This window comes from Neoarius graeffei, chromosome 25 (genome assembly GCF_027579695.1).
Source record: "Neoarius graeffei isolate fNeoGra1 chromosome 25, fNeoGra1.pri, whole genome shotgun sequence".
In the NCBI taxonomy this organism is placed as follows: Eukaryota; Metazoa; Chordata; class Actinopteri; order Siluriformes; family Ariidae; genus Neoarius; species Neoarius graeffei.
In genome coordinates, this window is record NC_083593.1 from 22069618 (window position 1) to 22184862 (window position 115245).

General features: G+C 41.3%; 3 protein-coding genes across 7 annotated transcripts; 1 reads left to right on the forward strand and 2 right to left on the reverse strand.

The window, feature by feature from the left end:
* Nucleotides 1–2743: 2743 nt before the first annotated feature.
* alg5 (ALG5 dolichyl-phosphate beta-glucosyltransferase) lies at nucleotides 2744–24574 on the reverse strand. Its single transcript, XM_060908395.1, has 10 exons — nucleotides 24282–24574; nucleotides 23506–23674; nucleotides 23042–23088; nucleotides 19368–19436; nucleotides 17181–17273; nucleotides 12881–12994; nucleotides 12640–12699; nucleotides 12287–12438; nucleotides 3316–3401; nucleotides 2744–3142 (listed from the first exon to the last, which is right to left on the reverse strand). The coding sequence occupies exons 1-10, from the start codon at nucleotides 24345–24347 to the stop codon at nucleotides 3027–3029; spliced, it is 972 nt and encodes a 323-aa protein (XP_060764378.1). The 5' UTR covers nucleotides 24348–24574; the 3' UTR covers nucleotides 2744–3026.
* Nucleotides 24575–27051: 2477 nt separating this feature from the next.
* Nucleotides 27052–44765, forward strand: exosc8 (exosome component 8). 2 transcript variants are annotated; one of them, XM_060909699.1, is made up of 11 exons: nucleotides 27052–27109; nucleotides 38361–38397; nucleotides 38538–38601; nucleotides 40088–40161; nucleotides 40236–40281; nucleotides 40367–40472; nucleotides 41179–41224; nucleotides 41327–41423; nucleotides 41505–41625; nucleotides 44299–44405; nucleotides 44540–44765. In XM_060909699.1, the coding sequence occupies exons 1-11, from the start codon at nucleotides 27093–27095 to the stop codon at nucleotides 44656–44658; spliced, it is 834 nt and encodes a 277-aa protein (XP_060765682.1). In that variant the 5' UTR covers nucleotides 27052–27092; the 3' UTR covers nucleotides 44659–44765. The 2 variants fall into 2 exon arrangements, with proteins under 2 accessions (XP_060765682.1, XP_060765683.1); XM_060909700.1 differs by lacking the exon at nucleotides 27052–27109 and adding an exon at nucleotides 29151–29173.
* supt20 (SPT20 homolog, SAGA complex component) lies at nucleotides 44674–107607 on the reverse strand. Of its 4 annotated transcripts, none has more exons than XM_060909696.1 (24): nucleotides 107339–107606; nucleotides 107049–107138; nucleotides 106871–106906; nucleotides 106633–106758; nucleotides 101375–101501; nucleotides 101166–101269; nucleotides 99946–100062; nucleotides 98341–98394; nucleotides 95207–95346; nucleotides 87761–87917; nucleotides 87574–87630; nucleotides 87226–87300; nucleotides 84523–84692; nucleotides 84356–84388; nucleotides 83998–84115; nucleotides 66989–67094; nucleotides 64668–64814; nucleotides 63867–64143; nucleotides 63428–63558; nucleotides 61583–61638; nucleotides 58224–58340; nucleotides 55238–55334; nucleotides 54752–54840; nucleotides 44674–45487 (listed from the first exon to the last, which is right to left on the reverse strand). In XM_060909696.1, the coding sequence occupies exons 2-24, from the start codon at nucleotides 107049–107051 to the stop codon at nucleotides 45341–45343; spliced, it is 2484 nt and encodes an 827-aa protein (XP_060765679.1). In that variant the 5' UTR covers nucleotides 107052–107138; nucleotides 107339–107606; the 3' UTR covers nucleotides 44674–45340. The 4 variants fall into 4 exon arrangements, with proteins under 4 accessions (XP_060765679.1, XP_060765678.1, XP_060765680.1 ...); XM_060909695.1 differs by having other exon boundaries at nucleotides 63428–63561; XM_060909697.1 differs by lacking the exon at nucleotides 54752–54840 and having other exon boundaries at nucleotides 63428–63561; nucleotides 107339–107607.
* Between the last annotated feature and the right edge of the window lie 7638 nt (nucleotides 107608–115245).

Consider the following 115245-nt stretch of genomic DNA (forward strand, 5'->3'; position numbering starts at 1 on the left):
CACCTTTTGCTGCAATTACAGCTGCAAGTCTCTTGGGTTATGTCTCTATTAGCTTCGCACATCTAGCCGCTGGGATTTTTGCCCATTCCTCAAGGCAAAACTGCTCCAACTCCTTCAAGTTAGATGGGTTGCGTTGGTGTACAGCAATCTTCAAGTTATGCCACAGATTCTCAATTGGATTGAGGTCTGGGCTTTGACTAGGCCATTCCAAGACATTTAAATGTTTCCCTTTAAACCACACCAGTGTAGCTTTAGCAGTATGTTTAGGGCCATTGTCCTGCCGGAATGTGAACCTTCGTCGCAGTCTCAAACCTCTGGCCGACTCAAACAGGTTTTCCTCCAGAATTGCTCTGTATTTAGTGCCATCCATCTTTCCTTCAATGAGCAATTCCAGCGTTATGGACGTGACACTTGAACTCAAAATGGCAACAAATGACCCAGTGCATGTTTTATTGTCTCCCAGTATTTAAACAGGTGTTGCATATTTTAAGGCTGTACCATACTGGAGAAGTGATAGAACAAGAACAATTCCCATAGTACATCTAGGGCATGCCAGAAAATGCCAATAAAAGATGCGTTATGGATGTGACAGAAAAAGTATCACTTTTCTTGGGTGACTGTACATTTTTATCAAACTCTGTGAAATCGTAAACCTAATGTCGAAATGGAGATATCCATTTGATAGAGGGGTCCAAGGTGAATATTAAAAAATCTTTGTTTAAAATATTTTGTATTTCATGCAGAGTTTCGGAAGGAAAAGTCAGCGTTATGGATGTGACGAAATTCCGTTATGGATGTGACGCGTCTGAAATAGACATGGCATATGTTTAGAAAATCAGCAATTTAACCACCATAACCCTTTGAAAAACTCTCTAAATATCAGCTAAAACTATCAAAGTTCTTAAATAATATTTAGGATGGCTATTGTTTTGCTGTTTTGTGGATTTTAGCATACATTTCTGTGGCTTGTGGCAATAATATAGAATTTTACATGATCAAAGTTGATTTTAGCTTGGGTTTTACATTATAAGAAAGAAAGACTGACTGTGACATATTAGGTTGGTTACAAATTGGTTCAACTTATTCACATCTGTAAAATACAGGCCTAGGTGATATCTCTGGGAGTGGTTTTAATGTATTACATGTTGCTTTATTTTTGCATGGTGAGGTTGACATTTACATGGAATTGCCCAATCCTGACCAGCTTTCCTGTCCCTGCAGATGAAAAATATCCCCACAGCATGATGCTGCCACCACCATGCTTCACTGTAGGAATGGTGTTCTCAGGGTGTTGGGTTTGCACCATACACGGCATTTCCCATGATGACCAAAAAGATTTTAGTCTCATTTGACCAGAGAATCTTCTTCCATGGGTTTGGGGAGTCCACCACATGCTGTTGGGCAAACTCCACACATTTTCTTAAGCAATTACTTTTTTTCTGCCCACCCTTCCATAAATCCCCGCTCTGGAGAGTGTACGGCTTAAAGTGGCCCTATGGACAGATACTCCCATCTCCACTGTGGATCTTTGCAGCTCCTTCAATGTTATATTTGGTGCCTTTGTTGCATCTCTGATTAATGCCCTCCTTGGTGGGCAGCCTTCTCTTATCAGGTTTGTAGTGGTGCCATATTCTTTCCATTTTGCTGAAATGGATTTAATAGTGCTCTATGGAATGCTCAAAGTTTGGGATATTTTTTATAACCCAACCCTGAGCTATACTTCTTCATAACTTTGTCTCTGACCTGTTTGGAGGCTCCTTGGTTTTCATGTTGCTTGTTTAGTAGTACTGCAGAACAGGTTGATTTATACAGACATCATGTGACAGATCACGTGACACTTTAAGATCCACCTGTGTGCAATCAATCAACTAATTATGTGACTTACAGTATGAAGTGAATTGGTTGGACCAGCTCTAACTTAGGGGTTTCAAGCAAAAGGGGGTGAATACCTACACACACTCCAGATTTCCGGGTTTTTTCCCCATCTAAATTGTCACAATAAAACAATTAGCACCTTTAAAGTGATAGGCATGATGTGTAAATCAAATGCTGTGAACCCCCCCCCCCCCCAAACATCAATTTTAATTCCAGCTTATAATGCAACCAAACAGGACAAACACCAAGGGGGATGAATACTTTTGCAAGAGATACACATACTATATATATAGTTTTGTCATATTATTCTCTGTATTTCATGTAGCCTAATCATTTTCTGTATGTTCATTGTTTAAATTATACTTCTTGTATAACTTATTTAGGGGAAGGTTTCAAATAAGACCTCTTGCCTTCCTACCTCTTCCTGCATTTAAAAAAAAAAATCTCTCTCTCTCTACTTATGTAAATTGCACAAATTAAAAAATAAATAAAACACCACACATCGATGTAGGTTCATGCCCATTGGTTCCTAATTTTTCCACACACCCTTTAGAACCCTACTGGAGAAAATATGTCTTTCAGAAAAGGTGCCAAGTTGAACTCTTGCGCCTGTGAGGAATCCTTTTAGCAAAGACAATAGTTGGTTGATTTGAACTGCTTATTCTCATGCCACAACTCAGCAATACCAGTATGATGCATCTTGGAAAATAATCTTTTTATCCTTATGTAAGAAAATAAACTGGAGATTCTCACAGTGCTTCAAGGTTATTCCTTCAGCAGCTCATGAAAGGGTCGATTAAATAGTTCCAAGTTTTCTAAACCATGAATTGCATTTTTCATACTGCAAGTGTTGCAAGAATACATTAAATTGGGGGTGGGCCTTTTATTTGGCGAAGCAAGTCAAGTCCTTTACAAATGAAAAATCACCACATTCAGAAAGTAACATTAATATGAACAGTTCCCCTGGACAATACCATGACCAAAAAAAAAAAAAAAAAACCAACTGCATCTACGACACCATTTACAGTAATCTCATTCACTGACTGCAAACCGCAACAGTGTCACAATGATTTGTAGTAATCGTTAGTGGGTGTTATGTGGCACACATTGCAGCGTTCTCGTGTAAGCCCACACGCCAATAGCAGCGAGGCCTACTGGGATTTACGTGGACACTCCAATGTCCAGGCACCAGTGATGTAACGTAGTCTGATGAAGATGAGATCTTTTCCCATTTGTAGCCAGCTCCAGAACGGCACAAGCTTTGACCCTGCAATGGCACAATGGACCCAATGCACTTTAAGGACAATATCAAGTGTATCTATTCAATAATAAGCATGTTAATAATATACCAGGAAAAAAAATTCCAATTTTACATAAAATAAGTTAATTTGTGATTAAGTTAAATCAATTAGTCAGTCTTGACTGGAAGCCATCTCGAACCTTCTATCTCCGTCCAGTTGACTGCCACCTCAGCTATAGGTATCTTTAAGCACTGAGCGATGTACAAAAGCTCCACATCAAATGCCCTGTGGTAATGAAAGACCAGAATAAGACACAGCAAGACTTTAGCCAAAAGCACCAAGAAATATCAGGTTTAATACAAAACAAGCCGCCTTTATCACACATACTCAAGCACAGTGAAATGTTTCCATCTAAAGCAGTGAGCGCACACATACCTAGAGCAGTGGGCAGCTATGGTTAGGTGCTCTTGCTCAAGGGCACTTCAGCCCAACCTTCAGGCCATGGCTGCCCCATGTTAACCTAACCGCATGTCTTTGGACCCTGGGGGAACCAGAGCACCTGGAGGAAACCCACGCAGACACAGGGAGGACATGCAAACTCCACACAGAAAGGGCCCTGTTGGCCACTCGACTTGAACTCGGAACCTCCTTGCTGTGAGGCAACAGTGCTAACCACTACACCATGCCGCCCTAAATTTGTAAATGTAATTATTTATACGTTTTAGGCTGAGGTTGTAGAAACCTGATGACTAAGATCAGAAAATGTATGCAGGTTTTGTTTACATTGTACAACCCCGATTCCAAACAAGTTGGGACAAAGTACAAATTGTAAATAAAAATGGAATGCAAATGTGGAAGTTTCAAAATTCCATATTTTATTCAGAATAGAACATAGATGACATATCAAATGTTTAAACTGAGAAAATGTATCGTTTAAAAAGAGAGAAATTAGGTGATTTTAAATTTCATGACAACATCATCTCAAAAGTTGGGACAAGGCCATGTTTACCACTGTGAGACATCCCCTTTTCTCTTTACAACAGTCTGTAAACGTCTGGGGACTGAGGAGACAAGTTGCTCAAGTTTAGGGATAGGAATGTTAACCCATTCTTGTCTAATGTAGGATTCTAGTTGCTCAACTGTCTTAGGTCTTTTTTGTCGTATCTTCCGTTTTATGATGCGCCAAATGTTTTCTATGGGTGAAAGATCTGGACTGCAGGCTGGCCAGTTCAGTACCCGGACCCTTCTTCTACACAGCCATGATGCTGTAATTGATGCAGTATGTGGTTTGGCATTGTCATGTTGGAAAATGCAAGGTCTTCCCTGAAAGAGACGTCGTCTGGATGGGAGCATATGTTGCTCTAGAACCTGGATATACCTTTCAGCATTGATGGTGCCTTTCCAGATGTGTAAGCTGCCCATGCCACACATACACACTAATGCAACCCCATACCATCAGAGATGCAGGCTTCTGAACCGAGCGCTGATAACAACTTGGGTCATCCTTCTCCTCTTTAGTCCGAATGACACGGCGTCTCTGATTTCCATAAAGAACTTCAAATTTTGATTTGTCTGACCACAGAACAGTTTTCCACTTTGCCACAGTCCATTTTAAATGAGCCTTGGCCCAGAGAAGACGTCTGCGCTTCTGGATCATGTTTAGATACGGCGGCTTCTTTGAACTAGAGTTTTAGCTGGCAACGGCGGATGGCATGCTGAATTGTGTTCACAGATAATGTTCTCTGGAAATATTCCTGAGCCCATTTTGTGATTTCCAATACAGAAGCATGTCTGTATGTGATGCAGTGCCGTCTAAGGGCCCGAAGATCACGGGCGCCCAGTATGGTTTTCCGGCCTTGACCCTTACGCACAGAGATTCTTCCAGATTCTCTGAATCTTTTGATGATATTATGCACTGTAGATGATATGTTGAAACTCTTTGCAATTTTACACTGTCGAACTCCTTTCTGATATTGCTCCACTATTTGTCGGCACAGAATTAGGGGGATTGGTGATCCTCTTCCCATCTTTACTTCAGAGAGCCGCTGCCACTCCAAGATGCTCTTTTTATACCCAGTCATGTTAATGACCTATTGCCAATTGACCTAATGAGTTGCAATTTGGTCCTCCAGCTGTTCCTTTTTTGTACCTTCAACTTTTCCAGCCTCTTATTGCCCCTGTCCCAACTTTGAGATGTGTTACTGTCATGAAATTTCAAAATGAGCCAATATTTAGCATGAAACTTCAAAAAATGTCTCACTTTCGACATGAGATATGTTGTCTATGTTCTATTGTGAATACAATATCAGTTTTTGAGATTTGTAAATTATTGCATTCCATTTTTATTTACAATTTGTACTTTGTCCCAACTTTTTTGGAATCGGGGTTGTATGAATACATTATTGAAGATCTGATCACTTAAAAATGCAATGCTAGTAATACTGAATAGACATCACTAAACAGCTTTATAGAAATCTGGACACAGATCTAGATCTTTAATGAGCAAGTCAGAGGCAAGAGAGGCCCAAATTCCCTGAAATGGAAAGAGGAAGATGCTTTGAGAAGAACCAGAGTTAAAAGGGAACCCATCCTCTCCTGGAGGACACCCTGTAGTGGGATTATAAGCCAACGCAGTGTACAGGTGTAGTAAAGTCAAACAGTGCCAAGTGTTGAAAGGATGTTCAATATGAGCATATTGAACAACAGTCGTGCAATTAGCATAGGACAGTTTTCATGACTTCAGTTGGGATTGATTATTTCATTTATAACCTCTGAAGTTGGCACATGATGAGAATATGAATAAGTATTTCAATTTGTGCACACAATTTGTGCGCAAACGGTTTGAGAGAAATTTCACCATTAAATGTTTTAATGACTCAGCACCTCATTAACACCCAAATGACTCCAAACATTTCTGTTCATTTGTTTATTTTGTATGCACAAACATGTCATTATTTCTTAAGTTATTAAACTTTTTTTTTTTGACGTGCAACATTACTCAGGAACCCCTTTAAATGAAGCACAGATGTTTATTTTGCATGCACTAACGAATCAGACAGGTTTGGAGTCATTTGGGTGTTAATAGGATCATTAAATCATTAAACAGGGTTCCCCCCGGGTTCTGAAAAATATTCTCCACTTTTTTCCTTGAAAAATAAAGTCAAATAAGTATTCACTTTCTTAGTCTGTATTTTTTTTCTTAGTCACTGATTTATCAAAGGGTGGCACGGTGGTGTAGTGGTTAGCGCTGTCGCCTCACAGCAAGAAGGTCCTGGGTTCGAGCCCCGTGGCCGGCGAGGGCCTTTCTGTGTGGAGTTTGCATGTTCTCCCCATGTCCGCGTGGGTTTCCTCCGGGTGCTCCGGTTTCCCCCCCACAGTCCAAAGACATGCAGGTTAGGTTAACTGGTGACTCTAAATTGACCGTAGGTGTGAATGTGAGTGTGAATGGTTGTCTATGTGTCAGCCCTGTGATGACCTGGCGACTTGTCCAGGGTGTACCCCGCCTTTCGCCCGTAGTCAGCTGGGATAGGCTCCAGCTTGCCTGTGACCCTGTAGAACAGGATAAAGCGGCTAGAGATAACGAGATGAGATGATTTATCAAAGTGGGCTTAATACAGGTTTATATTCATTTATTAAAACAAACAAACAAAAAAACAAACAAACAAACAAAAAAAAACACCAACCACAAACCCCACCACCACCCTGGCACAATTCAAATATTTGTACCATTCCATATAAAATTTGGGCTCCACTCCAGCCTGTAATAAGAAAGACTTGATTTTGGGCCCCCTGCGCACCATCAAGCTAAAATAAACCTCTTTAGTTTGAGCTTACTGAAGATTATTTTAGCATGGAATTGTTCAAAAGAGGTATTAGGACTCCCTTTTGCCTTTACTTCAACACAAAACTTGACTTACAAATGAACAGTCGAAAAGAGTCTCGGAACAGCCAACAGTGAAGGAATATGATTTTCCCGGCCATTTACGAACCGAACAAAGAATGACACCACGTTTGACATTGTATGTTAGTTAGCCACGGGAATTCAACACGCCATGCAGCCCGAAACAGTCGCTTGCCGGCTGACAGCATGTTCACGTTGGCTTTTCTTTTTTTTTTTTTTTTAAATTATAGCGACTCCTGTATTACTGACACTGTCCGATGTGCTCGGGGACGATTGGGACCGTCTCCCCCCATAGCTGCTTCGGCCCTTAAATCATCTTCAGTGCCTGAAGCTCAAAAAACTTCCAGTTTAGACTGCGCCATTGTTCGGTTCACATAGAGATCATTACATCACTATACCAGGCTGATTAAGACGCACTGTGATTGGTTAAAAGTTTGGCGCTCATTGGCATTTGGCCATTATGTAGTTGATTTTTATTGGTCACAAGCACATGCTCATTGTTTACACTCTGGCTTCCCGCCATCTTTTCACTGGGGTTGGATTTCAGCAAACGGAGGGATTTCTATAAAATAGGAGTTGTGATTATGATGACAAATACATTCATCACTGTGATGACTGCTAGTAATTTTTTCTTGCACTTGTCTGGACTGAGGTTCCACCCAAGTGGCAATGTTTTACAAGAAAATATAAAAATGAAAAATACGTGCGTGTGTGGAGTGTTTATATTATCTCAAACACACAAAAAGTGTAAAAAAAAAAAAAAATCTCACATCTCTAGCTGCTTTATCCTGTTCTACAGGGTCGCAGGCAAGCTGGAGCCTATTTTACACACGCCGATCAAAAGATGAAAAGAAAAAAAAAAAAGTTTACAAACCCCATTTCAAGAAAAAAAGTTGGATATTTTTCAAAATACAATAAAAAAAATCTGCAATTTCTTAATTCATGTGAACCTTTATTTAACTGAAAAGTACAAAGAAAAGATTTTCAATAGTTTTACTGACCAACTTAATTGTAAACAAAGCTAGAATTTGATGTCTGCAACACACATACACATCTATGTGTGTGTGTGTGTGTGTGTATATATATATATATATATATATATATATATATATAAAAACAGGTGACAGTATCATGATGGGTATAAAAGAAGCATGCACCAAAGGTTCAGTCTTTGCAAGCAAGGATGGGTCGTGGCTCACTCCTTTGTGCCAAAATTCGTGAGAGAATAGTTAGTCGATTCAAAAAGAACAATCTCTCAACACAAGATTGCAGAGAATTTAGGTCTTTCAAAATCTACAGTACATAATACCAGGGCTTTGAACCGGTTCAAGGAACGAAAACGAAAACCGGGAACTTTTTCTATTTCACATGGAACAGAAACGAAACCAGAAACTTTATTATTTTTTATGTTCCGGAACAGAAACGCTTATTAAAAATAATGGTAACCGGTTAATACCGGTTTTTATTTCGTTCCTCAAAGTTTCTGTAGCCTACAAATAGTCATTCTTCTCCTGCGCAAGTTTCTATGACCCGCTGGGGTTCACTTCCTGTGTGACGTTCGCTGATTGAATGGAGAGAGCGGGAAGGTGGACTACTAGTGAATACTAGGTGAATTACTGAGTGTCTGAGCAAAGAAGAGCCTGAACGATGCAACCTCCCTATTGGCTGTTTGTAAAAATGTATCAATTGTTGCCCCTCCCACGGGAATCATCGCGGGCTCGAGACGAGACCTGACGAGTTAGTTCGTTGGTAGCAGAACAAAATGTCTGGACACAAATCGGGTTTTCAGAAAAGGAAAGAAAATAAACGGAGGGTCGAAAATACAAAAAAGGAGGCAGAAAATGCAAAACGAGTTTTAAGGTAGGACAAATGGTTACTTTTCTGAGGCAGCCCGCCGTGGCTGCCTGCAGGCTGATTTATTATAGCCCATTTAGTTAAAATAGTTGATATAAAATGTTTATAGTTATAGTTATGTGATGGTTGTCCTGATTTAGACTGGTGGGTTTTTTTGGGGGGGTGCGCGATGTTGCACCCGGGTCCAGATTAGGGCAGAACCGGCCCTGGCTACATTTCAGCTGTAGTTTGTTTTATGTATGTATGTACTTGCATAGATGTGTACTTGGTCTTCCAATATGGCGCCTAACAAAATCTCGCGGCGCGGTGACGTCATGCGGTAGCCCTCTATAGGGCCTGACTAGCCTTTGGTAACACACTAAACGAATTATCTTTCATTTTTGGCACTTTTTCTGTTTGTGTAGATGGGAAGACATACTGAGAATCCAAATCACCAACATTTGAAATAATAATTGTTTTGAATTATTTCTTGTCTTATTTAATGAAGGTTGTAATAGAATTAGCCTACATTTGGCTTAAGCTGGATGAGACAGAGACATAATTTTATAGCCATTTGTTAAACAGCTGACAGGGAACGTAATTAACCGTTCCGGGAACGAAATTTTTTTGTTCTAACCGGTTCGGGAACGTCTATTTAATGGTGGAACCCAAAACCGGAAACGTTAAAATTCCGTTTCTGTTCGGAACGAACCAATAGGAAAAAAATTCCGGTTCAAAGCCCTGCATAATACTGAGAGAAGATTCAAGGAATTCGGAGATATCTGTGTGTGTAAAGGGAAAGGTCAGAAACCACTGTTGAATATGCATGACCTTCAAACCCTCGGGTGGCACTGCCTGAGAAACTGTCGTCACTTAAGACAGTCCGCCGCTGCATCCTGAAACTGTATTGTTGGGTTTCATATGAGGTCACATCCACCTCATTAGTTATTCAAAACTTTAGCTGGTGGTCTACCAAAGCGTTTTGTACGAAAAAGGTGCATTGCTCACATGAACTAGATAGAACTCGACGCCAACGGCATCAATGGAGATGCCTCCGCCTGGTAGACCACACACCTTAAGTTGTGATTTGTGGATGGACATTTGACCTCACAGTAATTGTGACCTGGTGAAATTACTTGCATCAGCCTTGGAGACATTGTGTTTACAAGGTTTTCGGACAGACATCTGACCTCACAGCGACCTTGACCTTAGACCTTTTGATCTCAAAATCTAAATCAGTTCATGTATGTCCCAAAGTGCACAAATGGTGAAAGTTTAGTGAAATTCCTTTCATTAGCCTTTGAGATATCGCGTTCACAAGGTTTTGGGATGGATGCACAACCCGAAAACACCTCCTGCACCTTATGGTGGCGAAGGCATAAAAATGCCTTACACTTGGGTTGTTTGAATCGATCAAACCGTGAAACTGAAAAGTTTCTTCAAGGTTCCCTGTGAACGAACACAGAATTTCACAAAGATGTCGAGAAAGGTGGCTTTTGAACCGCTCACTGAAATCGAAAGGAGCCGAGTGGAAGCATGCTAGAGTTTGCAGTGATCACTTTGTGAAAGGTTTGTATATCCCTCTCAGCTATGTCCTTAGTGTTTTCCAAGTACTTTTCTTGCTACGTGTCGTTATTTTACGGTACCATTTTTTATGCACAAAGCGCTAAAGTCCCCAGCTGTTTCTTTGTTTATTCCTCACCAAGTCCATATGCATGAAGGTTGCAACAAAATTCTTACCCCGCCATACAGTTACAAGGTGCCATGATCACTTCATCTTGTTTAACTAAGATCCAGGTCTTTAAAGGAGTTTGATTATCTTTGAATAATTTACCTGAGAGATAAGAGCCAACACAAGTGAGAATCAAGCAAACTGTTTACACTTCAACTTGCAGCGCTTTGTTAAAGGCACAAACAAAAAGCTTTTTTTAAAAATACTCATTGATATACATATATAATTTAAAAAGTTGTAAGCCTCCATACTCTTCCACGCTTTCATCTGTTTTGCGGTGTAGAAGGACGTCTGCAACACCAGATAGTTCGAGATGTCGGGGAACTCAACTGAAGGGTAGTTTGAGATCGTATGACAAATCCTTCTTTCCCAGACTGTAGGGGTCGATTCCATTGCACATAGCAATCTTCTGAATAGATCTAAAGCGAGCAGGGCCTTCTAGATTACAAGCATACTCTGATAAGTTATGGCGAGTTGTTTGTACTACAGCAGCCATTTAGACCACCAACTATTTCACTTCTGGTGAAACCGCTAAGAAAAGTCACATGACTGAAACCCAGCAATTACACAAGGAGGAAGCCATTCATCAAGTCTATGCAGAAACGCTGCCAATTTCTCTGTGCCCGAGCTCATCTCAGTGGACCGAAACGCATGCTATGGTCAGAGGAGTCCACATTTCAGCTTGTTTTCAGAAAAACTGGACATCGAGTTCTCCGTGCCAAAGGTGAACACAACCATCCAGTTTGTCATCAGAGAAGGGTGTAAAAGCCAGCATCTGTGATGGTTTGGGGGGCATCAGTGCCCATAGCATGGGTGAGTTGCATGTGTAAGTATTATTGACATCGAGGCATATATTGGGATTTGAGAGAGACAGATGTTGCCATCAAGGCAATGTCTCTTTCTGGGAAGTCCATGCTTATTTGAGCAGGACAATGCCAGGCCTCATTCTGCACAATGTGGCTTCATAGAGTGTGTGCGCTTGACTGGCCTGCTGCCAGTCCAGATCTGACTCCTATTGAGAATGTATGGAGCATCATGAAGAGGAGAATCAGACAACGGCGACCACGGACTGTCAAGAAGCTGAAATTTTGTATCAAGTAAGAATGGACAAATTTAAATTGCAAAACTGCCACAATTAATATCCTCAGATCCCATATGATTAAAAAGTCTTACTGAAAGGAAAGGTGATGTAATAACACCTCTGTCCCAACTCTGAGTGTGTTCCAGGCATCAAATTCTAACTTCGCTTATATTTACAAAATACAATTAAGTTGGTCAGTAAAAATATTGAAAATCTTTGTACTTTTGTCAGTTAAATAAAGTTTCACGTGAATTAACAATCAGATTTTTGTTTTTATTGCATTTTGGAAAATATCCCAACTTCTTTGGAAATGGGGTTTGTCTATAATTGATCAAAAAATGTAAAGTTTTAGTTTCAAAAGGATGAAGTGTAATGACGTGTTCACAGAATAGAGACTGCTTAAGAAATGTTTCCAAATGAAAACGCATCATGGGTAAAATTGGGGTTTCCTGTTTTTTGGTTTGTTTGTTTTTTTTAACCATGACTAAAACCAAGTTTCAAGGAAGTGCTACAGAACATTTTTATATTGTATCCGTACATCACATCAACAAAACATTAACACCACGCATGTGATTGTATGAAACAGGTCCCACAGAATAGTGACTCAGTGCAGACTGTTTTACCAGCGTTCCACATGCAGACTGCTGAATGTCCTCAGTGCTGCTTCACGAGTGAAGAGCTTAAAGCCGCACTGCGTGTCCTTGATCTTTTTGACGCAGAAGAACCACACCAAGAAGTGGAAGCCATACATCAGGAAAGTCCGGAACACAGAGCGCTGATGCAAGAACAGAAAGCAATAATTTCAATATACTGATATTTTATACAATCGTGGTCCATTTAAAAATAAATAAATAAAAATAAAATAATCCCCCCACACCCTGCTACAGCATTAGGTAACAATTTAAACTTTGTTTACGCATAAACAAAAGGGCTTTGAAAGATATAGAGTGAATTCTGCTCCAGCAGTTTTAAATACCTGAGCCACTGATTCTTTTTCCAGGTGAGCCCTGGACCCGCAAGAGATAGCCATGTTCTCCTGAGACACACGAGTAAGAAGAACAAGCATTCAACATTTTCTTTACATTTGGAGTTTCTATGACATCACAACAAACTGCCATGCAGACTGGAATTCTGCCTGCAGGCCTACAACACATTTTATACTTCTGAGAGGTGCACTACATTACCACCTATTTTAGTCTGTAAGAAATGATGCTCACTGGCTTTGGACTGAGATTCTGTAATCCAGCCTCCACCTTCTCAACGTCAGCAAACTTTGTGGCTCCATCTGCATCGGCCATCAGGACGAGACGTCCACGAGCGCGCAGAGTGCCCTGAAGAGGAGAGCAACACGTTATACATGACACATTCACACTGTAGAGTCAAAGAATCAAAGATGTCAAAGGGATTAAATGAAGCTTTCATCAGTGCCCACTAGGGTGGTCCCGAAATGTATGGGAAAAAATTTTTTTGCCAAACATTCCGACCACCCTACCATTTTTTTATTTTTTTTTTTACATAGGCTAAAAGAAGGCAACAAGCAAAATTTCAGAAAAATTGGTTAATATTTAGAGGTGCCACACGAGGTTGCAAATCGGGTTAAGCCATTAACATTAGTTGGTGCGTAGACTGTTGCAGAGAAGATCTCAAACCCCCAAAAAGTCACAGTTCTAGAGGGAATATGCCACTTCTGTGAAAAAGAAGAGGCAGGAAGAGTTTATAGACTGATAGAAGGTTAACTTTCATGCACTAAGGGGTTCTTAAACAATGAGCACTGATCGTAATATGCTGATGAAGTTGTGAATGTTTTTCCTTCTATGTTTTTCAGATGGCTAGCAACAGTAGTACAAGGCCGAATCCCATTTCACCCCTTGGACCAACCCCTTGGCCCTTCCCCTCCATTTTGCGCGTTCACGTGAAGGGGTAGGGGTATCCCAATCCCAGTTAACGCGGAGGGGTAGGGGAAGGGGTAGGGCTTCTGTACCCCTCCAAACGGAGATTTTCCTGGAGCTGACTCCGAACGAAGGGGTTTGAGTGATTTCCCACAATGCCATGCGGATTTCAGCGAGATTTCATGCGGATTTCAGAAAGATGGCGGTTCCCGCGGCGAAAGATTGTCATAAATGTATTTTCTCCATTATTTACGTGTTTTAAGTTGTTATCCAGAGGAAACGCCGCTTGATTCGCTTTCGAGCTGAGAATGAGCAGCGATTTCTGAAATCCAAGCTGCTGCTAAAAAGCTTTTGGGAGTGAGTATTGTTTTCGGTTGCTTGACTGCGTACGTTTTGTTCTGTTATTCTCGCTTTTATTGTTTACATGAGTGTTCTGACACCTCATTCTGTCGGATGTGGTGCACGAAGCGCCAAAGATATCCCATTCAGTGGTGTTAGTTAACAAATCACACCCTGCCAGCAGAGATTTCTGCCTCTGACTGTAGCGGCTGGTCGCAGCCAATGACGCGTCGCGTTTTGCTAACGTAAACGCTGACGGAGGTACGCGATGACGTATGCGATCGTTGAAGGGCTATCCCAATACGTAAGGGTTGAATTTCAAGCCCTATCCCTTGTAGCTCAGTTTCAAGGGGAAGGGCCAAGGGGAAGGCGGAGGGGAAGGGGTAGAAATTAGAATTGGGATTGGGCCAAGTAGTACCGGTGGTGCAAAGCACAAAACCAGAAAGGACAATTATGTTTGGTTAATTGGTCCCACTTCCAAGGAAATGTCTGGGAGAAAGCTTCCTTCTGCTAGGGAAGTCCTTAGCAGGGTTCCTACACATTTTCAAATTTAAAATTCCAGACTTTTTCCATACTCAAATTCTCAGGTTTGGAGACTTCAGCAAACAAACAACTACTCATAGTTGTAAAAGAATTACTTGAAAATCAAACAGGTACTCACATTATGACATACCACCAAAATGCATACCATATTTAGCTTGGCCTAAAATTTGTATCAGTGCCCTGTTTTTGTCATAATATATATATAAATATATATATATATATATATATATATATATATATATATATATATATATATATATATATATATATATATATACACACACACTACACAAAATACAGGATGCCACTCTGGCTACGTTCACACTGCAGGCTGAAGTGACTCAAATCCGATCTTTTCGCCCATATGTGACCTGTATCCGATGTTTTATTGACAATATGAACGACACAGATCCGATTTTTTCAAATCCGACCCAGGCCGTTTGGATATGTGGTGCTAATTCCGATTCCTATCCGCTCTTTTCATATGCGATTTCAGTCTGAACCGCCAGGTCGCATTCATCCGACTTACACGTCATCAACAAGCCACAAACGTCACTATTCTGCGCTGAAGTAGGCGGCGGGTCTCTCAAAAAAGTTACAACAACATGGCGCATAATCACGGGCGCAGATAGAGGGTGGGACGAGTCATATTTAAATTCACCTCGTTCGGTCCCCCCCACTTATAGGGAGGAAAAAACGTCTATGCTGTCTTTCTTTGCATAAGGCAAACCTCACGGAAAAATAAAGAGACTAATTAGCATTCGGTTTATTGAGGTGCACGGCAGTGTATACATAGTTGCAACAACTCACATAAAACAAAACAAAGACTGATATTCGGTTGGTTGAGCTGCGCAGACTGCACAGGTTGCGAGCTCGAGCTTGGTTGCTATGGTTACTAACAAGTTTGACAGGCATATCGGGGTTGGGGTTGGTTTGCTGGCAGCTTTGTCCCCCCCAGTTTTTTGTCCCCCCCCAGTTCAAAAAACGTATCTGCACCCCTGCGCATGACATCAGTGCGAGGGACGCTTCGGGCTGTGAAGGTTCTGAATCTTCTCAATGGAAGGACGCAGAGGTTAGGGAGCTGATTTCCATTTGGGGGGATGCAACTATTCAAGCTAGCATGAGTCATACCGCAACCGGGCGGTTTTACTTCCGTAAACACTGGCCATGCTCACTGCGTGTGACGTCGTCGTATCCTGCAGTGCGTATGCGGAACACTTTTAGGTCGCTTTTCGTTCATACTGAGGATCACATACAAGTCGCATATATTTGTTAATGTGAACGACCTCACAAAAAAATCGGATTTCACAAAAAAATCGGAATTGAGCATTAAGCCTTGCAGTGTGAACGTAGCGTCTGACGCACACGTATCTGATGCAGACTTCAAGACATTAAAACACAGGTGTGTGAAGATGTCAACCACATACAGGATGTCCCAAAAAAAAAAAAAAATGTATACACACTTTTAATCACTGTAAAGTACTGTATGTGTTTATTAAAATCCATGTAATTTTCAAAGAGTAATAGAATTTACAGACATTTTATTATTTAGTCACCACCTGTTCTCAAACTGACATCCATTCTGGTCCAGTCACTGCTGACAATGCAAATCACATTCAATTCTCTTGGCATTTTTGGACATTCACTTTCAGTGACTGTTGCAGGTCTCATAGCGTAGACTATAAACATCAGTTAGAGGCAGTGATAAAACAAAGTGATGTCTGTAAATTCTATTACACCTTGAAAATGAAATGAATTTTAATAAACACCTACTTCACAATGATTCAAAGTGTGTATACATTTTTATATGCATGTTTGCGTACGCAGCCTTCATATTTTTGTTGGCAGTTTTTTTTGTCTTGGGTCGCTTGTTTTCAGGGTCCATGTGCCTTATTTTTCTAGCAAATTCTGGCAACACTGCCAAATAAGCCATAAGCATTTTTACACTGACTTGAGCTGTGTGTTCACGCGTGTTCAAGAGGCGTTTTGTAGCAGGGGGTTTTCCTGCGTCTTGTCCAAAGTCTTGCAAGAAGCAAGCAGGTTCAGGGGGTGTGGCGGAGCGCATGCCAGTACAACAGAACACCCGTTTCCCTCCCTCCGCATTTCAACACATTTCTTTGGCAAAATTCAACTGAATGTCGGAATGTTGAGCTTCATTTTACTATGTAGCGGCAAAGGTCTGGAAACACATATTTCTCCATACCCTAATTTCCATTTTCCATACTTTTCCAGACCTGGAAAATACTAAAATCAAATTCCATACTGCGTAGGAACCCTGCCTTAGTGTGTTCTTTTATCTCCACAAGATACCATAATACCGAAGGGTTTAGAAAATCACAGACAAGTAATAGCTATTGTTACTTTGAACGCAGGAAGTTATATGACTGTACTGTTTGTATTAATATGAAACAGTTAATAAGCCACATTATTTTATATTGTGTCTTGAGTGAAAACTTTAATGGCTTTGTGGCACCTCTAAACATTGTTCAATCTTAACCAAATTTCGCACAATAACTTCTTTTAGGTAATGTAAAAAAAAAAAAAAAAAAAAAAAAAAGTCAGGTGGTCGTAACAAAATGCTAAAAAAAAAAAAAATTTTTGGGACCACCCTAGTGCCCACTTTCGTTTACTGTCAGTCCACTCATTCACAAACAAAATGAAAAATGCACACATTTTACCTTAAATAGTTTGCTATCTAAAACAACATGAGCCATTATTGGGTGCGTCACATGGAATAAAGACTTACCATGCGCACAGCACCCCCTTTCCCCCGGTTCTTCACTAGGGTCAGTACCCTCACTTTATCCTCCCCATACTTCTTTGTGTATCCTAAGCCAACCTGGGAACAGAGCATATACTGTAGTATACAGAACAATAAACAAAACCATTATAAAAGGGTGTCCACAAGTCAGGAATAAACTAACCCAGATTCTAATGTGTGGACGTGACCACTGTGACCTTGACCAGGACAAAACAGTTACTGAAGATGGTGGAGTGAGTGAAAACATTTCAAATGTAAAAATTCTAACCTCAAACATTCACAATGAATTTTAAATAAATACTAACAAATCTAGTCAGTCCAGTCTCCAGTTTATTATGTACGTCTATCTAGTAAGTACTCATTTGCTCTTATCAGCTCCACCTACCACAGAGTTGCATGTTGTACAGTTACTGACTGTAGCCCACCTGGTGCTATGCACATTCCCTCTACTGGGACCATCGCTTACCAGTTAGCTTCTTCCCTGCAGAGTGACCCTGATATAGTAGTGTGAGATAATGCTATGAATGTATAAGGTTACTGCCATTTTTAAATATCACAATCATACTACTGGGCAAAGAAATAGTCAACTACCCAAAAACATACAACCAGCAACGTTCTGTGTTCAGAATTTAACCAGTGATTAAAGATGACTAACCCAAACTGTGCTGTGCTTTTGGGGGGGGGGGGGGGGGGAAAGTCTCCAACCTTGGATGGACTAAAAATGGTATGTGTGTAAAAAGGACAGTAGAGCCCCATTTGGACCAGATTAGTTTTACATGGTGAGGAGGGCTTATGTAATTATGGCCACATTATCTCTAGGATTTTAGTCCCATCAAAATCCATCCATCCATTTTCTATACAGCTTATCCATCAAGGTCACGGGGGAAGCTGGAGCCAATCCCAGCTGACTTTGGCCAAGAGGCAGGGTACACCTTGGGCAGGAAGTCAATCCACTGCAGGGCTACAGCCAGCCACGAGATTCAAACCCAAAACTTGCTTGCTGTGAGGTGACCATGCAAAAAACACTGCACCACCCTTCCACCCCATCAGAATCCTCCACGTTTTTACAGACCGAGCGTTAAAACATCACAGAATATTTTGGCATATCCTGCAGAAAAAGAGACTGTATGCTTTTCATTCAGTACAGAAACACTTTACCATCATCTCTCAGCAAACCCAATTATTTTTTACACCGTTTTGATTGGCTGAGCAAGCTGCAAATACCTGCTTACAAATAATGGCCTGCTCATGTGCAGTTACTTCACACTGTCAACATAGCTCAATTTCTTTATCGTTTGACTAGTTGCACAAACTTTACAGTCAGTATTTCAAAAAAAAATTTTGGATGATAAAACAATTATTGAACTCAGTTTTCACAAAATATTGCGATTTATTAGTATCTTGCAAGCAATTATTTGACTCCACCTTCGGCATCAGCAAATAATTACTTGCCACCTACAAATCAGGATATTTTGTTCAACTTTGTCCAATAATAGCTTATTATTCACCTTGTTTAAAAATCAGGACCAAAAAAAAAAAAAAAAAAAAAAAAAAAGATATTTAAAAGAACTAGTCAGAGAAGCAACTTGCAACACTTCTGTTCCTAGCTCAGGTATAGCCTACAGACATGTCATGGGCGTGTAACTGACTCCTGTGACTCGCTCTGGATAACAGCATCTGCTTAATGATGGAAATGGAGTAGTAATTGGCTCAAGCTATAAACCAAGTGCATTAAAATCAATCATTCAGCTTTCATTAATGATAGGTCTGTTTAAAATACATGGAACTTTTCCTGTGACAACCCTGTGTACATCTTGATTCTCCTGTGAAATGTCAAAAAAAAAAAAAAACATGTCTGAATACTACTTAAGACTACACTGTGTTTGAATTACCAATATGTCTGATGTGCCTGATCCAGCTGTACCAGAACAACATCTACCGTACCATGTCACTACAATGTGACAAAGCAACGTGTGCAGAGCAAAGAGTGTGTTGAGAAATGTTCCACCATTAAGCAATAGGGTAAAAAGGGGGCAGCTCTATGGCAGGGCTACCTAATAAAATGGTCAATGAGGCAAACTATAAGCTATAGTGCCTTTAATTATATGACAGCTGAACATATACAGTGCTTAGATGTGCTTGGGTTTAAAAAAAAAACAAAAAACCCCATACCTCTGTGGTTTTGTCTTTGCTGCCATCGTCCACAATAAGGACCTCATAGGTAAATGAAGGACTTTTCGTCTGTAGAAGACAGATTTCAAAATCACCATAATGCAAGTGTCAAACTTTAGTCCTAACTAAACAAAACACTTAGTGTTTGTCTGATTTAATATACCAGACTCACCATGTAAGATTAACATTAAAGTCTGAACCAGGTAGGCTCTATAACACAATTGCCCATTGTGTTTGGGGAGTTTGCATATTCTCTGTGGGTTTCCTCCGGGTGCTCCGGTTTCCCCCACAGTTCAAAGACATGCAGGTTAGGTTAACATGGGATGGCCTTGGGCTGAGATGCCCTTGAACAAGGCACCTAACTCCCAACTGCTCCCCAGGCGCTGTTTGCATGGCTGCCCACTGCTCTGGGTGTGTGTCTTCACTGCTTCAGATGGGTTAAATGCAGAGAAGTTGTTCACAAGCGTGTGATGAGTGAAGTTATTCTTCTTGTTCTGTTCAATGCAGTTTTGACACCAATTTTATACTTTGACTTTATCTGCATTGCTGCCACCTGCTGGTGAAAAGCGCACACTGCAGTTGCAGCCATCCCATTCAGCTTTTCCCGTCAAAATTACAGAAGTTATACATTTAATTTGCAACGCTATCCCAAAAAAACCTGCAAGATGATGCATTTACTGGATTATACAGTGGATATATATTTAAAAAAAAAGTGTACACACCCCGTTAAAATGATGGGTTTTTCTGGTGTTAAAAAGAGAGAGACCACAAACAATTTCAAAATTTCTCCCACCTTTAAAGGAATACTCCGGAGTGAAATGCTTTTTAGGTCTATTTTCGCATTATTGGGAGTGCATATGTTGAGTTGCTACCGCAATCACATCAATCGGATGTGTTTTGAGAAAATTAGTTTTTGGTGATTTCAACCGGAAAGCGCTAACACGGCAGTGTGCGGGGCATGTCTTTTTGCCGATACAAAACGCTAGTTTTAAAACCATTGCAAAGCTCAAAACAACATGACAGTTCTGTGGAAGTGAGTAGAGGGTTCCTACAAACAAAACGAAGTGTCCCGAGCTCTGCAAGTGCACGGACAGTGTGTGTGTAGAAGAGTAAATACAAAGCCAGTGACCTTACCTGAAGTTGGTCTTCCTCAGATGCCATCTTCATGGGACAGTATGGCGTCTGAGGAAGACCAACTTCAGGTAAGGTCACTGGCTTTGTATTTACTCTTCTACACACACACTGTCTGTGCACTTGCAGAGCTCGGGACACTTCGTTTTGTTTGTAGGAACCCTCTATTCACTTCCACAGAACTGTCATGTTTTGAGCTTTGCAATGGTTTTAAAACTAGCGTTTTGTATCGGCAAAAAGACATGCCCCGTGCACTGCCGTGTTAGCGCTTTCTGGTTGAAATCACCAAAAACTAACTCTCAAAACACATCCGATTGATGATTGCGGTAGCAACTCAACGTATGCACTCCCAATAATGCGAAAATAGACCTAAAAAGCATTTTAGGTCTATCTATTTGATTTCGATGTATGCTTGGGATCATTGTCATGCTGAAAGATGAAATTCCTCTTCATCTTTCTAGCAGACACCTAAAGGTTTTGAGCCAAAATTGACTGGTATTTAGAATTGTTCATAAATTCCCTCCACCTTGACTAAAGTCCCTGTTCCAGCTGAAGAAAAACAGCCAAGACATGATGCTGCCACCACCATGCTTCACCGTGGGTATGGTGTTCTTTTTGCACCAAACATCTCATCTCATTATCTCTAGCCGCTGTATCCTTCTACAGGGTCGCACGCAAGCTGGAGCCTATCCCAGCTGACTACGGGCGAAAGGCGGGGTACACCCTGGACAAGTCACCAGGTCATCACAGGGCTGACACAGACAACCATTCACACCTACGGTCAATTTAGGCAGCTGGGCCATAGAAGGTTCACGCTGCACACTACACGCGTGTAAAGAAAAGTGGACAAACGTAGCATGACTTGCTCTGGGCCATAGAACGGCGTTCACGTTGCACGCTGCACACTTCACGCGTGAAGCGTGAAATGAACATGCACACTTTTTTCTAGGCGTAAAGATGGAAATTCCAGTCAATGCATGCGGTCACCGCCGCGCCAGCCAATCAGAACGGGTCTAGGGAGATAACTCTATGCTTTCAGGGGAAAACTTCAGAAAAAATATAATTGAATGGTATAATTGAAAAATAGTTCTTCATCGGGATTGTCAAGCAGATTATAGAATGTTCGGTGAAATTCACCACGGGTTTCTCTCAGAAGGAAGTGTTCTCGGCTCCAAATTCTGTTCCTTTTTCTCTTCCTCTGTCTCAGTAAAAGCAGAATGAGGCAATCGTCGTCATCCGAAGAGTCCATATTGTTGGTTACTCGGTCAAAGTAGAACAGACGCAACACATGAACATCCAAGCATGAAGTTTAATGGCCCAGGGTCCGGTTCTTCACGTGAACGTGTAGCGTGCAGCGTGAACCTTCTATGGCCCAGCTGCCTTAGAGTCACCAGTTAACCTAACCTGCATGTCTTTGGACTGTGGGGGAAACCGGAGCACCCGGAGGAAACCCACACGGACAGAACATGCAAACTCCGCACAGAAAGGCCCTCGCCGGCCACGGGGCTCGAACCCGGACCTTCTTGCTGTGAGGCGACAGCGCTAACCACTACACCACCATGTCGCCCTGCACCAAACATACCTTTTGGAATTGTGGCCAAAAAGTTCAGCCTTGGTTTCATCAGACCATAACATTTTCCCCACATGCTTTTGGGAGAGTTGATGCATTTTTCTTGCAAAATTTAGCCGGGCCTGGATGTTTTCCTTTGTAAGAAAAGGTATCTGTCTTGCGACTCTACCCCATAATCCAGATATATAGAGAATACAAGAGATTGTTGTCGCATGTAGTACACAACCAGTACTTGCCAGAAATTCCTGCAGCTCCTTCAGTGTTGCTGTCGGCCTCTTGGCAGCCTCCCTGACCAGTTTTCGTCTTGTCATCAATTTTGGAGGGACGTCCAGTTCTCGGTAATGTCACTGTTGTCCCATGTTTTCTCCACTTCTTGATGACTGTCTTCCCTGTGCTCCATGGTATATCTAATGCCATGGAATTTTTTTTGTACCCTTTTCCTGAATGATACCTTTCAACAATGAGATCCCTGTGATGCTTTGTAAGCTCTCTGTGAACCCTGGCTTTTACTCAGTTGCATACTCCAGCAAATGTCTGAACTTTATTCAGTCATTTTAACTGATGGCAGGTGTCAACCCAAAAAGACTGAATCCTGTAATTAAATCAAAAAATGTGCTTCAACAAAAGTATTAGTTTAAGGGTGTGCACACTTATGCAACCAGCTTATTGTACATTTTGTTGTTTTTTTCCCCCCCCAACATTTGTTTTTCAATTGAATTGTACAGGTTATAGGTCACATTAAAGGTGGGAAGAGTTTAGAAATTATTTATCATAGGTTTTTCTGATGTTTTAAAAAAAAAAAAAGGACCATCATTTTAAACGGGGTGTGTACACTTTTTATATCCACTGTATGTGTCTTGTGCATGTGTGTACCCTGAGACAAAAAATAATAAAATCACAGATTTCAGATGTAGTGTATTCATTAAGATCAGTGTCATAATATCAGCAAATACACAAGCAAAAATAAACATACCTGTCTTTTCTCAAGGTACTCCATGGCTTCTTCCATCATTACAGGCACTGGGGAAAAACAAGGAAAGAAAACGCTCTCATTACAACCACAACACCACTGCAGAGTAGCCACTTGAGTTAAAGAGCTAATTGTTAAGGATGTCCTTAAAATAATTGCCCTTTTAAATTATCCAATTACTTAAATAATTTAAAGGAACCATGTTTAAACTTTAGGGACAATGACAGACAATCAAATCAGTGATCATGTTCTTTGAAGGATTCTGGTTGCTGCAATGAAATCATGCAATCATCCAGACGACAGCACAACTGTACACAATCATCCAGGGGAAAAATACGACATGCAAAAGAATAGTGCAAGGTAAGGCAGTCCACATGTTTACTGTTTCTGCTTAACCAGAGGCTGGATCGCATGCGTTACAGTATCATTAACTTAATGCTGAATAGACAACTGAAAATGACGCTTACATCTGGATTCTTCATTGTAGGAGGGCACCACCACAGAGAGCTCCAGCGAAGGAGGATCAGACAGACTGGGGAAAGACGCCTTTAAACCTGCAGCGGTGAGGAAGTACTTCTCCTTCTCGTCACACCTCTGATCCACCATTCCAGCAGTGACATGGGCAATTATAACAAGCTACAGAGAAGATCAGACATGTCACATAGCAGTCTTCTACAACATCGTAAAGTCCTAAACTACATTCCTGGAGGGCCAGCTGCAGTTTGTGGATTTACCTACTCACCATGTAAACATCAGGTGTGTTTAAAAAAAAAAGTTATCGGTGCTGGACTCAGGACCAACAGGGTGGATCTGTGGAACTCTACCTTAAACTTTTGATGAAAGTCAAACCTTCATACAGCTTTTAATAGTTCCATCAAAAAAGACAAGTTAAAGAAGCCTCAAATGTACAAAATCAAACCTTTGTGTGTGCAAATGGGCTTTAAAGTGATGCCAGAGTAGAATCTCTGATCCTAGATCATCAGATTTAATATGGTAAAAGTCCAGATCATTTAAAAAAAAAAAACACACACACAGTTTTAATAATATCTGTTCTCATGTCCACATCACTGCATCAATGGCTCTGTTAATTTATATTAAGAGAGAGAGTGGTGGAGAAAGAGAGCTTCCCAAAACACCACACAAGCCAACAGCCAGGCTCATGAGCTCACAGTGAAGTGAGCAGGAGTTTCAACAGCTGAAGAAATGATCACCAGGAAACCGTGAGGTAAACTACTGAACTTACCAAAACCAGGACGGAGACAGCCAGCGCCAGTAAACAGTGGATGAATTCACACAGTCCAAACTCCATCCTCCATTCCCGAGTGCAGTCACAGTGAGGAAGAGCGACTGATGACCTCAAACATACGACAGGTTTAAAAACACGAAATGCAGGTTTAAGTTCATTAAGGACAAATGAATTAACGTCTTAAAGAGGAGGAGGAGCAGAAGCAGTTCAACTCCCCATTATGAAGGTTCGCTTCCACTCAGGCTAAAACACCTATGCGGAAGTGAACTCTGCTAAAAACCACATCATCACAATACACACTGAGCTCTATATAAAATCTGGAGAGCTCATGGCCTTTTCCCCACTGCAGAGACGAGTGAAGCCATCTGGCCGCCATATTACCACTCCCATCTTATGCATTTGGCTTGTGTTAAACCGTGGTATCCGATCAAATTTGCCCCAAGAAAAGTATCTCCTGACTTTATTCCCCTTTCATTACCTCATCTTATTTTCTCAACTTTACCCACATTCCTTACAGATCTTTATAGCCCTCTCCTTCACTGTTATTGTTTTCCCCCTTTTCCAACTCAGTCTCTGATTTTTTTTTTTTTTGAATGGCTCTTTTTTTACTACTATAATTATTTTTACGGAGATTATTTCAGTTTTTCTCCTATAAAGTGTACCTTTTTCATATGTTTCTTCTTCCTTATATTATATAAGAAAGAAAAATGTATGAAAGAGAAAGGTTATATATTATAATCAAATAAATACATATATGTTATTTACCAGCTGGGAGGTCCGTATGGTGAAACACCCTGACCAAGGTCAGTATTCAAGGCCGAGGTCACGGTAATTCACCATACGGACCGACCTTAAGCTGGTAAATAATATATTTATTTTTTTTCTTTACCAAATTCTAACAGAAAACGAGAGCGCCCGAAAGGGAAAACCGAGCCGAGCCGCCATTTTGAATCCTCATTCACGGCTGTAATGCAAATGGCTTCCTCCTCGGTATACAAGTGCACTTCCATGGCAGGAAAACAACTACATTTTGCCGCCTATGTAGTCCCCTATTTATACAAAATTGAGTCATTCAGGATTCAGCCATGTTTTTGCTCGGCGTTAGCAAGTTACAGGTTTTAGCTTTCTCCTGAAATGTTTTCTTTTATTTCTTCTTCCTCAGGGTAGTAAAACTCGTTTTCGCTGTGAACACTGTCGTTATCGCTATCCATGCTGTAAAATTAATGCTATTTTGAATCCTCATTCACGGCTGTAATGCAAATAGCTTCCTCCTCGGTATACAAGTGCACTTCCATGGCGGAAAAAAACTACATTTTGCCGCCTATGTAGTCCCCTATTTATACAAAATTGAGTCATTCAGGATTCAGCCATGTTTTTGCTCGGCGTTAGTAAGTTACAGGTTTTTAGCTTTCTCCTGAAATGTTTTATTTTATATTCCTCAGGGTAGTAAAACTCGCTTTCGCTGTGAACACTGTCATTATCGCTATCCATGATGTAAAATTAATGCTATTCTCCTGAGAAATGCGAAAATAAATGTTGATTAAAAAAAATTGCTACCATGTTTGTTGTTGTTGTGAATGAGCAAGTCGCCAGAGGTCCATCCGGGCTCCGTACCATAGGATACAGACCTGCTCGCCAGCCAATCAGAGCACAGGATTTGATGGAAACTGGACCGCGAAAAGAATAATATACATTTATTTTATATTTCACCTGTGAGTATTGATTATCACAGGTGAAATGTCCATCCACAACCTTTGACCTGACGATTTATACAGTTCACTGCTGCACACGCACTAGGCATTTTTCTTCTAATGTTTTTCACCTATAAATAACTTGTCCAATTTTGTGCAGCTTGCAGGAGTCTAAATGACAGTTCCGCTTCGCGATGGGAGTGCTAAGATGGCGGCTCACTGGCTTCACTCTGACGAGCCTACGGGCTCTCCAGATTTTATATAGACCTCAGTGACAGGAGGGAGGAGGGAGCTGCAGGTGTTTGACGGCTGCGCCACCTGCTGGCCCGGAAGTCCCACTGACGTAGTGTCGCCACTGCTGCTACCTTCTGAGTCGCAGCCCGGATTAATGTACAGTCACGGTGTATAAACAGCCTGCTTGTTTTCATCAGTGATTTTCCGAAATTTTCTTTGTTACAGACTCCATATGTAAATATTAATTTTAAAAATGCACTTTTTATTGAGTTTCGGCCAAAGGAGTAGCTGGGGAGAAATAACTTCCACAAGATACGAGACAATTTTGATTATTACTTTAGGCAGCGATTTGACTTTTGACGATACCCGTGAATCGGGTCATATGTGATATTCGCGAATATAATAAAGGACTATTTGAAAGCATCAGAGTTATCTTACTAGCCTATAAGTATAATGATTAACACAACGGTTTAAAACAATTATTTTGTCTGGACTTTATCTTTAATAATCGATTTATAATCAAGTATAATCTGCAATAATCGATTTATAAGCAATAACAGCTGATTTACGATTACTGCCTCAATTTAGCTTTATCTTTTCCGTTTACGTCGATGCGTAAATCCAAAACGTCCGATGATTATACCCCTACAGAAGACCTGTCAGTCTTGAGCATGCATTTTGTTGCTTTCGACACGTTTAATTCTACAAAAGTTTATTAATCGTACATTAATGAATTGAATTCAATGAGTTCCACGAGAGAGTTGCCCTTTTCAAAATGGCGGCTTTGTTGGCGTATCTGCATCACTGAGCGCTCAGTGGTCTGGATTTTTACGCGTCGCTTAATGACGTCACTGACCTTTTCCACGTGAGGTTTCTTTGCATCATGGCGGCTGGTTTCAAGTAAGTGCACAAGTGCGTTATGGCTGAGCTCTGCATGAGTAGATGGACAACGCAGACGTTTATTCGGCTTCGTTTAATGTTATCCGAGTTTTTAGATATAATTGGTGAGAATAGTGAAGCAAACTAGCCAGTTAGCAAACAAACAAACAAGTATGACGCAGTGACTGTCCGTGTGTTTTCTTCTAAACTGTGTTAGCAGTGAGATCAGATTATGTTCAGTCAGTTAGTGGAGATCGGATGTGTTTATATTGAAGTATTTGTGATTTTGTTTAGGGATTCTGGTGCAAACGTGTTTTATTACTGCGCAGTTCTCAGTTGGGCTTTACTAGTACAGTTACAGTGGCGTTTAATGAGAAGGAAAATATTCAGTAATTTCAAACATGAGGGATAATTTGATGCCTTTACTAGAGTATACTCGTAACTCGTAATTCATGACCACAGACAGCAAGGAACCAAAGCAACCGCCCCCTCAACTCGGAAATCCTACTCGGAGTGGAGTTTCTTCCGAGTTCAGCAACAAACCGACCGTTGCTAGGATGCGCGCGCAGCCTGGACTCAGAAACAATGGCGCTGCCCATAGACCGGCATTATGAGCTGTCAGATTATGCAAAACAATTGTCGTTACAAGATCGAGAATGCTACATAAATAAGTTAACTCTAACAAGTGGACTTCGCCTACCGGATCCGCATTTAATTAAAGAGTGGACGGACGATGTTAGTAAGTTACGCATATGATTATGTGCGGGCATGTACAGAACGTGTTTTACACTGAAATTGATAAACTTCTGTGCTCTGAAGTAAAAAATCTTACCAAGTCAAGGTCAGAAGGTTGCTATGTATGAAGCCTGGGTGATATACAACAAGCTGGAAGGCTACGTTTTGACTAGCCTAGCTAACGCGACTTCAAAGCTCTACGAGCATTTGGTCTGGCCAAGCTATTAAGCCCAACCGTTTCCCAGAGCCCGTGGTTGACCCGCCTCCCTGAAATGCCAGTTTGCTACTGGTCGAACCCAGAAAAGGCTGTGACGAAGCTTAAACCAATCACATCACTCTTTCCTCTGACGTATGTGACGCGACGGGGCTAACTGGTAGATTAAACTCTTACCGAAGCCGGTCGGGAGCAAGGCGAAAACGTCCTTCCTTTCAATAAATACCTCCAGGGCTGCTCTTTGCTCCGTTTTCAATGAGAACTTCCCGTTGAATGCTTTCAATACAGCATCTACCGCTGTGTTAAAGGCTTGCCGCTGCTCCATGTTCGTGATGTGAATGAAGCGCTTCCGGCATAGATTCTGTAAACAATCTATGGCTTCCGGTCGCAGTTCTACTACGTCACTGCCTTGAACACGCCTCTACCCAGGGCCGTTGGAGATGCTCAAAGTTGATTGGTTCCCGATTTTTCGGGAGCTTGGAAATGCTGTAGATAGCCTGCCTGGCCAGATTAAGGCCAATTTATACTGACAACCCAGTCCTCGCAGATAGCGTAGCAGACAGTGTCTGCGTAGCCCCCCCACCTTCGCAGACGCTCTGCGTGCACCTCCCAAAAATTGTGACCACCGCAGAAGCCTCGCATACAGCGCCGCAGACAAGAAGGCTCTGATTGGTCCACTCTACATCCGCTGTACACGCACTTCCGCTTCCCTACTTTCCCAGTTTGGTTTGTTTTCACGACCGGCATTTTTAAAAACACGAGCGAAGATGGAGCAGCATGAAGAGCGGTTGATTGAGGAAGTACGTACATCTATACGACTCCAGTTCTAGTCATTATAAAAAAAAAAGTTCTAGTCATTATAAGTAACCGGAGGATAAACACTCCACTAACCACACCCACCAACTACTCCTAGCGACTTCGCGCCCCCTTGCGTTGTGCCGGTGAATAACATCGCGCACGCCCATTACTCCCCGCTCAACGATAAATTACAACTGTCTGCGAAAAGCTATCTGCGAAAACCTTGTCGCAAGAGCATGCAGAGGCCTTAAGCTTGGAACAGGCCCTCGTGTTGCATCACGCTTAGGATGGGCGGGCCCAGGCTACGTTTTGACAGTCAATTGCACATGTATGGCAGGGTAAGTAATCTCCTACAAACAAAATTGCATGCAAAGCTAAGTTAACATGCTAACAGTATTCATTACATTGTGTAAATATGATCCAGCTAATCAGACAAACGTTACCAAAGTATTTTGCTACATCAATAAACGAAGACTAGAAAGAATAAAAAAGAAAGATTTAATAAATAGCCTGATCTTACCTGTGATGAAGTGGGTGCTGCAAACCCGCGCATTTTTGATAGTGCTTTCATCCCAGGTTACACGTTTGATGGCTTGTAGCCATAGACGTCGGCGAGTTTTTTTTTTTTGGAATGGGTGAGATCCTGCTGGAATTCTGTACATTTTAACCCCATCACTGCTACGATTCTGACACCCGACAACACAACAACTAGGCATTTCTTCCAAATATTTCTTCTTGTCTCTACCGTCGCCAAAAGTCAGTCTGACCGTCGCTGAGTCTTTTTTGAGTCCAGGCTGCGTGAGCAGTTTCCTCTTGCGTATGAATGACGTTTACTGCGAAGGGGTCTATACATCAGGAGTAGAAAGAAAGCACAACTTTATTCATCACACACTTGCGAAATTCCTCTCTGCATTTAATCCATCTGAAGCAGTGAACACACACACATACCCAGAGCAGTGGGCAGCCATGCTAACAGCACCCAGGGAGCAGCTGGGAATTAGGTGCCTCGCTCAAGGGCACCTCAGCCCAAGGGTGTCTCATATTAACCTAAAGCATGTCTTTGGACTGTGGGGGAAACCGGAGCACCTGGAGGAAACCCACACAGACACAGGGAGAACATGCAAACTCCACACAGAAAGGCCTCTGCCGGCTGCTGGGCTCGAACCCAGAACCTTCTTGCTGTGAGGCGACCGTGCTAACCACTGCACCACCGTGCCGCCCACGAGTAAACAAAGTAGGACCTGGAATTAGTGATACTGTATATGCAAGTGTTTGCTTTATAGCTTCCCACTTCTGAAGTTAACCTACTGCAGCATAACAGTCAGGTTTTGCAGTTGGCTCCTAAAAACAAAAGCGCTTCTTTTATCACTCAGCAACTTGCACTGAATGTCATTTTAATGAGAAACTCGGTGTAGAAATGGAAGAGACAAGAACTGGAAAGTTCCAGAAAGAGCTGAGAGACACTAAAGTGCTGCTGCATCATTTAAGTAAGGATGAAGTGATGCTGCATTTGAATTATCTCACAATTGGCCATTTTTCAAGCTGTGCATTCGAGCTACGGAGTGGAGAGGGGGAATAAATGGGTCTGTCCCTGTTCCATCCTACCTTTAATCATTTAAAGGGACCAATTTAATCATGTTGTCTGTCACCCAAATGAGGATGGGTTCCCTTTTGAGTCTGGTTCCTCTCAAGGTTTCTTCCTCATATTGTCTGATGGAGTTTTTCCTTGCCACTGTCGCCACAGGCTTACTCATTGGGGATAGATCTCATCTCATTATCTCTAGCCGCTTTATCCTGTTCTACAGGGTCGCAGGCAAGCTGGAGCCTATCCCAGCTGACTACGGGCGAAAGGCGGGGTACACCCTGGACAAGTCGCCAGGTCATCACAGGGCTGACACATAGACACAGACAACCATTCACACACTCATTCACACCTACGGGCAATTTAGAGTCACCAGTTAACCTAACCTGCATGTCTTTGGACTGTGGGAGAAACCGGAGCACCCGGAGGAAACCCACGGGGAGAACATGCAAACTCCGCACAGAAAGGCCCTCGCCGGCCGCGAACCCGGACCTTCTTGCTGTGAGGCGACAGCGCTAACCACTACACCACCGTGCCGCCCTTGGGGATAGATGAGGGATAAAATTAGCTTATGTTTAAAGTCATTCAAATTCTGTAAAGCTGTTTTGCAGCAATGTCTATTGTTAAAAGTGCTATAGAAATAAACTTGACTACCTGACCATCACATCTAGATGTGGTTCTTCCCCAAACTGCTGCTACAAAGTTGGAAGCACACAGTAATATAGGATGTCTTTGTATGTTGTAGAATTACGATTTCACTTCACAGGAACTAAGAGGCCCAAACGTGTTCCAGCATGACAGGGAGGTTCATGAAGACACGGAAGTGTCCTGCACAGATCCCTGCCCTCACCTCAGTCAGCGGTCGCAAAAGTAGCCGGTCATCGGCGGCAAATCGCCGGCTATGGCTTGTTATGCCGCCGGCTATTGTCAGTCGAGTCGCAAAATTTAATATTAAATATTTCTGACAGCAAAAAAAGTTGTGAACGTAAATTACATCCACTATGTCATGTATGTCCGTTGCCGCGTCAACTGTGTTTACATCCTCGACACGAGTGCAGCCATTACTGCCCTGTGTTGCCGCCTGTGTTGCCAGATTGCGCGTTTTCCCGCCCAATTTGGGTGGTTTTAAGTGCATTTTGGCGGGTTTTGAACATATTTTGGGCTGGAAAACGTCAGCAGTATCTGGCAACATATTTTTTTACTTAATACAAGAAATTAATGGATGCCAACGTTTTTGCCAAAATGGTATTTTATTTTCCATTGTTTAGGCAGCTTCAGCATCATACTGTGAGATCCTGTTCAAATTGTTTTTTCTTCTATGAAGCCTGAGCCATTTATTTTATTAGTTTATAATTATTGTTTAATTTAGTCTTCAGGAGAGACTGCCTGCACACAGCACTAGTATTAATAGTTTTTTTTTCTTACATGAAAGCTGAGGCATTTATATTATATTTTAAGGTAACTTCATGTTGTGCTGTGAGGTTCTCTGCACTTTAACTTTTGAACAAACAGGTGCATTTGGATAAGTAAAGCCTATTTTTCTGCATTTTTGTAGTCCTGATAATCTTTAATATTGGTAAAGTTGTTTATAGGACCATTTCTCAGTGTCTGTTTTTTTTAATCAATAGTTTTTCAGTAATAACTTAATATTTAACATATCACTCAATTTTAAACAACCCCCGCCTCCCCCATAGTCTCCAAAATTTCTGTGGGAAACACTGGCGTGCGTAACAACGCTAATCAAGCTTAAGCTAGACGACCCGCCTCAAATACCCGTCCCGGGTAAATGTTATCCCAATTTTAGATGGCCTGTTCCAAACCATCCCGCCCCATGAAAAATTCGTACTTGCATATCTATCTGCCTGCCTGCCCGCCCGCCCGCACGCTTTGTGTGCATTTTGCGCCCTGCTATTCTCCCAAACTTTGAAGCCCCTGCTCAGTGCTGTAGTCGAGTCACTTAACCTCGAGTCCCCAGTGTTCAAGTCCAAGTCATTTAAAAAAATGGAGTCTGAGAACAAGACTCCAACCGCACCATTTGATGGTGGCTCTTTTAGCGCCATTAACATTAGTTTGTTCCTGAACATGACGTATGAACAGGTGAATGTGCTTCTCTTTGTCAGGGAATGTGAAGTATTCTGTCAGAGATGGCTGGGAGACAGATGTAAGTGCAGAAGGTGTTTTTATTAATACAAGTGAAGACAGGTAAGCAATTCAGAACGGCAGGCAAAAATCGTAAAACAGGCAATAGGTCGCATGAGGCACGAACAGACTATCGTAGACTTGGCAGAATCAAAGATGAGAAACAGGAAATCAGGAAACCCGTCCATTATCTGTAGCGGCTTATCCTGTTCGACAGGGTCACAGGCAAGCTGGAGCTGACTATGGGCGAAAGGCAGGGTACACCCTGGACAAGTCACTAGGTTATCGCAGGGCTGACACAGAGAGACAATCATTCATTCACACCTACAGTCAATTTAGAGTCACCAATTAATCTAACCTGCATGTCTTTGGACTGTGGGGGGGAAACCTATGCAGACACGGGGAGAACATGCAAACTCCACACAGAAAGGCCCTTGCCTCGCCAGAACCTTCTTGCTGTGAGGCGACAGTGCTAACCACTTCACCACCATGCTGCCCCGGATCAGGAACCCAAACGAGGAAATGAGGCTCAGTAACGTGTCAGCAAAGCAAGTTAATACTTCGCAAAGTAAATCAGGGTTCCCCATGGGTTCTGAAAAATATTCACTTTTTTTCCCTTGAAAAATCAGGTCAAAGAAATATTCTTCACTTTGTCTGCATTTTCTTTTCTTAGTTACTGACTTATCAAAGTGGATTGGTTTATACCTAGCCTGGGAAATCCCATGCTGCTTTGCACAATCGTTCCGATCTGAAAAGACAGCATGGAAACTATGGTCTAAAGGCTCGCCTGAGTTAGGGAGCCAATCAGAGAGTGGGGAGGGGTGGAAAGACGGTGACGCGTCATACTCGACAAACGGAAGCTTGTAGTTTATTTGGGACTGTTTACGGATCACATTTAACAAGGCGGCGAACGATACGAACCAAACTTTCGATCAAGCTTTAGACACTGTTCTGAATAGTTTAGAGCGAAAGTTTGTTTTAAAAAAAGAACAGCGTTTGGCGTTAGTCTTTCTTCGCCTCTTCGTCTTCTTCGTCGCTCTAACTATGTCACCGGGTACAACTACCATGATTGGCCATGGGCTACGTATACGCCAAATGATAGATATTCGCAACGTCCAATAAATGGCCGTTGACAATCGTAAACCACACCTCCCCTACGAGAAATTCAATAGGCGGATTCCAGACCATATTTCACTTGTGATATGGTCTGGTGTTAACCAGACTAATTTATACCAGTCAAACTGTCACAATTCAAATACTTATCCAGATACACGCCTCTCCGTTACATATAAAACTTGGGCTCCGCTCCAGCCTCTGATAAGAGAGACTTGATTTGGGATGCCCTGTGCACCATCAAGCTAAAATAAACCTCTTTAGTTTGAGCTTATTCCAGCAGGGAATTATTCAAAAGGGATATTAGGACTCCCCTTACCTTTTACTTCAACACAAAACTTGATTTCCAATTGAACAGAGTCAAGAAGAATCTTGGAACAACCAACAGTGAAGGAACCTGAATTTGCCGTCGATTTACAAACCGAACACAGAATGACGCCGCGGAAACTCAACACACCTCGCAGCCCGAAACATAGAGCCCTTCTGACAGCACTTTCACTTTGGCACTTTTTTTTATTATTATAAATTACACCGACTCTTGTATTACTGACACTGTCCGATGTGCTCTTGGACGGTTGGGACTCTGTCTCCCCTGTGGCTGTTTCGGCGCTTAAATAATCTTCAGTGCTTGAAGAAGCTAAAAAAAACTTCACCAGTTTAGACTGCACCATTGTTCGGCTCAAGCAGAGATTGTTACGTCACCGCACCAGGCTGATTAAGGCTGGGCATACACTGTGCGATTTTTGGCCCGATTTTGACACGATTTTCACTCGTGCGACTATTTTGGAGATCGGGTCGATTTTTGGCTCAATCGTGCGTCTCGGATCGTGTAGTATACATGGGGTAACGACAAGCGATTAACACCTCACGACCTCCTCCCGATCAATCAGATGAAAATCAAACATGTTTGAAATCCTGGTCGCCCATCGTGAGACTATCGCACTGCTGAAGCAGTGTCACGAGCCGATTTACCTCAACCTGTCACACTAGAGATGGGATTTATGGCTCTTTGATGGGATCCGCATCTTTGTGATCCGTTCTTTGAAAAGAGCCGTTCAAAAGACTGGCTCATTTGGCTCTTTTTTTAAAATATTTATTCAGTTTTAAGAAGACAGCGTCTAAAGAAGCCAGATCCCTCTGCTTAGACAGTGGCATCAATATTTCTGGACATACCTTTTATAGAAAGCAACCTAGACTTACATTATTGTAACCCCTAAACGCTCATAAATAACCATTAAAAAACAATGAGGGCTTCAATGAATGTCCATGCAGAATGGCTTTTCTGTAAAAAAAAAAAAAAAAGAACCCACTCAAGAACATAGTTATCAAGAACGCAAGAATATTTTATAGAAAAACACTTGTTTTACAAAAATATTTAAGTCTGAGATACAAAATAGATAGAACTAGACAGATAAATAAATAAAATACACAAAAATAGAACAAACAAAATGAACGTCCGTGCAAAGTAGTTTTCCCACAATATTATCATTAATATCACACAACAACATTATAAACTATCTGAAACACAGTACAGAAAAAGAACGACAGAAAGAACGGCTCCCCCAGCTCGAGACTCGGTTCTCATCGTTCATGCCTAGGAGCCGTTCAAAAGAATCGGTTCGTTCGCGAACGTCACAACACTACGTTGCAGTTCCGGATACAAGAATCTGGAAGTATGGAAGTACAGTGTGAGCAGTCAGATCGCATCCGAGCATCGGATCGTATAGTGTGAGAACAGGAATCGTAAGCTGCGTGCTGTTTACCCCTGCGATTCATTCGTACAGTGTGAGCAGCAGCTAAATACCGCGATTGAAAAAATCGCAGTGTATGCCCAGATGCACTGCGATTGGTCAAAAATTTGGGCTCGTGTGGTCATTAAGTGTAGTGACCAATAAAAATCGACAAGCACGTGCTCATTGTTGATACTCTGGCTTCCCGCTGTCTCTTCACTGGGGTTGGATTTCAGCAAACTGAGGTGGGGTTTACATTAGACCGTATCAGCGGATCATCAGATTAACGTTTTTAAAACGATTAGTGTGCACACAGCAACACCAATACACGGATACGCTCGGCTCCGCAGGCATCCTGCGCTCCAAATCACTCCGCCCTGAACAGCGAGTGCCCTCTGGAGGGTGCGCACTCCGGCCCTGCCCAGCTCACAGAGCGCGCGAGTGAAGTGCACAAGCAGTGATTCGGGACTGAGCCGCTGTGTGTGTGATCCCAGCGCATATCACTTACCACTTGCAAGTGGAAGGATGGCAAGCCTAAAGACAATCATAACTACACAATGGGCAGTATTTGCATCAGTATTTGCAGTATTTTCATACTTTTATACTCTTTAATGAAAGGTGATACAAGGCGGAAGTCCGCGCCGTTTTTCAGCAGTTGCGTCACATGACCAACGCCAGCGAATCAGGAAGGTGGATGTCACAGTGACATTGTCCAATGACGATGCCAGCTAGAGCTCAGCACAGCGTATCCGCGTATTCTCAATGTTTACACAGCACCGGACCAGACACGATCTAGATTGAATACGTGGACGCTGGCGGATTCCCGTTTCCCGGCGTTTCCAGGCGTTTTAATGTAAACGGACAGTGCATCCGCGAAGAAAACGAGACAGATACGGTCTAATGTAAACTTGGCCTGAGGGATTTCTATAAAAGATGACTTAGGATAAATACGACAAATACATTAGTCACTGTGACGACTGCTAGTAATTTTCTCTTCGTCACTGATGGATTATGTTCGTCAATGGCGAGCGCCAGTGGGAGCCCTGGTAAGCGCGTTTACACAGTTTGTATACAGGCGCGATGATTGCGCCTTATTCCTGTACAGGTGCGAGTCGTTTACGGCGCGCACACGCCAAGGTACGCGGATATGACACTGTTGCATGAAATTAGTACAAAACGTAATGTAGATATAAATATCTTATGCCAAATTATTATGGCATGTTACAAAAAATAGGTACCCTTTAGGTACATGTGGCTACTGCTTATAAATAAAATGGTTTTCTGATCCCATGTCCATACAGTATAACACATACATGTTATCAGTTCTACTCGCCTCATCTCTTACAGGCATCACCGAGCTGTGAGCAGCATCAGGGTGTGTAGTGTTTTAGTTATCAATTTTGTTTACTGTGTTTTGTTCAAAATACAGTGCTGTGAACTCTATTTTCAAAATAGTAGGAAAGTGCTTGTTCACAAATTGTCTTAGAAGCATTGTTTAGTACTAATGAGCATATTTTTTTTTCACAAATGTAGTGTAGACTCTAAAAAATTAAAGTGAATAGCAGAAGTTTGACCAATTATACTTTTAACAACAGTATAAAAACAATTCTGGTGGTATACTAATAACTATGTGCTGAATTTTAGTATAACGGTATATCAGATGTTTGTGAAACAACAGTAGCAATAATAAGAGAGGATCCTATACTATGCAGTGGTATCTAGTTACTTGCTCTTATTTTGTTTCTGAAGTTTATCTAGAAGTAGAACGGGTAATCGAACTTGATAAGTGCTGATTGGTTATGAAGTTTCGCTATTGTGGGGTTTTTTTTAAAGATTTTTTTGGGGGGCTTTTTCCACCTTTATTGGATAGGACAGTGTAGAGACAGGAAATGAGCGGGAGAGAGACGGGGAGGGATCGGGAAATGACCTCGGGTCGGAATCGAACCCGGGTCCCCGGATTTATGGTATGGCGCCTGAGCCACAGCACCCCGAAGTTTCGCTATTGTTACACTCATTTTTACATTCTTACAACACGATGACACAGTGCCACTCATTCTTGTGTACCTCCTTTGATAACATGAGATCAACTGTTCGTATTGCGAGATCACGATTCGCCATGTTGGTGATTGTAATGCTTACACGCAGTGCACTATTGTTACACTCATTCTTACAACACTATGACATAGTGGCTACTGCCTCACTTCAGCTCTATGAGGCAGTAGCCACAAAAATAAAGAAAAAATCCGTCCTCGTCTCCAATTTACAAGTCCAGGTTCAAATCCAAGTCATCAGTGCTCAAGTCACAAGTTGGATTCGAGTACTACAACCCCACTCAACACCTTTAGGATGAACTGGAACATCAACTGTACCCCTAGCTTCACTAATTCTCTAGTGGCTGAGTGAGTACAAATCCCCAGTGCCATGCCCCAAAATCTAATACAAAACCTTCCCAGAAGAGTAGAGGATATTATAATGCCAAAGGGGGACTAAATCTGGAACGGGATATCTGACAAGCATGCGTAGATGTCCACATACTTTTGACCATATAGTGTGGCTGTGATGAGTGATGTATTTTTCCCTCCTCAAAGCAGCAAACTGTATGTTACAGATTTAACAAGCTCATATGTCTGTCATGTTGGTCGGTCTGAAGTAAATACTTATATACAGCATCATTCACTGAAAATTAACAAGTGCTACTTTGATCATTGTTGATGCTCCGTGCAGCCATGTTGATTTGATATCACGTGCTGAACTCCATCCTGAGTTCTTGAGCAGGAATTCTGAGTTGAGGGGGCGTTTTCTTTGTTTTTTTTTTTCTTGGTTGGAGTTCAGCATAGTCGAATGCAGTTTAGTTCCTCCCCGACCAGGGTGAAAATAGATCCTGTCATTGAAAGACATTGAAACAAAAAAATAAACTCAGAATTTCATCATGAAGTAAATCTGTCGCATATTGTTTTCTAGAACAGCAGAGCCACTGGAGTACCACAGAAGCTTTTTGGTACGTGCCATAGCTCAGGCCTAGCCAGTGCATGTTTTGTACATTTGAATCATACAGCAGAAAGTGTCTAATTATTTCACAATGCTCCAGTTCACTGATGTACTGTATAACGTGGTCTCCCTCAATGCACTTCTACACAGAAAGAAAACTGCCGGCCAGATGGGAGAGAGCTGGGAGAGTTCAGACCTACAACACTGAACACTGGTGAGCAGTAAAGACGTGCTTTCTAGAGGACACATTGTTTCGACTGTAAATCCTCTGCAGTGTAGCTTGATGATCATCAGCAACTACATAAACTACAATGAATTAAACAAGTCGTACATTTTATCACTCCTCTTTTGCAGTATTTGAGGAATTGGATTGGATTCTCTTTTTGTGCACGCTGACGTCTTTGTGCTAGTAAAGATCTCACCTCTCAGTGTATCTGTATTTTCAGGCTTTTTACCACGTTTCCATTGCTCAGTGCTTATAATTTGGGATTGTACATGATAATGCAAGTAAAAAAGAGACAGGAAACAATATACAAGAACATGACACTATGACTGAATAACATATGAACAAATTAGATATATTTAATAAATAATAAATTGGTATTTGTAAAGAAAAATTGACACAAAACATAGGCTAAAATGAAGATGAATAATTTGAAAATGAGTGATTTTAGCTGCTATGCCTCAGGCTATGGTCACGCTACAGCTCGTGAGGCTTTGCGATGGGTTATCGATGAAAATGAGGCAATGCATGGCGATGTACGGATGAGCGAAAAGTTGTGGTCACACAGCAGGTGAACACTTTACTGTCACACCTTTGCGTGCACGAGCCTGGTGCATCTCAAGCGGCCACACTCGCTCACAGTGCGCGCTGTGCATGCTCGTGGGACCCACTCATTATGACAAACACCTGCTGCTGATTCGAGCGCAATCAGCACGCGCATATACAGTAAGGGCACTGTTTTCACGGAGACTTTGTGAAGTATTATCATCACTGTCACGTTTGTTTCTAGCCATGTTTATGACTGGTGAAATACTCTGCTTTCTTTTTTTGAGACGAATGCATCAAGAGGCTCAACGAAGGTTCCCTGAGCTTCGGGAAATAATCCCAAACCCCTCTGCAAGTATTCGCCACTTAGTGTGCCGATTGAAAACATTGGCACCAAATTTCAATGCACGCGTTTGAAATTTTCCGCAATGTTTTTGGCCACTCACGAGGCAGAGACGCACCAAAAAACACGAAGCTCTGAGAAAATTCACTGTGCATTGTATGACTGGTGGCAATTCTACCAATTTTTCATCGCCAGGTATTCGCAAACCCATCATAAGCTGTAGTGTGACCAGAACCTGAAAGGTTAATTTCTGTTGGTGCTGCTGTTTTATAGAACATACTTATGTTTTAGTTAAAAAAATAAAAATAAAACAGATATGTACCTGCCCATTGCTGCTTTTTATGGTAAGGTTGAAAATGGCAGCCTGTTCTGGTATAAGATCATATAATAGTATCCCCAGACAGACGAAGGGATGGAGATGTGTGTGTGTGTGTGTGTATGTGTATATATATATAAATTTTTTCCAGTTTGTCCCTTTAACATCCATCTGTGTTACACTAACACCTATAAGAAATTTATAGATTTTTTTTTTTTAAACCACTGACTTCTTACAAATTTGTAAAACAGCGTCTCTTGTCTTTCTCACAGGTTCTATAAGCACAGCGGATGGTTCAGCATTGGTGAAGATTGGAAATACCACCGTCATCTGTGGCGTAAAAGCAGTAAGCAGTATTCTGTAGTTGAAATCCGACTGATAGACTAAATCTCCATAAAACTCCATATGTTTTTCATACAGGAACTGGCTACACCCACTGCTGATGCTCCTGATAAGGGATATATTGGTAAGCGTGAGTATGTCGTTATCACAGGGACATTTTTGCTTTTGTCTTGCTGATTAAAATTTCAAGTTGGCTGTTTGTGCTGCAGTTCCAAATGTGGATCTGCCGCCTCTGTGCTCGTCCAGATTTCGGCCCGGTCCCCCTGGAGAACAGGCTCAGGTGGCCAGCCAGTTCATCGCCGACGTCATCGATGAGTGAGAAGAATTAGCTCACATTAGTAGAGCGGTTTGAGGCTTTGTATAAAGAAATTAAGTGTAAAATGCAGACAGAAGGAGTTCAACATTTTGAAAAGCTGTGGAAGAATAAGTGTATTGATAATGAGAAGGTGTTTGTCAGTCTTGGTTTCTGTCTGCACTGTAGAGAAGCAGCACTTTGCCAATAACTGAAAAGAGGATAAAACCCTGGGGTGGAATTTATAAAAAAAAAACAAAACACACACACACACCTAAGAAAGATTTCCGAAACCTCCATACACAGGAAAAGGTATTCCTAAATCTTTCCTACCTGTGGCCTCTTTATTAATAACAAATCGGTATGTGTATATAACAAGTGTATCAACTTCGATTCAAGGTATCCTCACGTGGCAGAACACAAGCATAGGAGTAAACGGGAGGGTGGGGGCTGTGATTCGGTTTCCGGCGATTTTCCTACCAATAATTTTAATTTAAGTTAAAATCTGTTCGTACAGATGTTTTATAAATGAGGTCATGGGTATTTCTGAGCCATACTGCCATTCTTTAACAGAATTATATCTTTGCATGGTGAGTTCGATATGATAGTAAGCCCTGCAACTGTTAGCACAGTGATGGTTTGTTTAGACTGTGCATGTTCACAATTTTGTATTTGACATAGCACTTTTTTTTAAAGTGAAATTATCTAATTGAATGTATGTAATTGCAGCTCTAACATTATAAAGAAAGAAGATTTGTGCATTGAAAAGGCAAAGGTAGGAGGAAAAAAAATCATTCTAAAATGTACTTCATTTGCAAAAAAAAAAAACCAACAACTTGGACTTAACCATCAAGAACTGAATGTGTCTACATTCCAGTTGTGCTGGGTCCTGTACTGTGATATCATGTGTTTAGACTATGATGGAAATTTACTCGATGCCTGCGTCATAACCTTACTGGCAGCATTAAAGAATGGTAAGCAGTGCTTAGAATATTATACCTCTGTTTATTAAACTTGTAAGGAAAATATGTAACTTTTTTTAATCTGGTTTCCAGCACAACTTCCTAAAGTCACAATTAACAAAGAGACAGATTTAGCTGAGGTTGATATGCAGCACAAGCGACGTCTGCAGGTCAACAAGCACCCCATTGCCTCATCGTTTGCAGTATTTGATGAGTAAGTCGAACAATACAGTCTTTAGTGTATATAATAAAACTAATTGGCCTTGCTCTTTGAGAAGGGACTGCATGTGTATTTTAACTGTTCCTATTGTTTCTTATACTTTGGAATCCTACTTACCTCTTAGACCTAAAGTTCAGTATTGTATATTGGGTTTGCACAACTTAAAAAAAACCAAAACACTAGATTACATGTTAATCAAAAAGTGGCTGACACTTCCATAATTAAAGCAAAATCTGTTTCAGGGCATCACTATTGTTAGGTTATTTTATTAGTGCTGATAACAGCAAAGACCATCTGTCTCTTTAGTTAGCAGCCATACACAGGCTATAAAGATTGTAAGCCATAAGCTATGAATTACAGATCCAGTTTCAATGCTTCTTCTTTAGACTATACTGTTAAGAATGAAAATAAATAAATCTGTATATCCAATAACACTACTTAAGGATGTGTGGAAGATCTGGCAGCAGACGTGACTTGGCTTAAATCATTGCCTCTGGATTGGTCAGAATTCCTTCTGGATCAGGCAGGAGTGGGATTTTACAAAAAGGGGGGACTTTTACACTTCATATATAGTGATCTGAAAGTGATAAGGTTCATTAAAGCTAAAGGGGGCAAAAAAAAAAAAAGGGTCACTTCATAGCATTGCTTCCACAGTGTACAGCTGAATTAGCATTTAGTCTGCTTTCATCACTACTTTTTTCCCCCAGCTCACAACTGCACCTAGCGAATGTGTTCGTCGGCTAGTCTGTGCAACACATGCTGTATAAGCAGCAACTGATTTTAAGAATGTTAGGTCCATAAGTATTTTGCACCTCTACACGACCACAGTAGATTTGAAATGAAGCAACCCAGATGTGATTGAAGTGTAGACTTTCAGCTTTACAGGGAGACTGTCTTTCAGATTTTTTCAAGTGTAGGTCATAAGATTTTTTACCTGACACCCAGTTATTTTTGTTTAGTGGACCAAAAGCTACTGAATTCAAATCACAGACTTCCAATTTTTCGTTTTTTTTAATAGAACAATTAATGAATTTAGGGCCACGTGGTCCTAAATTCTCCACTATTTTTTCCTGCTTCAACATGACCCAATTCAAGATACATCATCATGCATCACACGTGGTGGGCTTTCCCCGTTCACACAAGGCATTGTGGGATACAAATTTGAAATGGAGAAAAATGGAGGACGCAAGTGTGTGAAGGAAACATCAAAGATGGACTACAGTAACCGAAAGTGAGAAGAAAAGACGTTATGTTGCAAAGGAAAGGAAACGCAGAACCAAACTAAATAAGTGTTGCCAGGCAAAACAAACCTGGCCCGGTAGCACTTATGATGAATATAAAGGAAGATATCGTGGGGAAAAAAAAAAATAGGTACCCTATGGGTACATGTAGCTACTGCTTATAAATAAAATTCTGATACCATATCCATACAGTAAATCTAGCGCATATGCATATTTTTAGTCTGAGTCAGTAGCCACAAAAATGAAGCGTAATCCAAAAATGAACAATTTAAAAATCACAGAAGTAAAATATACCAAGTGTCTGTACTTTTATATTATTTCTACTCTTACCTCTTACAGTTTTCGTAACTGAAACCTCTGAACCGAGGCTGACATACACACGCTGTCACCTTGACCCAAACTCTTATTTCTGGGAAATGGCCCGGCATTAGAGCTCAGTGGAACACACTTTCCCTCTGTAATAAGCATAAACATGTCTGAAAGCGATTTCTTTAGCAGTTCATTTATTTCGTATGGTGAACCGAATTGTATACACTCACCGGCCATTTTAATCAGAACACATGTATGTGCATGCGCAGTGCGCGATCGTTACACTCTTACAGCACGATGACGTAGTGACTACAGCCTATATATGAGGCAGTAGACACAAAAATTACCTTGATCGGATGACCCTCAAAATGGAGGTTTTGAGACCAATGCCCATCTATCCTGAAAGTTTCATTAAGGTTGATCCAGCCGTCTTCCCATAATATCGTTTACAAAAAAAAAAAGCCATCTGAAAACAATCTCACCCCCCTGGTGGACTCTGTAGCAGGCGAGGTAAAAATATCAGCTGTTCATTTAGCGACAGAATTATGTAACTGTCAGTGCATGGTCAAGGCAAACCTGTAGATGGCAGTAATGCAACACTGTGGATGCCAGCTGCCGTAAAACCCAAAAGAAGAAGGTGGTAAACCTGTGTATGAGCACATGGACTTCCTCTATCAACGCGAAGCGAGTGATTTTATGCACGTTATTTGTTCAGGAATCCCCTCAAATTAAATAACTTCCCAGCCACAGAATAGCCTGATATTTTGTGAGATATTACAGAAAACAAAATCACAATGACCAAATTTCAGAAGGAACGAAATTTCACCGATGTTATGAAATCAAAAGGCCGTCCAGCTTTAATTCAAGGTGTTTAAGAAATGAAACATTAACTGTTTAGGACTTGCAGCCATTTTTACATAGTTCCTCCAAGTTTCATTTCAAATCCATTGTGGTGGTGTACAAAGGCAAAATTACAAAAATTAACGCTGTCTAAATACTTATGGACCTGACTGTAAGAGGGACAAGGATTAATTTCCCTAGTCATACAAGAAACTGCAGAACTGTTCTCTGTTTGATACATGTACTGTATAGGACGTGTTGTCTTTTCTCTGTGCAGTGAAGTGATTATTGTGGACCCAACAACCGAAGAGGAAAGTCTGGCTACAGCATTAATAACCGCAGTCACAGATGAGGACGATCGGCTCTGTGCTTTCCACAAACCAGGTTCATGTTCTGCAGTACATTTCTGCCATAGTAAACCATTTCTTCACTGATTTTAAATAGAATTGGAAACATAGTAAACCTTTAAGTTAAGATAGACTCCACCTCATGACTTTTTTTTTTCCCCCCCCACCCAGGGGGCAGTTCTTTATCAGCAGAGAAGCTGCAGGACTGCATAAATCGAGCTGTGACCCGAAATCGAGAGATCAACAAACTCATCGACAAAGTCACTGAAAGCATAAGCTCATCAAAATAATTACAAGGAGACAAGTTTCTTATTTAAAAGTTGTATTTTTTTCCACTGTTAATATATATTTTCTTTTTTTATAACAATAAAACTGCTGACAAAGACCATTTACAAAACTTCTGCCTCAGTGTTCAGAAATGTCTTTCCACACCCCTGATCCTGAATTTCCACCCATAAGAATATACATAAACTGCAGCTTCAGTAAAACAAAATGTCATTTTAAAATGTGCTGTAGAAAAACTGCACACATAATTGCATGTTGGGAGAACAAGGCCCATCACTCAAAGGCCCAGCTCCATGTCCAGCTGCAGAAAAGTTTTTCACAAAACTAAATGACCAGCAGGAGTTTTTCAGGCACATCTCTATGATTCTCTTCACAATGAGCCAAAAGGCTCCCATAGAAAAGGATGATGGCAAGGAGAGAAATTAAGAGCATGCAATGAAGAATTCTCAAAGAATTCTCATTTAATATATTTCTTTAAAAAAAAATGACCTTCAATAAATGTCCCAAGCTCTAAAAATCCTCATTCAAAAAATAGGTTGGATTAGTGGATATGTTACATCCTTAGCTACAAACGCAAGGGGGGGGGGGTTAAAAAAAAAATTTATTGGTTGTCACAGTCAGGGCAAAGAAAAAAATAAGCTGACCAAGCACAGTGTATTCCTCATGATGTGCAGGCGAGGTCAGGGGTCATGATTTGGGGAGAGGCTGGGGCATGCTGCGTTTCCTCTTACTTCTTGGTTGATTGGCGGAATGTTGCCGTGGCAGTGCTGCCTGAGGCCCCGCCCCCGCTGCCATAGCCATTTGCTGCTGCATTTGGTGTTGCAAGAATTGCAACTGTACATAAAGGGGGGGAACAAAAACATTGAGTGTGTGTGTGTATGAATGACGCTACGGTCTCCCCTCACAGACTGCACTCTAATAACTTTCAGAAAGGTTAGGATTTACATCACAGTTGGGTGGATGCAGAACATGAAAAAGGTCTCACACCCCAGAAATCATCTGTATTTTATTTCTATATTTATTATAAGCATTTATTATAACTGAAGTTTACAACAGTGAATGTTCACATCCATGTCAGCTGAATGATCAAAGTAGTAGAGTGGTCTTTACACAGCTACTGTGAGAGGAGACAGCAGTCAGCATTGCTGCATTTACAGAAACACAAATAGCCAAAATGACTAAATTAGCAGAAGCTGGATGAAGCAGAGGAAGAGCAGGGAGCAGAGGGTGCAGGCAGATAATGGGAACAGAATATGAGGAGGAACAGTTTAGCAGCACCAGTATACCATCAACTGCTAAAACTTACAAAACAGCACCAGACCTGCCAATCCTGAATGAGTAATCGATTTTGCAAACTTTTGCATTCTAAAACTAATAAATAAATAATTTTTTTTGATTAATTAATTACTTCCAATTATCCATTATCTATATCACTTATCCATCAGGGTCACAGGGGAAGTTGGAGCCAATCCCAGCTGACTTCGGGCGAATGGCAGGGTACACCATAGGCAGGTCGCCAATCTATCGCAGGTCTAACACAGACGAACAACCATTCACACTCACATTCACAACTGTGGGCACATTAAAGCAGCCAGTTGACCTAATCCTCATGTCTTTGGACTGTGGGAGGAAACCCACACAGGCATGAGGAGAACATGCAAATTCCACACCAAAAGGCCCCAGTCAACCATGAGGTTTGAACCCCAACCCTTCTTGCGGTGAGGTTTGAACCTCGAACCTTCTTGCTGTGAGTTGACAGTGCTAACCACTGCACCATCACACCACCCTGATTAATTAGTTTTTAATCAGAACATACTTTTTACTTCACAGATAATCAAACCATGTGTTATGATTCTATAATAACAGACTTTCAGTCACACATGGGGAAGGCATAACCGTTAACAGCTGGCATTGTGAGAGAGGGGGAAGGAGAGAGAGAGAAAAAAAAAGGGGGGGGGGGGGTGCTGGTGAGAGAATGACCATCACATCTGAACTAACCTGACTCTCGGATGTTTCACAACATTAGCCAACTATGTAAATTAACTATAAAATAAAATGCATGAAGAGTCATTCATTAATAAACATTGTAATTGTTGCAAATCACTGTATGGCAGCGAGAGTGTGGTCAAGCGTTGGCTGTGAACGGCAAGGAGTCAGGTTGAACCAGCAGGTACACCTGCTGACCAAGTTACACCTGTGTCTAATTACTGGCTCTCTATTAATGTGCCTCAGTGCAGCTTTCAGATGGCCAGTAACGAGACAGAGAGCCGTGTTACACAATGCGTGTGGTCTGTCTGTGTGTACAGCGTAGCAGTCACTGAAAAGTGAAAATAATAAAAGTGCGCCTTGAACTGGAGGGTCTGTCTCCAGTTCCTCACTGCCCAGACAAAGAGTTGTTACACTGGTGCTGAAACCTGGGATTTGAGGAACAAATGCCGCTACGGAGTCCAAACCAGTCAGGTAGCTCCTCCAGACCCTCACCATCGAGCTCCAACGCCAGCACTAAGAGCTGCTCACACTGTCCATTGAGCAAGAACAGTGCTTCCGGGGCCTTTGCAAGGCCCAGGCAAAGGACCGGCAGGTGTTGCAGAGCTTGGTCCATTTAGCAGGTACTCCAGCAGTCACTCCTGCGGCTAGTGTTCCTGTTCAGATGGTCAAGATGGGGCCGCAGGACGACCCAGAAGCCTTCCTCAAGCTGTTCGAGCATGTTGTTGAGGTGGGCTCGTGGCCAACCTCACAGTGGGCAGCTCGCCTATTGCCGCTCTTGTCGGGGGAAGCCCAGCTCAGCAGCTCCCGGCCAGCAGCATGCTGGAGTACCCAGAGCTGAATTGGGCTATACTGCAACAGGTTAGCTGCGGCCCCAAAGAACCTCACCAGCGGTTCCGTGCACTGGCCTACGGCGAAGATGGACACCCGTTTGCGTTCGCGCAGCAGGCTGAAACATTTGCTGATAGTGGCTGCTGGCAGACAAGTGCGACATGGAGGACGTCATCGACTGCGTGACACTGCAGCAGGTTGTTGCCCAACTGCTGAACAAGACCTCGACGTGGAGCCAGAAGAGTGGAGCTGGAAGAGATAGTCTGACTGGCAGAGGACCACCTGACAGCATTTCCAGGAATAGGCACTCCTGCAGTTTCTCTCTTCCTCCCTCTCTCTCTCCCCTCCTCCCCTACCCCAGCCCTGTGGAGACGGGGGCCAATCCCCCCGATACCCACTCCCTGCACTCATGTCTGTCTTCATGTCTCTTCACCCCTTTCTCCTCCCGTGTCTGTGCTGCTGCTAACCTCCCCTCTCTCTCCCCACAGGTGAACCCATCTGTGCCCACCAAAATCAGGAGAAAAAGTCCAGGCAGGTCTGCCGGCGCAACAGGAAAACTGGGATTTCCTGGGATCAGCATTTCTGCAAAGGGGAGGGGATTCTGATTCGCATTCCTGATGCGCCGCAGACTTCCCCCAATTGAGCAGGAACATACCAAGTCTCTGCGAGTATGCAAGGGGGTACACATCAGGCTTTGGTGGATTCTGGCTGTAATCAGACTTCCATACATCAAAGCCTGATTCAATGCAGGGCACTGGGAAATGCGTGACTGGTGAAGGAGAGATGTGTACACGGGAATGTTCCCAAATATCTGCTAATGCCCATCATTATTAATTTCCGGGGAGAAAAGCATAGTGTAGAGGCAGTGGCTAGCCTGAGCCTCACCCATCCACTTATCCTGGGAACAGATTGGACGGAGTTTAAAATGTGAATAAAACAGATAGTAGTGGATAGGTCCTGCAGTAGTACGTCATGGGGAATCCCGCCAAAATGTTAGCTGGGGAGGCAGTCCCAGGACCATCCACGTCAGCACTGTGTCATCTCTCTCAGGGGATTTCCCACTGGAGCAAATGCGTGACGAGTCTCTGAGGCATGCTTTTGACCAAGTGAAAGTGATCGATGGCCAGAAACTCCAACCTAATATTGCGCTTTCCTTTCCGTATTTTTCCATTATTAAGGATAGGCTATATCGAGTGACACAGGACACTCAGACTAAGGAAGAGGCGATAAAGATGTTGGTCCCGAAGGGCCCTAGGGAACTTTTATTCCATGCAGATCATAATCCCCATGGCAGGACATCTAGGTCAGGACAAAGCACTAAATCATCTCATGGCTCATTTCTATTAGCCAAGGATTCACGCTGCAGGTGGTGTGCAGCTTGTCACAAATGCCAACTGGTAAATCCAGCAGCCACACCAAAAGCACCATTGAGCCCATTACCGTTAAGTGAGATTCCCTTCACAAGAATTGGCATGGATCTCATTGGGCCATTAGATAGATCTGCACACAGGTACTGCTTTGTGTTAGTCATAGTGGATTATGCAACACAATACCCACAAGCAGCACCTCTTTGCAATAACTCTGCATGTAGTGTTGCAGAGGCTGCAGGCTGGATGGTTACCCGGCCTGAGTCAGGCAGTGGGGGTATGTGACAGCAAGGGTGTGGTCGAGTGTTGGCTGTGCACGGCGAAGAGTCAGGTTGAACCAGCAGGTAATATGATGAGTTACACCTGTGTCTTAATTACTGGCTGTTTATTAATGTGTGTCTCTGTGTGTCTTTCAGGTGGCCAGTAACTAGAGAGTGAGTTGTGTTCCCCAACATACGGTGTGTGAGTACAGGGTAGTAGTCACTGAAAAGTGAAAATAATACAACCCCAATTCCAAAAAAGTTGGGATGCTGTGTAACCTGTAAATAAAAACAGAATGGGATTGTTTTCAAATCATGGAAATGCTATACATCATTGAAAGTAGTACAAAAGCAACACATCAAATGTTGAAACTGGGAAATTTTATTGTTTTTTGAAAATTATATGCTCGTTCTGAATTTGATGTCCGCAACATGTTTCAAAAAAGTTGGGACAGGGGCATGTTTACCACTATGTTGCATCATATCTACTTTTAACAACACTGTAAACATTTGGGAACTGAGAAGACCAAATTGCTGTAGTTTTGAAAGAGAAATGTTGTCCGACTCTTGCCTGATATATAATAATTTTAGTTGCTCAACAGTTCGGGGTCTCCTCTGTCGTATTTTACACTTCATAATGCGCCAAATGTTTTAAATGGGTGACAGGTTGGGACTGCAGACAGGCCAGTTTAGCAGCCGGACTCTCTTACTACGGCGCTATGCAGTGGTAAACATGCCTCTGTCCCAACTTTTTTGAAACGTGTTGCTGACATCAAATTCAAAATCAGTATATGTTTATTAAAAAAAATTTGTTTCAACATTTGATATGTGGTCTTTGTACCATTTTTCATGAAATATAGTCTCCATGACCTAATGATCACATTTTGTTTTTATTTACAATTTACACAGCATCCCAACTTTTTTGGAATTGGGGTTTTAAAAGTGTACCTTGAATTTTAGCACCTGTTTCTAGTTCCACATTGCCCAGACATAAAGAGTTGTTACACTGTGTTATAAGCGGAATAACACTACTATATGAAAATAATGCACTTATTTCACCACACTAATGTTAAGCCAAGAATCAATCTAATCTGTGTTAATTATATTCACTGCAACCCCGCTATAACAAACTCTTTGGGGGATATCCAAATAGCTCATTATACCAAATGTCTGTAATACTGAAATGGACCCACTTGTCACACCAAACACACACACACTTACATAAAACAAGACCAACTCTGTTTAATTTATATTATCGCTTAATTCACTTACATATTTAAGACGTAAAGGAAAAAGTTACACTCGCTATCGTTTGCTTGCCACATCATCTTTGTTTTTAGCCCATCATGGTGATTCCAGTTACAGATGAAGTCTCCGAGCTCTTTCTTTAAAAGCTGAAGTCGAATTTTTCGGGATCCCATATTCTTTAGACAAATTTGTTGCTTTCTCACCAACACTTTAGATGTTCAGGATATGAAGTTTGTCTTCGACAGCGTCACATCCACACGCAGCAGCATGCCTCGAATTGCTATTCAGGTGCACGCGTGCAGCACCAATAGGACTAATTACCATGCGCCTCTTCCGGATTAGAGCGCAACCACAGTGCACTTACAAGGACACTCACAACACACAGACTTTGCAAAGGATACACATTGTACCTAGCGTCTCACATTATCAAGCCTTTTGTAGCACTGTGTTGATATTCTGGTTTCCGACTCTGTTTTGTATTTTGGATTTTTCCCTTTGTCTCCGCCTCGGTTGACCATTGCCATTTCTCATCTCATTATCTCTAGCCGCTTTATCCTGTTCTACAGAGTCGCAGGCAAGCTGGAGCCTATCCCAGCTGACTACGGGCGAAAGGCGGGGTACACCCTGGACAAGTCGCCAGGTCATCACAGGGCTGACACATAGACACAGACAACCATTCACACCTACGGTCAATTTAGAGTCACCAGTTAACCTAACCTGCATGTCTTTGGACTGTGGGGGAAACCGGAGCACCCGGAGGAAACCCACGCGGACACGGGTAGAACATGCAAACTCCGCACAGAAAGGCCCTCGCCGGCCACGGGGCTCAAACCCGGACCTTCTTGCTGTGAGGCGACAGCGCTAACCACTACACCATCGTGCTGCCCCATTGCCATTTCTCGATTCTGATTTTTGATCACTCATTTGGATCTGTTTGCCAGCGTGTTTTTAAATAAAACTCTTCCAGCAATTACATCCATCTATCACCTGCATTTTCTGACAGACGGAGAGTATCTTATGTTTACAAGTAGCCATGACAACAGTGCTTATGGAGTAGAGACTCGAGTAAAACTGCTTTTAGCTCATAAAATAAAGTCCTTTTAAGGGAGTTTTTTTTTTTAAATCAATGATTGCCATTCCCAATAATCATTAGCAATTGACACCTAAGCTAGACTAATTTAATGGTGTTAACATGTATTGTTAAATTATTGTTTGTCTCTGGTGGGAAGAGGAGAGCATGGCTCAGTGATTTTTTTTTTTGAAGACCGACTCAGTCATTAAAAGCAGGGGACATGGACTTAGTTTGTTATGTGCGAAAGTTCATAGTAAAAGACTTCATTATGGACCCTTTTCACGTGACGTCACGACAAACGCGGCCGCCATTTTGGACATGTACTACCAGTAGTTTACCACAGCCAACATTGAGGAACGGCAGCAAAGAAAGTGTTTATTTTCAGCAAGACTTCCATCATGCCACTATATTGTTGTGCACCTGGATGTAGTAACCATCAACAAACAAGGCAAGGGTTATCATTTTATCGGATCCCGGTAGATGCTGACCGACGGAGAAGATGGATAGCGGCATACCAGCGCTTGTGTAGTGACCACTTTGTTGGAGGTAAGACGAATAAAATTAGCCAGAAAGGGCATTACATTGCTGTTAACATTCCATTCTAGTTTATTGTAATTATGATCTGGCAGCTATTTACACCGGATCCAGTGTAAATAGCTGCCGGAACCAACGTCCGAGGTTCCGGAGCGCGCTAGCTCGCAGCCGGCCGGAGCGCGCTAGCTCGCGGCCGGCCGGAGCGCGCTCCGGCAAGCTCGGACGTTGGCTCCGGCAGCTATTTACACTGGATCCGGTGTAAATAGCTGCCAGATCATAATTACAGTAAACTAGTAAATACAGTTTTCTGCATCTCGCTCCTTTTTCTTTTATGTTTGTCGCCTTCCTCGCATTCAAACCGATTCGAGCCAAAGTCCACTACATATCCAAAATGGCGGTCGCATTTACAAAGGTCACGTGACTGAAAAGGGTCTATAGCAGGGTTGCAGTGTATTTGTTTGCTGTTAGCTAAATCAAAGATAGACTGGTAGATTTTATTTCAAAGGTAATGAACTTGACACTACCCAATTTAACTTGAGAGAAAAGTGAAGCTGCCCACTGCTGATTATTGATGCGTCATTCATGAACAATTCATTAATTTTGAACCAACCTTTTGTACGACTTGGGAGTAACGAGTCGTCTCAGTGAGGGATTTAATTTTTCCCCCTCAGCCATGCATACATGCCACTCAGACTCGTATTTGTTCACAAATGGGTCTTCGTGTTCGAATCTTCTGTTCTTTTGTCACATGACCGCCGCATATTCTTAGTGTAGGGATGACTGATGCATTCACTACTCATAACTATGGGTCCTCATGTTGGAGTCTCTTGTCCATTATTCATAAGGTTACAGCAGTAAAATGACAAATGCTATTATTACTGGAGAGAGAAGCTGGTCAACCACAACATTTCCATAGCTAGCTAGCTGTGTGTAATGTAGCTACTGAATGGATGGTTAATTTGCCTTTCTGTTGGAACGAGTTCATACACTACGGGTTTTCAATGACCAGGTCGGCTAAAGTGAACAGCTGTCATACAATGAATAGAATATTCTTTATTGAATGGTGTAGCACTCTTGTACGTGCAATTGAACTAATCAGTCATTTCAACTGCATAATTCAAGAGGCTATGGTCCAGAAGCTTGGTTAAGAGCTTAAGAAAAGTGAATGTGTATTAAACTTTACTAAATGAAGCAAACCATGTTGCTCTTAGTGTCTGAGAACCGCACCCTTTCCGTCATCATGCAGATTACTGCTAAAATGCCACACTAGTTTCAATTAATTATTTCAACGAATGACCTGAAACAAGATTTATTTATTTTACTGAAAGAGATTATAAGATCTGTCTCAATAAAAAGATTCGAATTTTCGATCACTAGTGCTGATGCAACCGTGAAACTTGAGTTCACTGCTAGGATGCGAGAGCGGAGGGGCATACAGTGAGTGTCAGATCACACTGGAGAGTTCAAAAACTACTCTGCAATGGTCAATTATTTCAGATTCAGGTCTTGGTTGGCTTATCTGTCATTTTATTAGAGAAAAATAAGTCTGCGTATTTTAGAATGATGACTCATACCAGCATAATCTGACATCAAAATGCGAAGCTCCTACACATAATGCGTAAATGTTGGCAGGTCTGCAGCACAAATCTATATTTAGGCAGCTGTGTGCAAGATCAGATTAACTGCCTTAACATTTATAACATGATAGTGTAATGCAATTTTACTTAGAATGGGCATCAGGAAGTTGCTATCTTTTTGGCTTTTAGCACCTGGCTTTGGGATAGCTCAATAATGAGCTGTCTCAAACCAATAACTGCTTTTTCATACTAATACATTAAATTAGCAACCAATGAAAACCTTTTATGAAAAAAAGGGCTTCACTATGTTTACATGCACCAAATATTCTAGTTTTCCCCCTCTGAAAGACAGTATTCCTACTAAGCTATTTACATGTCTAATGAAAATTAATATTCCACTAATATTCCCGTTTACATGCAGCTGTGGATACTCCAAATGTCTGGTGGTTTGTATACAACACACAGAGCTGACTGCAAACAGGGAAGAGGACATGTGTGACAAACTGCTGTAAAATCCCCAAGTGAGACGAGTATTCCGAATGCACTGTATACCTGTCCAAATGATGCTCCTAAAACCCAAATAATGCCAGCATATCCCACGTCTTAATTGGAAAATGCTAAGTACAAGGCCAAATTCGGAATATCCAAACGGAATACACGTTTACATGACCCATATCAATAATAGTGGAATATTAGTGTGCATGTAAATGTACTACTTGAATGTATCAGTATTAGAAAGCAGTTTTATATGAATGAATTAAAACATGCAAGGTCAAGAGTCAAGCAAAAACTCTAACTTGGGAAGAAAAATCCAGTGTCACAGTGTATATATTAAACAGTAAACCAAGGGGGCAACTATGGAGATGTTAGAGGCATCTTTGTGAATCACAGTAGCAGATGCTGCAAGCTGTCCAGCTTAAGACAGACATTCTAAATAGTGGATACATAGACATCTTGCATACAAGACTCATGCCCTTTTTTAGGTAAGACTCCAGATTGTTGAAGGTTAAAAAAAGTAATGAAAGAGCGTTTGTTAAAGGGGGTAAAAGTCTATTAAGTTTTGGTTCTGCCAGATGAAGCTGCAAGTTAACTATTGTTATTGAGGATTTATATCCTCCAAAAATGTCAAATAAACACCAGTAGGGCCAGGCTTGAAAGTCTCAACACTGACAGTCTGATATTAAGATGTCTATGAGTGGATAATGTCAAAGTTGCTGCATTACTTGGATCTGTGGCTGGTGCTGCTGCTGGAGCCTCGGGGACGGCAGGCTGGACCCAGAGCCCTCCAGACCACAACCCAGCTGGGACAGAACTACCATGCCAGGAAGAGGAGGAGGGGGAGGGGGAAGAGGACAGGAAAAAGTGGAGATAAAGGGTAGGAATGAAGGACAGAGAAGGAAGGAAATAACAGAAAACAAAAGGTAGAATGTAGCAGAGAAAGGGGGAACTGGCATCCTCCTCACATAAATTAAACATTGGACCGAAAAAAAAAATCAAGCTAAAAAATAACTGTATTCATTTGTTCTTGATGGATCAGTGGAATATGATACAAATTATTAGTAAACTATTAGTGCATCTACTGTTTGTTAGTGCCTGTTAGAAAGATCTATCAATGTAAATAAGTCAGTTACAGAGACCAATAAGGAAGGAGAAAAAACGAAACACTACATCTGGGTGTGAATGCATGCAATTTTTGTGTGTATACGCACCTGTCTGTGAAGGCATGAATCCCCCTACCCCGGCGAGGTTGATGACAGCAGTCTGTTGTGCTGCAAGGCCTTGCTCGGTGGTCAGTCCCTGTTCAGTCTGTTCAAAGATTTCACAGTACTGAACTGTCATCCATATTTGCCTTTATACACTCATTTAGTAGGACCCTATTTTTGTGATCATAATTCAAGTGGAACACACATGGCACAAGATCACCACATTGGCATATATGGATATAGCACAAATATTTCTATATTTTCATAGCCATTGGCACAGGTGGAAATTTTTCAAGCTGAAATTGTGATCCATTGTCTCATTCATCTTTTGATCTCAAATCCAAAGCTCTTAAGTGTACAGAAGAAAGAAAAGAAGTCGTTTTACTGTTCCAGTACCTTTGGAGGAGATTGTGCACTACAGGGCCAAAAGTCTGTGGACCCCTGAGCATCACACCCATGTGTGTTTTTTGAACATCCCAATCTAAGCCCCCCCTTCCTGTTAAAATAACTGCCACTCTTCTGGAAAGGCCTTCCACTAAACGGAAAAACCTTGTGACCTCAGCCACAAGCACATTAGTGAGGTCAGGCACTGTTGGGCGAGGAAGGGTTTGGGCACAGTCAGTGTTCCAGTTCATCCCGAAGGCGTTCAGTATGGCTGAGGTCAGGGTTTTGTGCAGGGCATTTGAGTTCTTTTACTCTAGCCTTGGCAAACCATGTGTTCATGGACCTCACGCTTTGTGCACAGGAGAACTGTCATGCTGGAACAGGTTTGGGTACTTTAGTTCCAGTGAAGGTAAATTGTAATTCTATGGTATACAAACCCATTTTCGACAATTGTGCACTTCCAACTGTGGCAACAGTTTGGGGAAGACCCATTTGTGGGTGTGATGGTCAGATGGCAGCATAATTTGGCCACACAGTGTAGCAATGAATTAGGCACACCAAGTTTATTGAGTTTCACTGAACAAATCTATTGATTCAGTTTCGTGTCTAACGATGTGTCAGGTGCTTGCATTACAATTAGTCACCACAACGGAGTTGTTTAAATTTGTTATGGAGAAAATTATCCAGTCAGTTGCATTCGGCTGAATTGGGGTGATGAATGGACATCCACAAGATGTAAGTCAGGAAGACATGTAACAGAATTATAAAAACTTTGGTTTAGATTGACATAATCTTGGATCAAACTGGATGGAAAAGATCATTGCTGATGCACTATCATTGCTGAGCTGCTTCACGCATATCAGTAGGACATAATTATAAATATCTTATGGCTATACAAATTAGAAATGCAAGAATTACATAAAATGGACATGTACTGGCAATGAAATATCGTTCAGTAAATGTCTATGCTTTTCCTTCCAGCTTATAAAACCCTTTTCCAAAACAGTTGGGACACAGTGTAAAACATAAGTTTAAAAACAAACAAACAAAACCCAGAATGCGATGATTTACAAAATCAAGGAAACCCTATGTGTCATTGAAAATAGTACAGAGACAACATATCAAATGTTGAAACTGAGAAATTTTGTTGCTTGAAAAATATATGCTTACTCTGAATTTGAGGCCAGTAACCCATTTCAAAAAAAAAATTGGGACAGGGGCATGTTTGCCACTGTGTTACATCACCTCTTCTTTTAACAACACTCTAAACATTTGGACACTGAAGAGACCAACTGCTGTAGTTTTGAAAGTGAAATGTTGCCCCGTTCTTACCTGATATACAATTTCAGTTGCTCAACAGCTCAGGGTCTACTTTGTCTTATTTTGCGCTTCATAATGCACCAAATGTTTTCAATGGAAGGCAGGTCTAGACTGCAGGCAGGTCAGTTTAGCACCCAGACTCTTTTACTAAGGTGCCATGCAGTTGTAATACATGCAGAATGTGGTTTAGCGCTGAAATAAGCAAGGCCTTCCCTGAAAAAGACAATCTGGATGGCAGCATATGTTGCTTAAACATCTTTATATATTGTTCAGCATTAATGGTGCTTTCCCAGATGTGTAAGCTACCCATGCCATGTGCATTCATGCCCATCTCCCCAATACCATCACAGGTGCTTGCACTGATGACATGCTGGATGGTTCCTCTCCTCTTCAGCCCAGACGATGTGTCCACAATTTCCAAAAATAATTACAAAATTTAAAATTTGTTAGACCACAGGACAGTTTTCCACTTTGCCTCAGTCCATCATAAATGAGCTCAGGCCCAGATAAAGCAGCAGTGTTTCTTGATATTGTTTATATATGGTTTTAAATTGCGTTTGTGGATGCAGTGACGAACTGTGTATACAGACAATGATTTTTGGAAGTGTTCCTGAGCCCATGCAGCGATTTCCATGACAGAATCATGTTTGTTTTCAATGTAGTATCACCTGAGGGTCCGAAGATCACGGAGCATCCAGTATTGGTTTTCAGCCTTTTCCCTTGCGTACAGAGATTTCTCCGGATTCTCTGAAACTTTTAATGATATGTACAGCATATGTGATGATCCCCAAATTCTTTGCAATTTTACATTGAGGAACATCATTCTTAAATTGTTGCACTATTTTCCTATGCAGTCTTTTACAGAGTGGTGAACCCCTCAACATCTTTATGTCTGAAAGGCTCAGCCTCTCTGAGATGCTCTTTCTATACACAATCATGTTACCGATATCACACAACCAATTAACCTAATTAGTTGTGAGATGTTCCACCAGGTTTTTTTTTTTAAGCATTAACGTTTCCAGTCTTTTGTTGCCCCGTCCCAACTTCTTTGAAATTTGTTGCTGGCAATAAGTCAAAAATGAGCATCTATTTTTCAAAAAACAAAATTTCTCAGTTTCAACATCTGGTATGTTGTCTTTGTACCATTTTCAATTAAATATACAGTTTCCATGATTTGCAAATCATCACATTGCGTTTTAATTTATATTTTACACAGTGTCCCAACTTTTTTGAAACGAGGTTGTTGCTCCTGTGTGCGTGTATTAGGTTAGACTCGTGTCCAACTCACCGAATCATTCTGCTGCTGGGGACTGGAAGTAGCAGACTGACTGCTCTGCTGTTGGGGAGAGAACTGAGAGATCTGCTGTTGCTGTAAAGGGTTAAAAATCAATGGTGTAGCAGGGATCTGAGCCAGAGAGAAGAGATGGAGGAAGAATATCAGATGAATCCATAGACATTTTTCATGGTAATATTATTTTATTTCTGTTACACAATACCAGTCAAAAGTTTGTACACCCTGCTCATTCATAGTTTTTTCTATATTTTCATTATTTTCTACACTGTAGAACAACAGTGAAGACATCGAAACAGTGAAATAACATATGGAACATATATGGAATTATGGGCTTAACAGAAAACGTTTCACATTTTAGATTCTTCAAAGTAGCCACCGTTTACCTTCAGGACACTTTGCACACTACTGGCATTATCTTAACCAGCTTCATGAGGTAGTCACCTGGAATGCTTTTCAATTAACAGCTATGCCTCGTCAAAAGATAATTAGTGGAATTTCTTGACGACTTAAAGGAGATACGCAGAACCATAGCCTCACTTTTTGTTTATAAATGCCTTGAGACCTCAAGAATGGCATAGGAATAGTTTTAAGCGTTAAGAATAAATCTAATATAGTAATTTTTACGATTAAAATTATTCATATAGGTAGCGGTCTGAGTGAATGACCTTGACATCACAGCAGGAAGTCTATCGGTCTCATCGCCATTTCTGCTATACTAAAACAGAGCTAACTGCAACTTCGATCTTCCATTTTCAGCTAATTTATCACCATGCCACGTAGATGTGTTGCTGGTGGGTGCAGCAACATGACAGAAGGTGGATTTATGTTGCCTTCATGGCCCAAGAATGATCAAACTGCAAAGATTTGGACGCGTTTTGTGAGAACTTCACGGGCACATTTTACTGATGACTCATACGAAACCTCTGATCTATTGAGGAGCGTTGGCTATAAGCCCGTATTGAAAGAGGGTGCAGTACCAACAATTAAAGGAAAAGAAAACTACAAGAAAAGGAAAGCAAGTTCAGTTGCACCAGTTCTCCTGGAATGTGAACTGGGCAGTAATGGCAGAGTACTCAGTATGGAGAAAATGGAGAATGAGTGGACCAGTCGGCAGATTTCTCCGCTGGATATGTTTTCCCCCCCCTCTCCGCTCGATATGCTTGCCTCAGCAGCAATATCTCGCCCTTACATAGAAGAAGCAAATGAACAAAGAACTGAAAGTCAGATTGTTTCAAAACAAAATCAGCCACAAGCTCGGCCTTCAAGAAGTGAAAACACGGATGGGTAAGATGCGACTCTCATTTGGTTACATAACACTACTCGTTGTTTACCTGCATTTAGATTAATACATGTAACTTGTATTGTGTATTTAAAAGCATATACACAGAGCCATGGCCTCACTTTCGTTTATAAATGCCTTGAGACCTCAAGAATGGCACAGGAATAGTTTTAAGCATTAACAATAAATCTAATATCGTAATTTTTACGATTAAAGTGACTTATATAGGTAGCGGTCTGAGTGAATGACCTTGACGTCCGTAACGTCACAACAGGAAGTCTATCGGTCTCATCGCCATTTCCGCTATACTAAAACACAGAACTGACTGCAACTCCGATCCTCCATTTTGAGCTAATTTATCACCATGCCATGTAGATGTGTTGCTGGTGGGTGCAGCAACACGACAGAAGGTGGATTTATATTGCATTCATGGTCCAAGGATGTTCAAACTGCAAAGATTTGGACGCATTTTGCGAGAAGTTCACGGACACATTGGGCACCTATGAAGTGGTCTCTCCTCTGCACATTTTACTGAAGACTCGTACAAGACCTCTGATCTGTTGAGGAGCGTTGGCTATAAGCCCGTATTGAAAGAGGGTGCAGTATCAACAATTAAAAAAAATTAAAAAAAAACGAAAAGGAAAGTATTTATTTTTTAAAAGTGAGTTCAGTTGCACCAGTTCTCCTGGAGCCTGAGCCAAGGGTTGTTGCTAAAACCCGGGACAGGACATATTGCTTGGACAGTGACCTCCCCGCAGTTGTTGCTAAAACCGGTGACATCCTGCTCCGCCCCGGGTTTTAGTAATTGCCTGAGCCGAGCAGTAATGGCAGAATACACAGTATGGAGAGAAAGAGTGGAGCAGCCGTCTGATTTCTAAACTGGATATTGCTGTCATCTCGCCCTTACATGGAAGAAGTGAATGAACGGAGAACTGAACGAACAACTGAAAGTCAGATTGTTTCAAAAGAATCAGCCACAAGATCGGCCTTCAAGAAGCGAGAACACAGACGGGTAAGTTCCAACTCTCATTTGGATAAAAAAAAAAAGCAAAGCAACACATTGTTTACCTGCATTTAGATTAATACATGTAACTTGTATTGTGTATTTAAGGTACCGGTATAAGATTATTTAATTTGCTTCAGAATGTGATTGTCTCAGTTCATCTGATTATTTAATTAGCCTTTTACAGTTTATCAGTGAAAATGCATGCATGTACATGTATGTTGCATAAGTTATAACACCTATCCTGTTTTAATGAGAGTCACATGAGACTGTCAGTTCAATTCCATCCAATTCTCTAGACGGCTTTGTTCTCTGGCTTTATTTCGTAAGGTGGGGGCCTCCGTGGCCGACGTGTTACTATCAGATTCACTTTTTGATGGTTCGAACTGATACAGTTCTACGTGTATAGCAGTAGCATGTACACACACTCAAATTTCAGGACTATCACAGTCAGGTGTATTACTATCTGAGGAATCCGAAGAATCTCCAGTAAATCCGAATGAAGAGGCCATTGCAACCACTCTCGCCTGCCGAGTCTGGCTTTGGTCTATAGCTGTCAAAGGCCTCGGCCTTAAAACCAGTTATCGCTGTGACGTCACGCACGCAGGGCTGGCTGACTCAGCGGGGAAGTTCAAATGCCAACTTTGCGGTGAATTTTAACTCTCAAAAATATATATTTTTTAAATTCCCATTTATGCAGCATACAAGAGTCAGGGATGTAGATACCATCCACCCAGAAATGTATTTAAAAATAAAGGTTCTGTGTATCTCCTTTAATGCGTTTGAGATCAAACAGTAAATAGTAGATAATAAAAATACAGTAAATAGCCCTATTCTACAACTGTAGTAGTCCATATTATGTCAAGAACTGGCAAGAACTGTTCAAGTGAGTAAAGAGAAACGACAATCCATCATTACATAGTGTGAAGTGTCTTTTAATTAATAAAAATAAAGAAAACACATTTAATTAGGTTGTGTCCAAACTTTTGTCCGGTACTGTAGTTGCCTTCATCATGTTTTCCAGGAAGAATAGAAATTAAAATCGGCATATTTTGACCCCAGCAGCCTCACCTGAAGAAGGTTGAGCGGCCTCAAGCTTTGCGTGTTGTTCAGACCAAAAGGTGCACCTGCAGGACAAGAGCACAGAAAACAAATTTTAAAAAATAAAATTAAATTAATTTATTAATTAACATAAACAAGAAGGACAGTCATTTATATCCTTCGCCCTATATACCAAGATATTATTTGTCAGAGTTTTCAAGTTCTGCTGCAGGAAACCAACCCTACCTCTTTCCACTGACCTCAGCAGTCCATGGCGTAAGCCCACTGGACCTTTGGTCCAGATGAGCTAAAAATAAAAATCTCTCACATTTCTTAGTCTCAAAAGGCACATACATTACTTAAATCAACACATATACCAACTTCCAAGACCATACCACTCGCAGTTTTCAAGTTCTGCTCCCAAAACAAAACCTACCCCCTAAGACTAACCTGAGAGACTAAGTCTGAAATTGTTTACATGGAAACATGAAAAATTTAAATTTCTCAAATTTCTTAGTATGAAAAGACACATCTACATCACCTTGTTAGCATGTATACCTAGTTTCAAATCCATATCATGAATAGTTTTGGATATACGCTCTGGAAACAAACATTGCTCTTAGAAACTAAGTCAAAATCTATTTATGTAAAAATTTGATTTTTTTTTTTTTTTACAAAAATCCAAAATAGCAAAAGGCACCAGTTCACATGTTGCTTGATATGTATAAAAAGTTTCATGAAGGTATCTTCAGTAGTTTTAAAAGATATGGCCCAGAAACGAACACGTGACCAGACGGACAGCCGGCCGGACAAACGGAACCCGTTTCTAAAAGGCACATCTACATCACCTTGTTAACATGTATACCAAGTTTCAAATCCATATCATGAATAATTTTAGATATATGCTCCGGAAACAAACGTTGCTCTTATGGCCCTTTTCCACTACCCTTTTTCAGCTCGCTTCAGCCCGACACGGCTTGCGTTTCGACTACCTCAGAGCAGCATGACTCAGCTCGCTTCAGCCCTGCTTAGCACCCAAAACTCGCACGGTTTTGGAGTGGGGCTGAAGCGAGCCAAACCAAGCCGAGTGGGGCTAGGGGCATGAGGAGACACTCCCTTGTGCACTGATTGGTGAGGAGGAGTGTCCTCACATGCCCACACACGCCCCGCGAGCACGCTGGGATCTGTAAACACCGTAAACCCGGAAGAATAATAATTACGAATTACGAGAATTTCTGAAGCCTTATGCGCCTCGCCTCATCTATACGCTCTTGCCAGTATCTGTTGGCGTTGTCGGTGACAACAAGCCACAGCACCAAGACCAGCAACACTAACGACTCCATGTCCTCCATGTTTATTGTTTACTATCCGGGTCGTGAGACTACCGCTTAAAAGATCACTGATGTCACTGTTTGCGCCGCCTAACGACATCACGTGACGTCCACCCACTTTCGCTAACTCCACCCAATGTGTCCACCCACTTCCAGCCAGCACGGTTCAGCGCGGTTGTAGTCGAAATGCAACTCCAACAGCCCCACTCAGCCCAACTCAGCCGCGTTGGTAGTGGAAAAGCGGCATTAGAAACTAAGTCAAAATCTATTTTCTACGTAAAAATTTGAAAAAAAAAAAATCCAAAATAGCAAAAGGCACCAGTTCACATATTGCTTGATATGTATACAAAGTTTCATGAAGGTATCTTCAGTCATTTTAAAAGGTATGGCCCGGAAATGAAAACGTGATCGGACGGACGGACACCAAACTTCGTTTGGGCAGGGGATAACAACAAAAACTGTGTGCACATAGATTGTGTACTAATCAAACCACAAATAAAGCAGATATTGTAGCATAAATGTAAAAGAGTGAGGACGTGAATACCTGCAGAAGGTGCAGGCTGCATGGTAGGAAGTGCACTGGGCATCAGACCTCCTGAAGGCAAAATTCCACTCAAGTTTATTCCAGGACTACAACTCAGCATGGGATTCGAGCCAGCCATTAGAGTCTGAGGACTGCTGTGTCATACATACAAACACACAAATTTAAAAAAAAAATCTAACATATAATGTATATTTTAAGGTAATGTAATGCATTGAACGATTTATTAAATGTAGCACATATTATGCGCCACAGTAAATAAGGTGTTGCCTTCAAAGTAGCTCCTGTTGTAAATAAATCAACAATGAAAAAATTAAATGACTAGGTGAAGAAATATAAGAAAAGAACAAAATGTATATTCCATTCTCACTTTTAACAGAGAAAGGAAAAAAAAGACAGATGGAGAGAGTGAGTATGTGACAAAGTGGTCAGAAGGTCATACCAGCCAACCACGTTGATGAAGTTGAGGCCAGTAGGGTTAGTCATGACCTGCGAGGAAGTAGTGCCAGTGCTGATGGAGGTGGGTAGAGGGATGGTCATGACAGGCAGCGCCATTTGTTGCTGGGAAAAGGGGGTGAGCAGTGTCTGCTGCTGGGGCATAGCTGGGTCCTGGGGGGTGGGTGTCACTGAGGGCGTGGCACCCTGAATGTCTACTGGGTGAGGTGTTGTGCATGGGGTGTTGGTTGGCGTGGGTGTAGATGGCTTGGGTGTTCCAGATCCTGAGAACAAATAAGGAACCATCAAATTAAAAGCATATATGCACAGTCCTCTCCAAAAGTATTGGAATGGTAAGGCTAATTCTTTTGTTCACACAAGGGCAACAATAAACATCTCAATCACACGTTCCAAAATTGTTTGATTACTTGAAAAATGGGTGGGTTCAAATAAAAGATATGTTCCCAAGTTGTTTAACATACAGGACTATGCAAAAGCCTGAGGCACTCTGTTTTTTTTCATGCAAACCTTGCTACAGATTCCTATTTTATGATTTCTACATTATCCACATTATTTCTAGATCATACTGTCAATTCAACCTCCTTCAGTATAGACAGATGAAAACCTAACAAAAATAAAAGTTATTTTTGCGTGCAGTTACCACTAAAATCAAGAAAAAAAAAATCTTGAATCTACTAGTTAGATTACACTCTACTAGCTGCGATACTCTAAGGCCTTTAGTTTTTCAGGTCAGTTATAAACTGTGGTAAGAGTGAGAGACAGCGGAGTATGTGGAATGTAGACTCACTTTGCATGGGAGAGAGGGCAGCGGGAGACAGCAGGCCCATCTGGCCCAGCTCGATGGAGTGCTTCCGAGACAGAGATTGACTCTTATTGGGGGGAGGGGTTGGACACTTCAGATGGCCACTGGGTGCTTGTGTACTGTAAGGATTACCTAAAGAAATGTGTGGACAGGGAAATCCCACAAATATAGAGTGAAATCACATGCATCAGAACCTGAAGCTGAATTAAATGACGTGCATGCAATGCCATGTTTTCCCTCACAGACAGAGCCAGGGTATTATTGAGAAATTGAGAGAAGGGTGTCAGCAGGGGCGCTCCTCCGGGAAAATTTGAAATGTTGAAGCAAATTTGGGGCCCTCTGGTACAATCTTAGCATGAAAAAGCAGCTGGGAGAAGCTCTTAAAATAATGTTTTAAGTAGTGAATTTCTGAAAAAGGAATCAGTCGACTTAAATCATTTCAAGAAAATTCTTTATTTTATAGCACATGTGCCTAAAGGTAAATAAGCATTAGAGATTTCACACACGCCTCAGATGAGGTTGCATAAAAAGTTCTGCAGCTTCCTCAAATGGGAAGTCCTCAAAACCTATCTTGACGTAGTTTAGATGAACAAGGCGGTCCAATGTACTGATGCTAACCTGCTAACCAGGCTGGAAAGAGATGCAGAACACAGTTCAAACAGCCCTACAAAATAATCATCACAGTCATGCTACCACATGCACAATCATGATTGCAAAATTATAAATTAAAATTGCTCGCTTTTGTTTCATCATAATTTTTTCCAGTAGAGGCTTTGCACCATCACCTGATCCCATAGCAATGGTAACCACGCCGCCATGACAGGGGCATGCTTGTAGTGCTTCATTCAGATGAGTTAGTTGTAATTGATCAGTATGGGTAGGTTTTGCTGCGGTTTTGGATGTGCAAATAGTTTTGAACAAAACAAAGACATCAGATTTTTTTATTTACCAAAAGGAACTCATCATTGGGGGGAAAAACTAGAGAGATTTCTAAACACAAAAAGGAAAAAAACATTCAGCGGGACTCTGTGTCGAACCGAGAGGTCAAAAATCCGATAGTATGCTCACTTCATTTCAACGAAGGTAAGAATTAAAAAAATAATTTCAGAACTGGAACAAGGTGCTCATTCTTATCCAGTGACATGAACATGAGTGGCACAGCCTAAACTTCACCGAGACTTAAAGTGCATTTACATTCAGGGATCCTTCGGAGCGCATTGTGTGCGTGCCTGGGAGCCAGTCATTATGGGAAACACCTGATACTGATTTGAGAGCAATCGGCACATGCACGTAAGGACACAGAGGCTTTGTGAAGTATCATCATCATCATCACGTTTGTTTCTCGCCATGTTTAGGACTCTGCTTTCAGTTTTGTTTTTGTAAATATCACGCCTGCTAATAAACACTCTTCCTGCACTTACAGCTGCCTAGTGCCATATACCTGACGGTATATTTCACAAAGTCTCTGTGAAAAGTGTCCTTACAGCATGTGCTGATTGCGCTCAAATCAGCATCAAGTGTTTCCCATAACGACTGGGTTCCAAGCGTGCGCACAACGCACTCCGCAGGATCCCCGAATGGGAATTTTGAAGCCCATTGTTGCAGAAAATTACCCATTGACTTCTAGTATTGTCTGTCAGGTCTCCAGATAACACCTACGGCAGAGCTGGTACCCCCTTACCAGCCCCCCATGGCTAATAAAACAAATAAATGAATGTTATGTTACATGTTACCAACAAAAACACAATGCCCACATTTTTCAAAGTTGATGAAGAGCATCCACCCCCCCACACACACACTTTATATATTATTTATTTATTTATTTTGGTGGACACCATATTTCATGATGACAGGAATGTTTAAACCTCAGAGATATGTGTTCAGATTTAGCTGGCACGATTAGATCCAGAGCTTTTTGCTTGTATGCTTTTCTTCAATTTCCACAGTATTTTTTTTTTAACACAATTGAAATGTTTTGTATGACCACCTAAATATATGGTACTGAATTTTCCCCAACTTAAAATTTTCTCAACCTGAATTGTTAAGGTCGGAATTTGAAACTGGTGAATTCAGAGCCAACATATTGAAATATCCAAGACTTGTAAAGAAAAACTTCAGCCTGCATGTTGTTTTCTTAAAAATAAACATGAAATTCAGGTCGAGTTCCTGTCAAATCTGATTCTCAATATATTAATAGTCTACACAAAAAAAGAACACACTGGACTCTTGTATTTGTTCAACACAGTTATCTCCAAACACAGGGTAAGATCTATCTAACTGCATGTCCTCTATAAATAGCTGCTTACCTGAGGAGCTGGTTGAGGAACCAGAGGGCAGTTTGATCGGGGGAGGTTTGTGCTTAACTCCCTTTCCCAACACTGAGGACTGGACCAACGCTGAGAAACCATCCACCTTAAAGAACACAACCAAACCCATCACATGAAAACCATCTGTACTTGCACATCCAACCATAATGTTTCCTCTGTGATGGAGTAAATATATTAAGTGCATCTTATTGTGATTCGCATTTGGTTTGTGATTCACAACTAAGCAGCTAAATAGTATGGCTGTCACTTATTATTTTGATCATCAATTAGTTGATTGTTTCCTTCGATTAACAATTGAGTAGTTGACATCATATGGCATCTTAAAACCTACTTGTACAGACTATTATTAACATTTATCCCCCCCCACCCACCCCGAGGTAAATGCTACATATAAGTGCTCTATAAATACATTTCATTTTAAAAGAAATTTCCAACAGGTTACTGTATTTTCATGAAATAAAAAATATACAGTGCTCAGCGTAAATGAGTACACCCCCTTTGAAAAGTAACATTTTAAACAATATCTCAATGAACACAAACAATTTCCAAAATGTTGACAAGACAAAGTTTAATATAACATCTGTTTAACTTATAACGGGAAAGTACCGTAAGGTATAACTTAGATTACACATTTTTTTCAGTTTTACTCAAATTAGGATGATGCAAAAATGAGTACACTCCACAACAAAAACTACTACATCTAGTACTTTGTATGGCCTCCATGATTTTTAATGACAGCACCAAGTCTTCTAGGCATGGAATGAACAAGTTGGCAACATTTTGCAACATCAATCTTTTTCCATTCTTCAACAATGACCTCTTTTAGTGACTGGATGGAGAGTGATGCTCAACTTGTTTCTTCAGAATTCCCCAAAGAAAATAATTTCTTTACACCACAAAGGTGAAGGCTACAAGAAGATCAGCAAAGCTTTACTTATCAGTCAGAATACTGTAGCAAAAGTGGTACAAAAATTTAAGAAAGATGGAACTGCAGCCGTCTCACAGAGACATCCAGGTCGTCCACGTTAGTTAACACCTCGACAGGAGCGTCTTCTGATGAGAAGCGTTGAAGAAAATCGGCATGCAAGTTCACTGCAGTTATCTAAAGAAGTAGAAAGCCAAACTGGGGTGACTATTTCCCGTGACACAATAAGGCGTACACTGCAGAGGAATGGCATGCATGGATGCCGTCCACGAAAGAAGCCTCTCCTAAAGCCCAGGCACAAAAAAGCCTGCCTAGAGTTTGCCAGGGCCCGTGCTGACAAAGATGAAGACTACTGGGACTCTATACTCTGGAGCGATGAGACCAAGATAAATGTTTTTGGAACAGATGGCTTCAAAACTGTATGGCGTCACAAAGGTGAGGAGTACAAACAAAAATGCATGGTGCCTACAGTGAAACATGGTGGTGGCAGTGTCCTTATGTGGGGCTGCATGAGTGCTGCTGGTGTCGGGGAGCTGCATTTCATTGATGGCATCATGAATTCACAGATGTATTGCTCTATACTGAAAGAGAAGATGCTACCATCACTCCGTGCCCTTGGTCATCGTGCACTTTTCCAACATGACTAAACACACATCTAAGGCCACCGTTGGATTTCTGAAGAACAGGGTGAAGGTGATTCAGTGGCCGAGTATGTCTCCTGATCTGAACCCAATCGAACACCTACGGGGAATTCTGAAGAGACAAGTTGAGCATCACTCTCCATCCAGCATCCAGTCACTAAAAGAGGTCATTGTTGAAGAATGGAAAAAGATTGATGTTGCAAAATGTAGCCAACTTGTTCATTCCATGCCTAGAAGACTTGGTGCTGTCATTAAAAATCATGGAGGCCACACAAAGTACGAGATACAGTAGTTTTTGTTGTGGGGTGTACTCATTTTTGCACCACCCTAATTTGAGTAAAACTGAAAAATGTGAAATCTAAGTTATATTATTACCCTTACTTTCCCATTATAAGTTAAACAGATGTTATATAAAACTTTGTCTTGTCAACATTTTGGAAATTGTTTGTGTTCATTGAGATATTGTTTAAAATGTTACTTTTCAAAGGGGGTGCACTCATTTACGCTGAGCACTTATATTATATATATATACACACACACACACGTATACGTACGTGTATATATATCTATCTATATCTATTATATATATATACACACACGTGTGTGTGTATATTATATATATATATATATATATATATATATATATATATATATATATATATATATATGTACACGTGTGTGTATATATATATATATATATATATATATATATATATATATACACACACATATATATATATACACACACACACACACACACACACATATACATATATACACACACACACTCATACACACACAGTGGTGCTTAAGTTTGTGAACCCTTTAGAATTTTCTATATTTCTGCATAAATATGACCTAAAACATCATCAGATTTTCACACAAGTCCTAAAAGTAGATAAAGGGAACCCGGTTAAACAAATGAGACAAAAATATTATAATTGGTCATTTATTTACTTGAGGAAAATGATCCAATATTACATATCTGAGTGGCAAAAGTATGTGAACCTCTAGGATTAGCAGTTAATTTGAAGGTGAAATTAGAGTCAGGTGTTTTCAATCAATGGGACAACAATCAGGTGTGAGTGGGCACCCTGTTTTATTTAAAGAACAGGGATCTATCAAAATCTGGTCTTCACAACACATGTTTGTGGAAGTGTATCATGGCACAAACAAAGGAGATTTCTGAGGACCTCAGAAAAAGCGTTGTTGATGCTCATCAGGCTGGAAAAGGTTACAAAACCATCTCTAAAGAGTTTGGACTCCAACAATCCACAGTCAGACAGATTGTGTACAAATGGAGGAAATTCAAGACCATTGTTACCCTCCCCAGGAGTGGTCGACCAACAAAGATCACTCCAAGAGCAAGGTGTGTAATAGTCGACAAGGTCACAAAGGACCCCAGGGTAACTTCTAAGCAACTGAAGGCCTCTCTCACATTGGCTAATGTTAATGTTCATGAGTCCACCATCAGGAGAACACTGAACAACAATGGTGTGCATGGCAGGGTTGCAAGGAGGAAGCCACTGCTCTCCAAAAACAACATTGCTGCTCGTCTGCAGTTTGCTAAAGATCACGTGGACAAGCCAGAAGGCTATTGGAAAAATGTTTTGCGGACGGATGAGACAAAAATACAACTTTATGGTTTAAAGGAGAAGCATTCTGTTTGGAGAAAGGAAAACACTACATTCCAGCATAAGAACCTTATCCCATCTGTGAAACATGGTGGTGGTAGTATCATGGTTTGGGCTTGTTTTGCTGCATCTGGGCCAGGACAGCTTGCCATCATTGATGGAACAATGAATTCTGAATTATACCAGCAAATTCCAAAGGAAAATGTCAGGACATCTGTCCATGAACTGAATCTCAAGAGAAGGTGGGTCATGCAGCAAGACAACGACCCTAAGGAAACAAGTCATTCTACCAAAGAATGGTTAAAGAATAAAAGTTAATGTTTTGGAATGGCCAAGTCAAAGTCCTGACCATAATCCAATCGAAATGTTGTGGAAGGACCTGAAGCAACCAGTTCATGTGAGGAAACCCACCAACATCCCAGAGTTGAAGCTGTTCTGTACGGAGGAATGGGCTAAAATTCCTCCAAGCCGGTTTGCAAGACTGATCAACAGTTACGGGAAATGTTTAGCTGCAGTTATTGCTGCACAAGGGGGTCATACCAGATACTGAAAGCAAAGGTTCACATACTTTTGCCACTCACAGATATGTAATATTGGATCATTTTCCTCAATCAATAAATTGCCAAATATAATATTTTTTTGTCTCATTTGTTTAACTGGGTTCCCTTTATCTATTTTGAGGACTTGTGTGAAAATCTGATGATGTTTTAGGTCATATTTATGCAGAAATATAGAAAATTCTAAAGGGTTCACAAACTTTCAAGCACCACTGTGTGTGTGTGTATATATATATATATATATATATATATATATATATATATATATATATATATATATATCTCCATGTCATCCTCAAGCTCAGGTCCTCTACCAGAGGCCTGGGAGTTTGAGGGTTCTGCGCAGTATCTTCGATGTTCCTAGGACTGCGCTCTTCTGGACTGAGGCTTCAGATGTTGTTCCTGGGATTTGCTGGAGCCACTCTCCCAGTTTGGGGGTTACTGCCCCAAGTGCCCCCACTACCACGGGGACCACGCAACCCTTGACCTTCCACATCCGTTCCAGCTGCTCTTTCAACCCTTGATACTTCTCAAGTTTCTCATGTTCCTTCTTCCTGATGTTGGCGTCACATCTATCACCACCACCCTCTTCTGCTCTTTGTCCACCACCACTATGTCCGGTTGGTTAGCCAGGATCTGTTTGTCAGTCTGGAAGCTGAAGTCCCACAGAACCTTGGCCCTGTTGTTCTCAGCCACCTTCTGTGGTATGGCCCATTGGGACTTGGGTACTTCTATTCCATACTGGTTGCAGATGTTCCTGTATACTATCCCAGCCACTTGGTTGTGCCTCTCCATGTACGCTGATCCAGCTAGCATCTTACACCCTGCTACTATGTGCTGGACTGTTTCAGGGGCTTCTTTGCACAGTCTGCATCTTGGGTCTGATCTACTCTGGTAGATCCTGGCCTCTATGGCTCTTGTGCTTATGGCCTGTTCTTGTGCTGCCATGATTAGTGCCTCTGTGCTGTCCGTCAGTCCTGCATTATCCAGCCACTGGTAGGATTTCTTGATATCAGCCACTCACTCTATCTGATGGTGGTACATGCCATGTAGGGGTTTGTCTCTCCAGGTTATCTGTTCCTCCTCCTCCTCTGCACTCTCATCAGGGTTCTGCTGCCTGAGACATTCACTTAGCAGTTCATCCTTTGGGGCCATCTTTCTGATGTATTCTCGGATTTTCGATGTTTCATCCTGGACCATGGTCTTGATGCTCACTAGCCCTCGGCCTCCCTCTTTCCGCTTAGTGTATAGTCTCAGGGTGCTGGACTTGGGGTGGAACCCTCCATGCATGGTGAGGAGCTTTCTAGTCTTGATATCTGTGGCTTCTATCTCCTCCTTTGGCCAGTTTATGATACCAGCGGGGTCTCTGATGACTGGTAGTGCGTACATGTTGATGGCTCGGACCTTGTTCTTACCATTCAGCTGACTTTTCAGGACCTGCCTTACTCTCTGGAGGTATTTGGCTGTGGTTGACTTCCTTGTGGCTTCTTCATGGTTTCCATTAGCCTGTGGAATGCCAAGGTACTTGTAGCTGTCTTGGATATCACCTATGTTGCCCTCTGGTAGGTCAATCCCCTCAGTCCGGATCATCTTGCCTCTCTTTGAGACCATCCGGCCACACTTGTCCAATCCGAATGACATCCCTATGTCATCGCTGTAGATCCGGGTGGTGTGGATCAGCGAGTCTATTTCTCGCTCGTTCCTGGCATACAGCTTGATGTCATCCATGTAGAGCAGGTGGCTGATTGTTGCCCCACTACGGAATCGGTATCCGTAGCCGCTCTTCGTGATGATCTGACTGAGGGGGTTCAGGCCTATGCAGAACAGCAGTGGTGATAGCGCATCTCCTTGGTATATGCCGCACTTGATGTTGACTTGGGCAATGGGTTTTGAGTTGGCCTCTAGGGTTGTCTTCCCCATTTCCATTGAGTTCTGGATGAAGGTCCTTAGGTTCCTGTTGATCTTGTACAGTTCCAGACATTCCAGTATCCATGTGTGTGGCATTGAGTCATAGGCTTTCTTGTAGTCAATCCAGGCAGTGCACAGGTTGGTCTGTCTCTTCTTACAGTCTCGGGCAACTGTTCTATCGACCAGTAGCTGGTGCTTGGCTCCTCTGGTGTTACTGCCAATCCCTTTCTGTGCCTCGCTCATGTATTGAGCCACATGCTTACTCATTTTTGCCGCAATGATGCCTGACAGGGCCTTCCATGTTGTGCAGAGACAGGTAATTGGCCGGTAGTTGGATGGGATGGGTCCCTTCTGGGGGTCCTTCATGATTAGGACTGTCCTGCCTTGGGTTAGCCATTCTGGGTGGGTTCCATCCCTCAGCAGCTGGTTCATCTGTGCTGCTAGGCGTTCATGGAGTGCAGTTAGCTTCTTCAGCCAGTACGTATGGATCATATCGGGGCCTGGTGCTGTCCAGCTCTTCATCTTTGACACTCTTTCTTGGACGTCTGCCATTGAGATGGTTACTGGTTCTTGTTCTGGGAGGTTGCTGTGGTCAGCTCTTAGGTCCACTAACCATTGGGCATCGGTGTTGTGTGATGCCTTTCTTTCCCATATGTCTTTCCAGTATTTTTCCACCTCAGCTGGGTGGGTCTGACCGGTTGTTGTTCCCCTGCCACTGAGAGTACACCTTGGCTGAGATACACCCTCCTTGGTGTATCTCTTCTAGCTGTTAGTCGCTGTTTGGCAGTTTCGAGTGCCTCTGGTATGGAGAGTGAGTTGTACTTCCTGGGTGCCCCTTTATTCACCATGTTCCCTTTCTGTAGTTCAGCTAGCTGGCTAACTTCTCTCCGTGCTGCCTTTATCATGGCCTCTAATCGTCTCTTCCATGGTGGATACTGTTTGTTATGTCCCGAGCCCACCTTGTGTCCAAGCATCTCCATGATTACTGTTGCTGTACTGTGTATCAGCTTGTTGGTCTCAGTGATGGTTCTTGTGGAGATTGTCTTCAGAGCATTCACATCTACTAGTAGATCTTCTGAAGGTACTTGGCAACTCAGCTTCGATATTCCTCGGGGGCTCCAGGTTTCCAGTTGGGTCACGATCTTCCTTCTCAGGTCAGCAGCTCTTGTGTTGAGGCTGTTAGGTGTTGGGGCTTGATACCCAATCTCTGGTTGTGGGGATGATGACATCTCCCCACTAACCTGTCTTCCTGGCTCCCCCTTGCCGTAGCATCGTTGTTGTATTTCATTAATCTCTAGTTGTGATAGTAGATTTCGATTACGGATGTTGGAACACTGGGCTAATAGCTGTTTCTTTGTTAGCCCTGATTGTGGGTTTCGAAGTATCCAATGGTATCCCCTCTCTCTGGGATTGCTTGTATTGCTTTGCATTCCAGCAAATCCGTATTTTCTGTCCTCGTCCATCGATGTCTTGTTCCAGTAGCCCATTTCTCATCAGTTTGCCCTGGTTCCCTAGCAACTGACACAGACCTTGTTGACCCGGGCGACGTCTGAGCCGGTATGACTCTATCAGTTATGTCTTCACTCATTCCTGAAGTAGGCTGATATATCATGAGGGGTCTTGCCGAAGGACCCTTACTGGATGATGTTTTGCCCCGACCGGGATTCGAACCCCGATCTCCTGCGTCGTAGTCAGTGAGCATTACCACTGTACTATCCAGCTGAGATTTTTTATTTTTATATAATTTGGACACTGACAATTTTTTTTTTACCTGTTTACTGAAACATATTCAAGTTATAGTTATATAATGGACATGGACATAAAGTCCAGACTTTCAGCTTTCATTTGAGGGTATCCACATTAAAACTGGATGAAGGGTTTAGGAGTTTCAGCTCCTTAACATGTGCCACCCTGTTTTTAAAGGGACCAAAAGTAATTGGACAATGGACTCAAAGGCTATTTCATGGGCAGGTGTGGGCAATTCCTTCGTTATGTCATTCTCAATTAAGCAGATAAAAGGCCTGGAATTGATTTGAGGTGTGGTGCTTGCATTTGGAAGATTTTGCTGTGAAGAAAACATGCGGTCAAAGGAGCTCTCCATGCAGGTGAAACAAGCCATCCTTAAGCTGCGAAAACAGAAAAACCCATCCGAGAAATTGCTACAATATTAGGAGTGGCAAAATCTACAGTTTGGTACATCCTGAGAAAGAAAGCACTGGTGAACTCATCAATGCAAAAAGACCTGGACGCCCACAGAAGACAACAGTGGTGGATGATCGCAGAATAATTTCCATGGTGAAGAGAAACCCCTTCACAACAGCCAACCAAGTGAACAACACTCTCCAGGAGGTAGACGTATCACTATCCAAATCTACCATAAAGAGAAGACTGCATGAAAATAAATACAGAGGGTTCACTGCTCGGTGCAAGCCACTCATAAGCCTCAAGAATAAAAAGGCTAGATTGGACTTTGCTAAAAAACATCTAAAAAAGCCAGCATGGGGGCGTCATGGCTCAGGTGGATAAGGCGCCATACCATAAATCCGGGGACCCGGGTTCGATTCCGACCCGAGGTCATTTCTCGATCCCTCCCTGTCTCTACACTGTCCTATCCAATAAAGGTGGAAAAAGCCCCAAAAAAATCTTTAAAAAAAAAAAGCCAGCACAGTTCTGGAAGAACATTCTTTGGACATATGAAACCAAGATCAACCTCTACTAGAATGATGGCAAGAAAAAAGTATGGCGAAGGCGTGGTACAGCTCATGATCCAAAGCATACCACATCATCTGTAAAACACGGTGGAGGCAGTGTGATGTCTTGGGCATGCATGGCTGCCGGTGGCACTGGGTCACTAGTGTTTATTGATGATGTGACACAGGACAGAAGCAGCCGGATGAATTCTGAGGTATTCAGAGACATACTGTGTGCTCAAATCCAGCCAAATGCAGCCAAACTGATTGGTTGGCGTTTCATAATACAGACGGACAATGACCCAAAACATAAAGCCAAAGCAACCCAGGAGTTTATTAAGGCAAAGAAGTGGAATATTCTTGAATGGCCAAGTCAGTCACCTGATCTCAACCCAATTGAGCATGCATTTCACTTGTTAAAGACTAAACTTCAGACAGAAAGGCCCACAAACAAACAGCAACTGAAAACTGGTGCAGTAAAGGCCTGGCAGAGCATTAAAAAGGAGGAAACACAGCGTCTGGTGATGTCCATGAGTTCAAGACTTCAGGCAGTCATTGCCAACAAAGGGTTTTCAACCAAGTATTAGAAATGAACATTTTATTTACAATTATTTAATTTGTCCAATTACTTTCGAGCCCCTGAAATGAAGGGATTGTGTTTAAAAAATGCTTTAGTTCCTCACATTTTTATGCAATCATTTTGTTCAACCCACTGAATTAAAGCTGAAAGTCTGAACTTCAACTGCATCTGAACTGTTTTGTTCAAAATTCATTGTGGTAATGTACAGAACCAAAATTAGAAAAATGTTGTCTCTGTCCAAATATTTATGGACCTTACTGTATATATATATATATATATATATATATATATATATATATATATATATATATATATATATATATGTAAATACACACACACACACACACACAAGCACAGTGGTGCTTGAAAGTTTGTGAAGACTTTCAAATTTTCTATATTTCTGCATAAATATGACCTAAAACATCATCCGATTTTCACACAAGTCCTAAAAGTAGATAAAGAGAACCCAGTTAAACAAATGAGACAAAAATATTAGACTTGGTCATTTATTTATTGAGGAAAATGATCCAATATTACATATCTGTGAGTGACAAAAGTATGTGAACCTCTAGGATTAGCTGTTAATTTGAATATGAAATTCGAGTCAGGTGTTTGTCATCCCATTTGATTGAAATCAGGTGTGAGTGGGCACCCTGTTTTATTTAAAGAACAGGGATCTATCAAAGTCTGATCTTCACAACACGTTTGTGGAAGTGTATCATGGCACGAGCAAAGGAGATTTCTGAGGACCTCAGAAAAAGTGTTGTTGATGCTCATCGGGCTGGAAAAGGTTACAAAACCATCTCTAAAGAGTTTGAACTCCACCAATCCACAGTCAGACAGATTGTGTACAAATGGAGGAAATTCAAGACCATTGTTACCCTCCCCAGGAGTGGCCGACCAACAAAGATCACTCCAAGAGCAAGGCATGTAATAGGTGGCGAGGTCACAAAAGACCCCAGGGTAACTTCTAAGCTATCGGTTCCCAAACTGTGGTACGCGTACCCCTAGGCGTACGCGACGTGATTGTAGGGGGTACATGGGAAGAAAAAAAAATTATGCAAATAGCAACGAATGTAGGCAACGTAATACAACAAATAAGCAACCTGCCAATCAGTCCCAGCACTTTACTACGCACGCACACAAAATTAGGCTCGAGGATTCTCCCTTCAACTGAAACAGTTGTTGCTAGGCGACCAACACGAAACTTCAGTCAGTTTAGTTACATGTCACTTCGCTGCTATGGCAATGAAATGTCGCTGCTAATAAAGAACGAACAAACACGAACATGGACAAATGGCTGAAAAGAGTAAAACCCCCCCTCCACAGAGACGCCATCGGCTCCTAGGCCTACTATCGGGGATCCCCCTGTCAGTGACAGCAACCCAGATTTCTCTTCCGTGGATCAGGGTGCTAGCAGCAGTAGGGATACTGTTGCTCATCAAGCTACTAGCATGGCTTGTGCCACTGACAGTGACTGAGTATGATGACCCCCCTGACATGAGCAAGCATATAGATGCAGAAAGGACGATTTCAGAAAAAAGACGCAAATATGATGAGAACTACATTTCGTTGGGGTTCACTTGTATCGGTACTGGCTTGTCTATTCAGCCACAGTGCGTTGTATGCGCAAAAGTGTTATCTCACAACTCAATGAAACCGTCACTCTTGCGCAGACATCTAGAGACAAATCACCCTCACTTGAAAAATAAACCACGGGAGTTTTTTGAAAGGGAATTACGTGGGGTTTCTACCAGTAAGAGCAGCATAAGAAAACCAGACACAATAAACAAGAAAGGGTTAGAGGCGTCTTATATGGTGAGCTACCGAGTAGCCCGGACTGGCAAGCCCCACAATATTGTGGAGGAGTTTTTTCTACTTTCTGCCGCAGACACGGTTGGGGTAATGTTGGGGGAAAAGGCAAAAAGTGTCATACAGTCCATGCCTTCATCAAACAACACCGTTTCTCGGCGTATCAGTGCCATTGCTGGGGACGTTTTAAAACAGTTACTGCTTTGCATACGAGCCAGTGAATTTTATTCACTACAGCTGGATGAGTCAACGGACGTGGCCGGCCTGGCACAGCTCCTGGTATATGTCCGTTATATCCATGAAGGGTCAGTTAAGGAGGACATGCTGTTCTGTAAACCACTCGAAACAAGAACAACAGGGGAAGACATCTTCCGTATGCTGGACACCTTTGTGACATCGAATGGACTTTTTTGGACTAAATGTGTGGGCATCTGCACAGATGGCGCAAGGGCCATGACAAGGAGGCACAGTGGAGTGGTCACGCGCGTCCAAGCGGTTGGTCCCGACGCCACTTGGGTGCACTGCAGCATCCACAGAGAGGCTCTGGCTGCCAAGGGCATGCCTGTAAATTTGAAGAACGTTTTGGACACAACTGTAAAAATTGTGAACTTTGTTAAAGCTAGGCCTCTGAACTCTCGCATATTTACTGCACTCTGCAATGAAATGGGTAGCGACCATACATCTCTTCTACTGCACACGGAGGTGCGCTGGTTTCAAGGGGGAAAGTATTGGCACGCGTCTTAGAATTAAGAGATGAACTTAAAATGTTTTTTGCTGACCAGACATTTCACCTGTCTGGCAATTTGCATGATGGAGAGTTTCTTTCACGACTAGCTTATCTCGGTGACATTTTTTCTCGGCTGAATGAACTTCATCTTGGATTACAGGGGCTCTCCGCAACCATCTTTAATGTGCGAGATAAAATCGAGGCAATGATCCAGAAATTGAAGCTCTGGATAGACTGCGTGGGCAAAAACAAGACAGAGGCCTTTCCGTTCTTGCATGATTTTCTGTGTGAAAATCACCTCAGTCTGAAAGACGGCATCAAGTGCGACATCACAACACATCTCCGCGAGCTGGCTGCTGAGCTGCGCAGACACTTCCCCGACAGTGACGAGTCGGACAGTTGGATTCGACATCCCTTTTCTACTGTCCCTACTGCCCTGCCGGTATCTGAACAAGAGAACCTCACTGACATAGCATCAACAGGATCCATGAAAATTGATTTCAACCACAAGCCTCTTACAGATTTCTGGATAGGATTGCGTGCAGAGTACCCTGAACCAGCAACACGCGCTGTCAAAAAATTAATGCCCTTCGCAACTACGTATTTATGTGAGAGGGGGTTCTCATCTCTGACGAGCCTGAAAACTAAATACCGGCACAGGCTGTGTGTAGAAGACGATTTAAGGCTGAAACTTTCTCCGATTCGACCAGACATAAGGGGGCTATGTGCATCCTCTCAAGCACACCCTTCACATTAACCTGGATTTTGGTCATGTTTAATGAACTCGCTCCGGTCACGCCCCCTCTCAAACTCGACGCAGAGCTCCACAGGTTTGGTTATGTTCTTAACAGGCTAATTAGTTCTTAGTCTTAGTTCTTGTTTCTTATTTCTCATGCCCGTTCATCTGTAGTTGTATTTAATATCTGCAAGCTAGTTAATAAAACTCTGCTCCCTACAGTAACAGTTTCATGTTTTTATTTCTTGTTGTGCATGGGGGGGTACGCAGTTGGAGATGAAATGCTTCAAGGGGTACGTGATGTAAAAAAGTTTGGGAACCACCGTTCTAAGCAACTGAAGGCCTCTCTCACATTGGCTAATGTTAATGTTCATGAGTCCACCATCAGGAAAACACTAAACAACAGTGGTGTGCATGGCAGGGTTACAAGCAGAAAGTCACTGCTCTCCAAAAAGAACATTGCTGATCGTCTGCAGTTTGCTAAAGATCACGTGGACAAGCCAGAAGGCTATTGGAAAAATGTTTTGTGGATGGATGAGACTAAAATAGAACTTTTTGGTTTAAATGAGAAGCGTTATGTTTGGAGAAAGGAAAACACTGCATTCCAGCATAAGAACCTTATCCCATCTGTGAAACATGGTGGTAGTATCATGGTTTGGGCCTGGTTTTTCTGCATCTGGGCCAGGATGGCTTGCCATCATTGATGGAACAATGAATTCTGAATTATACCAGCGAATTCTAAAGGAAAATGTCAGGACATCTGTCCATGAACTGAATCTTAAAAGAAGGTGGGTCATGCAGTAAGACAACGACCCTAAGCACACAAAGTCATTCTACCAAAGAATGGTTAAAGAAGAATAAAGTTAATGTTTTGGAACGGCCAAGTCAAAGTCCTGACCTTAATCCAATCGAAATGTTGTGGAAGGACCTGAAGCGAGCAGTTCATGTGAGGAAACCCACCAACATCCCAGAGTTGAAGCTGTTCTGTATGGAGGAATGGGCTAAAATTCCTCCAAGCCAGTGTGCAGAACTGATCAACAGTTACCAGAAACATTTAGTTGCAGTTATTGCTGCACAAGGGGGTCACACCAGATACTGAAAGCAAATGTTCACATACTTTTGCCACTCACAGATATGTAATATTGGATCATTTTCCTCAATAAATAAATGACCAAGTATAATATTCTGATGATGTTTTAGGTCATATTTATGCAGAAATATAGAAGATTCTGAAGGGTTCACAAACTTTCAAGCACCACTGTGTGTGTGAGAGATATATACATCACTCACACACACACACACACACACACACACACACACAGTGGGGCAAAAAAAGTATTTAGTCAGCCACCAATTGTGCAAGTTCTCCCACTTAAAAGATGAGAGAGGCCTGTAATTTTCATCATAGGTATACCTCAACTATGAGAGACAGAATGGGGGGAAAGAATCCAGGAAATCACATTGTAGGATTTTTAATGAATTAATTGGTAAATTCCTCAGTAAAATAAGTATTTGGTCACCTACGTACAAACAAGCAAGATTTCTGGCTCTCACAGACCTGTAACAACTTCTTTAAGAGGCTCCTCTCTCCTCCACTCGTTACCTGTATTAATGGCACCTGTGTGAACTCGTTATCAGTATAAAAGACACCTGTCCTCAAGCAGTCACACTCCAAACTCCACTATGGCCAAGACCAAAGAGCTGTCAAAGGACACCAGAAACAAAATTGTAGACCTGCACCAGGCTGGGAAGACTGAATCTGCAATAGGTAAGCAGCTTGGTGTGAAGAAATCAACTGTGGGAGCAATTATTAGAAAATGGAAGACATACAAGACCACTGATAATCTCCCTCGATCTGGGGCTCCACGCAAGATCTCACCCCGTGGGGTCAAAATGATCACAAGAACGGTGAGCAAAAATCCCAGAACCACACGGGGGGACCTAGTGAATGACCTGCAGAGAGCTGGGACCAAAGTAACAAAGGCATCAGTAACACACTACGCCACCAGGGACTCCAATCCTGCAGTGCCAGACGTGTCCCCCTGCTTAAGCCAGTACATGTCCAGGCCCGTCTGAAGTTTGCTAGAGAGCATTTGGATGATCCAGAAGAGGATTGGGAGAATGTCATATGGTCAGATGAAACCAAAATAGAACTTTTTGGTAAAAACTCAACTTGTCGTGTTTGGAGGAGAAAGAATGCTGAGTTGCATCCAAAGAACACCATACCTACTGTGAAGCATGGGGGTGGAAACATCATGCTTTGGGGCTGTTTTTCTGCCAAGGGACCAGAACGACTGATCCGTGTAAAGGAAAGAATGAATGGGGCCATGTATCATGAGATTTTGAGTGAAAACCTCCTTCCATCATCAAGGGCATTGAAGATGAAACGTGGCTGGGTCTTTCAGCATGACAATGATCCCAAACACAGCATCCGGGCAACGAAGGAGTGGCTTCGTAAGAAGCATTTCAAGGTCCTGGAGTGGCCTAGCCAGTCTCCAGATCTCAACCCCACAGAAAATCTTTGGAGGGAGTTGAAAGTCCGTGTTGCCCAGCGACAGCCCCAAAACATCACTGCTCTAGAGGAGATCTGCATGGAGGAATGGGCCAAAATACCAGCAACAGTGTGTGAAAATCTTGTGAAGACTTACAGAAAACGTTTGACCTCTGTCATTGCCAACAAAGGGTATATAACAAAAGTACTGAGATGAACTTTTGTTATTGACCAAATACTTATTTTCCACCATAATTTGCAAATAAATTCTTTAAAAATCAGACAATGTGATTTTCTGGATTTTTTTTTTCTCATTTTGTCTCTCATAGTTGAGGTATACCTATGATGAAAATTACAGGCGCCTCTCATCTTTTTAAGTGGGAGAACTTGCACAATTGGTGACTGACTAAATACTTTTTTTGCCCCACTGTATATACACACACACACACACACACACATTTCTAACATATACATACATGCAAAATATATATACCGTACACGTTTTTATAATGCACAGCAAGCAACATGTTGTTTGAAGCTAATTTTGCTGTACATTATCATCACAATCTTCTGGAAAGTCATTTGCCAAATATCTGATTATTTTCACTGAAAAATTATATTATCACAGTTTTCCCCTAGAAAAACTGGAAAGACTAGTGGCCCCCCTGAGCACAGTGAGGTAGGGAGGTCTGGGGGCATGCTCCCCTGGAAAATTTTTCAAATCTAAGGGTTCATTTTATGGCTTCTGGCGACATCTAGAGATGATTTTTATCAGTTCAACATGTTAGAGAAAAGGCTAATATTTTACTTATAATTTTGCTTAACTCCCACCCTAAACATGGGAAGAAAAAAAAAAAGGAAACAAAAAAGTCAGTACAATACCCACTTGCATCTCGCAGGCAGTGTACTGTTGCAAAGGAGACTGCAGTTTATTTTACATCAAAAAAAGTGAATGGTGATGCAACATGGCATGAGTTGTTCACAATACTGATCATTAAATTTTGGCAATAGTGCAGATGACTAAATGCTCTCACTGTGTGACTCCAGCTGGTCAGCAACATGCAGCGAACTGGCTGTTGTGGTCTCACAACTATGGTCTGCCACTGTTGCAGAGTTGTTTACACAGTTTTCTTTTTGAAAAACTCTAAGCTGCAACCCGTCTGTGTTTTGCTCACTTGTACCCACTCGAAGGCGCCACCATTTTTGCATAAGTTACCTATGAATATTAATTGCGCATCGCTCGTCCAATCAACACGGGATACCGCACACACTCAGCCAATCGGCACGGATTACCCTTCTCTGTGAACTTAGGTCACGTTCAGGGCCATGGGCTGGTATGGACTGTTTTGATTACTTGTTCAAAGGCTACAAAACACATGCGTGTTGATTCTCGCTTTATACTGTAGGCCTAAATTGTAAGTGTTGTGGCGGCAGTTTAATGGGTAGCGACATGTCACTAAGCACATCAGTCAATAAATCAAGCGTAGCTGGGCCGCTACGCTATGATGCTTGAGAGAAAATCCTGTATGTATAATCCACATTCACTGGATATGAGCAATCGTGCGTTCTGATTGGCTACTCTACTACAAGGATATCAGCCCAGCTACCGTGAGTTGAGAAAAACAAAATGGCAGAGCGTGTTGCCAAACCAACTAAGGACGAAATAAAAAAAAAAAAAAATCTACTTGAAAACACCCCCCCCCATAAAAAAGAAATGGAATAAAAGTAGTATTTGATGGCAAGAACTTTTTTTTTCAAGAATTATTCGTAGCATTTTATGAAAGATGCTATGTCATTTCGCTGGTTTGTTTACATTTTTTTTTTAAAGACATTTTTTGGGCTTTTTTTCACCTTTATTATTGGGTAGGACAGTGTAGAGACAGGAAATGAGCGGGAGAGAGAGACAGGGAGGGATCAGGAAATGACCTCGGGCCGGAATCGAACCCGGGTACCCGGATTTATGGTATGGCGCCTTATCCACCTGAGCCACGACGTCCACGGTTTGTTTACATTCTAAGCGGAAATGATTTTGTTGGACGTTTTCTACAAAGTTTTTATCAAATTTGAAAAAAAATTAAAAACGCTCTGTTTCTCAAAATCCAGTGAATGTGGATAGAATAAAACAGTTATTCCACTCAATCTCGTCATACGTGGCTTACAGCCAACAAGGCGCATCAGCTCATGTATGACTTGATTTTGTGGAATAACTTTTTATTATAATTTTATATATCAATTAATCATGACCACTCTACTAAATAGCACAAGAGCTGTTATCTCAGTGTCCCACCTCTGTCTCCCTTGCCGGAGAGAGCTGGCTTTGGGCTCCCATGTTGCTGGAATTGTGCAATATCTTCACCTCACACTTTAAATCTGTCTCGTAAACATCCTTGTACTGAGACAAAAACCTGATGAACAGAGCAGCAGTTTAACCACAGCACTCACCTATCAATACACAGACAGGAAGTAAATATAGATAACATACTTTATATTAAATCAAAGCGGGTGAAAGCATGAGATAGCATGCGACTACAAGCTGTTCATTTTCCACAGATGTGTGCTGAAGGAACAATTCAACAAGGCATCAAGCATCACAGTATAATAACATGATCTAGACAACAAAATACAAATACAGCTCCTGTACTCACCGATCAGCATCTACCTTCGAACCTAGGAGGAATCTGGTACGGATGAAAGAAAAGGACATAAAACAAGAGTAGAGCAAAAGCCTAACAGGTACACCAGCAGAAAAAGTAGCAGATAATCTATTAATCTGCTCTTGTTGATTTCTAAACTCTTAAATGTTGCTTCTTACGGTGGGTGAATGAGGTGTATGTCAGACACATCTTCATCTGCTTTTGGGTCATTGCTGCTGTAGATTTTTCCATATACCAGCGGGTCACCCATAGATTGAAAGATGGTGACCTTTGTCCTCTGAGGCTGGCCACCCACTTCACACTCAAAAATGTAGTCGTCTTTCATGTCCTGCATCACGAAAAAGGCCAAGTTCAAGTTCCTTTATTTATACCCAAAGGTAAACTTGTTTTGCAGTGAAGTGGGTCAGCTTTCTCTTCCACACACGCCAAACAACACTTAAAACATTGAACATAAAACACAGCGTGATAAACATATAACATAAAAAAAAACCCATGATAAACATGACATAAAACACAACATTAAAACAAACAACACATAAAACCCCACATGAAGCTAAGACTTATTAAGAAGGCTTATGGCAGCAGGAACAAAACTGTTTTTATAACGCTTGGTTTTACATTCTGGTACTTTATATCTACGTCCTGATGGGAGAGGCTGGAACTCACGATGTAGTGGGTGAGAAGTGTCCTTTAAAATTAATCCAGATATCCTCTGTACCTGTCTGGAGTACAGTGATTCTGGATTTAACTGCATCTCTCCTGTCAGCTTACTGGACCACTTCACCATTTGGTTCAGGCACCTCTTATTTTTAGACAACAGATTACCAAACCAAGACACCAAGCAGAAAGATAAAACCGATTCAGTAAAGGCACGATAAAACAGGGTCAGCAGTGTTTTGTCAATGTGAAATGACGACAGTTTCCTGAGGCGAGACAGACACTGGTTCCCCTTTTTATATACAGCTTGACAGTTTGCCTCAAAAGTCAGTTTACTATCAACGACTGTGCCAAGATACTTATATGTTTCAACACATTCTACTGTCTGACCCTTTATAAAAGTGAGTTCCTGTGCCTGGGGGAGTTTCCTAAAATCAATTAACATGTCTTTGGTTTTTAATATGTTCATCTGCAGAAAGGATTCGTCACACCACTGAACAAAGTCCTGAATGACTGGACCGTGGCAGGTTTCATTGTCCTTCAGCAGACTGACAATGACGGAGTCATCTGCATACTTTAAAATTAATCTGCACAATGCTGCATTCAACAACCTCTACATTAACTTAAGTATAGTTCAAGAATAATCCAAACCTCGGAACAGATTTATAAAATAAGTTAAGGGTTGTTTTACAATCAGGGTACGCAAGCTAAAAATCACATTTAACACTTATCATCTTCAATATCAAAAGGCTTGACTAAAATAAACTTGGTTGTTTATTGTAGCCCTGTGATAGCTCTATTTACCATGCAAAAAAAAAATTTGGTGATAACGTTATTTTTGGTGAATGTATGGCAATATGTGTCATATTTAGCAAAATTACTCGTGTCATTTAGAAAAAGTGCTTTTTTGACCACAGGTAGCTCCAAAAGGGATCCACTTAAATCATTCTTTATACCATAAAACAAATATTTGGTTCCATATCATTGGAAACATAGTTAAGTTTTAAAGGAACAGTCCACCGTACTTCCATAATGAAATATGCTCTTATCTGAATTGAGACGAGCTGCTCCGTACCTGTCCGAGCTTTGCGCGACCTCCCAGTCAGTCAGACGTGCTGTCACTCCTGTTAGCAATGTAGCTAGGCTCAGTATGGCCAATGGTATTTTTTGGGGCTGTAGTTAGATGCGACCAAAGTCTTCCGCGTTTTTCCTGTTTACATAGGTTTATATGACCAGTGATATGAAACAAGTTCAGTTACACAAATTGAAACGTAGCGATTTTCTATGCTATGGAAAGTCCGCACTATAATGACAGGCGTACGAACACCTTCTGCGTGCTTCGACAGCGCATTGATACGGAGCTCAGATATCAATGCGCTGCCGAAGCGCGCAGAAGGTGTTAGTACTCCTGTCATTATAGTGCAGACTTTCCATAGCATAGAAAATCGCTACGTTTCAATTTGTGTAACTGAACTTGTTTCATATCACTGGTCATATAAACCTATGTAAACAGGAAAAATGCGGAAGAGTTTGGTCGCATCTAACTACAGCCCCAAAAAATACCATTGGCCATACTGAGCCTAGCTACATTGCTAATAGGAGTGACAGCGCATCTGACTGCATCTGACTAACTGGGAGGTCGCGCAAAGCTCGGACAGGTACGGAGCAGCTCGTCTCAATTCAGATGAGAGCATATTTCATTATGGAAGTATGGTGGACTGTTCCTTTAAATGTTGAATGCCAGTAAGTTTTCAGACTATTTTGATCAAATTAGTATGTAATTGTGTCAAAAAATGTCCTCTCCGAGACAGACAGCTAATGTTTCAATATAAAATAACATATCTAAAATGATTATTTTCATCCTAAAATGTGGTCAAGATATTGGGACATAAATATTAGAGACAACTAAAACAAAGCTTACAGCCTTATATTTAAAAGCACTATGGAAGTAGTGGATTCTGAATTGTCAAAAAAAAAAAAAATGTCCTCTCTGAGAATCACTTCATTTGTTTCTCCCATCTTATAGCAGATTACACAAAACTACCATACACATATGTCAAAAAATTACCTGAAATCTGTTCTTTAAGTTGTCCTTCACTTAAAAACTGGTACAAGAACCAGTTTGAATCAATTTGAATTTTGGATCCCTGTGACACAAACTTTGTACCCTGATTGTAAAACAACCCTTAAGACAAAGACATTACCTGTGCAGGCCAAACTTGTGGTGGCTGAGAATCCTCCAGTTTGACTGACTTCTCCACTACAGCATACTTCTCCACCTACAGCCAAACAAGAAGCTAAAGCTCGACTCACTTACATCTCTGTTCAAATGCTACATTAGTGTTATTGTAAAAAGAGCCAGAACTGCAGTTGAATAAACAACCTCTGCCAAAAAAAAAAAAAAACAGTTCAGACAAGCATCTACATACAAACATAGAAGACAGAAAAAATTTATTACTCTTCCATCATAACTAATCTCACAGAAAAGGAAGAACAGACTGGTCGGCTAAGTGAGTTGGCTCAAGTGTGTGTGTGTGTGTATATACACTCACATCAATCTCTACTGGAGTAGTTAGCTGGCAGCTATTTTGTTTCCACATGTCCACGCACTGTAGGAGCAGCACAAAAGGATTTTTTTTAAATCTCACTACTGAGTTTTATGTCCCAATCTCTACAAAAGCACAATCATATAGTTGCTCAAACACACTTCTACATTAATAAGGGGAAGCTGACTCTCACATTCCCAGCCTTGGAGATCTTAAGATCTACAACAGGCGGTGGTTTCCTCTCTTTCCTATTGTGCAGGTAGTCCAACAGGCGAAGCTGAGGAGGCGTGGGGAGGTTGGCCAGCTCCTGCTGCCGGTTTAACGCTGCTCGCGAGTACCTCTTAAAACACCTGCAGCACAAAACAACAGCAACACTAACAACTTGTGTCTGATAAACTGAGCTGTTAAATACAGAGGTTTACAATACATAACATTTCAGTCACGGACAGACAGTGGTTGCTCAGTGGCTACTGATCTACATGTTGTGAGCTCAAATCCCTGCACTGCTGGGTTTCAAGTATGGCCCTTAACCCTCAACTCTTCAGCTGTATCCTGTCACAACTGTATCAACACCTAAAATGTTTAAAAGGAGAAACATTATTAGCTCTTAAAATGATAAAACCCTGTTTACACTCATTTTATGCATACTGGCCCTCATTTACGAAACGAACGTTCAACTAAAAACCGGACATACGGTCATTTCAACGCAAAACTTGGCATTCATCAATGTGGAAATGAGCGGAGACTCCAATCAAATATCATGTCAAGTCTCACCTCGTGTACACAGGATTTTGATTCAGCAAAAATATGCAGTGCAGCGCAGTAAATCTGGCTGAGTGGAGAATTGTTTTAGAGCAAATATTCTGACTGGCATCTAAGCATATGCAGCCACATACGCTGCATAAATATGACTTAAAAATACGTATCACTTAAAAATATGTAGGGTATGCCAAAATGTAATCCATTTTATAAAGTACTATATCAACTGTGTGTCTTATCCCTAACAAAGGCTAAAGAGGTATTTTCAAATTGTTTGCAATTAACGGAGTTAACAGTTCAAGATTAATTTCTCTTCCTTTTTGAGATGGCCTGTTTGTTAGGGCTAGGCCACTGGTCACACAATTACAAATAAAATTAAGCAATTAAAAGCTACACGTAGGCTAACGAATTTGCAATGTATTAGTATGGATGCTTAGTCACCTATTTAAACAAGAGCTTTGCCAGTCATCAAATCTCAGCAATGGCTCTGCTAGAAAACCTCTACATGTCCGTAAGACACAACAGCATTTTTCAGGAGCACAGGAATTTATTTATTTATTTTTTTATGGAAAAAAGTGAGGAGTGATCTGAAACAAAATGTTCATAAAGAAACTCCACAACCGTGTAATTTTTGGTGGAGAGTTTGAGATCTGACCATTTTTTCTTCACCTAGCCTACATGTAAATATTTATTTTCAACATAAGCTATTTTATTTTTTTTCACAGTCCAAATCCTGCGCTCTGATTGGCTGGCGAGCGGGTCCATATCCTACGGTACGGACCCCAGTTACGGACCCCGGTTATGAACCTCTGGCGACTCGCTCGTTCACAACAAGCATAGTAGCATTTTTGGTCAACATTTAATCTTTTTTTGTGTTTTTTTAATAAGATTTATTTATAAGATTATCAAAAATCTTGTAAATTTTTGCCAGCATTTCTCAGGAGAATAGCATTAATTTTACAGCATGGATAGCGATAACAACAATCTTCACAGCGAAAGCGAGTTTTACTACCCTGAGGAAGAAGAAATAAAAGAAAACATTTCAGGAGAAAGCTAAAACCTGTAATTTGCTAACGCTGAGCAAAAACATGGCTGAATCCTGAATGACTCCTATTTGTATAAATAGGGGACTACATAGGCAGCAAAATGTAGTTTTTTCCCTGGCATGGAAGTGCACTTGTATACCGAGGAGGAAGCCATTTGCATTACAGCCGTGAATGAAGATTCAAAATGGCTGCTCGGCTTTCCCTTTCGGGCGCTCTCGTTTTCTGTTAGAATTTGGTAAAGAAAAAAATAAATATATTATTTACCAGCTTAAGGTCGGTCCGTATGGTGAAATACCGACCTCAGCCTTGCTGACCTCGGCCCAGAGGGCCTCACTCAGTACTTTCAAGACCTCGGTCACGGTACTTCACGATACAGATCTCCCAGCTGGGAAATAACACACACACACACATATACATACGTGTGTGTGTGTGTGTGTATATATATATATATATATATATATATATATATATATAAAAGACTTCTATTATATACAGTATATAGGCTACTATATACACATCACGGCTGTATAAATTTAATATTAAAAAAAAAAAAATCAGCTGGAGTTCGATTGTCAACAACAAAGCTGTCGACCGCAGCAGTGATTTGTTTCCGTATCCTTGACTTCCAAGTGACGTCAAAGCAAAACAGAAACCCGGATGTCGGCCATGTTGGTGGATATACAAATGCAGGGTCAAGCAACCTTCCATACAAAATAGGGCTGGGAATATTAACGCGTTAATCGCGATTAGATTAATGTAAATTGTGATCGCGAATATTTTTTTTAATCGTGATCAGAGTTTACCAGCATTTTCCGCACTTCTACCATCCACATGCAGCTCCTCTGGTTGTATTAATTAAACTCATTTTCAGTTAAACGCGCTATTTCGAGTTTGCTAGTCTTTTGTTCCTTCTACGCATCCGTAGGCAGCTCGAGCGGAAGCGTGTGGTTTCCATCGAGTCGTTGGCATTGGCATGGAAGGACACGCTGTTGTCTTCAGTTTAGTCCTCTTTTGTGATGGATAAGCAACGGTTTTCTGGACCTCTGAATGGTTTGTTTGAATTTAAAAAACATCCAGACGGACAAGTCGACAAGACGAGAGTAAAATGCACCCTGTGTCAAGCAGTAGCCAGTCATTCATTCTTAATACTTGTTTTCCTTTCTCTACACTCTTTTTGAAATAAAAAAGGCCAAAAGATAAATTCTGCTTTTGTCTCTGTCTTCATTTTATTCCAATTTAAGACACAATGGTCAGAAATACTTTGCATTGTGGGTTTAACTTTAGATTCGAACGGTCTTACTGCAAAATATCAATTTTACACATGCAAAGTAAATCAAGATTAATCGCGATTAACTATGAAATTTCTGAGATTAGTTGCGATCAAGAAAATTAATCTTTTGACAGCCCTAATACAAAACAATCATGCATGTGCAACCGTCTTTGTTTTTCCACTGCTTTAAATGTTCTTTTAGCTACGCCATATCTTTGTGCTGTATATGGTTGTGGTCACAACAGTACTCATGACTGTGGCACGTTCCGATTTTTTAGAATTCCTCCCATGATTCGGAAAAAGGACGAGGAAACTCTGAGGCTTAGTACGGAGAGGAGACGAGGGGATCAGGACACTTCGTCCAATGACCATTTCGTCCAGTAGTTAAGACGTTTCGTCCAAAGCCTATTTCATATGCACTATCAATTATTTTATATTTCAGGTATTCCGGTGTTCACGAAAGAAAGCCCTGCGAGAGCGCTGCTCTGCGCCTAAAGATTTAACATGATCCAGCCGGCTTTAAAAATTAATAACTCTGCCAACAGAGCTCACAGCAAAGCTAAATTTTACAGCCACCTCCCTCTAAGCCACCCCCTTTGAAAGAGCATGGTCTCAGGTTGGTAGGGTCGTGCCTCGGCCCAGGATTCGCGAACGAAGCCCCCGCAAGAGCACTGCTCAGCACCTAAAGACTTAATATGATCCAGCCGGAAGCACAGACAAGCAAGCGAGCAGCCTGCAATGACAAGGGAGTTAACTCATCCCAGGGTCAGCAAGTGGCACGGGCCCACGTGGTTACCCCCCTTAGTACGCTCTTTAGTGTCGAAGCTGCTTCGGTCAGATTCTATTGAGAATTCCTCCTTTTTTCAAACAAACAAATACCGGAAATATAAAATAATCGATAGTGAAAAAGGCTTTGGACGAAATGGTCATTGGACGAAATGACCTGTATTTGCACTCGATGGTCGGTAGAAGCATCTTATCTTCAGAAAAGTCTGACTTTTTTAAATAATATGGGTTAAAACCACACATATCTATCTTCTCTTTGTATCGAATTGTCGCTCGATCGTTCAAATCATAGTAATACTGAGAAAATTCAGCAGTGTCTACAGATACGCTTTCCGCGGCTGCCATCCTAGTTGCTTTGTATATCCACCGTCATGACGGACACTCATGACGTAGCACATTTTGATCACGTGGTTGCAAGTCATCTATTGCATTTTCTGACTTCCTGTGATGTTACTTTTCAGGCTGCCAAATAGAAATACATTTTCGTTCAATTGGACTTGAGACGTTAGAGCTTCTATTTTGAGGGCAGAGAAGTTTCTCTTCTTGGCCATATTACACCTGTCCATGTTGCAAAGTCTTGGGCCTCTAAACTGAGAATATTTAAGGGCGTGATTATTTAAATTACAGTGGTTTTCAGCCACCGCATTTACCAATGCCTGTTCATTCTTATGCTGTGTTTGGTGAAATACAAAAACGTCTCATAAATTATAAGTGAAGCTTGTCGTATAATGATTTCTCCACTTGAATCTGCGCTGGTTTCTATGCTAGTTTGGTAAATGAGGGCCAGTGTGCCGGGACTGGATTCTGGTAAGCCTTTAACCACATTTATTCTTGTTGCATGTATCTCGGTCACACGGAAATCTGTTTTATAGGAGAAAGATGTTTGCTGCTTCAGAAATCATTATTCTGCAGTCATGGAGCACAAGCCTATTAGCAGAACGTACTGACAAATGTGGCTTGAAGAGGCAAACATCTGTATGATGGGGCTAAAATGTGTCTCCTAATGTAGCTTGAGTACTGTAATTTAAATCTCTTAAATACATCATTGGTGTATTTATACATCCCTATGTGTAAAATTGCAGCTTGTATTCTATTCCTAACACTAAAGTCTGCTTTCAGAGCTTTCTGAAGTTCATTCTTGATGGCTCTCAAACCAAGAGTTTAACTTAACCACATTCAGAAAAACAGATTTCAGGAAAATATTTCGGGTCTTTAAAAAAAAAAAGTCTCTCTTAAGGTTGCACAAAAATGGACTACTATAATTTATAACATCAGCACATAGGAAGCAGGCACAGCAAAACCAGCAGGATATAAAAGCATATTCCCAGCACCTTGAGCGGTTGACCCTCACACTCCTCTCACAGGAACGAACAACACGCTCCGACAGCTATGTAAGGTACTAATACCAATGCCACACAAACAACCACAATTCAACATATGCTTCCACATATACACAGGCCAAAATGCATATAATACACAGTCAAATATCCACATGGGCACAGACTGTGTAAATGCATCCCATGTAAATCTTCCTAATATTTCAAGGGATCCTCCAGCGGATTTAGTCTATTTAGTGTTACGTAAAAGTACTTGTAGATTTCAACAGTCAAACAAACATTCATTTTCAGAGACCAAATAGTGTTCTGGAAAAATGTATTTTTATTAAAATACCAGATGGGCTTCTCACAGAAATGATGTGGCGTAGTGGAAGCTTGGAGCAACCGGACTGTTTATATCATCTGCTTACATCATGATTTTGCAAGCAGAGTTCGAACAAATCATCTAATGAGATGGTTTCATTTTTTCAAACAATGTGCGGTGTTTTGTAATGTCTTAGCTCTTTGTTATTTTATTTTTTTAATTTCTCGTTTTCTTTCTTTTGTATGTACAAATAGTTACATACATTTTTTTTATACATGTTCGAAAATAAAATAAAATAAAATAAAAAAAAATTTAAATAAAATCTCCCAACAAAGAACACTGGATAATCTTGTCTTCAAAGACAATTGTCTCTTTCTGAATTTCAACACTGACTCGTTCGTCTGTTTGCACATCATCTCTCTTCCCGGTCAATTCACGTTCCTAGCACATAAATGTAAATTAAACTACTATGAAATAAAACTTTGGAAATTTCAAATGAGTGAGTTTCATGCAAAACGTTCTGAGTAATTCTCTTATCTGGAGTATAGTCGACCGTACCTGAAGCTCAATCGAATGCTCCGTCTGTAATTGTTCTTTAACGTCTGTGTTTTCTTTGTTACCCGTATTTTCTTCTAGTATACACTGAAGAGCCTACAAGGCATCGGAATACCGATCACAATTCACCAGGCAAGACACCGATAATATACCAGGGACGGATCCAGACCGATGCAACCGATACGCGTGCATCGGTCAGAAATATATGTGCACCACTTGGCATCGGTCACGGGGCATTTGTTTACTTTACCGCTAGCTGGCTACATGACCTATAGCCACATTCAACCAACAGACCAATGGTTCAGGATCCGACCACCTGTGGTAAGCGGTGATGCTTACCTGACCTAATTACCTGTATTCACAATGATTTGTATAGCATGACCTGAGACAAAGAATCTAGAGCAAACCAATAAAATGCTCCAGAAAGAGGTCGAAATTCACTGTGAATAACAGGCTAAGTCGCGGTCATAGCGGCCATGCCTGGGTTGTTTTGAAAGTTCTCGGACAGAGGGAGGTGCCTGTAATGTTTAGCGGGACTAGGACTTTTGGTGGCAGAGTTATGAATTTTTAAATAACTGCGCATGCGAGAGGCTCAAGCCAGGGCTCATATTGAAGATTTTGGCAAGTTGCGCTCGCGCGGGGCTTATAGTGGGCTGAGCCACAGTCGTAGTGGGCCGAGCCACAGTCGTAGTGGGCCGTGGCTGCCCTCTTCAGAAAGGGCTCAGCGTGCTCTGTGCCACTGTGAAAATCCATAGCGATCTGGTAAAAAAAGTAGTGGAAATATTTCTGCAAATGTGCATCTGTCAGATTCTTGGGCTGGATCCGTCCCTGTATACTACAAAGAATCATGGTAGAACAAAGTCGAAACTAACCTCCCGGTGTTGTTGTCTCTGTTGCCGCTCAACACTGAATTGGTGGGCTTTTGGAGCTGAACGATGGACAAATATTGTTGGCAAGGCATCGTCTTATCTTGCTTTTTATTCTGGAAGCCCCCATTAATCTTGCTTTTAACTCCGTCGATTCATCGAAATAGGTTGATTGAAAATGTTCGGAGCATAAGTAGGGCCCCACAGGCAGATTGTTTTGAGGTCTTCCGATGGCCTGAATCCATTTCTTGCAAGTAGTCAGACGATTCTGGCCAGGTAAACAGTGAAAAGATATCTTCTCGTCCTTCTTTTTAGCATCATTTTGGCATTTATATGCTGTGCAATGAGGCATACTTTACTTATTTAAAACCCTATAAATTTGGTAAACATACTTGTAAAACTAGCAAAACCACGCTGTAAACAGAGGTTATAAACAGCCGAGTTGCTCCAAGCTTCCACTATGCCACGTCATCGCATACGTCACTTCCGCGGGAAGCCCATCTGGTATTTTATTAAAACGTAATTTTTCTAGAACACTATTTGGTCTCCGAAAATTAACGTTTGACTGTTGAAATCTACGAATACTTTTACTTAATATAAAGTTTAAGAGTAAATCCGCTGGAGGATCTCTTTAAAGGATATGATCAATCGCCTATCCTACGAACACACACAGTCAAAGAAGCACACAACACATTAAGAATAAGGACATAAGTCACCGTTTCATCGAGCGTGTGTTCATCTTCTGTTTGTTGTATAGCAGCCGGTTGGCAGTGCAGGTGACAGTGATTGAAGGGTCCAGGCACAGAGGCTCTGCTGTAGCCAGGATCAACTGGCTCTCCAGCTGCAGTTTATCATCCTAGAAACATATACATCAGTGCACTCGGAGAACAATGGTACATTTCCCTGTAAATCCATAATCGCATGACAGCCTTTAAGCTATATTCGTATACATTCATGACAGAAATCTGAATGTAGAAATGCAAATGTAGAAATGCAGTCGCCACAATATTATTTCCAGTTAAAGGATATTTATGGAATAAGCTGCAAGATTTAAAAATTCTGTTTTGGATATTCATATATACGATATATTCAGTTATATGAACCACTTCACTATATTCTGATTATAAGAGCATCTGATACCTATGGCTATGTTCACATTACCAGGCTGAAGTGACTCAAATCAGATTTTATGCCTTAATGTGACAAAGATCTGATTTTTTTTTTCCCCAGGCTGTGTGGACACACAAATCCGACCTTTTCAAATTAGATTTGAGTCATTTTTATACATAGTCCTAAATTGGATACGCAACCGATTTATAGCCATGTGACATGAATGAGAACGGTCAGAAAGGAATTTATGTGGCTTTTTGCCAATACACATGCATTGAGCGCTGTCTTCATCAGCCAGCACAGCAAAACAACAATGAAGGAGAACTGCAATAGCCGGGAAAACAGCAAACGCTACCTATCTGGCTTTTTTCAACTTCTCGAACTGATCATGTACAGCTGACGAACTGTTGTCCTCCAGAGCAAAATGTGATGCATACGCATGTTAGCTACTAGCATGTCCATTTTGTCAGTTTTAATATCATGAGTCATCTCACAAATATGACTCTTTTTGTTGCTGCAAAAATTGGACAGATGCATTCACATTACAGTTAGATATGGATCACCTGTAATTATGAACGTGAACCACCAACACAGACAAATCCGATCTGAGAAAAAAAAATTGGAACTGATCAATAAGGCTTGGAACGTGAACAGAGCCTGTGAGCATCATTCATAAGCACTGTAGTCAGTTAAGCCTGGTGCACATGGGTGATTTTCCGTCGCTTGGTCGTGCAACTTTTTGACGCAAGCAAAAAATTGCTTTGTGTGCGGATATTTGTGACAGCAATCTTTTGTTGCTTGCGACAGATCGCAGGTATCAAACATGCTTGATATTCTGCGACAAAAAAAAAAAAAAAAAAGAAAGAAATCGCCGGATGCTGACCTGTTGCAGAGATATCGCCGCATGTGCGTGTCTTTGCAATAACAAAGCAATCACCTCCAAAGGCTAAGTCAATCCCCACCCACAAAGTAGTCACGTGATTTCCTCGTGACTTATATCCCCCTCCCGAAATCGCCCACTGGTCGCAGATAACGCGCACGCGCAGCTACCCGAGAGGGGAAACTTGCATCCAAAAATCGCAATGCGCTTGCAACAAGAAGTCGCCCGTGTGTACCAGGCTTTAGATAACATCAATTTATCATGGCCAAGGCCATCTTGAAAGTTGTCTAATGGATAAGACATGAGTGCAAAACAGACAAATTAAAATGTAAATGGTAAGGCGACTCATTTTAGATTTTTCGGATCACGGATCCGCCGACGGCAGTTAAATACTACCACTAGAAAAATAAAAAGTCTGTGCGTATTTTTATTTTTACCGCCGAAACGTACAAAAAGAAATGTAAAAAAAAAAAAAAGTCACATTTTTCTTGTAACAGCACTGTATCCCTGGTACTAGGTCATATTTCTTTAATTAAAAAGTATTAGAATCGCAAATACAAACGACAATGTGTGTTGTATATATCCACTTCAGCCGAGTCCGAAAACGAAACTATTTACGACATTGAGAATTCACTTGAATGCTTTTATGGTATTTACGATCGCTTTACGACAGTGTCAAACTCGTGCTGACCATGGCTGACGCTGACAGCATGGATTCCGAGCTATCGCCTCAACTGTACGTAAGCATAAAGTGTGGTAAAGTCTTTTCACTGTCTCACTAACCAAAACGTAGGCGATTTCGTCTCTCAAGCGTTGAAAGTAAACAATGAAAAGATCAAAACGATCTTTGGTTCTCAGAAAGAAGGTGGTGATGTAACGAGCGCGATGCCGAATATGCCTGCCATAACGTTAGTTCACGATTTTGGCTGCAAGTATCTGACTGTGGAATTAGAAGAGGATGGTGCCACAGAGAGTCCTATCGAATCAAACAGCACGAACGTATCAGCCTTCGATGTGCTCATGAGAGCTCAACGGTCATATGACCACATATACCTTCAGAAAAGTAAGTACTGGAATGCTAGTCCGTGTTATAAACTTACACACAAGAACACACACACACACACACACACACACACACATACACATGTATGTGTGTATGTATGTAAAGTGTGTCTCTTGAATTTAAATTATTTTATCATCTTAATCCGACATTGAAATTTTGCCATGCAAAAAAAAAAAAATTGGACAAGGACACTTATTTTTATTTCGACCGACATCATCAAAAATATGTTGAAAAAAATCCGTGAACCTAAAGATAAAAAATGGGTGGCCTAAAATTGGCACAGTGTTTGAAACGAAGTGAAAGCCTCATGACAAATGTTACATTTGTTCAAGTTTTTTTTTTAAACTGGGCCATTTTATTTTTGGATCATTTAAACATTCCCACAACTTTTAAATAGCATTGTACTCGAGTCACTTTCCCACAAGACCGAATCCAGTCATGTCACCCAATCTGTACGTTCAAGTCAAGTCCAAAGTTCCTGAATGGCTACGCAAGTTGAATCTAAGTCAAGTCCCAGGAGACAGAGGATGACTTTGGCTTATAAAATTGTGCCTTAAGTTGGCTAGGACACAATTACTACATCACTGTGGCTAAATGATTTCAAGCACTCTTAAACAGTCAAATCGCTATCCTTAATGAACATGTGAGGATGTAAGCAGATACCACGATATCCCAAAAATCCACTATGAATGGCTTACGCATGAATGAATGTATTACTCAATCCTCTTGTTCCAATAAGAGCACAGAGATACCAGTACATAGGGTGGTGCATTTAAGTTATTTAATCTGCTTTTTACCTGCGTCCACTTGTGGTGATCGTTCGTCATGGCATGGACATCACAGATCAGGGTCTGATATAAAAGTAAAGAGGGGGTCCGAATTCAAACAAAGTCACCGTAGCCTCAGAATTATACAGCCAGAGATGAGAAAACATCAACACTGCATTTCTTACAAGGAATTTTGTAGGTCAGCAAAAATATGCACAGTGGTGCTTGAAAGTTTGTGAACACTTTAGAATTTTCAGCTTCATCCCAGCTTCAACTCTGGGATGGTGGTGGGTTTCCTCACATGAACTGCTCACTTCAGGTCCTTCCACAACATTTCAATTGGATTAAGGTCAGGACTTTGACTTGGCCATTCCAAAACATTAACTTTATTCTTCTTTAACCATTCTTTGGTAGAACAACTTGTGTGCTTAGGGTCGTTGTCTTGCTACATGACCCACCTTCTCTTGAGATTCAGTTCATGGACAGATGTCCTGACATTTTCCTTTAGAATCCGCTGGTATAATTCAGAATTCATTGTTGCATCAATGATGGCAAGCCGTCCTGGCCCAGATGCAGCAAAACAGGCCCAAACCATGATACTACCACCACCACCATGTTTCATAGATGGGATAAGGTTCTTATGCTGGAATGCAGTGTTTTCCTTTCTCCAAACATAAGGCTTCTCAGTTAAACCAAAAAGTTCTATTTTGGTCTCATCCATCCACAAAACATTTTTCCAATAGCCTTCTGGCTTGTTCACGTGATCTTTAGCAAACTGCAGACGATCAGCAATGTTCTTTTTGGAGAGCAGTGACTTTCTCCTTGCAACCCTGCCATGCACACCATTGTTGTTCAGTGTTCTCCTGATGGTAGACTCATGAACATTAGCCAATGTGAGAGAGGCCTTCAGTTGCTTAGAAGTTACCCTGAGGCCCTTTGTGACCTTACCAACTATTACATGCCTTGCTCTTGGAGTGATCTTTGTTGGTCGACCACTCCTGGGGAGGGTAACAATGGTCTTGAATTTCCTCCATTTGTACATAAGCTGTCTGACTGTGGATCGGTGGAGTTCAAACTCTTTCGAGATGGTTTTGTAACCTTTTCCAGCCTGATGAGCATCAACAACGCTTTTTCTGAGGTCCTCAGAAATCTCCTTTGTTCGTGCCATGATACACTTCCACAAACACGTGTTGTGAAGATCAGACTTTGATGGATCCCTGTTCTTTAAATAAAACAGGGTGCCCACTCACACCTGATTGACATCCCATTGATTGAAAACACCTGACTCCAATTTCACCTTCAAATGAACTGCTAATCCTAGAGGTTCACATACTTTTGCCACTCACAGATATGTAATATTGGATCATTTTCCTCAATAAATAAATGACCAAGTATAATATTTTTGTGTCATTTCTTTAACTGGGTTCTCTTTATCTACTTTTAGGACTTGTGTGAAAATCTGATGATGGTTTAGGTCATATTTATGCAGAAATATAGAAAATCCTAAAGGATTCACAAACTTTCAAGCACCACTGTAGGAATAAAAAAAAGGTCCTGACTTGTGAGCAGTGCTGCTTTATCTCATGCACAGTCCTACAGTGAGGATACTGTCAGGTGGAATTTTGTACTGCTCACCTGCATAGTGGGTCTCAGCAGTACATGGCGGCTCTGATAAGACGGCATCTTGGTGTTCCCTGACTGTCTGTAATCTCGAACCTCTGTGATGACACAGCCACAGTGAAATATGTTGACCTGGAAAAAGTGTTTGGGTATAATCCTCATTAACTTTTACTGAGATCTGAAATAACAGAGAATAAATCACAGCACTGTATGACAGAATGTCTCTCTCATGAAACACTGCTACTGGCGTGCAGAAGGTGACGGGTTTATTAGAATGGGCAGTGCCACAGGTGGTGGGATTTGAAAATGACGACTACGTGCCTCAGCATCACAGTGCTTTGCGCCACTAATAAATATATGAATGATTGTTTCGTTAAAACAAATCTATCAATTACATTTTTGTCTTTGTAAAAGTCAATAGGGAGTTGAGTTCTTTCTTTCTCAACCTGTTTATATGCAATCTGCTACCAAATTATCCGCCACAAGTGGTGCTGTTTTAATTGTTCAAACTTGCTAAAAATGCAGTAATAGCAGAGCTCCACACACAGAGCCCTATACTTAAGAGAAATGCATCAACGTGATTTTTGATGGCTTGACTGTATGATGTCCATACTTATGCATGTCATAAGTAAGCCTGGTCATAAGTGCAAGGAAACGTATCTCAAACACTTGAACACCTGACAACAAAATTTGTATCTTTATTTACACAAGATAGATGGTTTTTATCCAGCACTTATTCTTTATTTGCTTTTTAAAAACTAACGTGGGATTGTTTACTAACGCATTTTACAGAAAATATGCACAACAGTTTCATATAAATCTAGTTAAAACAGTTTTATTCGTCAAGTAGCTGGTTGGACAGTTGACAGGTTCTGTCGTCTAAGGGCGATAGACGGATGTAAACGAAGGAAGTGTTTTACTGAAAACACGCTCGTAAACAGATCCAAAACGTAAACAATGGCAGAGTCGAAAAACAGGCAGTGGTCAAGTGGCTACACGCTCCTATTATTCTACTCAGGCTGATTTTGTGCCCTTGCAAATTATTTCGCCCATACACATCAGGAGCTGTGCTTTTAGGCACTGCCTAAATATCTATATTACTCAGAAAATATAAAGATGACCCGACTTCCTGAATGAGGAAACAAATCTGCCACATGTTAAAAAGAGGACAGTACGTGAATAGTCATTAATAGACAGACAGACAGATAAACCACACCAGTATTAATGTATCTTACTTGTGATTTTTCTAAAAGGTCCACAAGAATAGGTGGCAGCTCCTCAGCATCCAAGTAGTCCAGTAACTCTGCCTCTTCATATGGAAGCCGAATGGTCTCTGAATCTGATTAAAAAAATAAAATTATAAAATGATTGTGTCTACAGAAAACATAAACATGTGATACACATTGTCATGATGAGCAAATATGAAACAGATGACAGTGCCAACCAGATCCATTTTTGCCTCTGAGCATGAGTGAGTATCCTTCATTTCCAGGGTACAGATTGACCACCAGGCAGGACAGCGACTCCTGTGAGACCAACTTCTCTAGTAGATTCACATTTCTTCGAAGGTTCTGAGGAATAAAAATTGGCGTTAATATCGTTGTGGAACAGCTGGCGGATGTAGTGATACAATTTTGAAACAGGACCAAGTGTATTACAGTCTGCTTTCAAGAATAATTTCAACTGTTATTCATAGTGACAAGTAACTGACTGTATATTAAAATTATTCTGTACAGTCCTTTCATTTCCCTTCTTTTACTATTACACAGATCAGTAAATAAAAATGTGGCACTGCTGTTTTGTTGGCATGTAAACATGGAGCTGTGTGTTGTGCATCATGAAAATGTTTTTGACTATCATTTGATGAGATATTTTTGCCCTACGCAAACCCACTGCTGAATTCTCAAATCTGATTTTTCAAAAAGGCGATTCATTTTCTATAACAGCACAGCTATGACTCACTAAAACAGATGGAATTCAAATCACAGGTTTATATTAATGCACTTATTCTAATACGTTACCATTTCCTTATTACACGGCTCATTTGAAAACTTAATTGGTCAATTATGCCATTCTACGGTCTGTTATTGCTGAATAATAAACCGTTGCTATGGACTATGTCGTTAGCAGAAGCAATAACATTTTTAAAATCAAATCAATATTTTGTGTTAAATTATTGATTTCTTTAATAAGTAGCCATGTGAAATATGGGATAAATGTACAACGAGTTGGTTTTTAGCACAAAATAAACCCCTTCAGGGTGATACAAGACTTGTATCACCCTGTCAGGGTTTATTTTACGATAACAACCAGCTCAGTGTACATTACCCCTTATATAGTAACGCCTCATTCACAGGGAATCTTATGGTGAATGCTCCACAATAATATAATGCTAAGAATAAGCAAATCAAACATGTTGCTATTTAATGTTAAGAAAAACATGATTGTTATATATGGTGAAACCGTATGTTAGGAGACATTTATTTAACATTTATCCAAAAAGTCTAAGGTGTCTGCACATTGTAACACTCGGTAGGATTTCCACCATAGGCAAGTCTTCAGGACAGAGGATTTTATGCTTTTGGGTTCCTCCTTAACATGACAAGGTTTTTGTTCGGCTTATTAATTTTAAGAGATGAAAAAATAGAGGCTGATGAGGGAATGAGTGTTTATGGCTGCTAAAAAATAAGGAATTTTAAGTAAACTATAAAATCACTTAATCTCTCAATAATAAATAAAAAGTTGTAAATCACTGGTTAACTGTGATAATAGAAGAGGAATAAAACACTTTGGAACATGTTATAGGAAACTAATAAACGGCAGGGTGGTAACAGCCAGCCCCGTCACGTTTTACTCCTTAAATACATTACATGGCCCCCCAATTCCAATAACAGTTGACACACTGTGTGAAATAGAAATAAAATCAGAATGTGATTATTTGCGAATCATGGCAATCCATATATGTTATGTTGAAAATAGTACAACGACAACATATCAAATATTGAAACTGAGAAATTTTATTGCTGTTTGAAAAATATATGCTCATTTTGAACCTGATACCAGGAACCCATTTCAAAAACACAGGGACAGGGGCACATTTACCATTGTGTTGCATCACATCTACTTTTAACAACACTCTAAATGTTTGGGAACTGAGAAGACCAAGTGCTGTATTTCTGAAAGAGAAATATTGTCCCATTCTTTCCAGATACAGGATTTCAGCTGTTCAACAATTCAGGGTCTCTTCTGTCGTATTTTGCCCTTCAGAATGCACCAAATGTTTTAAATGGGAGACAGGTTTGGACTGCAGGCAGGCCAGTTTAACACCCAGACTCTTTTACTCTGGTACTATGCAGTTGTAATACATGTAGAATATGATTTGGCATTGTCTTGCTGAAATAAGCAAGGCCGTCCCTGAAAAAGACATCATCTGAACGAGAGCATGTTGCACCAAAACCTGTGTATATCATTCAGCATGAATGATGCCTTCCTAAATGTTCAAGCTACCCATGTCATGTGCACTAATGCCCCCCCCCCCAAAAAAAAAAAAAAAGTCACAGATGCTGGCTTTTGAACTGTGCACTGACAACATGCCGGATGGTCCCTCTCCTCTTTAGCCTGGAGGACAGTGTCCATGATTTCCAAAAAGAATTTCAAGTTTCAATTCATCAGACCTCAGGACAATTTTCCACTCCACCTCAGTCCATCGTAAAAGCACTCAGGCCCAGAGAAGGTGGTGGTGGTGTTTCTGGATATTGTTTATATCTGGTTTTAACTTGCATTTGTGGATGCAGTAATTAACTGTTTTCACACATGACGGTTTTCTGAAGTGTTCCTGAGCCCAGACAATGATTTCCATGACAGACATGTGTCTGCTTTTACTACAGTGTCGCCTGAGGGCCTGAAGATCACAGGCATCCAATGTTGGTTTTCGGCCTTGTCCCTTGCATACAGAGGTTTCTCCAGATTCTCTGAATCTTTTAATGATACTATGTACCATAGATGATGTGATTCCCAAATTCTTTGTAATTTTACATTGAGGAACATTATTCTTAAAGGGGAACTGAAGGCAAATTATCATCAAAATTCAATTCTTCTCATTTTATAAAATGTAGGAATGCATTTCTGACAGCTATTTTGTCACTGCTATCGCAAGTTATGAGTGTTTGAAATATGCTATGTAATATATCAGTCCATATGTCAAAGCAATGGCCGTAAACGAGATCCGTTGAGACCTGTGCGAGACTTCATAGGACGGAAGTATCAAAGTGACCAACATCTGCCAACGTTGTCAAAAGACATGCATGCCCTCCTTCGAATGCTGACGTAATCAAGCTGGAAGTTTTCCCTGTGTCCGAAATCGCTCCCTACTCACTATATAGTGGGGATGCCATTTTGTAGTGCTGTCCGAAACCTTAGTGAGGATTACGTGGGAAATGTGCTCAGTATATGTATTTATCACAAAAATACATGCATGTATTTATTATTTTGAAAACCCACCAGCTGCCTGATCTGGCACGTTTTAATTGTGCGACAGTAATGACGTAAATACCAGCGCGACGGACTCGTCCTTATCCTGACGTCTTTCCAACTCTTCTCTACTCCACGTTGGTTCAAAGTTGTATGGAATAACCTCCATAACTGATGAAGCTGGCAAATCTCGAAAATTAATCTAAATTGGAATGATATGGCGATCTGGCCACTGTGTAAACAGTTTTCAAAATGGCGGCACTGACACTTCACGTTTGAAGTCTCGCACAAGTCTCGTGAAGATCGCGTGGATAAGCGACGCCTGCCGTGGACCAAACGAACTACATTCAACGTGGCTAAAAACCGAAAAGGCTGATAAGTGTAATATAATACGCCAATACGAGTCACGATATAAGGTTAACAAAACCGAAAACATAATTGAATAACGTGTTAATTAAGAAATAAATCAAGTTTAAAAATGACTTCAGTTCCCCTTTAAATTGTTGCACTGTTTACCCATGCAGTCTTTCACAGAGCGGTGAACCCCTCCCCTTCTTTACTTCTGAGAGACTCCGCCTCTCTGGGATGCTCTTTTTATACCCAATCATGTTACTGACCTGTTGCCAATTAACCATATTAGTGTTCTGGGGTTTTTTGTTTTTTAAGCATTACACAAATTTTCCAGTCTTTTGCTGTCCCTGTCTCTTTGAAATTTGTTGCTGGCATTAAATGCAAAATGAGCATATATTTTTCAAAAAACAATAACATTTCTCAGTTTCAACATCTGATATGTTGTCTTTGTACCATTTTCAATGAAATACAGGGTTTCCATGATTTGCAAATAATCACATTCTGTTTTTATTTCCAGTTTACACAGCATCCCAACCTTTTTTTGGAAATGGGATTGTATGTGGACACTTGACCATCACACCCATATGTGGTTCTTACTCAAACTGTTGCCACCAGTTGGAAGCACACAGAAGTATAGAATGTCTTTGCATGCTGGAGAATTTCAGTTTCCCTTCATTGGAACTAAGAGGCCCAAACATGTTCCAGTATGACAATGCCCCAGTGCACAAAGTGAGGTCCATGAAGACATGGTTGGAGTGGAAGAACTTGAGTGACCTGCACAAAGCCACTGAACACCAACTGCCTTCTTGCCCAAACACCAGTGCCTGACCTCACTAATGCTCTTGTGGCTAAATGGACAAATCCCCACAGCCACGCTGCAAGATTTAGTGGAAAGTCTTCCCAGAAGCGTGGAGGTTATAATAACAGGAAAGTTGTACTAAATGTGGAATGGATTGTTCAAAAAGCACTGGCTGTGGGTGTGATGTTCAAGTGTCCACAAACATTTGGCCATAAAGTGTAACTGAAATCCCTGTGTTAATGATCTATGTAATGCATTCTTAAACATTTTACCGATTTAAATGATCTTACTGTTGTTTCCCCATTTCAAGCTAAATAGAAACTGTTGAAACATGTTTTTGAAGTGTTATGAAAACTGAGTATTAAAGGGCATATTCTGGACCAATTTCGTTTTTGTTTTTTTTTTATATATATGTCCCTTTACACACTCACCCAGAAGGGTAATTTTTCACAAGGCCATCTGTCTACAGCAGAAAAAAATAAAATAACAAAACGCATCTGGAAAAATCCCGAGGGAGTCTGGAGCCAGATTCGTGACGTCACCTGCGGAAGCGCCAGCAGGCTGCGCGAGCTTTGCACGGTTTCAGTGCATAGCCTGTGTAGACCAAGCGCTCCCATTTCTCTCTCACTGTCCGGTCTTTTGGAAAACGATGAGTACTAATCCCATCAAGATTGGTGTTGCTACACCCTCCTACGATACAGCTGTTAACCATTTTAATAAATTACACGATAACGTTGATGAAATTTGCAGAAAACCACCAGGTCGTTTTCTCATAAACAAACCAGCGCTGACGTAGGATTCAGAGGGAGGCGTCCCGCAGATGACGTCACGAAAATCAATGTTCGCCGGGAAATCCAAATGCCAAGTTTTTTCAGAGGCGGACCAATTCGCCTCAAATGGCTTGATTTCAACTGAATTTTTCTGGTATTGCGCAAGGTAAAAAAATTGCAGAGAATGCAGAATGTTACAGATATTTGACCAAAGTTTAATATAAAATAGGAGAATTACATTGATCTTGCTCCTGAATTTACCCGTGATATGCCCTTTAAACTGAACTTGGTGTGTGTGCGCGTGCGTTTTACCTTTAACTCTGGCTCTTTTTCACACTCTTCCATGTACAATTCATAAAGTTTTTGATACAAGGATTTCCTGCCACTGGAAGACACCCTCCTTCTAGCTGGTCGCTGACGAGCACTTTCGACAATGTACTGCACAAGAACATAAGACATGACTTATGAACACCTTAATTCCACCCACTTGCTCAAGAAGAGATGGAAAATATGCAGCATGGATCAAATGATCACAACACAGGCATCATACCTCAGCCCGGTCCAATGCATATTCTAGGTCTTGTTGCTGCAAAGGAGATCAAACTTTTAGTGCTACATATTCACGACTGCTCTCATAGCACCATGCAAGCAAACGTTCCACAAAATACCAAGTGGTGGCTTGCAGCGGAGAAGAAATGAAGGCTGGTCAAAGAGAAAGCACTGCTTACCATTGTGGTCCACCACCAGTTTGTATGTGACAGGAGGCGATGCTGTCCTTACCCCAAAACTGGCACGTCCACTGACAGTCCATTCAAACCCTAAGCACAGAAGAGTCATTTTCAGCTTTATAAACGTGTTCACCCAGTGGATTTGCTATTTAAATCAGTGTTTAAATAACAAGCCATTCACAGCAACATGAATAACATGGAAAGAAAGAAAATTCAAACATAGTGATGGCTCATTAGGTTAGCTACACAGCTAACCCTATACACATTTATATCCAGAAGGACTAACTTACAGAGGGATGAAATGAACCTTTTGCTAGAGGACGCCTGGATTTTGAGACGCAAATCTGTGCATATACATTTCCAGTGGGATAATTATCTTATAACATGGCAATAAACGAACCCCTGGGCTCGCTCTCAGGTTAGCTAGCAGTGCTAACTCGCTAAATGAGCACGGTTAGCGCCTCCTCTGCTAACTGCTCCGTTAGCTTGGCTTGAAGAAAGCTGCAAAAGTTACCACAGCACTGCAAGCGGGGAGAGGAATGCATCAAGTATACATGATATACAAATAAAATAAAAACAGACTTGCCAAACAAAGCGCATCTTCACAGCTCGAAAATGCAAAGCAATGAGCAAAAATATTCTTCCAGTGCCTTCAATGTAAAAAACTCATAGCAGCCATTTTCTTCCAGTGTAACAACAAAATCCAAACTTCCGGTTAGTATAGTAGGCGGGGCCAGTGTCCCGACCGAATGTCGGATGAATTGCGAATGACACTTTACACCCTACTGAAGAGCACTACGTAGGGTGTGACATAACAGCTTCCAGAAGTCATCATATAGTTCACTATAAGTTCAGTAGGAAGTATTTGGGAGTCAATCATAGTGTCCCCTGCGCTCCACAAACACGCCTATCAAACCTGCTGAGAGAAGCAGGTGTACGTTTAGTCCGGAGGCGGGGTTTTGTTTTTTCACTCTTCCCGACAAAATTCCATGTAAAATTCCCTATTCTCGGATAGTTTTTCCTTAAAAATTCACTATAAAGTTCCCTATTTTCTGAGTTCTTCCCTAAAAAATTCTATGTGTTGATTTCTTTCTTGCAGGCTAAAATTGCATGGTTTTTTTTATTTGTTCCCTGTACAACTCCATGTTTTTATTTCTTCCTTATACATTTCCATGTTTTCCGATTTCTTCCCAATCCAATTCCATATTTTCTGATATCAAGTGCATGTTTTCTGATTTTTTTCCACAATTCAATTCCATCCAACCATCCATTATCTGTAGCTGCTTATCCTGTTCTACAGGGTCGCAGACAAGCTGGAGCCTATCCCAGCTGACTACAGGCGAAAGGCGGGGTACACCCTGGACAAGTCCAATACAATTCCATGTTTTCTGATTTCTTTCTTATAGGCTACAATTCCATGTTTTTTTTTTATTTCTTCCCTATATGCTTCCATGTTTTCTGATTTCTTCCCAACACAATTCCATGTTTTCTGATATCTTTCCTATACAAGTGCATGTTTTCTGATTTTTCCCCAATACAATTCCATGTTTTTTGTTTCTTCCCAATACAATTCCATGCTTTCTGATTTCTTTCTTATAAGCTACAATTCTGTGGGGTTTTTTTTATTTATTCCCTATACAATTCCATGTTTTTTTTTTATTTCTTCCCAATACAATTCCATTTTTTTATTTCTTCCCTATACAATTCCATGTGTCAGCCCTGTGATGACCTGGCGACTTGTCCAGGGTGTACCCTGCCTTTCGCCCGTAGTCAGCTGGGATAGGCTCCAGCTTGCCTGCAACCCTGTAGAACAGGATAAAGCGGCTAGAGAAGATGAGATGAGATGAGACAATTCAATTTTTTTTATTTCTTCCCTATACAATTCCATGTGTCAGCCCTGTGATGACCTGGCGACTTGTCCAGGGTGTACCCTGCCTTTCGCCCATAGTCAGTTGGGATAGGCTCCAGCTTGCCTGCGACCCTGTAGAACAGGATAAAGCAGCTAGAGATAATGAGATGAAAATGAGATGAGACAATTCCATGTTTTCTGATTTCTTTTCGATACAATTCCATGTTTTTTTATTTCTTTCCTATACAGTTCCATGTTTTTTCACTTATTTCCTCCCTATACACTTTCATGTTTTCTGATTTCTTCCCAATACAATTCCATATTTTCTGATATCTTTCCTATACAAGTGCATGTTTTCTGATTTTTTCCCCAATGCAATTCCATGTTTTTTATTTCTTACCAATACAATTCCATATTTTCTGATTTCTTCCCTATACAGTTCCATGTTTTCTGATTTCTCCCCTGTACAATTCCATATTTTCTGATATCTTTTCTATACAAGTGCATGTTTTCTGATTTTTTTCCCATTAGAATTCCATGTTTTTTATTTCTTCCCAAAACAATTCCATGTTTTCTTCCCCATACAATTCCATGTTTTTTAAATTTCTTCCCTATACAATTCCATGTAAGATTCTGGGTTCGAACCCAGCAGCCAATGAGGGCCTTTCTGTGTGGAATTTGCATGTTCTCCCCGTGTCTGCGTTTCCTCCCACAGTCCAAAGATATGCAGGTTAGATTAATTGGTGGCTCTAAATTGACTGTGAGTGTGAATGGTTGTTTGTGTCTCTATGTGTGTGTCAGCCCTGCGATGAGCTGGCGACTTGTCCAGGGTCTACCCTGCCCATGGGCGCCGCCAGGGGGGGAAAGGTTAGAACAATTCTAGGGGCCCAGCACTGCCATGGGGCCCTTTAAGGAGCTGATAATATGCTTTTAATGATTTTAATAAGACTTTTGAAATAACAACAATGCAATATTCCATCTGGTAAAATGAGCTAATTGAACAAGGTTGTCTATTTCTTGAGTTTTTCAACATATTGTCATTTAACCCTCCCCCTTTTGCGAAATGGTACGGTCCAGTTCTGGTAGAAGCGCGATGCGTTAAATTTGTGTGCTGATCAGTGCAACGCTACTTGCTGCTGTGTCGCGGTGCAGCAGCCAGCCAGCCAGCAGTGGAGTGCGTACAGTCTATGATCGCTAAATATGAAGAGTGGCTGTCAAAAACGTAAAGAAAGGCAGCTGAAAGCTGAGAGGGACCGGAGAGGCAGGCAACTGGTCACTCAGTTTTTCCCAAAGAAAGGTAGCTATCGCTCACATGTGTGTTCAAAATATTAGCGAATGGTAAATGAACAGTATGAACGTGGTTGGATTAGCCTATCAAGAGAACACTTTTACAGTTTGTACAGTGACATTTTTTCCATTTTAATAACTGAACTGACTTGTGTGATAAACAAGATGAAATATTACGTTATGCTGGTGCTAATAACTAGTGCTAATAACCAGTTTCATAACTAATGGGGTGCCCTAAATATGCACAGATTCAGCCTCAGGGGGACCTCCGCCCTACCAAACCACTGAACCCCCCTTTGGAGAAGGAGGTAAGCAGCAATACAACCCATAAATGCTTTAGGATTGAAGTTTTTAATGAGCGAGCACCATATACAGTTTGCTAGATTAAAGTGTTGCTTAGCAGTCACATCACACATTTCACTACCAATTGTCCTAGCACAAGAAGGCATGTGGCAAAATCTTGAATTTTCATTTGTGATTGTAAATGCACCAGAATTAGTCACTGACCAGTTTTCATCTAGTCCCTGGTAGGTTAATACATAAAATGTAATAACAAAGTCACAAACTCAAGGTCCATGGGCTATCAAAAGTCAAATAATGACAATAGTGCAATTGTGACGAGGGTGGGCAAAGTTGGGGGGCCCAAAATTCTAATCTTTCATGGGGCCCAAAATTTCTGGCGGCGCCCCTGACCCTGCCTCTCGCCCATGGTCAGTTGGGATAGGCTCCAGCTTGCCCCCCGTGACCCCGCATGGGATAAGCAGTTACAGATAAAACAAACAAGCAATTCCATGTTTTCTGATTTCTTCCCTATACAATTCCATACTTTTTTTTTTATTTCTTTCCAATACAATTCCTAAACCTCTTCTAAAAATAATCAACTCTTCCCTTAGAATTGGCTATATATCCAAATCCTTTAAACTAGCAATTCTTAAACCTCTTATTAAAAAACCTGACCACGGCCCCTGTCAGCTGTCCAATTATAGGCTAATATGAAACCTCCCCTTTATCTCCAAGATCCTAGAAAAAGCTGTGGCACAGCAGTTATGTTCATATCTACATAGCAATAACATCCATGAAATGTATCAATCAGGATTTAAACCTCATCATAGCACAGAGGCAGCACTGGTTAAAGTAGTTTAAATGATCTACTGTTGGTATCTGATCAAGGCTGTGTCTCGCTGCTTGTATTGCTTGACCTTAGTGCAACCTTTGACACCATTGATCATTCCTTTCTCCTGGACAGACTAGAAAATGTTGTGGGAGTTAAGGCAACGGCCCTCTCCTGGCTCAGGTCTTACAGTGGTGCTTGAAAGTTTGTGAACCCTTTAGAATTTTCTATATTTCTGCATAAATATGACCTAAAACATCATCAGATTTTCACACAAGTCCTAAAAGTAGATAAAGAGAACCCAGTTAAATAAATGAGACAGAAATATTATACTTGGTCATTTATTTATTGAGGAAATGATCCAATATTACATATCTGTGAGTGGCAAAAGTATGTGAACATTTGCTTTCAGTATCTGGTGTGACCCCTTTGTGCAGCAATAACTGCAACTAAACGTTTCTGATAACTGTTGATCAGTCCTGCACACTGGCTTGGAGGAATTTTAGCCCATTCCTCCATACAGAACAGCTTCAGCTCTGGGCTGTTGGTGGGTTTCCTCACATGAACTGCTCATTTCAGGTCCTTTCACAACATTTCGATTGGATTAAGGTCAGGACTTTGACTTGGCCATTCCAAAACATTAACTTTATTCTTCTTTAACCATTCTTTGGTAGAACGACTTGTGAGGCCTTCAGTTGCTTAGAAGTTACCCTGGGGTCCTTTGTGACCTCGCCGATTATTATACACCTTGCTCTTGGAGTGATCTTTGTTGGTCGACCACTCCTGGGGAGGGTAACAATGGTCTTGAATTTCCTCCATTTGTGCACAATCTGTCTGACTGTGGATTGGTGGAGTCCAAACTCTTTAGAGATGGTTTTGTAACCTTTTCCAGCCTGATAAGCATCAACAATGCTTTTTCTGAGGTCCTCAGAAATCTCCTTTGTTCGTGCCATGATACACTTCCACAAACATGTGTTGTGAAGATCAGACTTTGATAGATCCCTGGGGCCTCATGTACAAAGACCTGCGTGGATTTCCCACTAAATATGTGCGCACGTCAAAATCGGGAAATTTGCGTACGACCAAAAATATCCGGATGTATCAATCAGTGCGTACGAAGGTTTCCACGCACTCTCCTGTTGTACATCCCAATCAACGTGGAATTCGGCGCACATGCACGAGCCCCGTTCCCCGCCCCGTCTCCTCCCTCAATTATTCCACACTGAATATGTTAATTAGTATAAATAGTCCTGCAGTAAGGCCCGCGTTAGGTAAAAGACATGGCAACTTTTACTAACGCGTTAATGTTAATTAAATGTTAGAAATCTCACGTTAATCAAATTAACATTTAACATTTATTATTAACATTTAATATTAACATTTATTCGCGTTAATCCCTGCCTTTAGCACAATGTAATAGAATTCACATACATCACTTAATTGTTCTGTCACCTCCAATTAAAGTGATGTTCAAAGTGTATGCTATGAGACATGCAACGGTCACTGATTGTATGCCACTGAATGTGAATGTAGCCTATACCAAGATAATGGTATGATTCGCATCGTCCGCAGTGCCTGCACCACAATGAGTGTCTATTTGAGTTACATGGGTTTTGAAAACAAAAAAACACCTTTAGTGCTCTAATGTGTACATTTTTTCAGGGACACCCTGTATTTGAGGAAATGTCTTCCTCTCTTGGTAGGCCCAATAGCCACATGTAACCAGAAATAAAACATGTGCACATATTTTCCACAATAGGATTTTAATGACAAATGTATTCTAGCAGGGTGCCAGGGAACAACAGGAGGCCCCCAGTCCATCCCACCCGAGCAGGAAGAGGACCCCCAGCCGAGCGGATCCAGAGTCACTGTCACCTGCCCCCCTTCTCCACCGCCTGCCCCTGTCGCCGGGTCCACAGGCCGGGTGCTGACGCGCGCGGTCCTTGAGTTGCAGGGGGGAATTTTAAAGGGGATAGAGGCGATTAACGACAACCTCGAGGGAATCCGCAAGGAATTGAAGGCACTGAATAACACATTAAAAGAATATCTTAAAAAATGAATGGTGTCCCGTCTGTCCTTACCTTTTCACATTGTGGCTATTAAGCGCTGCCGGGTTTGTATGCCATGTCGCTGTGGCACCTCGTTGTGAGGCCCAGGGTCTGGGTCCTCCGGCAGGTCTCGCTCCATTATTGGCACGCCGTGCCGCTGCGCCACATTGTGTAACACGCCACACACCGCGGTTGTGTCTGATTTGTACGCACTTGGAAATCGTTTCATATATTGATCTTGGTAATTATGTGATAAGGCTACCCCACGCAACATCAACTAATAATATTTCAGTCTGACACCTCGCGGCAAATGCGCGAGGAAGATCTATTAAGCTAGCTGCAATGCATGGTCCTACATGTGCATTCTTTAATTTAATTAATTAACCAATAGTCAATGGGAATAATATCGAAATGATATTGCTGGGGTTTCTCATTTCCCATAATTACAATATGGAAGGGATGGTTGATGGATCTGTTGGTATTTACCCAACAGTCTCGCATTATGTGTCTCGACAATGTCGTATGACTGACATTCATTTCAATTCACGCATCCTGATGTTCCGATGCATTTTTGGATGCCTCTTATCGCCATGTCATGACTCTTGACCGAGTAGGCCTAAATGTAGTTGCGTTGCTCTGCCTCTAAGTGTCGCCAAGTACCAAGATGCACCAGAAATGTGCGTACGCCAGCCATGAGGTTTGCGTAGAGTACCGCACTTTTCCACGCCAAGTCAATCTTTGTACATACGAATGTTTGCGCAGAAAGTGACGTACGTAGCTTTTTTGTGCGTACGCAAGCTTTGTACATGAGGCCCCTGTTCTTTAAATAAAACAGGGTGCCCACTCACACCTGATTGTCATCCCACTGATTGAAAACACCTGACTCTAATTTCACCTTCAAATTAACTGCTAATCCTAGAGGTTCACATACTTTTGCCACTCACAGATATGTAATACTGGATCATTTTCCTCAATAAATAAATGACCAAGTATAATATTTTTGTCTCATTTGTTTAACTGGGTTCTCTTTATCTACGTTTAGGACTTGTGTGAAAATCTGACAATGTTTTAGGTCATATAAATGCAGAAATATTAGGCAGAAATATAGAAAAAATTAGGCAGAAATATAGAAAATTCTAAATGGTTCACAAACTTTCAAGCACCACTGTAATTCAAGGTCGAGGTTCTTTATTGTTCTTTATGCATTGTCATTTGCATGTTTCAGATGTAAACGAAAGGTTTACATGTTCAGACCTCTCTATCTGACACCACCCCCAAATTAGCTTAACTGTGAGGAACAGTTTAAATGTTTAAAGAATAAAACTTTGAGTGTGATATAATCAACCTGCAGAGTTTTAAGATTTAGAGCCTAATGATCTAAACTATGATTTATGAACTGTAAGTTATGGTCTATGTGTCAGCCCTGTGATGACCTGGCGACTTGTCCAGGGTGTACCCCGCCTTTCGCCCGTAGTCAGCTGGGATAGGCTCCAGCTTGCCTGCGACCCTGTAGAACAGGATAAAGCGGCTACAGATAATGAGATGAGATGAGATGAGATGATAAAGTATAGTACTTTGTGATAGTACAGCTCTCTCCAAATTTAAAACTCAACTTTAAGTCTCATCTCTTCTCTCTCTGCTATCATGTCTGCGAAGATTCTCAGTCATCCAGGTCATAGTAAACTGTGGGTGGTAAAAGAGAGCAACTGGACTTGCTTGAAGAGCAAGTCCAGTTGCTCTCTTTTACCACCCACAGTTCTCTCTGCTATTGTTCCTCTCCTGATTACCGATGGTCCATTCCTTTTCCATGCTTTGACCAAGGCTGCTGTTTTTATGTCTGCATTATTTGTGATTATGTTGTGTTCCTTTTCTCACCGTCTCTTATCTGTATTGACTTGTGCT

Excerpts from the sequence above, each read along its gene's own strand:
- alg5 (XM_060908395.1), bottom strand. The coding sequence starts at position 24,347 with ATGGAGTTTGGACTGTGTGAATTCATCCACTGTTTACTGGCGCTGGCT. Across the intron at positions 12,439-12,639 it reads AAAAAGAATCAGTGGCTCAG|CGCTCTGTGTTCCGGACTTT; the intron begins GTATTTAAAACT and ends TTCTTGCATCAG. Across the intron at positions 3,402-12,286 it reads AGTCTGCATGTGGAACGCTG|GGCATTTGATGTGGAGCTTT; the intron begins GTAAAACAGTCT and ends TCATTACCACAG.
- exosc8 (XM_060909699.1), top strand. Across the intron at positions 40,162-40,235 it reads TCATCTGTGGCGTAAAAGCA|GAACTGGCTACACCCACTGC; the intron begins GTAAGCAGTATT and ends TTTTTCATACAG. Across the intron at positions 40,282-40,366 it reads TCCTGATAAGGGATATATTG|TTCCAAATGTGGATCTGCCG; the intron begins GTAAGCGTGAGT and ends TTTGTGCTGCAG.
- supt20 (XM_060909695.1), bottom strand. Across the intron at positions 87,918-95,206 it reads AACACACGCTCGATGAAACG|GTGTTTTAAGAGGTACTCGC; the intron begins GTGACTTATGTC and ends TTTGTGCTGCAG. Across the intron at positions 64,815-66,988 it reads TTCCTCAACCAGCTCCTCAG|GTAATCCTTACAGTACACAA; the intron begins GTAAGCAGCTAT and ends ACATTTCTTTAG.